Here is a 144179-nt window from a genome sequence, read left to right as displayed (position 1 = left end):
ACGTCAGCCTCAGACATCAGGACAAAAGTTAAAACCCGCAGCAGTGGGATGGGGAACTGGCATCACCATGCCCGGGCTGGTCCTCCTCTGATTAATTAGGCCGACGGCGAAATACCAGGTCTTGCGTCCCCGTAACTGGGTATTGTTCTCCCACGAAAACGTATCAGCTCTGCCAGAAGCTTTGCCCCAGTTCCTTCTCTTCTCATTTGTGTTTTTTATCTTCAGGTTGGAAGGATACTTAGCAGTCCGCCTTCCCTGCTGAGTTCCTTTCTGGGAGCTGGGTCCCGGGAATCCGCAGCGCCTGTCCATCAAAGGGACGCAGATACAAAAGGTCTGCTCGGGGGCTGGCAGCCAAACCCAGGGGGGCCGTTCCGGTGCTGAGTGCACATTCAGGCTGGATTAGCTCCGCTTTGGGGGACACTGGTAGACACCAAAGGAGTGTGTCTAGGACGTCACGAGATCTCGCGGCTGGTGGGCAGAAAGCAGTGGTGCTGGCAGCGACATGCCAGCGACAGCACAAAAGCAAAGAGAGACCCAGTGTATATTTTGGCTGAGGAGGAGAAACCAAGGGTGATCTCTGCGGAGCCGGGGTGACACAGTGGCTGGTTTCATCTTCAGCGGGTATTGATTCAAGCCAACTGAATGACACTCAGGCATGCACGGAGGTGTCACGGTGATGGAGGGAAGTGTGAGACACGCGGGGCGTTTTCCTGCCTTTCTGGTAACAGACACCTAAGAAAACCTGAGAACCATAGTGACTGCGGTAAAGCTGTGTGCATATGGAGTGCTTTTCTTTACAGGATCAGAAATCATGGAAGTGCTGCATCCGTTCCTCCCCTTGGCTTAGAGGGAATGCATCCTTTTAGTTCTCCTCACTTGGGCCTCCATCTTCAGAATCCCAAAGGCCTCCAAAGGCCACCCCGTGCTCTCGTCCTCCCAGGCTGCTTGAAGATCAGCCGCTATCATGAACGACACAGCAACTCTCCAGGACCAGGAAGTTCATGACCGACCGACTACTTCAGAGGAAACAAACGGGCATCAACGTCCTTCACCCTGGGAAGGCAATAGACCTAAGACAGAAATTTGGGGGGAAAACGAGCCAAAATGCATATACAAGACCACACCAGATGCCATCTTTGTATGTGGATTCACAACCCATTTCAATGGTGGCCAGACAACTGGCTTTGACATGGTGTACGATGCCTTGGATTACTGGAGAAGAATGAGCCCAAACCCAGGCTGCAAGACATGGCCTGGATGAGAAGAAAAAGACATCCAGAAAACAGCGAAAGGAACTCAGGAACAGAATGCAGAAAGGAAGGGGGACTGCAAAGGCCAATGTTGGTGCTGCCAAGAAGAGTGAAGATTCTGCCGTGACTGTATCTGTGGGGATGTGAGCAGCCTTTGCACGAGAGGATTAATAAACTAAGATCTTTTACACGCCAAAAAAAAAAAAAAAAGGTCTACCTGTAATCAAGCTGGACGGCTTTTGTGGCCTTGAAAGTGCTGACTGGACTTGAAGCTGCAAACTCTGATCTCCCCACTCAGATGCGAGCAGATGTGTGGTTAGATCACAGAATCACCATGTTTTATCCCCTCATGCATTCCTGCATCCATCCATTCAGTATTTTCTGAGCACATGCTACTAAGAAGGTGAACATTTATGGAGGGTCAAGCAAGTGTAGGCAATGAGCTAGGAGCTGGGAGGACAGGGTGCAGTAAGATACATGGTTACAAGAGAGAAGGCATCCCGCAAGGTGCAGGCTCTGGGGAAGTAAAGCAGGGTGGCCTGAGAAAGACTGGGAGGACAGAGGAGAAAATCTAGAGAATGTGACTTTACACCCAAACAATAACTGAGAGGAGAAGAAGCAAAGAACATTCTGGGTGGAGGCGTCAGCAGGCCAAAGGCCTTGAGACATGTATTAGTCAGGATAAGCTAGGTTATGCTGCTAAAAAAAAAATCCATAAAATATCAGGAGCAAATTGCTACAAACCTCCATTTCTTTTATATATATATATCTTTACTGGAGTATAATTACTTTGCAATGTTGTGTTAGTTTCTGCTGTACAACAAAGTGCATCAGCTCTATGTATACATATACCCCCATATCCACTCCCTCTTGAGCCTCCCTCCCTCCCTCTCTATCCCACTCCTTAGGTCATCCCAAAGCAAAGCTCCATTTCTTACATCACAGTCTGATGGGACTCAAAGGGTCTCCCTGTGCCCTGGAGCTACGTTATCTGGAACATGTGGCCTCCAGAAACACCTTGCAGGGAAGAGAGAGGAGGAGGACCAGTACTGGCTACTTGCCACCTGCACCTGCAAATGACATGTGTGCCTCTGCTCACAGCTCATCAGGCAAAACTAGTCACCTGGTGCTAGCTACCTCCTTACATGGTGGTCTAGGAAATACAGGTGAGCACATGATATCTGGTGAGCTAACTGTCTAAGCTACATGCTATGAATGACTTGTACCTCACCAAATTCATATGGGACTGTATATCGCTGTAGTGTGACTGTATTTGTTTGTTTGTTTTTCACATTCTTCACACCTATACTGCAAGTTTGGAAATGCGTATTTTCAAGCAGCCGTATGAAAGTATTCATGAAGAATGCATAATCTCTGAAAATTGTGAAAACATCCCTGCTACCAAGACATTTCCAAATACACAACTGACTACCATACTGTTGCTTCTGTGTAGCATGAGAAGTTCATGCTCTAAACAGATAAAATTCTTTAGTTGAGAATGGTATGAATGAGAGTCTTCTTTTTTTTAAATTTCTTAGTTGTTTGGGATCCTTAAGCATGCAAGCCTCAAAGAGGAGGGCCCACGAAGGAACAAGGGTTGTCTTACGGAATCCAGTACAAGTATGGAACGCTTCACGAATTTCGCAAATTTGCGAGTCATCCTCGCACAGGGGCCATGCGCATCTTCTCTGTATTGTTGCAGTTTCAGTATATGTGTTGCCGAGGTGAGCACCCTCATGTGGCTGTATCTGGACGTGGGGTTTTGCAGGAGGTAATCAAAGTTAAATGAAGTCACGGTTTGATGGGATCAATGTCTCCCAGAGTTCTCTCCTTCTCTTCCTCCACCGTGGGAGGACACAGCGAAAGGGTGGCCCTCTACAAGGCAGGAAGAGGGTCCTCACCAGGAACCAAGTCATCTGGCACGTTGATCTTGGACTTCCAACCTGCAGAGCTGTGGGAAAATCACCTTCTATTGTTGAAGCCGCTCAACATACGGTGCTTTGTTATGGCACCCGAGCTGACCAGTTATCTCTCACACCAGGCAGGAAGAGCCTGGCTACTTTGGGAGCTGACAGCCAGATTGAAGGCCTGGGGGCCAAGGGAGTAAGAGAGAGTATTCCATCAAATGAAGCTGGAACAAGAGTGGAAGCCCATGTCATGCAGTGTCACAGGGCCATTGTGACAAGTGCTTCAAGCATAACAGCAAGAGCACAGAAGGATGGCTTTTGCAAGTTTCAGAATCTCTCCCATAAGCCCGAGTGGATCTAGGGACCGTCTTCCTGAGGATGAGCAAGGTGGCTTAGGTGGGGCGGTGGTCATGGTCATAGAGGGAGGTGGGTGGGTTGAAGAGCTTTCAGGAGATGGAGGAATGGTACCAAGAGATCGATTCTACGCTGGTGTTGAGCAAGAGAGAGTGAAGGAAATACCCCACCTCCCTAGCCAGAGCACTTGTGGCGGTGCCCTTGTCCAACATGAGGACCAGGAGTGCGGGACAAGTCTGCTACTGGACACCAGTCTAAGGGAGGGAGGATTTCCAGTCAGAGAATCCACAACGCACACCACTGCGGGTCCCTCACTGTCACTCCGTCAACACTTGTTGTTGAACAAATGGATGAAAGCACACAGGGACGTGAATAAAGCACACGCCTTCCCCATGGGTTGTGTTCCTGGTGAGGGTGAGAAGCAAGGAGAGAAGTGCACTTGTAAATTAACTGATGAGGAAATTCCCGTACGGTGCAGTGGTTAGGACTTGGCGCTTTCACTGCAGGGGCCCAGGGTTCGATCCCTGGTTGGGGAACTAAGATCCCGCAAGCCATGCGGCACGGCCAAAAAAAAAAAAAAAAAATTCAAACCCTAAATTAATTGATGATTTCAAGGATTTAGTCTTTAGTAGCATGTTGCTTAGTCTTAGTCTCATTTCTTCTCATTTTCTTCTTCTAGTCTCAAACTAGAAGTGGTTCACTTCTAGTTTCATGCCGTTCCGTCATGGATTTAGTCTTTGCACAGACATGTAAGTTCCCTCTTACGTGCCAGCCAGGCACTGTGTGAGGCTCCAGGGCTTTCAGAAAACAAAAAAAAAAAGTCCAATAATATAACCACCTTCCCCTGAGTAACTTGATCGTCTAGAAGTGGAAAGGGACCAATAAATAACAAATCATAATGTGGTATCATGACAACTGGCGTGGTGTGGCCAGGATGCTGGGGAAGAGCTGAGAAGCGGCAGCTAAATAATTACGGTTTGGTACGGTTTAGTAAAGACAAACCGTATGGAAGGGAGTTTTGCTGAAAGAGGAGGAGGTGGAGAAAGGACGTGGGAAGGGTGGTCCAGACGGAAGCAAGGGCAGACGCAATGACAGAGAAGCGTGAGTCAGCACAGCTCAGCAGAGACGCGTGGGTGAGGCTGCGGGTAGGGCTGGAAGCCGGCAACCTTCAGAGGGCAGACGCAGAGTTAGGACCCAGAAGGCCAGAGGCATCACGTGGGAGAACTTCCCTCAGCAGAGCGATGGACGTTAGAGCGATGAGAGTGACTGGAATCTTAGAGAAACACACTGAAAGCCAGGTGGCAAGTACGCTGGAGAAAGACGATGAGTGAGGAAGTTACAGCGGCAATCCGGGTGGGAGGAGCTGAGATTGCGGATGAAGCCCAGGGCTGTAGACATAAAAGCAGAGAGAAGAGAGCAGACTCAAGGGATAGTCAAGATCAGCACAAGCCAGGATGAACACCGGGCTTGGGAGGTGTGGCGAGGGAGATGAAAATGTCCAAGTCCCAATTTCTGGAACCTGTGACTATGTCACTTGACATGGTAAAGGGGGCTCTGCAGATGGGATCAGGGCAAAGACCTTGAGATGAGGAGATGGTCCTGGATTATCCAGGTGACCCGAAGTCATCCCAGGGGTCTTTCGGCTTGAAAAAATGAGGCAGGAGCGTCAGAATCAGGCAGAGATGAAGATGGTATGATGTTGGCTTTGCAGGAGGAGAAGGGGGCCATGAGGTAAGGGATGAGGGCATCCTCTAGAAGCTGCAAAAGGAAACTGTTAGATCCTTCCGTTGGCCCTTCCTTAGGGAAGCAGTGCCAGGGACAAAGACAAACTGTCTTTGACACACATGGAGTGTGAGGAGGACATGCGTGGTAGGCAGCTGGATATTGGTCCAGAGTCCTGAAGCCAGATCTGGGCTGAGGATACAGAGATGGGAGCCGGGCTGAAGCTCTGGCTGTTTGAGCCTGGCTCTGAATGCCCGCATGACGGTCCGCTGGCTGTAGAAAACCAAAAATAGCTGCATCTGTGCGAGGCTACTGATCAACCGTGTGTGGGCGTCCTCCTCACGCTGGCTGACACGGATGCCATGTTGTTGAGGGTCCAGAGGAAGATAGAAGGAGTGAAACATTTGGGGAAGCATCAGTATTACGTGCCGAGCAGTGTATTGTATATTTTGCATGCAACGCCACTGTCCTCTGGTTGCTTCAAGTATTTTAATTCATCAGTCATTCCTTTTCCACCCAGACAAAATTTTCCTAGCCTCCTATAAACGCGTCGTCAAGTCCTTTGCATCTTGAACACCAGAAGAAGTCCCTGTTCGTTAGGGACGGTGGCCGCAGAGGAAGACAGGCAGAAGCGGAATCAACAGAGCAGTGGGGGCAGAGGCAACAGAGCTGAGCTACGGGAAGGAGGTGGCAACCGAGAGGAGGCTCACCAGGTGCGTTGTCCCCAATTTCAGGTTTGTGCTCCATGGCCGACTTGAGGTTTGCTGGATACTGGACTCCAGCAGGCACCCTAGTGCACCCCTGTGTTTATTCATTTCCAGGTAGAGCCTAGAGCCTAGCGCAGGGACGGAGGGTGGGCACACGCACACACACACTTGTTTACCCCCCATGCCATCTGCATGTGCAACATGACTTTGTATATGCTCAGAGTCCTTTCAACGTGGGCAGCCACTCACGCTTCCGGTAGCCACAGTCACCAGGAAGCCCTACTGTCCAACAGCCGACTCAATCTGATCATTCACGCTCCTTGCCTCAGCCTTTTACACCTATGATTTTACAGGCCCTGAAACAAAAGACAGTCTGTAGGTTCTAACGTGGTCTATATTTCCTTATCCAGAAAAAAAAAAAAGAGGGAGGAGGGTGAAGGGAGGGCTTTGCTTCTCTCTAGGGCAGGGTTCCTAAACTCTGGCACTAGTCCGAATCCAGGCTGCCGGTGTTTTTGTAAATAAAGTTGTATTGGCATAAAACCAAGCCCAGTTGTTTATGTGTTGCCTGTGGCTGCTTCCATCCTGCAATGGTAGATCTGAGAAATTATGAAGAGGCTCTACAGCCCTCAAAGCCTAAAATATTCACTAACTGGCCCTTTACAGAAACTGTCTGCTGATGGCCCCTATAGGGAATCAAGTCTTGTAGAGCAAAGAGGGTAGCCAGTTTCCTCCTCTGTGATATGCTTTAGATATAGCTGTTTAGTATTTTCATGATAGTTATGATATTGATTACATAACCAAATAATAGAGAACAAACTTCAAGGCATTCACAGGTGCTGAGCAGTAGAAAGAAACAAAAAGGCCAAGCCAAGAGCAATGAAAACAGGCAGAAAGAATGAGTTCTACCCTAAAGAAGAATAAAACACTGAGAAAAAATATCCATTTCCATAAGATAAATCTCTTCCCTACCTATAAAACATCTGTCTGGACAGCTAGATAGAAGCTTCTACTTGTGTTCAGACATGCCCAATGTGCTCAGAATCTATGTCAGGATTCTGACTCCAATTTCCTTCTCCAGCATTTTTCTCTGTGATGTGAAACTAATTAAGTCTGGCATCTTTGCAGTTCTTGAAAAAGATGATTGTTTTAACCATATCTAATAACACCTTATGGGCCTTTTGCATTGAAAACAAAAATATATTCTCCCCTTGAAAACATCGATATATATTCTACTACAATGTGGGTATTAATTCTCTGTGTATACAGCAGGCACTTAAAAATGATTTCACTTCCTCTAAAATTTGATTATGTATTTGAACCCAGCCCACTCCAGCCTTGCTATGAAAATGGTGTGCTATGGTACACACATGTCTTTCTGGGGCATACACAGCATGAGAAAATGTCTGTATTGATGCTGGGTCACACCTACAACTTTGGGTGATTTAATATGCCTCTAATTAGTTAAGATCTAGTGACTACATTTTCGCAGCGGTTTCTAACTGATATCCGTGTTTGAGTGTATGTTATGTCAGTCCTGAGAGGTGGATGTCAGCTCAGAGAACTTCGGTAATATCTGTTTTTTTTCTTCCCATTCTTTAGCTCCTGCTTTGTGCACGATAGTACCCTTCAAGCATGCAAAACAGTACAGTAGCTCTTCTTCAGTGCCAGACCTTAACAACAATAATCTTCAGCAAGGAATTCAGGGAGAATCACACTTTCAACATTTTTCGAGGTCATGGAGTTAACAGTCACGTCCATGTTTCTTTATTTGTCTTGAAGGTTCTAACTGTTGTATATTACCAGGCCATCCCCCTTTTCCTATTAAAATGCGTATCGGGATATTGAACATTCAAGTATTATGGAGTAAAATCTATTTTTCTATTTCTGGAAAATGGACCATTGGGATTCACTATTCAATGCTAATGTAAGAAAAAAAAATCTCATTTACTCAATGAAAAGAAGAAAGTGGTCATAGACAAATGCACACGGGGCCTGGGATTGGAGTGAGAAGGTGAAAAGCAAAGCAGAAGTGTCCATGGTACCATAAGGTTAAACAGGAGAGAGGAAGCAGTTAACACAGATGGGAGACTGAGTCTTTTTCACCAAGGCTGCCTTAGGCATATAGATGTGTCCAACTGACTCTTCACATAATAACTTTCTCTGTTCTCCACTGTTCTTTTTTTCAAAACTAATTTTTTTTTTTTTTTTTGCGGTACATGGGCCTCTCACTGCTGTGGCCTCTCCCATTGCGGAGCACAGGCTCCGGACACGCAGGCTCAGCAGCCACGGCTCACGGGCCCAGCCGCTCCGCGGCATGTGGGATCTTCCCGGACCGGGCACGAACCTGTATCCCCTGCATCGGCAGGCGGATTCTCAACCACTGCGCCACCAGGGAAGCCCAAAACTAAATTCTTTATGAAGAAAAATACAAAGTGTAATGGAGGGTGTAGAGAAACAGGCCAAAATAAATGAAGAAATGCAGTATGTTTCTGAATGAGATTATTCAATAGTGTTTACATGTTATTTTTTAAATTAATTTTTATTGGAGTATAGTTGCTTTACAATGTTGTGTTAGTTTCTACTGTACAGCAAAGTGAATCAGCTGTACGTATACATATATATCCTCTTTTTTTGGATTTCCTTCCCATTTAGGTCACCACAGAGCATTGAGTAGAGTTCCCTATGCTCTACAGTAGGTTCTCATGAGTTACCTATTTTATACATAGTATCAGTGGTGTATATATGTCAAGCCCAGTTCATCCCATTTCCCCTTTCCCCCTTGGTACGTGCTATTTTTTTTTTTTTCCAAAATGAATGTATGTTTGACACAAAGCTAATGAACATCACCATCGAATTTTTTGGTTTGTTTTTCGGGTCACAAAATTATTCTTCTGATCATCTGGAAGAATAAATGTACAAAAGCGTCCTGGCAATTTTGGGAAGAAGAGCAGTGGAGGATAGGAGAGGGAGAACGAATTATCCCGCGTGTAAATCTGCAATTATTTAAACAGTGTGATATTAGAACAGCCACAGAGAGACTGATTGATAAAAGTAAGAGGCACAAGAAGAAACACACAAAAAAGGAACGCGTGTTTTAGACAACCTGGTGCAAAGTAATGAATATCTGGGTGGGCTACTTAGGGAACAATAAAATTCATTTCCCCCTAATTAAACACCAGAATTAAATATAATTGTTACGATGCCTACTTCCATTTTAAGACAAAACAGCGCTCTCATCCTCATAATCAAAACATATGTTTGAAACATACTTTTCAAAAAAATCATCATTTTTTATTATAAAAAAAGATTCGTGAAAAGCTCAGGACACAGAGGAACACAAGAAACTAAATTCCAAAAACTAGCAAGCTCCTTCCAGGAAAGACAAGACTCTTGTCGGCTTTGATCTTTGTGGAAGTGGTCAGGGTGGGAGGACCCGGCTGTAGGTGAGGGTAAGGAGCAAAGAGGAGTACAGTTTTAAAGCGTGTTTGATGGGAAACATGAGGGAGTCCTAGTCTCAGTACATACTTCGACCACCTGCTAAGTGTTTCCCAAGAATCTCTGCAGAGGAAAGAGATAGTCTGCCCCATGTGGGTGAGGTGGGAAGAGAGAGGAGATCAATACCATGAGTTCTCGCCCAGGTTCAAGGCAGTCTCTTTCAGAAGGTAGGGATCAGGGAAGTGGATCTGATGCAAAGTGTACTCAGGCATGCCTGGGCTTCACAGGGTATTAGACAGCAGCCCTCCAAAGACAAAGGCAATGTCACAGGGTGGGGGGACTTCTCCAATGTGAGACACAGAGCAAACAGACACCCCGAATAGCATCCTGGTGGTAACTGGAGAGACCGATCTCACGGTTAAAAGAACTGGGGACTCCACGGAAAAGCACAGAGATATTTCTGACGCCTGACCAGGGCCAGATCCCAAGCCTGACTGAAGATGAAGTCCCAATGCTGTCCTCAAAACTTCTGAAGTCAACAGTGACGTGAGTCACAGGGAAGCTCGTGTATTGTCCCACAGACCTCAGAAGGTCTCTTCTCTGCTTCCCCAGTCTCTCTTCTCTTTGCATTTCAGTTTTCAGACTTTCTATTGGAGTCAGAAGTGAAAGGACAAGAATGGGGGCGGAAGGAGGATTCGAAGAGATAATCACTGGGAACTTTCCAGAATCGATGAACGATGTTGACGCATAGATGGGTGGTGTTCAGCAAACCACAAACAGGAGAAACACAAAGGAAGCGACACCTGACAATTTCCTAGACAACCCTGAACATCAAAGATGCAGAGGGAATCTCCAAAGCAGCTGGGGAACAAACAGACGCATCATACACGAGCGCGTGACATTCTGAATTACGGCTGACTTTTCACCAGAAGAAACAGAGGCCAGAAGCAATGGAAAGATATCTTCAAGGTGATGAAAGAATAGTGTCAACTTAGAATTACAGACCCCGTGAAAATATCCTTCAAAATTGAAAGTGGTATAAAGACATTTTCAGGTACAATGAAAATGTAGACCCACTCCACAAGACATACTAAAAAATACAAAAATAAAACATCTGCAGCAAGAAGGAAAAAATACCAAATAAGAGCCCAGTTATGCGAAAAGAATAGAAAGTGAAAGTGTAAATATCTGGATAAATGTAAAATAGCTTTCTTTAAAGTATCCATGTTGTTCAAGTGTCTTTTTATAACCATTCACTGTTTAAAACAAAAATGACAAGAATGTTTTGTTAGATGTATAGGCTATGTAGAAGTGGATTGCAAAATAATGAGAATGTAATGGGCAGGGAGGTATTCCGTGCAATTATTCTCCTGTAAGGTCCTTATGGAGTTTGTGCATACTTCTGAAAGTAGTATAATTTTTTAAGGTGGACTCTGCTACATTAAAGATAAGTATTGGGGTGTCTAGAGAAGTGCTTTTCAAGAGCTAGAGGGTTAACGAGCCACCCAGAAGCTTCCTTTGTGTCTTTCCAAGTAGGGTAATTTTGCTTATTTTACTTCATAATGGCTCCAAAGCACAAGAGTAGTGATGCTGGCAATTTGAATATTCTCTTATAGTGCCTGATTTATAAATTTAACTTTATTGTAGATAGGTACATACAGGAAAAAAACATAATACATATAGGGTTTGATACTACCAGTGGTTTCAGGCCTCCACTGGGGGTCTTGGAATGTGTCCCCTGTGGATAAGGGGTGACAATTGTGTATGTAAATATACAATATATATACTGTATTCCTAATATATATGCAATATATATACTGTATACCCAATGCAATATACTGTATTCCTAATATATATGCAATATATATACTGTATACCCAATGCAATATACTGTATTCCTAATATATATACACTATATATACTGTATACCCAATGCAATATACTGTATTCCTAATATATATACAATATATATACTGTATTCCATATCTATATATCTATATATCTATATCTATCTATCTATCTATCTCTATAGTATTCCCAATTACTTGCTAGATTGAACCAATCCATCTTGACTTTTGCACCTCTGCAAAGCACATTGATAAGAATGGACTTTTCTCATATTTCATCAAAGGCTTCCACCTTCCAGGGACACACTAGAAAATCTATTATACTCTAAGTTACCCAGGACGATAACTGGTAAAAAAGAAATCTTTCTGTACCCCACACCTTCAGTCCATCAGAAACCAAAATAGTGCTATGATTGCTCGTACCTGACCTACTTTAGTGTCGAACCTATAACGACCTAAATTCTTAAAGTCCTAGGCTTGGAAGGAACTTTGGAGGGTTTTCCCAATCCATCCTCATAACTTTACGCAGAATCACACCTCCGCTGTGCTGGATTCATCAAAGCTATGCAAGGATTTTCCACCACTAACTTAGTGGTTGTCTATCAGATTTGAGGAAGGTGTATGGTTTTTTATTTTCTAGTCTGAAAAGTAATATAACAATTTTATCTAATAATGCTATTTGGTTATGTAGTTATAGAGACAAAGAAGGATAAAGCACAGGCCACTTGGAACTGTAATGTTATCTGTCACACACAATAACTCTGTAGGTACTTTATGGTACCCATTTCTAAGCATCATGATTATACTGAAAGCTATTAAAGAAGTATAAACATCCTTAAAAGGCTACCAGCTGATCTGTTTGCATGCCAGCCTGGTGGATACCCAGGTCCCCAAGTTTTACTTCCTTTCCTCGGACACGAGATGTTCACGTAATTCTTCCCAGTACTTATAAACCGGACCCCTTCCTTCATCTCAGCCACATCCTGTTCTCAGCCTTCCCTCTCTCCCCAACTCAGACCCGTGATTATCACCTAACGGGCAGGTTCCAACCATTTGCCTTCAACTCAGAATTCAGAGAACCAGCCCTGACAACCGAACACGTGGCACGTGTGTCTTGTAGGCACCGAAAACTCCGTCATGTTCAGGATGGAGGTGATCGGTCTCCTCACCGGCGTTCCTCCCCTCCTGCATCACTTCTCATGCAGAATCAGCAGGCTCCTTGGATTCAAATATCCAAATACTGTGTGTGTACATAGGTTTGTGTGTGTGTCCTTTTTTCAACTTCGTTCGTGTTCTTAATTTCTACTGCAGATCCCCAATTTCAATCCACTGTCTCCTACCTGTACTGTTGCAGAAAACCCTTAACTTGGTAGGTCTAATCCCCCTTTGCTTGTTCCTAATCCACTGTTTTCAAGGAAGTCGGAGGGACTTTTTTTTTTTTTCCTCTTTTTTTTTTTTTGCGGTACACGGGCCTCTCACTGCTGTGGCCTCTCCCATCACGGAGCACAAGCTCCAGACAGGCAGGCTCAGCAGCCATGGCTCACGGGCCCAGCCGCTCCGCAGCATGTGGGATCTTCCCGGACCAGGGCATGAACCTGTGTCCCCTGCATCGGCAGGCGGACTCTCAACCACTGCACCACCAGGGAAGCCCTGAGGGACATTTTTAAAACAAAACTTGGATTGTGCCACTATGCTGCTCAAAATCCTTTCAGTATGTCTTTTTTTAACATTAGGATGGAGCCTAAAAATGTTCAGAATGGCCTATAGGGCCCACGGGATCATTCTTGCCCCTACTCATGTCCTCCAAGACATCACACCGGAATAATAAAATTTTCTTGAAGAGACAAGACAGCTTATACATGGAGTCAACTTTAAATGTTTTTCAGGATCTAGGCAGAGCTCCTGGTGTCCTCTTTCGTAGCTGAAAATTGAACTTCCAGGTGGTCTTTGCTGAGACAATTGTAGGATGGCCTGCTGCCGATTTCCCAAGAGAAGGCAGTCAGACTATGAGTTCAGATCACAAGCGTATTGCAGAAGACAACTGGAACACCTTGGCATGAATTCTAGCGGCTGAAGATTCGTCATGGAATCAGAAAGACTTCCTCTAACCTGCCCTGCCCTCTCCTCGCACCATTCCACAAACCCTCTGGCCACAACATGGGACATCACCACTTTTCACCATGTAAAATATCCACATATGGGACGGAGAAAAGCAAACAAAAAGAGTCTTATGGAGATCATGCCCCCAAAACAATATTGACCACTGTACGTGTTTTTTTTTTTTTTTTTTTTTTGCGGTACGTGGGCCTCTCACTGTTGTGGCCTCCCCCGTTGTGGAGCACAGGCTCCGGACGCGCAGGCTCAGCGGCCATGGCTCACGGGCCCAGCCGCTCCGTGGCATGTGGGATCTTCCCGGACCGGGGCACGAACCCGTGTCCCCTGCATCGGCAGGCGGACTCTCAACCACTGCGCCACCAGGGAAGCCCCCACTGTATGTGTTTGCTGGGGCTGCCATAACAAAGCACCACAGACGAGGCGCCTTAAACCCAGAAGACATGTATTCCTCCCAATCCTGGAGGCTGGAATCTGAGATCCAGGTGTGGACAGGGCTGGTTCCTCCCGAGGCCTCTCTCCTGGGCGTGTAGACGGCCGTCTCCTCCCTGTGTCCTCACGTGGTCGTCCCTCTGTGTGTGTCTGTGTCCTGATCTCCTCTTCTTATAAGGACACTAGTCCTGTGGGATCAGGACCCACCCTAGTGACCTCATTGTACCTTTAGTTCCCTCTTTAAAGACCCCATCTCCAAATCAGTCACATTCGGAGGTCCTGGGGGCTAGGTCTTCAACATACAAATTGGGAGGGGGGCGGGACACAATTCAGCCCCTAAAAACCACTGTAAATGTTGCTGGAATTCCCTATGCTTTGTCCGACAGCCTGCCACGAAGCATTATGAAAGCGATGAAAGCATTCTGATAAATGAGTGTGGCCGTGTGTTGATCTTTTGGTTCATATGGCAAGCTTGGAGACATAACCGATGGACCCGAATTCCTATGAATGTGACGTGACGACTGATCTTGGCTTGTGAGTGTTCCCAGTGAGGGCATTAAGCTGTGTTGGATGCATGTGACTGTGTGTGTTGTATAGAATGTCAATGACCATCGGTGACACTGGCTCACCATTTTATCACCTGGATTCACTTCTTCAGAACGCTGAATGAGAATGTGTCTCAAAACTCTGGACATGGGAAGATTTGTTTTCCCAAACCCAAGTCTCTGGTCAACACATTAAATAAAACCAGAAAAAAAATCGAACCACTTTTCAGAACCAAACTTTTATTAGAAGGAAGAGTCTGAAAACATAGACTCACCTTTTGATACCTGTGCTTTCTATTGCCCATTTAATAGCTGCCACGGGGGTGCTGGAGAGACAATCAATGCAGACTCACAAGATCGAAATGAAAATCAGGGCCATGTTATTTCCAAGCAGATGACTTTGGGGAAGGCACTCACCAGTTCACTGTGATTAGAAAATGAGCTAAATATAGATTTAAATAATCTCTAACCTTCAGAGAAGTCTAGAGACCATCCCCTTTTGTAAGCTTACAACAGCTTGAGAGAGAAATGCCAGTTTGGGGAAACATAAAGACTCACTGCCACCACTTATTAATTTTTATGAGCAAAATCGTGACAAGTCAAAGATGCAGTTGTTACCTGTCTCGGTAGGTTAGTTACTGCCATTCAGGTTAGCCCTTCTCTGTGAGCCTAGTGAGCATGCAGCTTACGGTTGATGAGAACCTTGATGAAATGGATATTTTCAGAAGGATATCCTTATATTTTAAAGTAAGTTCTGAAATTTTTAAAAAAAATCTTTATTTTCGGAAAGTTTATCTCCTCCACCTGTACCACCTGTTTGTTCTCACTGGATCGCCATCATAACCCTCAATTTGCTGAATCACAGTTGGTTGCCGTGGAGATGACTGCGATGTCACAAACAGGATTATAACTTCAAGTGGGGAATAAACAGCAGGCACACTGAACTCTTCACAAACAAAATCCTGTTATTATGCAAATAGCCTTCAAATAATCAAGTGTAACCCAAAACGCAGAATTTTCTTTTGTGGGATTTTTTTTGTCCCCCTGGGTGTAGCAAAATGCATCATCATCTGCTAAATCCAATTCTAAAATGAAAAATGTCATAGGACTTCAAAACTGTATTTGAGAGTGGAAGACCCTACTGTATGACAACAACAAAACTCATTATCAATAAGTTGCTAAGAACATTTTAGCAAAGATAATGATGTGTCCACGTTTAACCAGAGAAGCTTTTCAGGATCAGAAGAGGAATTACAATCATGCTGAACAACTGTCAAATGAGAGGTATAAAGGTAAAGAACTTGCAGTAGATATTGCTACACCCAACGTGGCTTCTGAGATTTGAATAGTTGCTGATCACTAACGCTGACCTCCAACAAAGACGGATAGATAGGATGGTTTCTGGGACACCATGAAAGGCTCCTCTGACCAGAAGTATCATTCTAGTGAACTCAGAACAACACCTAAATCAGCCATGTGAGTCAACATTTATAATAAACAGAAGAAGAATGGAAGTAATATTCACTGGGCACCTATCAACAGGTATGGCGGCAGTTATTGTATGTAAGGTCATTGAGGGCTCACAGTCATCTGGACACACACACACACAGCAACTCATTGTCTACATTTTTATGTGATTTTAAGGTTTAAAGAGATTAAGGATCACATTGTGTCTGTGGTTAACAAGTTTTGGAGCCAGTATTTAAACCCATACTCAACAACTCCACTGCCTAACTCAAGCTACACCCCAAGGCTCAAAATCTTTGTGAAAAGCCACAATTATCAGTCATTATCACCTGGACTCCACATACTTACAACTGTTTGGTTTTGGCTAAGGAGAACATCAAACTCCTCAAAGTAAGAGAAGGATGGATCAGTAAGTATGGACCAGGGAGACACACCAAATGGAGCATGGGGCTGGGAGACAAGCTGTTTGTAGGATCTGTAGTCCTGGGCAACTTTGCTCCAAGCATCCTGAGGTAAAGTGCTATAGTTAATTATTTCAGGGGTCACAAGTAGTCTTTTCACGCCTCTCTGAATCTTGGAGACTGACTCAGTGGAACAGAGGCAGGTGGATTTTGCACTGAGGGTACCTCCTCTGCCATCTTGATGCAGTGTCCGTGGGACCGTCTTCCCGTACGGAAAGGACTAGTAAAACATAACCTATAGGATAGTCATTACTTCTTAGTTCGTTTAAAATAGAGCACAAAGTGGCTTCCATTACAGTCTCGTGGAGATTTCCATTGTTGTTCATACTGAGAGATAAACGAGTCTGTAAATGAAGGAAAGTCAGGGATTCTACTAGTGTTTCAGGAGTGAAGTCTAAATTTTTTTTGAAAACGCCATTTAGAGTATTTGAGAAGCTGGAACAGTGGCCAAGAATTCATACCTCTACTAAGAAATTCCCATTCTTTGTTTAAAAATACTCATTTATGGTTTATTGACGTGTAGCTGATTTACAATGTTGTATTAGTTTCAGGTGTACAGCACAGCGATTTAGTTATACATATGCATATATCAGTGTTCTCTTCAGGGTCTTTTCTACTATAGGTTATTACAAAATATTGATTACAGTTCCCTGTGCTATATGGTAGGTCCTTAGTGTTTATCTATTTTATATATATAGTAGTGTGTATCTGTTAATCCCCAAATCCTAATTTACCCCTCCCACACACACCTTTCCCCTCTGGTAACCGTGAGTTTGATTTCGAGATCCCTGAGTCTGTTTCTGTTTTGTAAATTAGTTCATTATTTCCATTTTTTATTAGATTCCACATAGAAGTGATATCATATGGTATTTGTCTTTCTCTGTCTAACTTACTTCACTGAGTATGATCATCTCTAGGTCCATCCATGTTGCTGCAAATGGCATTATTTTGTTCTTTTTTATGGTTGAGTAACATTCCATTGTATACATGTACCACATCTTCTTTATCCATTCATCTGTTGATAGACACTTAGGTTGCTTCCATGTCTTGGCTATTGTAAATAGTGCTGCTATGAACACAGGGGTGCATGTGTCCTTTTGAATTAGAGTTTTCTCCAGATCTAAGCCCAGGAGTGGGATTGCTGGATCATATGGTAGCTCTATTTGAAAACTTCCCCTTATTGAGCTACAGATGATTGCCCCCTGCACTAATGAGGATGCCATTTTCAGTGCACGGTCCCAAACTCACCATGGTGGCCTCTGCACTTTAGGAGTTTTCCTGTGTGTTCTGGCACTAGACTGGCCCAGCACCCAGCCCTGGACTATGTCCATCATCAAAGGAAAGAATGAGCAGGACAAGTCTGCACAGCTGATGGGCGCCCCTCCCCATGTGTCTTCAGACACCTGGTCTGTCCAGGGAACAGATCCCCTGGCCCCCACGCTGAGAGGATGGCAGGACCCCTGGCAGGCCAGAAAGCAGGGTACATGGCCAGCGCTGGCTTTTCATGACCACTCTGATGTGTTTGTGTAGAAAAGAATGTTTTCTGTGAAAGGTTTCAGTCTGCATTGCAGGGACCTCTGCCCCTCGGCTGCCATCGTGGAGAAGCAGGACCTGCCCCCCTCCACGCTCCATGGTGCCCAGAGAACAAGGAAGATCAGTGGATGAGCTGGAAGGTGGTGGGTGTACTGGGATGATGTGAAATTGAAGCCGTCCTCGAGGATGTGCACGAGGATGATGTATAATTTGGAAATCAGCAGAATTCACCTCAGGTACTTGAGACAAGGTGTGCACGTTCAGGTCTCTTGTATTCCTGTTTTGTGCTTTTTGTTTTGGTTTTTTTTTTTTTTTTTTTTTTTTTTGCGGTATGCGGGCCTCTCACTGTTGTGGCCTCCCCCGTTGCGGAGCACAGGCTCCGGACGCGCAGGCTCCGGACGCGCAGGCTCAGCGGCCATGGCTCACGGGCCCAGCCGCTCCGCGGCATATGGGATCCTCCCAGACCGGGGCACGAACCCGTATCCCCTGCATCGGCAGGCGGACTCTCAACCACTTGCGCCACCAGGGAGGCCCTGTTTTGGGTTTTTTAAATTCTGTTTTGTTTTGTTTTAGGTGCCTCTTGCCCTGGCCCTAAGTAAACTCACGTGGCCTTTCAGCCCCTTGAACATTTCACAACCTGGCCCATACCTATTTTGTTTTCCGTCACTGGTCCAGTCCCATATCATGACCATTCTTCTTCTTCCTCTCCCTCACAGTGGTGGTGCTAAAGGCTCTCCTGGATAAAAGAGTTGCCGGTTATGAACTACCAAGCCAACATGATAATGACAGATAATTATGGCTTAATCCATACAGATAGCACCGTGGCTCCTTAACAGCCTTATTGGGCTGTAAAACCTCCACACCCTTTATTTCACCAATTTTACGTGTACATTTACAGTGGCTTTTAGTGTGTTTACAGGCTGGTGCCACTATCACCACACTCTAATTTCACTGCAAAAATATTCCTCATCCCCTCCACCTCATCCTGTCCTCAGTCCCAGCCAACCACCAGACTACATTCTGACTGTAGATTTGTCTTTTCTGGGTATTTCATACACATGGAGTTACCAAACTACATTCTGTCTCTAAACATTTGTCTTTTCTAGGTATTGCTAGCCTATCACCAACCTACATTCCATCTCTATAGATGTGTCTTTTCTGGGAACTTCATATAAATGGAATCATACTATATATTTTTAAAATTGTGATAAAATCCACATAATATAAAATTCACCACGCTGACCATTTTCAAGTGAACAGCTAATTGGCTTTAGGGACATTTACACTGTTGTGCAACTATCCCCCCATCTATCTCCAAAACTTTTTCAACTGGCAAAGCTGAAACGCTGTACCCACTGAACAATAACTCCCCTTGTGCCCCTTGTCATATATGTTTTTCAGTGACTGGGATTTTTGTCAGAATTCACCCATGGTGTAGCGTGTATCAGTACCTCATTCCCTTTTATAGCTGAACAATATTCCATTGTATGGATATACCCTATTTGTCTATGCATTCATAAGTTGATGGATATTTGGATTCTTTCCACTTCGATTTGGTCATTGTGAACAATGGCTGCTGTGAAACATTCGCAATTCACGTGCAAGTTTTTACATGGATAAATGTTTTCATGTCTCCTAGTTAGATACCTAAGAGTGGAATCACTGGATCAGAGATTAACTCTAGGTTTAACACTTAGAAAAACTGCCAGCCTGTTTTATCAAATCAGCTGCACCATTTTACATTCCGCACTGAAACACGAGGGTTTTAATTTCTCCACATCGTCATCAACATTTGTTATTGTCTTTGGTTTTCATTGTAGCCATCCTGGTGGATGTGATGTGGTATCTCATTATGCTTTTGATTTGCATCTGTGTGAAGGCTGATAAAGTCAAACATTTTTTTTATAATGTGCATATTAGCCCTTCATATATCTTTTTTGGAGGAATACCTGTTAAGTTCCTTTGCACTTTTAACTTGGTTATTTACTCTTTTGTTATGGAGTTATTTATATGCCCTGAATAAAGCCCCTTATTGCATACACGACTTTGCAATATTTTCCTCTGAGTTCTTAAGTTGTCTTTTCACTTTCTTGATGGTGTCTCTTATTTATTTGTTTATTTATTTATTTTTGGCTGCACTGGGTCTTCGTTGCTGTGCGCAGGCTTTCTCTAGTTGCGGCGGGCGGGGGCTACTCTTCACTGCGGTGCGCGGGCTTCTCATTGCAGTGGCTTCTCTTGTTGTGGAGCACGGGCTCTAGAGCGCAGGCTCAGTAGTTGTGGCACACCGGCTTAGCTGCTCCGTGGCATGTGGGATCTTCCCGGACCAGGGCTCGAACCTCTGTCCCCTGCATTGGCAGGCAGATTCTTAACAACTGTGCCACCAGGGAAGCCCCGTGATGGTGTCTCTTAAAGAGCAAACGTTTTAAATTTTGATGAATTCCAATTCTTCTCTTTATTCTTTTGTTACTTGTGCTTTTATTTATTTATTTATTTATTTATTTATTTATTTTTTTGCAGTATGTGGGCCTCTCACTGTTGTGGCCTCTCCCGTTGCAGAGCACAGGCTCCGGATGCACAGGCTCAACGCCATGGCTCACGGGCCCAGCCGCTCCACGGCATGTGGGATCTTCCCAGACCGGGCACGAACCCGTGTCCCCTGCATCGGCAGGCAGACTCTCAACCACTGCGCCACCAGGGAAGCCCCTATTCTTTTGTCACTTGTGCTTTTAGTGTCTTATCTAAGACATCATTGCCGAACCCAAGGTCATGAAGAAATATTCATGCTGTCTTCTGAGAGTTTTATAATTTAGCTCTCCCATTAGGTTTATAACCCATTTTGAGTTAAGGTTGTGTCTGGAACGTCCAAGATAGGAACCACGTATATTTATACGGGGAATTTACCTGCAGCAGCTAACCCACTGCTAATTAAATAGCATGCACAAAATACACATTTTTGGATACGCGGATATTTCATATGTGCAGATTCCATAACCCTGACTCCCCACGTGAAACTTCATTTTTTACTTGTAACTAAAATGCAAGAGGAAGGTAGAATAAGAGAGAGGTGAGGACTAAAAGTGTATCTCCGTAACTCCCCTTCTCAGCATGCTGTATGAAGTGCAATTAATTTTTCTCTCTTAAACCTCTTCCATCACTTGAGAAGGCACGTATTCAAACAACAAGCTCTCCAGGGTGAAAGAAATACCTACTCAAACACTTGGTTTGAATGGAATCAAAACAAGAGCTAGCCTCTTCAAACAACACTGAACATGTGCAGAATTAATGATAATGTCTTGTAACATGAGTCCTACAAGCGATTCGACCCCAGCCAAGTGTGGAAATGCAGCATGGTTTGGAGAGCCGCAAGAAGCAGCCATAGTAAAGCGGCACAAACCGCTTAGGGAATTGTAAATGATGCAAAACTGATGTCTAGTCCAGAAATTAGGCAATCATGAGTGGGTTGGGCCGACAGGAAAGGCAGGTGTGTGACTCTCACACCATCAGACCCCTCCTTCACACCCCTGATCACTTGACTATCCACATGATTTCAAGGGTAAATGGCCCACACATCATCTGACCTTCTATAGCCAAGTGGAATTCTCATTTAGTTACATTACTTCAAACAGCCTCTACATAGTTTTCTGATTACGATCTTGACTTGAAAATCAGAGATAGAATGGGAATGAACTCCCTAGGAAAGCGGTCCTGAAGTGCATGATTATTCCACTTTTCAAACCTGAATGCATGCTTTATTCCAGCCTTCCTACCTGATAAGAATTCCTTTCATACACCTGATTCAACAACACTGTGGAAAGTCTCCACTGTAAACCCTCAAATGCATAACCGAATAAGGGAAGGTGCTTCTCCCACCAGACAGGTCTGAATCTCACTGTTGCTCAACCAGAATCCACTTAGCTAAGTGCCACAAATCCCCCCAGATGCAGACATGGCACATTGACATGCTAATTGGAACCACTGACACAATTCTTCTAAGAGGAAATCCACCTGGGATTAACATAAACACACTACTATACGTAAAACAGATAACCAACAAGGACCTACTGTCTAGCACAGGGAACTCTACTCAATATTCTTTAATAATCTCTATGGGAAAATAATCTCAAAAAGAATAGATGCACGTGTATGTATAACCAAGTCACTTTGCTGTACACCTGAAACCGACACAACATTGTAAATCAACTGTACTCCAATAAAAAATAAAAATTCAATTAAAAAAAGAGGTAATCCACTTGGACAACAATATTCCAAGTTATTTGGCTGCTAATAAAACTGGATCAGCTGGAGGTGAACAGCTTCATTTGGCTGGCAAAGGTGTAGTCTGAGAGTCAACGCAGTTGACATATTAGGATCAATGTTTCGAATCACCTCCGTTCTCCTGTTTCTCCCTCCTCTCCCATCTTTACAACTTTTTCCTGGACAGGTCTATTTCCCAGGTCTTTCTCTGGATCTTGATTTTTAATCCTGAGTTAGAATTGACGGCACTGCCCTCCACCCTGTCACATTATGGACGGCAACAGTTCTCCGGGTGAGAATGAAGGACGCGTGTAAAAATTCTACTTCATCTGCTCTCGTGAAGCCACATATTAAAGAGAAGCAAAACACCACCCCCGCTGAACACTGGAAGACATTTTCCCCACCTGACATTTTTCTGCACTTTTACGATAACGTGCCTTCAGAGTCAGGAATGCTCACTTCAAAGAGATTTTTCTTTGTGCTATTATGACCAGTGACAGAGGGCTTTCGTCAAGGGTGTCCATAACTCACTGTTACTTGCTTCCAAATGAACATTTCAGCTCCATATCTGATCAACCAGCATCTCTTCTTCTCTGAGAGTTATTCAGAAAGAAAGCCATCAACTTCGACAAGTAAAAGTGGAAACATAGTTATTCTGTCTTTTTTTTTTTCCTCTATTTCTTGCCCAAAGGTGTTTTGCAGACTGTCTACGTTGGGCTTATGTATACCAGCTTTCTGACACTCTCTGGCCCCATTTAGGATCTTGTATGTAGGAACTGATGTTTCAAATTGAAGAGCTCATAATACTGCATTAAACAATATTCCTTCCTCTTTAGAAAATTACTTTAGCTTTATACCCACCTCCTCCTTCAAGAAATAATATAGTAGATGTGGTCCATGTATACAATGGAATATGACTCAGCCATAAAAAAGGAACGAAATAAAGCCATTTGCAGCAACATGGATGGACCTAGAGATGATCATACTAAGTGAAGTCAGTCAGAGAAAGACATGTATCATATGATATCGCTTTCATGTAGAATCTAATTTTTTTAATGATATAAATAAGCTTATTTACAAAACAGAAACAGACTCACAGATTTCCAAAACAAACTTATGGTTACCAGAGGGGAAACGGGGGTGGGGAGGGATAAATTAGGAGACTGGGATCAACACAGACACACTACTATATATAAAAAAGATAACCGGGCCTCCCTGGTGGCGCAGTGGTTGAGAGTCCGCCTGCCGATGCAGGGGATACGGGTTCGTGCCCTGGTCTGGGAGGATCCCATATGCCGCGGCGTGGCTGGGCCCATGAGCCATGGCCGCTGAGCCTGCGCGTCCGGAGCCTGTGCTCCGCAACGGGAGAGGCCACAACAGTGAGAGGCCCGCATACCGCAAAAAGAGGAAAAAAAAAAAAAAAAAAAAAAAAAAAGATAACCAACAAGGACCTACTGTAGAGCACAGGGAACTCTACTCAATACCCTGTAATGACCTATATGGGAAAAAATCTGAAAAAGAATGAATATATGTATATATATAACTGAATCACTTTGCTGTGCACCTGAAACTAAGACAACATTGTACATCAACTACACTCCAATAAAATTTTAAAAAAAAACAAACGAATAATAGAGTAAAATCTTGAGACAAAGGAGGCAAGGGAGAAACCAGGATCTTGGAACCTGCTGCTTTTCAAGAGTCTTTTATAGCCTGGGATTCTCTAGAGCAGTGCTATTGACCTTTGGGGCCAGATCACTCTGATGAGGGGCGTCCTGGGCACTGTAAGATCCTGAACTGCATCCCTGGTCTCCACCCACCAGATGCCAGAAGTACACATCCTCCACTTCTGACGATTAAAAATATCTTCAGCCATTGCCCTACAGAGGGGAAAATCAAGATTGGCTGAGAAACTTGCAGCAGTGCCTAAGATGTATGGACCCAGAGGATATGTGACTGCACAGCTACCTCAAAGTTCTCCCTTCCGATATAAAACTCTTTTCCTACGTAACGCCTTCATAAAAACCCTACTGATACGTACTTCCAAACTGCTTGCCTCAAAAAGGCGTGGTCTTGTCCTGTGGACTTCACGCTTTGGAGACATTCAGGTGGTATAGTGGCCAAAAACGTTAAGAGTCACCTTTTTAACTAGAAGACCCTCATCCTTCCTTTCTAAAGGATAACCAACTGCTTATGTTTTTTAAAGTTCTGCTGGGAATTAATGGGTCTCCGTTCAGGACGCATCCATGGTGAAGGTTCTGGAATCCCTCTGCTGTTTTTTTGGTGGTGGTGTGCCTCTCCAGTATTAAGAGTTGGACTGAATTTACAAGATGGCCGTTTAAGGAGATTGGTGATTGTGTGGTGTTTCCCGACATGACTTCTGGCATCCAAAATGTGTTGCTTCACCAAACCAATTCTCTGATTCGCTCACACTATCCCTGTGCCCAGCAATTCAGTTCAGTTCTGACAGTAACCCTCAGAGCTAGCTCAGAGCCCACAGATGAAGGGCTCAGTCTCACAAGGCTACCCCCAACTCAGACACCAGCTGCAAATGGGGTGCCCCCAAGGCTACCCAGACTTCTGCCCAGCCAACCATACATGTGGGGAATCCCTACGTCATCCATCTCAGGTTCAATGATTTGCTAGAACAGCTCAAAGGACCCAGGAAAACACTTTATTTACTTTTACCAGTTTATTATACAGGATACGACTCAGGAACAGCCAAGTGGAAGAGATGCACAGGGAAAGTTATGGGTCCCTGGGGGCATGGAGCTTCCGTGGTACCCCTCTGCCAGCCCATCAATGTGTTCAGCAGCCTGGAAGCCCCCCCAGATCACACTGTTCCAGAGTCTGTACAGAACCCAACCTCCAGCCTGCCTCTCCTCTCCAGAGGTCACGTGTGGGGCTGCAAGTGCCAACCCTCTAATCATTTGGTCCTTCGGATGACCAGCCCCCATCCTGAAGCCATCCAGGGACTCCACCTTGAGTCCCCTCATTAGCATAAACTCAGGTGTGCTCCAAAGGGGCTTCTTATAAATAACAAAAGACATTTCTACCACTTGGGAAATTCCAAAGGTTTTAGTAGCTCTGTGCCAGCAGGCAAAGAGCAAATTTTTAATTAGTTAACTTATTTCTGTATGTACCACAGTGATAGAAACAATTGCCTGATCCAGGCACAGTATGTGGACCCTGGACCCTTTCAACAGAAAGGAGAGAAGCCTCCGCATCTGCTGATTACTGCTCCTACCACTGAGCTGAAAGCAACCAGATACTGTGTCTCTCTTGTCCTAACACTTCATCATCTAAATTTATGGTCCTGTAGAGAACAGACGGCTGGCTGCCAAGGGGGACAGGGGTCAGAGAGGGAAGGACTGGGAGGTTGGGATTAGCGGATGCAAAACTATTCCATCGAGGACGGATAAACAACAAGGCCCTGCTGTAGAGCACAGGAAACAATAGTCAACACCCTGTGATAAATCATAATGGAGAAGAATACAAAAAACAAAACAAAACCAGTGTCTATATATGTATAACTGAGCCACTTTGCTGTACAGCAGAAATTAACGGAACATTGTAAATCAACTATACTTCAATTAAAAATAAATAAACGTATTGTCCAGCTCCTTTTGCGTTAGAATGAATCTTAGCCTTTGGGAAAGAACTACAGTCCTTTGGACAATCATTTCCAGACTTCAAGGCTTTAATGAAGTAACACCCTGAGTCATTTGGTTGGTTGTACTTTCTCCAAAGGTTCCTTCCTTATCATAACGGCTGGTTTCAAATGAGTATCACAGACTACCATCTCCTCCTCGGCACACTATTATAAACGACATAACATATAACCCGACATACCATTTTTCATGTAAAATAACAGAATTACAAACAAACAAACAAAAAACCCCATCTGGTGGAAACACCATTCACATAAAAGATGTATGGAAATGAAGTCACAGAAGGTACCACAAGTACAGAATTTGTGTGGTTTCCAGGGGCTTCATCTACTCAAATAACTGTAATCAATGCTCAGAGTTCTTTGTATTTACAATGCTCTGGGGAAATCAATGCAGGGGAAGCACTCTTCTCCGGGGATCATGATCTTATCTTTATCCAAATGTATCTAAGTGTCAGCAATTTCATCTTCTGAGGCTCATTTTAACTATTTGTTGCCCATTTTCCTTAAAAAGAAAGAAATTATCCAATCCCACTTCTGGAGGTAGATCCTCCCAACTTCAAAGCAGGATCTTGAAGAGGTACCTGTACCCCCATGTTCCCTGTAGCATTATTCACAGTAGCTGAGAGATGTAAAGAACCCAAATGTCCATTAACGGATGAATAGATAAACTGGTATATATTGTATGTGGTATATATTGTACGTAAAACAGAATAGTACTCATCCTTAAAAAGTAAAGAGACCCTACAGGTGCTACAACATGGATGAACTTTGAGGCTACCAAGCTCAGTGCAATATGTCACTCAGTGAAAGACAAATACTGTATGACTCCATTCATAAGAAGTAGTTGGAATAGCCAAAATCATAAAAACAGAAAGTAGAATTGTGGCTACCAAGGGCTGGGGAGGAGAAGAAAATGGGGGCACGGTCAACAGGCATAGATTTTCAGTTTGATAAGATGAAAAAGTTTCAGAGAAGTAACAGGTACTCTCGTTCATCGCTGGTGGGAAGGCAAAAATGGTACAGCCCCTTTGGAAGACAGTTTGGTGGTTTCTTATAAAACTAAACATACTTTCGCCATACGATCCAGCCATCACGCTCCTTGGTATTTATCCAAAGAGTTGAAAACTTACATCCACAATAAAACCTGCACGTGAATGTTCATAGCAGCTTTATCCATAACTGCGAAAATCTGGAAGCAACCAAGATGTCCTTCAGTACAGGAATGGATACATAAACTGTGGTCCATCCAGACAATGGAATATTATTCAGCAATAGAAAGAAATGAGCTAGAAACTTAAATGCATACGACTAAATGAAAGAAGCCAATCTGAAAAGGCTGCGTACTGTATGATTCCAATTCTATGACATTCTGGAAAAGGCACAGTGATGGTGACAGTAAAAAGATCAGTGGTTGACAGGAGTGCAAGGGAGGGATAAACAGACAGAGCACAGAGGATTTTTATGGCAGTGAAAACATTCTGTATGATGTTATAATGATGGATACATGTCATACACTTCTTCACACCCATAGAATGTACACCACCAGGACTGAACCCTAACATAAACTGGGGGCTTTGGGTGATGATGCTGTGTCAGTGTGGGTTCATCAGTTGTAACAAATGTACCCTCTGCTGGGGATGTTGATAATGGGGCAGGCTGCGTATATGTGCAGACAGGGGGCATATGAGAAATCTCTGTACATACCCCTCAAATTTTATTGTAAAGCTAAAAGTGCTCTAAAAATGGTCTTTAAAATACATATATATTTAGTAGATTCACTGTTAAAAAGTTCCAGAGTTCTGTTGCACAACAATGTGAATATACAATACTGAACTGTATACTTAGAAATGGTTTAGATAATAAATTTTATGTTGTGTGCCCTACTACAATCAAAAATTTAAAAAAATAGGAATACAATGAGTTGTACTTTAAATGAGTAAGCTTTATGGGATGTAAATTGTATCGTAAAAAACATGGTTAAAACTCACTGGGAAAAAATTGTGAATTCTAGAAGGTTTTCTTATCTACCTACTTACATGACTCTCATGTTTTTCCTGTATATGTATATGTATCATGCACATATACATATAGTTTTCAATAACTGTCATTATTCCTTTAAAAAGACATACGGCACTTATGAGTTTTAAATACACATCAGTATTCTAAGCCTCATGTCCATGCCCTGAATTGGAATTGTGGCTTACGTCAAGGAGGAGAAAACTTTTCCTATATCCTCTTAATCTCTGTTCTAGACGCCTGTGAATTAAGCTGACAAACAACAGATGAGCAAGAGAAAAGACAGGTTTTTACATAAAGGAGGCCACCAAAAAATGTGAGTCAAGGAGACAGTTAGAATTGGGGGCTTATACAGCATCTTAACGGGGTGGGGGATGTGTGGAGGGGCAGCTATGGGAAAACCAAGGACTTTTCGAGAAGATAGATGGGCCCTAAGGAGAGGAGATGGGAGGCATGATAGCTTAGCAACAATGTCCTTTTGGATGTGGGCCCACCTCTAGTCTTTGGAGATAAGAGTCCACCTTCCCTAGTGGTTCCTAGAGAGGGCATTTATGACCATGCAGTTCTTTGGAGTTCTTTGTGGAGGTTCTGATTTTAGACAGATCAAAGAGTTCAGGGGAAAGAAAAAAAAACCCAGCTTATTCTCAAATGCCTTCAACTCATCTTTTTCTTGTCTCAGCGGTGTTTCTGGACCCTTTCTCCCTAGTGGGGATCAAAGCCCCTTTGCGCAGCAATCAAGCCTTTGCGTTTACGGGTGGTCACCATCTAACCTCACCACGCCACGGCGCGCCAACACTGGGCCCCTTGTATCGACAGCACACAGTGGGGAGTTGGACATGGAAAGACAGGGTCACGGTATCGCACCCAGAGTCATGGGATCAGGGCTTTCGAACAGCATCCAGAAGGGAGTCTCAGGGGAAGGGTTTGGGGGCAGAGGGAAGCTTGCACACAGGACGCAGGGCTCATGTCTACAAAGTCGCTGCCAGGTGCAGAGTTGCTGCTGCATCTGTAGCGATGCACGGGGTTTTAAGTTTCCGTTCACGGCACTCAGGAGTCCGGGAAGCATCTGAGCGCGGTGGCGGCGCCATGAGTTCGCTTGAACGTGCGTGGTGGCACGCAGGCGACACGCTCTCACCGCCCATCCTACGCTAAGGTCCCCAAGCGCTGAAACCCCATCTCCCGCCGCCTACGTCTGCCCCCAGCTTTCGCACAGAGGAGAGACTCGGCTGTCGCCTTCTGTAGCTCTTCTCAGCCTGTGGTGGTCATTAGAATGTCTGGCTCCCTCGGTGAAAGACAAAAAATAAAAAAGGGCCGGAAATCGACCGAGGTGATTGTAGGTGAGCTATTACAAGACAGGGAACGTCCATTTAAGGAGGGACATCTCAGAGCAAAGGACTGGAGCCTGGGCGTTTGCAGAAGCAAGCAGACAGGGGCATCGTCCTCGGCCTGTGCCAGTGGTAGGGGCGACTGTTCACTGGGGCTATTCAAGGGAGGGGGGCCTTGACCGTAAGCCCGGTACTGGAATAGAAAGCGTGGCGGGGGGTGGACCCTGGCTATTCTGAGAGCTCAGGGCTCAGGGAAAGCTACACCCGGCCACCTTGGTAGCCAGTCTCCAAGGTGCGCACGGAGCGCCACCTTCAAGCTCCCAGAGAGACAGAAGCCCGGGTGCCCCCAGAGGCGGTTACCGTAATTGCTGGAGGAGCCTCCGCTGTGCACACGCTACGTGAACTCCTCGTGTCTGAGGCTCTCGTTGAATTTGAAAACCACACTTTGAAAAACTTCTTAACATTCCTGGCTCAGGACTGATATTCCTGAGATCTAACTAAGCAGATGTGTAAGGCAGGACCCAACGTGTTAACTGCCATCAAGATGTTCGTATAGATGAGCTGTCAGGGATGTCTGTATCGTTTTCCGTCCGCCTGCCATGGGCTTTTGATCTACAAACGTAGGAATTCACCCCATTCCGTTTCCTTAAAAACCAAAAATACAGCTACTATGTGTTCATACCTTAATACCCTATATGACGTAGTATATCCCTGAGTGCACAGAACTGCCCTTTTCCCCAGGCATTGATGAGAGTTGAATGTTTTCTTAACAAGATTACACATCTGATATTCGGGGTGAAAGTCCACAGAATGGCTTCTGCTTCTGTCCACACAAAACTTCGTCCTCCCCCTGTACCCATCCACTCATAGAGCTGGACACTGGGGATATTTTCGTCCCCCCACCCCGCCACAGGACCTGCGGTGTCATCCCTTTTTGTCACAATTCCAGGTGAATTAGGACCCAAGACAGCAGCATATTTCTGGAAGCCAAACCGCTTCACACCAGGAGAGCTATGGCCACATTTAACACGTGACCACGGACACACACACATCCAAATGAAATGTATTCCCAACTGCCTTCTCCTTTTCGGGGTCCCCCAAATGCTCTGTCCACCGTGACATCAGCTGGCACTTGGTCTAGTGTGAAGGAGGGACAGTTGGAGTCTAGCTGTCCTAACCAGTGCAGATAAAATATCTCACCGGGACAGCATTTCTTGCCAGTCACAAGCTTGGATCATCTTGACCCCTTCCCCCAGCTGATAAGCTAAGAGCGGGATGTGTAATTCTTCCCCAGAGGCAGGAGACACTACACTTATCTCAAAACATCAGCCATGGAGGACCTAAGTTTTTGTTTTGTTTTGTTTTTACGGTACGCGGGCCTCTCACTGTTGTGGCCTCTCCCGTTGCGGAGCACAGGCTCCGGACGCGCAGGCCCAGCGGCCATGGCTCACGGGCCCAGTCGCTCCGCGGCACGTGGGATCTTCCCGGACCGGGGCACGAACGCGTGTCCCCTGCATCGGCAGGCGGACTCTCAACCACTGCGCCACCAGGGAAGCCCGAGGACCTAAGTTTTAAGGCGGAAACTTAATTCAGAGGGAAACGTGATCCACGAGAGAAGCAATTCCAAGGGGAAAGGAAAGTTCACAAGAAACAGAAAGGAAAAAAGAAAATAGCAACGCTCCACGCCACCTGTGGAAGATTCCCTTTCGGCCCAAGAAGGGGACCTCATGCTGTATTCTCAACATGTTTCAGAATTCCTGGACGCTGGGCAATGTTGTGTGCATGGCTGCTTCCTTGGTTGCTGAGGAGATGATACCTAGAAGAAAAAAGGTCCCTCTGGAGGACAGTGGGCAGTCAGCAGCTCCAAATCCATGTCAGGGCCAATAGCAACTGCGATCTTAATAAGCATTGAGGCTTCGTCCTTTTCCACAACCAAATAACACAACTGCGCTTGAAGTGGCTAAGCTCACGGAAGGGTGAAATCATCACACTCATAATAAGATATCAAAAAAAACCCAACACATTTTAACAGTTATATTTAACTAGACAACTGAGGAATACAAAAGTCGATGGTATCACTGGTTCCGAGGAAAAATTTTTTTTTTTTTTTTCTTTTTGCGGTATGCGGGCCTCTCACTGTTGTGGCCTCTCCCGTTGCGGAGCACAGGCTCCGGATGCGCAGGCTCAGCGGCCATGGCTCACGGGCCCAGCCGCTCCGCGGCATATGGGATCCTCCCAGACCGGGGCACGAACCCGTATCCCCTGCATCGGCAGGCGGACTCTTAACCACTGCGCCACCAGGGAGGCCCAGGAAAAATTTTTTAAAAGGATAAAATTATAGGCTGGGAATGGTGATGTGAAGGTGTATATGGAAAGTCATGTGGCTTTTCCCCAGGGTGTGGGACACAGCTAATTAAACCTGATTAAGCCCAAAGGGAACAGGAGAGAATTTTTGGGTCTCTAAGAAGTATTTTGCATTGCTGTCTGTCACCCACAATTTAGGGAGTTGTAAAATAGTTCAGGTAACTCAGGAAACTGCTGTGCGTAGGCAATGCATAGTCTTCTTTGAAGCACTTTCCCCCCCACCATTCTGTATCCCTAAATTCACCTTCCAGGGAACCTCATTCTTTCAGACTTGATTTGTGTCAAATCCCACACCATTTTCCTTCTGAATACCATGTGACTCTCAAGTTAAACTCGTGTATTTTTAGTAAATGACACAGAACATAAACACACAAATGTGCACAGTCCCTTCCAAAAAAACAATCAGCCTTTGGAACTCTTAAGTGTGTTGTGAATACCCAAGATATGTTTTGAAGTCTCTGCTCAGGATTATCCTTAGAAACCACCACAAATTACTTTGAACAACCTCATTGGCGGCAAATTTATTTTCCTCATGTTCCGATTCATTTTCTGGAGCAATCAAAAGCCATTTATGAGTAAGTTTAAAAAAAAACAGGTGGGATGGATGGACCTAGAAATTATTATACTAAGTGAAGTAAGTCAGACCAAGAAAGGCAAATACCATATGATATCACGTATACGTGAAATCTAAAAACGGACACAAATGAACTTATTTACTAAATAGAAATAGACTTGCAAACATAGAAAACAAACTAATGGTTACCAAAGGGAAGGGGGGAGAGAGGTAAATTAGGCGTTTGGGATTAAAATATACACACTGCTGTATATAAAATAGATAAACAACAAGGACCTACTGAATAGCACAGGGAACTATACTCAATATCGTGTATATATCACATCATTTATATGTATGTAGGTATGTATGCATAACTGATCACTTTGCCATACACCTGAAACACTGTAAATCAACTATACTATACTTCAGTTCAACTATATCAACTATACTTCTGTTAAAACACACACACACACACACACACACACACACACACACACACACACACACGAGGACTCCAAGCTGAAGAATAACATTCTGAATTTAAAAGCAAGGAAAACGGTCAGCGTAGCCTAGACTGGGTCGTCCCCTTTTGAACCAGTAACATTTTCCCCCAATCTGAAGGCTTAGACAGGGTTGCCAGTAAAATAAAAAAGTAAACACTATGAGGTCCGGCCACCGTAATCTGTAAATAGAGTATGTATAGGGCAACATTTGTGCTTGCACAGGAAGCGATGCTTTGTTTAGACCACATTCTTCCTGCTAAATGATTCTGATTCTCTTCATAGCCTTGCCTTGCCTTTGAGTGACTTCACAACTCAGGAGGTCCCAAATGACCCAGAGTACTGCAAAATAATTCTTGTCAACAGACACGAAAATTCTGCCTTTGGAAATTCAATTGACTTCTCTGCCCCACAAAAACGGAAGTCAGTTTGCTTCCGTTTGTCCGTTCATGTCCATGTTTCTGACCTAGAGATAGGACCCTTTTTGCATTGTTCTAAGACGGAGCTTAACAACCTACCACTGGTTCACTCAGCAATAATGCGTTAAAGGCCATCTCGAACATCTGTTCATTTTATATTTATCTGAGAGTCGTGGTTTTACCTTTTCTTTGGAAATTATCCTTTCAAAGACCTTTTTTTCATAGAATGGACTTGCCTTTTGGAAAAGAAGCATAGCATAAACTTCCCGCCTTTTTTTTTACATGGATTTTATCTTTAATTAAATACCACTTCATAATGCTATTTGCACATAGCACACACTTTTTTTTGAAAAATAAGACATGCCATACATTAGTCACTAAATCAACAAAATGTGAGCTTCCACATAGAATATATTCTAAGGTGACAAAGTTACGCATAGAGGTGTATTTCAAAGTTCCATTGAGAAAACAATCACAAGATAAAACTCTATTTTATGACGCTGCACTCTTGTCTTGGAAGAAGTTTGTCCGTTTCCTGACCTTTTTTGTTTCCTTACAGTGCAAACTCGAAACAGAGCTTGAATGTCACGCTTGTGATAAATCTTTTTTTAAAAATTGATAATGCTTGTCAGCAAAACCGTTTTTGTTTTGCTTTGGGCTGTTAGTCCTGTCTCACTGTTGGGGTTCAGGACGTGCTACCCCCAAACATGACAGGTTGGCATATGGAGTATTTTAAACTGAAGGAGTTTGAGAAAAGGACTGAAGCAGGACGGTCACACTGATGTCCTCCTCCCACCCCACCCCCCAAGCTTGCCCTCCTCCCTAAAACAGGTCATTAAATTCCCATGTGAGAGGCGCCCTCGCTGGCCCAGGAGGAGAGAAGACGTTCTCATCACCAGAGATGGGGATTTGGGGGCTGAGGAATCTGTACAGAATAAACCTTGTTAAACTTAACCCTCACCTTCCTAGTTACCTCATCACCCTTTACTGCCCCAAGCCCCAACCCCTTTGTCTTGTCAATTCTGCACAAATTTATTGTTTGTCTGAAAGGTATAAAAGCTTCCTGCCCAGCTCACTTTCTTGGGTTTTCATTCTCTTGTGAAGGCTCCCAGGTAAACATTTAATAAAATGTGTATGCCTTTCTCCTGTTGATATCTCTTGTGTCTGCTTCATTTTCAGACCCAGCTCGAGACCCAAAAAGGGCGGAGGAGAGTTCTTCCTCCTTTATACTGTCATAGAAATATTCTCAGAAGTCAGACCCCTTGCCATCCTGTGGTCCTTCTCCTGCTTTTTCCTTCAAGCAGTCGGTAAGAAATCTAGCCATGGCTGGCCAGGGGCAACAGGGCAGGGGGTTTCTGGGTGGAGACCCAGACCATTAAAAGGGGACCAGCTGGGAATTGACCTGAAGCTTGGAGAGGACATCTCAGCTGCTAACGCCCGCTTGTGTCCTAGCTCTCGGGAGCCACCGCCTTGGTCTCCTAAAATTTCCTGGAGGGAGAGCTAGGGGCCGTGTTCTCATCTGGAGAAGTGGATTCTCTTCCGAGCTCTCTGGTTGCTGATAGAATTCATTTCTTTGTGGCTGTCGAACTCAGAATCGCTGGCTTCAGAGAGACTCTGCTGTGTCACGTGTCTTGCCTCTAAAGCTTCTTTGAAAAGGCTGAGTGCAGTGGTCAGGTCCACCCAGGGCAATCTGCCTATTGATTTACTCAACGTCTACTTTTGGGTTAGGGACCTTAATCGCCTCTAAAATATGGCATCTACTAAAAACCCTTCACCTCTGCTATACACAACCTAATCACTGGACTGACATCCATCACATGCAAAGACCATGCCTACACTCAAAGGCAGGGACTATATAGGATGTACAGACCAGGGGGTGGAAATCTTGGGGGTGTCTGTATCATTTTGCCCCTTGCAGTTGTCAAAAAAATCAGATATTCTCCTAGAGATTCTGTGCAGTGCTATAGCAGGACTGAGAAAATCAGTATTGTCTATGACTTGAGCAATGTCAATTTGATTTTAAAGGTCATCTTTCTTTTTACCTTCACCCAAAAGACTTAGTTAAGCTGTGGATTCCTCTAATGAGAGATTTTGCTGGTGACTGAGAAATGAACAGCATGGAATAACCATGCTCCTCTATTTTTTTTTTTTTTTTTTTTCCCTGCGGTACGCGGGCCTCTCACTGTCGTGGCCTCTCCCGTTGCGGAGCACCGGCTCCGGATGCGCAGGCTCAGCAGCCATGGCTCACGGGCCCAGCCACTCCACGGCATGTGGGATCTTCCCGGTCCGGGTCACGAACCCGTGTCCCCTGCATCGGCAGGCGGACTCTCAACCACTGCACCACCAGGAAAGCCCCCGTGGTCCTCTATTTTTAACAGAATTTTTCTGCTAGCTGCTGATTTGCTTTATTCTCAGTAGAGTTAACTCAGGCATTCAGTGCAATAGACTGAATGTTTGTGTCCAACCCCCCAAAAAATTCATATGTGGGATTCTGACCCACATGGGATGGTATTAGCACTGGGGTCTTTTGGAGGTGATCAGGTCATGAGTTCCCATGAATGGGATTAGTGCCCTTATAAATGAGACCCCAGACAGTACCCTCACCCCTCCCACCATGTGAGGACACAGCAAGAAGATGGCCATCTATGAACCAGAAAGTGTGACCTCACAAGACAAGAAATTTGCTGATGCCTTGATCTTGAACTTCCCTGCCTCCAGAACTATGAGAAATAAATGTCTGTTGTTTAAGCCTCCCAGTCTGTGGCATTTTATTTTGAGTTTTATATTTTTTTAATACAGCAGGTTCTTATTAGTTATCTATTTTTATACATATTAGTGTATATACGTCAATCCCAATGTCCCAATTCATTTTTGTTAGAGCAGCCTAAACTAAGATATTCAGATTCAGGAGAGAGCTCGTAACTCTTGGAGGATGAGACAGTGTACTTGCCCAAAATAGCAAAATAAAAGGACATCATGCATTGTTTGTATTTATAGCTGAGTCTCTTTACCACCATTTAAGATTTCTGAGTGAAGCTCTTCGGTACTAGGTATGACTCAGGAACGGAAGCCAAGAGTACAGAGGGTGGGGTTTGAGACCGGCGAAGGACCATATACATGTCCACTCAAGTACCTTCATTCAGAGATGAAGCGCTCGAAGCCCTGACATGGCAGGGCTTCCCACGGGTCACAGAGGGAGTGGGTTTGGGATGCACCAAGACCCCGATTCTCAGAATGCCAGCCCCCTGAGTACTCCATTCTGCTTCTGTCCTCTGTGGCTTAGGGACGATGACCGCATACACTGGGAGGTCTGCACAGCCAGGAAGTGCTAAACATCGATGCTGGAAAGTAACAGAATCCAATGTTTCTATGAAACTATAGCATATCTCTACTTGGAATTCTCTGAGTGCACTTCTAGCCTTTGGACCTCAAGAGAGACAGGATAACACCTGAAACACCAACCCCAAGTCAACGATGTCAACAAAAGCAGCAAGGTCATAGGAAGACTCAGCTCAAGCAGTCAACATCAGGAGGGTGAAAGCAGTAGGAAGGCGGGCGGGGGTATCACATACGGATACACTAACAAGGTGAGGGTCCCTGTGGTCTAGAAGGAGGGAAAATGAAGAGCTGGGACCACATGGTTCCCTCTTATACACTCAGTCTCGCCCTAGCACAGGTTCTAGGTACATCAGCTTCTTCGCCTGGATTCGGCTTCAGACCAACCTGCATCCTAAATCTGCCAGATTCGGGTTTCGGTGCCCGTCACGGGAATACTGCCCGGTTTGTGAACCCAGTTCTCTGCGCTGCACCATCTCACACACGTGGGCTAACAACGCAAGCCCTGTCTTGCTCTTCACGCCTCAAAACTTTTCTTGCCAACTTGCCTAGTCCCCCAGTGTCTCCAAAATGGGGGCTTTGCTTTCGTCTTGCTAATTTTTTTTTTTTTTTTTTTTTTTTTTACCAGAAAAGTCCTCCTTCTAAGTCATGGGGATCAAACTTGACTATGTATATGAATCCCATTGGAGTGCTTGTTAATTAAAACACTCACTGCTTTGCAGCAACATGGATGGACTTGGAGGGTATCATGCTAAGTGAAATAAGTCACACAGAGAAAGCCAAATACTGTACATATCACTTACACGTGGAATCTAAAAAATGCAACAAACTAGTGAATATAACTGAAAAGAAACAGACTCACAGATATAGAGAACAAACTAGAGGTTACCACTGGGGAGAGGGAAGGGGGAGGGGCAACACAGGGGTAGGGGGTTCGGAGGCACAAACTGTTAGGTATAAAATAAGCTACAGGGGCTTCCCTGGTGGCGCAGTGGTTGAGAGTCCGCCTGCCGATGCAGGGGACACGGGTTCGTGCCCCGATCCCGGAAGATCCCACATGCCGCGGAGCGGCTGGGCCCGCGAGCCATGGCCGCGGAGCCTGTGTGTCCGGAGCCTGCGCTCCGCAACGGGAGAGGCCACAGCAGTGAGAGGCCCGCGTACAGCAAAAAAAAAAAAAAAAAAAAAAGCTACAAGGATATATAGACTGTCCAACATGGGGAATATGGCCAGTATTTTATAATAACTACAAATGGAATATAACCTTTAAAAATTGTGAGTCAATATATTGTACACCTGTAACGTATACAATATTGTACAGCAACTAAAAACGTTTTTTAATTAAAAAACGAATTAAAACACTCCTTGCTGAATCCACTCCCTCCGCCCCACCTGCCCCGTCCCGAGTACCTGACTGAGGAGGTGCGGCTTGGGGTGAGAGTCTGCATTTCTAAGCGGCTCCCAGGAGCTGGTCTGGAACCACACCTTGGGAGCCACGACGCTACGAGGCAACATGGCGTCCCCGGTCATGAGTTCCGCTGTCCGTTCTCCCTGGTTTCTGTCAACTGCCTGGTTTTGTCGGCATCCCCTTTTGTCAGCATCCACGTAGGGAGCTAACCTTCTCCAGGTGATCGAGCGGGTGCCTTCCCCACCTCCAACCTCCAATGCTGTGAGGCAGGCAGCATTAGCTCCCTCCTGCCAATGAGGAAAACTGAAGAACTTTCTCTCTGCACAGAGTTCACAAAAGGCCAAATGAGGATGCCAGCTGAGTCTCTTCTGCCTTCCGCCTCTTTTTACTTCCCACTGTACTGTCAGGCCAAAGGTCAACTCTCTCCTTTTAGAATCCGGCTTCTGACAAAGGTCCGTTCCCTTTCCTCTCTCCATCTCTTTCCGACGCTCCTGAAAGCAGTGGCTCACAGGCAGTCCGCCAGGAACCAGCACGGGACCCCAGAGATCAGTAGTGCTGGAAGCCCCAAGTTCAAGTTCAGCCCGTCCTCACCCATCAGAGACCACGTTGCCGTGGCTCTTGGACTACCTTCTAGACGTCAGCCAGCGTCTGTCTGCCCTTGTGAGGTGGAGAGGCATCCTTTGGAGCAGGATCCAGTTTCACAGCTTTCCCTGATTGGCGGGTAGAGCTACCCAAAGGTTAATTACGCCTCGTATCTCCAGGTGGCCACAGTTTTGAAATTAGCAGCGCGGGCTGAGATAGCTGCCCGGGTGTCCTTTATGGAAGTTGTCATAATTGATAATTCCTGGGTGACTCTTCAACTCATGACCATTGTACATTAAAACGGACCCTACGCACTTATCAACGTTGAAAAATGTATTTACGCACAGAAATTCCACAACTGAACCAGCTCAACTTAATTAGGTCAACGGCAGTTTAGAACTTTGGGTCCACAGCAGCGTTCTCTGTTTGCAGGAGCGCAGAGAAACGCCCATCTTGAAAGGAGGGTACGGCAGGGAGAGAGGATGCTTCCCTCGTGGAAAAGGCATTCCGTGACTCTGCGAATGAGGGAACGTGAGGGCTGGCGTCGCAACTCCCAGCCGAGCCCCCTCCACCCAAACAGGACAGACATTCAGACTGGATGGCTCGCCGAAAATGACACGAGAAGAAATGACCAAAGAGAGAGAGCTGGAGGAGGCTCCTTTTTATCCTAATTTTATCCCTCCAGAAACTGGACCTAGCCATTAAAGGTCACACAGACGCCCTCTCTCATTCAGCAACATGTAGCACTTTGCCATTTCCTAATGCCCTGTTGTGGGAGTTTTCTTCCCCCTGAATGAACCCAATAAGTTGTCAGAGCAAAATGTCCTATTTCAGTATGGGAGCACATCTGGTTGAATTTCCTACTTTCGATATATTTTCGTTGTACCCTCACTGTGTCACAGGAGCCCATGGAGCTATCCAAGACAAATAAAAATGTTACCCAATGATCTTGCGTTAAAAAAAAAAGTCCCTTTTTTATAAGTTTGTAAGTTCTCTCTCTCTGTATGTATGTGTATATATACACACACATACATACATGTTATTTATATGTTAATTACATATATATATAATTTCCAATAGATAATGTATTTCTTGAGGGTAGCCTGTATCACAATTTTTTATCCTAAACACCTTAAAACAAGATTAAAGTGCCACAGATAGCTAACACACTTTTTTTTTTTTTTTTTTTTTTGCGGTACACGGGCCTCTCACTGCTGTGGCCCCTCCCATTGCAGAGCACAGGCTCCGGACGTGCAGGCTCAGCAGCCATGGCTCATGGGCCCAGCTGCTCCGTGGCCTGTGGGATCTTCCCGGACTGGGTCACGAACCCGTGTCCCCTGCATCGGCAGGCGGACTCTCAACCACTGTGCCACTACGGACACCCATCGTGCACTTTTAATATGAGAAAAAAATTTAGGTTGTTTCCATGTCTTGGCTATTGTAAACAGTGCTGCTGTGAACATTGGGGTGCAGGTATCTTCTCAGGATAGTGATTTTATTTCCTTTGGATAAATACCCAGAAGTGGAATTGCTGGATTATCTGGTAGTTCTATTTTTAATTTTTTGAGGAACCTCCATCCTGTTTCCACAGTGGCTGCACCAATTTACATTCCCACCAACAGTGCACAAGGGTTCCCCTTTCTCCACATCCTCTCCAGCATTTATTATCTCTTGTCTTTTGGATAAAAGCCATTCTAACAGGTATGAGGTCATATCTTACTATGGTTTTGATTTGCATTTCCTGGATGACTAGTGACGGTGAGTGCCTTTTCATGTACCTGTTGGCCATCTGTATGTCTTCTTTGGAAAAAATGTCTATTCAGATTCTCCTCTGACACTCATTTTTAACTGATTCATTAGCTCCAGAAGCTAAGTCACGAGAAGATGGAACTCATTGCTTTATTGGTCTAAATGCCTCATCTTGCTGAACAAACATTAAGAGAAGCATCCACCAGTGACCAAAATTTTATCCCTTAATCAACAGAGTGCATTCCCAAACTGAATATTTTAGCTTTTTATCTGATCTTCACTTAGCTATTTTCCCAAGGTGAGATGCTATTTATAGATCTGCAACTCATCTTAAACTACTTTTTCTGATGTCACTAAAGAAAAAAGTCCGAAATATCAGCAGAAGAATGCAAATATTAGCATGCTGCTGATATTCAACCGTTTCTGACCTACAAAAAAATCTCAATTTCATGTAGCTCAACCTGGAAATAATTCATTAAATGAGAACTTGCCATTTACACTGTCCTTCAGAATGAGAATGTGAATTGAGAGAGATGAATGATGGATATTTTGGTCTCATTGTCTGAAATGGTTTGTATTGAATTCAAGAAGTATTGATTCATTGACTGATTCTTTCAAGGAAGACTTATGAATATTCATTGAGTGTCCATAAATAGGCTGTATTGTGTGGGTACAAAAAAAGGATGAAACACAATCTCTACCCCAAAGAAAAGCTTCAGTGTGGTCTGATTCTGGCATGTTCTAGAAAAGGTGGTGATCTCAGGAAAATGAGCACCTTTCTAGACTGCTTTGCCACAGTCTTGGAGTATTTTAAGAGCCCTAGAAGATATTACCCAGCTTCTTTCTAATTTCCAGTTAAAGATACAATAATTAGTACAGTATGAAGAAGTCGGGCTAGACATAAAAAAGAGCTTCCTCATAATAAAGCAAGCTCTTCTCTGAAAACACGTAAGATGTCCGTTTTCCAGGAGAGGGTTAATCTCTGGGTGGGTCCTTTTTGAGCACAGACAGGAGACAATAACATCTCAAGGTTCCTTGGCTGTGTGCTCTGATTCTCCAATGCATAACATTTTTACCCCCCATCCCCATGGGGAAAAATAAAGATATGGAATAAAGCACTTTTACAACTTTGATTAACTTTACACAGAAGGACGAGATCCTGTACTTGGAAGGTGAGCTTGGGATTTGTAAAATGATGAGTAAATTTAGTAGCACCATAAAGCATAATGACCCTGCTACGGAAAATGGTAAAGGGATGACATAACGTCTCCAACTCTTCATTTTCTGGGGGGAAAAGGCTTAATAATAATTATTATAGTTTATAATGGGATTTAGTGGCTGCCTAACTGTGTTTTGATTTTCCAGGATTAGCGCTCGGTGCCATAATTGTAATTCCTCCTGATTGCAGACTGCACTGCAGTTACCCAGCCACTTGATTCCTTCTGAGTGCCAGCCTCTGCATTCTTTTCGGGCTGATTTGAAGGTAATGAAACAATCTATATTTAGGTGTTTTGCAGAGGTTTTTTTATTTTTGGCTAAATGTTAACTATACATTTTTCCTGTAGTAAATGCTGCTAACAGCAAAGGAGTAAAATGGATTTTCAGGAGAAATTATTTGAAACCTGACTTGACTTTAATCAGTTTCATCTCATCACCAATCCCCAACTCACTTTAGAGGCTGACGAAGGATAAACGGAGAGACAGACTGTATTTGTCAATGTCTATTCAAAGGCCATCGACTATTTGATGGAGAGTACAGTAAACACCTTAGGAGATTCCCCCATTTAGGCTGCAGGGAAATAGAGATTTCTGTACAAACAGAGGCCACCTTGGGAGCACAAGCAACACAGCATCTTAAGATGCCAACTGTGGGACCCTCATATGTCAGGTATAAAGGCTCATAGGGCTGCACACTTGTATAAACTGAATCCCTGCTTCTACTTTAGGTCCCTATACGAGTTCTCTCCTTTTCATTCTCACCTGATTTCTGTTTGGTTTGTTCATCATTCTGTTGGTTTATTTATTTATTTTCTACATATGTTCTATGTGTCTTTCTAAGCCACCTTAAAACCTCTGTGGAAAAAGAGAGATAATGAGTGGATGTATGGATGGGTGGATAAGTGGGTGGATGGATAGGAGAGGATGGGAGAATGGATAAATAAATGGATGGGTGGGTGGATGAATGGATGGATGGGAGGATAACAGGATGGGGTGGATGAATGGATGGTATATTTATGAATGGATGGATGGATGAATGAATGGAAAGGTGTATTTGTGGAAGGATGGATGGATGGAGGATGGATGGATGGATGGAAAGATACAAAGGTGACTGGGTAAATGGATGGATGGATGGATAACTGCAAAGATGGATGGGTCAATAGGTAAGTGGATGGATAGGTGAGTAGGTAAGTGAATGGATGGGTAGATGGAGAGATGGATGGGTCAATACGTAAGTGGATAGATGGGTGAATGGGTAAATGGATGGATGGGTAGATTTGTGGATGGATGAATAGAAGGTTGGGATGGATGGATGAATGGAAGGAAAGGTGGATTTCTGGATGGATGGATGGATGAATGGATGGAAGGATGGACAGACAGGTGGATGGGTGGACAAATGAATGGATAGATGGGAGGAGAAAACTTAGATAGATGGATATATAGATCAATATATGGATAGATGGATGGATGGTGGGTGGATAAATGGGTAGATGAATGAATGGATGAATGGACAAAAAGAACCCTGAAAGAATGCACACTTATGTCAGCAAACCTCTTGGGTAAACGTCATTTTCTACCACATGACGATTTGTCCCATCCTTTTCTTCCTCTCCACCATTAACAGTGCCAGTGCTTTAGTTTAGTTTTTCATTCATCAGCTCTCAAATCAATTCTCATTCTTCAACTCTCTTTCCTCTGAGAAACTCCTGTTTCTCATGCTCTCCTCGCTTTTTCCAGAATTTAGGCACCCCCTTTTTTCTATGCCCAAATCATCTTGAGTATAACTTTCTTATAGCACAGACCATACCCTTTGTCATCTTTCTGTCTCCTTTGACAAACAGTGGGGCCTCTTCGAGGCTCTTGTTTTTGTCTTATCTTGGTATCCCCAGTGCTGCACAAGTTGTTCTGCATGTTGCAATAACAGAAGGTAGCATTTATTAGGTTTCTCCTGTCTACTAAGTGTGTCACATATACTTCACTTGTATTGTGTCATTCCATCCCCACAACAATCATACATGGTAGGTATTGATGTGATTCTTATTTATAATTAAGAAAGTTCGTTAAGGTTCAGAGGGGCTTGGTGACTTGCCTAAGATCACAAAGCTGATAAGTGGTGCAATGGAGGTAGAAATCTAGGCTGTCTGACTCTAGAACACACATTCTTCATGCACAGTATCGTCCCAAGTGGGTGAAAATTGGTTCTTGGGAGGTGAAAAGAATAATACTCATTTTACGTGCAGAGTTCAGAAATACAAACACAGAAGCAGCATATCTGTTAAAACTTCATGGGGGGTGGATTGGGAACAAATGTGTGAAAAAGCACTGTAGTGTGCAATCATGAAAACACACTGAGAACTGTTCACAATAGCCAAGACATGGAAACAACCTAAATGGCCATCAACAGATGAATGGATAAAGAAGATGTGGTACATATATACAATGGAATACTACTCAGCCAAGAAAAGGAACACAATAACGCCATTTGCAGCAACATGGATAAACCTAGAGATTGTCATACTAAAGGAAGTAAGTCAGACAGAGAAAGACAAACACCATATGATATCACTTATATGTGGAATCTAAAATATGACACAAATAAACATATATACAAAACAGAAACAGACTCACAGACATAGAGAACAGACTTGTGGTTTCCAAGGAGGGGGAGTGGGGGAGGAATGGAGTGGGAGTTTGGGGTTAGCAGATGCTAACTACTATATATAGGATGGGTAAACAACAAGGTCCTACTGTAGAGCACAGGGAACTATACTCAATATCCTGTGATAAACCATCATGGAAAAGAATATGAAAAAGAACATATATATATATATATATATATATATATATATATATATATATATATATATGTATGTATGTATGTATAACTGAATCACTTTGCTATCCAGCAGAATTAACATTGTAAATCAAATGTACTACAATTTAAAAAAAAAGAAAAAAGGCTGAGAAACACTGGGTTACACCATTCACATCCATCTGTTGTAGCATGTTGCCTCTCGTGAGCAGATGAATGAATGGGTTTGCCAACGCAAGGAATGTAACTTCAGAGATTCCTTCCTGGACCTCAGGAGTGTGGTGAGCAGACTCCCAAATGAACCCAGCTCCTGATTTATGCCCCTGTTTAATCCCTTCCTCTGAGTGTGGGCTGCCTGGTGACTTGGTTCTCTCCAACAGAATCCAGCAAAGACAATAGATGCACTTTCATGATTCAGTTACCTACGAGACTGACTTCTGTCTTTCTAGCAGACTCCTTCTCTCTTGCTGGCTTGTGATGAAATACGCGACCACAGGAGAGGTCAAGACAAGACATGGACGGACAGCTCCAGGTAACAGCCAGCAAGGACTCTCTCTCTCTCTCTCTGTCTCTCTGTCTCCCCAGTCATCTGCAAAGAACTGAATCCTGCCAAAAGCCACATGAGTTTAGAAGCAAACTCTTCTCCAGTCAAGCCTTCAGGTGAAACCCCACCCCAGTCCTGGCTGACACCCTGGCTGCATCCTTGTGAGACCCAGCTGAGCCGCACATGGAGTCCTGACCCTGATGTACAGAACCTACGTAATGATAAAAGTGTGTTGTTTGAAGCCAATGATTTTCTGGTAACGGGTTACACAGCAAGAGATCCCTAAGACAAGGAGTTTAAACTCCTTGGCTTGAAACCTCAAGAAAGCGAGACCCAAGATATCAACATAAATGAAAAGCAGATTCTGTGAGTTTGTTTTCACATCACTTGACAACATCTCCATGGAATCTGAAGCAGATTTGAAAGTTATGTTCGCAAATGGTTATGTTTGACAAAAGGTGTAGGGAGACCAGAGTTCACTTGCTGGGAAGCTCAGTCCTTCAGAATCATCCTCCACAACAGTGAGTTGTTATGTGTGTGCGCAGATCTATATACAACTGAGTGTTAGATTTCTTTATTTAATGGTGGTTACTTAGTCAGCTAGCTAGGATAGTGTTTTATTTGGGAGACCAGCATCCCATGATAAATGCCAGTGAGCTACCAGCCCAGGGATTGATGGATGGAAGGACACACAGGCACCCATGGGTATGAAATAGTTCGTTGCACACATAGAAAACAGCAAGAGCATTTCCAAAGGAGAAGGGCTGAGGTCTGAGCCAGAGTGAAATGACAGCAAGGCGGGAGGGAAGTTCTGGGTTTCATTGTGTTAGGGGATCCGACCGTGGTGAGGGTTTCTGTGTGCACAAGAGTTAGGATTTTCCTGTCTTGAATTTCCCCACCACCTTCTAGGCAAGTAGCTCCTGATCTTTTTTTATTGGCTTGTCCAGCTGTAGGACAAAAGAGAACGAGGGAAGGGTCGAGTTTGAAAGCTGACAGTAGTCAAACATCAAAAATGGAGTCTCATATCTTTTCCCGGAAAACTCCTACTCACCCTTCAAGACCCAGCTCAAATGTTCCCTTCTCTGATGAATCCAAGTGGAAACTGAACTCATGGGAGTCATTCTCTCCCCCACCCCCAAAATCTTCATAAAAGTATTTACCTTGTTCTATGTTTTAATGGAGTCAGACCCTTGATTACAGTGGCTACCTAGTGACAGGATATATTAAAACAATAAGTGAAACATTATACATGGTATGACTGGTTAGGAATGGGTGAGATTATCAAGTGTTGATCTAAACTGAATAGAGGAAGGTGGGCGTCACTCACGTGCAAGGATTTGTAGGATCACTGTCGAGACAAGAAAACAAGCACAGGAACAGAACTGAGCGCAGAGTCAGGACGCAGAATCCTTGACGTGAATCTAGAAGGCACCGTTGTCACACTGTCCGTTTTCAAGGTCTATCCTTATAGATAAGGTGACCACATGCCCTGATTCACCTAGGGAAGTCTTGACTTACCCGTTTCTCCAGCAGATTTACAGACGAGTGTTGCCTTTCGCTCCCCCAAAATGTCCCAGTTTGGTTGAGAGGTTGAATGCGTTTCCTCTCATCTTCCACGTGCCTAGAAACCGCTGTAATCAACCACAGAATTGTAAGGGGTTTGAAAGAAGCTGGTTTCCACCCGCCTTGATGGACCTCATCATCGAAAGCAGAGCAGTTCCACGTTCATTGCGATTAATATCAAAGCATGATTTAGGTGCCACGAGCATGAAAAACTGTTTTATTTGTGAGATGACCTGGACGCGAAATCTCGGGGGTCTTCTAACAGTAACAGCTGACCGGTGTACAGAGCTCTGTGGTCCACGAGGGACTTTCACCTATTTGTCTCCACTGCTCTGCGGTACATAAAGCACTTTGCTCTACTGGTCTCCATTAATCCAGAAAAACTCTGTGTGTGAGGCAAAACAGGCGTTATTATCCCCAGTTTAGACGTAAGGAAGTTGAGGTCCAGAAAGCTGCGCAGAAGGGCAATTTACCAAATCGGAAGGATGCAGACTTGATCCTGGGGGCGGGTGGGAGTTCCCATCACACAGACTTCCCTGGCTCACGCTTCTCAGATCCACGTGCACTTCTGACGAGTGTCTCTGACCTGTCTTGACAGGAGAAAGATGGAGAGTACACACTGGATGCAGGACGTGTGTGCCACACTCTGGTTGAGAACGAGCATCCATCATTTAGAGGATCCCGATGAGGATTCATTACAAAAGGTTCTAATAACACAGCACGTTTGCAAATGTAACTTCCCTCTTCCCAAAGATCCTCAAGGAAGAAGAAGAAGCCATGCTTTTGTATTTGTTTGACTGTCCTCATTCCGTGGCCCTAAATAGTTGCTCTGCGATGCCCCTATTATTTCCTGAACCTCCACGGGCACAGCAAGGTCTGACGATAGGCGTACGGGGCTTTGAACTTGCTTTTCGAATCTCAAAACTCAACCATTAGAAAGGTGGCCACCACTGAACGATCAAAGAAGACTGCCCCCGCCAGGAGAAGATCAGACATTCCTCTTACCCCAGGTGTGTGGCTTTGCATGGAAAGGGTAAGGTGAAGGGAGATAAAAGGGGTAGACCCTTCAGGGGTGACCTGTAACATGTGGACTTATTTGGCTTACAGGAGATCTCTGAAATGTTCTCTCTCTTGGTTGCACTTCAGAAAGGACGTGGCCTGTTTCCCACTGCATGCTGGACCCCCTGGGTCCAGCAAAGTCATCTAAGATTTTGCCAGTCAAATTGTCTTTCTATCCACTTTATTTCTCTGTCATTACTGTGCCACCCAGATCCTGGAGAGGCCCGTGAGCGCTGAAATAGGGAGACAGGCACAGATTTTTGGTGGTCACGAATGACTTAGAGCCACTGTGTTGTTGACTCAGAGGGTCATTTACTCTGACCTCTTCTGACATGGACTGGGTATAACATACTTTTTGCACAAATGTACTCCCAGTTGTCCCAGGGACGTAAACTCCCAGGAAAACCCAGTAGGCAACAGAAAGGAGAGAAGGAGCTTATTAGTACATTTATTGGAAGCTAATTGCTTGATTTACTCGAGGGCTGGCCAGCTGCGGACGTCAGTGGAGCAGTGTTGATAGCATTTGCTGAATTTTCATCTTGACTTAGGGGGAAACCCTAGGATGCCCTGGGAATGTGGCCTCTGTAAAGACTGTAACATATGGTCCATTTGCATAGACATAAGTTGGAGTTCTGAGCCCTTGGGCAAAACTTTCCTAAATTCCTCTCTTGCTCTTCTTTCCCTTTCCAGCAAACAGAGATACAGGAGAAAGCCACTCCCCTTTTCTCCCAGGCCCCTCATGGTAGGATCTGCACAGTGTGGTCAAGACCCTTCTCTCTGATGATCTGTTCCCACCAGAAACAGGAAGGAAAGACACTTAGTCAAGGGGCTTCACTCATACAGTGGAGGGCATTTTTTTTTTATCTGTAAAGTACATGAACAACTTCCTTTAGTGCCTTTGGCCCTAGAAGATCAGCCATCTGTTCTAGAAGGTCACAGGTGTAAACGTGAGTCAGTGAGCTTCAGGCCGAACCGTGAGCAGATGTGGGCTTTGGCGTGAAAGCGACACGGCCTCAGACGGCCAACTGGAACATCTGGCCCCCAACTGGCCCCTTGCCTCTTCTGTCAAAGCAGAGTAATGAATGAAAATGCCACTGCCCGTTACAGATGGAAGAGTCCCTCTAGCTCTCTATTAGTGAGTGGTCAAGGCATTTTTGTTATCTCCATTGACCCCCAAAGCCCCAAGAAACAGAGACTTCCCAGTAGTCACCAAGACAGCCCAGAGAAGACAGGTGTCTTGAGCTTGTAGGCTGAAAGCAGGTGTTTTTTTTTTTTTTTTTTTTTTTTTTTTTTTTTTTTTTTTTTTTTTTTTTTTTTTGCGGTATGCGGGCCTCTCACTGTTGTGGCCTCCCCCGTTGCGGAGCACAGGCTCCGGACGCGCAGGCTCCAGACGCGCAGGCTCAGCGGCCATGGCTCACGGGCCCAGCCGCTCCGCGGCATATGGGATCCTCCCAGACCGGGGCACGAACCCGTATCCCCTGCATCGGCAGGCGGACTCTCAACCACTTGCGCCACCAGGGAGGCCCTGAAAGCAGGTGTTTTGAACCAAGAGGTCAAGTGCGAGAGAAGGCCATGGAGGGTACGGAAGCCACCCAAGTCAACTGGCAGTGGGAGAGAAGGCAAGCATCCTCCACAGCCCAAGATGCTCCCACCCTCCATGGCATCTTCTGCAGAGCAGGGCGTCTTGCTGCCTGCTGGATTCTAATTTGAGGATGTCACCCCCCAAGATGAGCCACTGATATAATTAAAACACAATAGCTGGGCTTCCCTGGTGGCGCAGTGGTTGAAAGTCTGCCTGCCAATGCAGGGGATGCGGGTTCATGCCCCGGTCCGGGAAGATCCCACATGCCGTGGAGCGGCTGGGCCCATGAGCCATGGCCGCTGAGCCTGCGCGTCCGGAGCCTGTGCTCCGCAACGGGAGAGGCCACAACAGTGAGAGGCCTGTGTACCGCAAAAAAAAAAAAAACAAAACACCCGATCCTTAAGGTAGCATGATATTCCCCACAATAAATGAGTACAACTGTGTTTCAGAGTCCAATATTAGGGAGAATGCTTTAATATGTTAAGATTTACTTTCATATTTAACTAAAGGAGTACAGATCGGTATTGTAGAAGATACAAAGAACAAAAAAAAAAAAAACAAAACACAATAGCTATCCTAGGGTTGATTTCTCTCTTGAAACTAAGAACATCTATGTAGTATCTCCCCATGTGTTAGACACTAGAGAAATCACAGCCAACAGGACAGATGTGGTTTGAACCATCAGGGAATGAAAATGCAAACGGGTTGTATACAAAATAAGGAGCCTCACCAAAGGAAAACTAGGGGATTGTAGGGGGATAGGTAGAAAGGGAATCTTACCGAGACCACAGAAACGGGAATGGCTTTCAGGAGAAACGGGCGTTCGTAGGCCTTGCACCAGCCCCGCACACACGTGACCCTTTTAACCCAAGTTCAGGCAGTTTAGTGCGTTGAACGAACGTTTACACGAAACCTTAGGCCTGAAAGTGATTTTGCCCACCAGGCACAGCTACCAGGAAGACAGCCCTGAAGTTCTGTTTTGTTTTGCACTGGGGTGGAGTGAGCAGCAGAAGGTAGGAGAAGGCCACAGGCAAGTTTAAGGCAGTGGGACAGGGAATCACAGCGCATGACAGAGAGCCCTGGGGGACTCAAGGGAGGGCAGGGAGCAGCACCACTGACCACAGACTAAACCTTCCTCTTCTGCCCAGGGCGGGGGCTCAGCTTCTGAGTGTCTGCAAGCTTGCCTTCTGCAAAAATCCCAGCTGGGAACTTGCACAAGCCCTTCTCCTGGCTTTATCCTCTCCACAGAATCAGAGCTTCTAGGTTCTAACACAGTCAACAGAATCTTATTAAGACATCTGTCTAATGTCAACAGCTTATCTTCACGGGAACACTACTGCAAATCCACCCACCGACAAAACAAGTGTGTACAGAGAGCGAGCAGACGGCCCCCTGGAAAGACGTTCCAAAAAATATGGGTCACGGAGAACGGCAGCGAGGGACTGGAACTGATTTTCGATCTAGACCTGGAAATAGTGACATGAGCACTGCAGCCTGGTGGATGGGTCGTAGTCTATCAGAGACCTACATGTTTATTATGGAAAGAAAGCACCCTGCGGTGGTTCTTAAGCAGTGGCATCTACGCATGTTCTACATTGTCTTTGTCATTTTTTGTGGCCGGAAGCCTCATCTTCTAGAGCAAGGTTCCTCCCCTCTACTGCAACTCCCTGAGTGCCACACCTGTTTTTTTTTTTTTCTTCATTTTTTACTTCTGAAATGCTCTGTTTGGGCAACTTCCTTGCTTTATCCCTGCAATGCCAGTCCCAAGCAACAGCCACCTACGCCTCTCACAAATCCCTTGATAGAATCGCAGATCACGCTCAGCCTGGCAGTGCTGGTTAGCACAGCTCTTGTCTGCTCCCTTTCCTGTTTTCCCAAACTGTCAGGTGGGGTATAGAGAAGTGTTTGCTGCTGGCGATCAGGAGGCTGCCTTGTTACGTTGGGTAAATGACTCAGGCAGTGACATGAGGTGACACACCACCACTGCTGTGGGCAGCCCACCTGTCTGGAGTGAAAGGGGAAAGGTGGGATGATTCTCTCGAAGCAAAACTGCCCTGGCAGACGGTGAAGACCCCTCACCTCCAAGTTACTGGCTGCAGGGGCGTGTTGAGAAGATGGTGTTCTCTCTCTCTCTCTCTCTCTCTCTCTCTCCCCATATGCATTTAGAGTGAAGCATCTCTGAGGGTCCATGGTCAGCCGTCGGATGGTCCAGATGGATGAGGAGGCCAAGCTGTACCTCCCAGTGGTGCACAGCTACGGACACTCACAAGGGGCTATAACTGAGTGTAAGCCCAGCTTGGACTCTCCCTTCCAAATCTTCTCTTCTTCCATGGCCTCTGGATTCCAGGGGAGGGCAGAGGGGAACACAACCGGATGATCCTAGGACCAGATCTACTGCTTTGCCTTCTTCTCCCAAAAAGGAGGTGGGGATTTGCATGTGAAAGATTGAAAGAGGAAATGCTCTTCCAAGAAACATGAATCTAAAGATGGGAGAAACATTACGGGCTGGTGTTTTTCCCTTGGAATTTAAGGACAATCATAGGAAGTCTATGGCTTTAAAACATTCTCCCCTTGTTATATGTTTCCTTGCACCTCCCCATCGTACGTAACAGCCTACACGTTATTGATAAGAACTAATGCCACAGTACCTATAGCAACAATTCAATAAATGCGGTTCACTGTTACCTGATAGGCGGTAGGTACGTTGCTTACACAGCTGGGCTGCCCTACACACAACTGTAATTCTTGGCATGTACCGGCTCAGACTTGGCAGTGGAGGGTAGGGGATTAGGGTTAGAAGTGTCGTTTCATAGTTTACCTGCTTCTGTTGATCACGTGCAAGGACAACGTTCTTCCCAGGGCTCCTAGGGACCGGGAGCTTCAGGTGAGGATCAGCAGGGGGCAAAGTAGTCAGTGACGCACGTAAGAGCGAGAAGCTGCAGGACCAGCCCTCTATTTAGGGGGCAGTGGTGGTAGAGAAGGCAAGACAGCGGGAGGCCTAGGAGAAACCCCCGTCTTTCCCTACCCGTTGGAGAAAGGTAAGCCCCTCGAATGATGAGGACGATGTTTTCATTCACGTGTATCAATTAATTTCCATCACGGTCTTATGGACGCAAGTACGGTAACCCTTATTTTTAAAGACGAGGAAACTGAGCCCCCAAAGCATATGTGACTTTCTCCAGGATAGGCAGTCGCCTGTATTTTTATATGTAACGTAAAGTCAGAAGAGGGGTGTTATTTCCTACAGATGATTGAGTTTTGCCGGTTTAAAATGCTGACCCATTTTCTTTCTTATCGGATGATTCTTAGCACTTGGATTTAACAAAAGCTTAACTGAGAAACCAGTGTCCAGAGCTTGTATGAAATACAATCATTCAGCGGCCATTAAAGTGCCATTTTCTCTAGCATCCGTCACAATGTAGTTTAAGAAAAACCTTCATCTCCCAAACCTTTGCTGGCTATTTCTAATGAAATGCCTCCTTCAGAGGTAATCTCTCACTATCTTTTACAATACTGTTTCTAATACCTTCCCCCCACCAGAGTGGAAACTATAAATGTTCACTATTGATCTTCTTACTGAAAAATGGCATTATAACATGTCGCTTTAGAAGCTTGAATGCATCAGAGAAAAGCATGAACAGAATTTAAATTATAGAAAACTGAAGGTAGCTGATTGGATTTTTAGCCTATTAAAAAAATAATAAACTTATTTATATGGACAGTTTTTCAAAGTCTTTCATCCTGTGTGGTCTCGAATCCACGGTGAAATGGGGGGTTAATTCTAAGGTCTGTCGGGGAAGGAATAAAGAGAATGGGGCACGTGGGGGGGGTCTCATGAAAACTATCTCAATAAGAAATAATCTGATAAGTGAGGAGTGTAAACATCTGGAAGGTGGCCTCACAGAGTCCTGAGTGAGTCCATTTAGTGATAAATGTCAACATCAGGACTCTCCAGAGGGAAATAATTGCATTAGTCACTGCAAATAGACATAAAAGACTAGCCTTTCTTGTTTTTGTTTGTTTGTTTGTTTTTTCTTTAGCGTTCATACCAAGAAGACAGTTAATGAGTTTCACTGACTCTATTCGTTAAGAGTAAAATAAAAAAATGTAGCAAATTACAAAGAAACATCTCCATTATCGAAATCAGCCGAGGGAGAACAGAGTGTGTACACACTGCCTCCGTCTCATGCACACGTTAGTTGGAAATCACTCCGCACACCAAGTGTCACACGTTTTTATGGGGACAGGAATGAGCTGAAAATCAGGCAACATGTAAAATAGCCTCTGGAAAACCATACATTGTACCCTTTTAATGCTGGCTAAAGCTACAAGGGAAGAGAAAACTCCAGTGGGCAAAAAAAAAAAAAAAAAAAAAGAGAGAGAAAGAGATGGAAAAAAAAATGAAGATAATATAAATCTCATAGCTCGGTGCTTTGTGACCGCCTGGAGGGGTGGGATAGGGAGGGCGGGAGGGAGACGCAAAAGGGAGGGGATATGGGAACATATGTATAACTGATTAAATTTGTTAAATTAAAAATATATATATATAAAAACTAAATAACTTTAAAATATATATATATATAAATCTCATAAAGATTTTGGTTTACCTTTGTCTTGTGATGAAAATGAGTTTCATTCAAATCCAATCCTTCAGTCCAGGATGTAGGTGTCTTGGATCAAGTGGCATCAGAAAGTCAATAAACTTTTGGTTGATGTATGACGTACCGAAGAAAAGTGCACAGATCATACCTGTATGGCAAAGTGAAGGATGGCACGGTGAACGCAGACATGTCACCACCATCCAGGTCAAAAAGTCAAGCATTAGCTGCATCTGAGAAGCATCTTCCAGTGACCTCCCAATAATTACCTCTCCCCATGTCAAAAAGTAACTGTTTCCTAAATTCTAATACCATACATTCAATTTGCCTGTTTTTAAACTCTCTATAAATGGAATCCTACAGTATTTATTACTCTGTCTAGGTTCTTTCATGTAACATTACAAGATGTATCTATGTTGTTGCATGGGGTGGTTCATTCAGTTTTTAGTTCTAGGCAATATTCTTTTGTATGAATACACCTCAGTTTATTCATTCATCCTACTGTTGATAAACCTTTAGGTTCTTTTCTTGGCTTTAATGAATAGTGATGCTGTGAAGATCCTTGGACAAAAGTTTTGGTGCAGGTATGTACACATGTACGTCAAGAATGGAACCAGGTATATCTATGGTCAGTTTTCACAGATACTGCCAAACAACTTTCCAAAGGGTTGCACTAATTTATACGTCCTCCCACCAGCCTTGTGAGTGAGTTCCAGTTGCTCTATATCTTTGCCAACACTTCCTGATATCAGTCTGTCTGTGGTAGCCGTTTTGGTGGTTGGGCAGAGGTCTCTCATTCTGGTTTTAATGTAAATTTTCCTGACATTCAATGAGGTGGAATGTCATTTTCACGGGTGCATCAGGCATTTGGTGTGAGGTGCTAGTTCAAACCTTTTGCTCACTTTTGAACTGGGCTGTTAGTTGGTTATTTTTTGTTTTTGTTTCTTTTTACTTATTAATTTGTAGGAACACTTTCTATCTTGAGGATAGGACAATTTTGCTAGTTTAAAAGGCTGTTGGGACTTCGTTGGTGGTCCAGTGGTTAAGACTTTGCCTTCCAACATAGCGGATGCATGTTCAATCCCTGGTTGGGGAGCTAAGACCCCACATACCTGGTGGCCAAAACGCCAAAACGTGAAACAGAAGCAATACTGTAACAAATTCAATAAAGACTTTAAAATTGGTCCACGTCAAAAAAAAAAAAAAAAAAAAAAACTTTAAAAAAGCAAATAACTAACTAACTAAATAAAATGCTGTAAATATCATGTCATAAACCGTGGCTTTTCTTTGGACTCTTTTAATGGTGTCTTTTGTGATCAGAACACCTTGCCAGTTTATCGGTCTCTTCCTTTAGTAGGAGCGTTTTGTGCCCCGTGAAGATAGCCTTGACAAATATGACGTGTCTCATGGCGGTCTGATGATTTGATCTCTTTGTTTGTTTGTTTCTTTTTGTTGTCAGCAGGATGGACTGCCTGAGAGAACTGGGCAGATGTTGCTGGAAGTGTAACTTCAATCAAACAGTATTTTGATTAAACTACAATGGTCCTCAATGCTTTATTTTTTTAATCAAATGAATCTTGCTTTCCCTTTGCCTTTAAACTAACCAAACTGAATTCCTTTCTCTTAAGGCTCTGTCCTGTAATAAAATTAAAATATACTTTACAAATAATGTCATCACTGATAATTTAGTACAATCGAGTTATGAAATTCATGTCATTTTTCATTGTATTAGGAATATAAAGTCAATGAAACAAAAATTTACTATGTACCTATTAAGGTAGAAAAAAAGGTATCAAAAGGAGAAGCTGGAGAAAATGAATGATAATGTTAGCCTACTTCAGTAATGGGCAAATTGCAACATCCTGCAACAGATTGCTAGGTCGAAAGGATGAAATGACTCATTCTATAGCAGCTGAATAATATGAATAAGAACTATTAGAATAGTGAATACAGCAACAATCCAATAACTACTGTTCATTGTTCATACTGGCAGGTGAGTCCATGAATTGCCTTCTGGCTCCTGATGGTTGCTTGGAAACTTGGCCTCTACAGGTGGACAAGCCCCTGATAAAGAGTTTGACACCAGCAAACATTGTTCACACAAATAAAATCAGACAGGCGTTTTGAAGAATGGCGTTATTAACTTTAAAACACTTGGATTTATTTTAAACTGAGAATATTTCTTCCTAGGTTTATATCACTCATCTGGAAAATGAATCATGATTCTACATATATTCTATATATTTCATTTGGGCATCTCTTATACCACTGTTTTTCATAGAGTGATTATTTTCATAGGTTTTTTTTAATTGAAATACAATATGGCTCTTTAATGAAGGAAAGATGAAGAGAAGTATTATATTCTTTATGTAATCAAAATGTTTAAACCAGGCCAAAGAAAACATAAATTATTCAAGGTTATGACTGCCTTTCGACAGCAGCCCTGGGTTCCATCCATGAAAGCATTAAATCTTCCAAAACGTGCGTGTGTGTGTGTGTGTGTTTTAATTGTACAGCAAAAAATCTTAGGTTTTTGAAATAGTTTTCAGGTCAGATAAAAACTGACCAGTCCTTGCTCCGGCAAATAATAAAATCTGTAGCAAGGCTAAAGAAATGATTTGTGGTGAAAGACAAAATAAATGTAGACATTGGATAAGAGATTTTTCTTCCTTCATCTATACTCTCACCTACCATTTATGTGACAGTTTAATAAGGTTGGTGAGTGTTATGTTCACAGATGTGCTAAACCATATAGGAGTGATACCTGCCTCCCATTTAAGGCTTCATTTGTACCTGGAAACTTTACTCGTCAGGACTAAAATGAACTTTATTCTCAACCTCACCAGTGAATGTTTATTTTTTTTTTTAAAAAAAGGAGGGCAGGGGATACTGGCAGAGTAGGAATAGCAGAGGTGAGAGAGATGAATTCTAGCGTCAGAGTGGGTTTTAAATAAACAGAAAAGAGTGATGTGAGAGAGAAATGCAGGAGTGTATCTTATCTAAGGCATCCTACTCCGGAGAAATTCCTTTGGTGTCAATATGTTTAGCTTTCAAAGAATCACATAGACTTAAATGTCAAGGGGATTTTGTGTATCTACCCAATTCAAAATCTCTTTCAAGGTTGCTGGCAGACAGAGGCAATTTTCCAGGCAGTCAGCTGGAATTTCCCACTTTTATGTGAAGGAGAGAATAAAAATACTTGGAATCTGGGATGTCCTGCTCCAGTGGGTGCTCAAGTCGTCTCTCTGGAAACTCTGGTTTTTCAGTTTATTTCTTTTTACTTTGGGAATTTCTAAGCCAATGGATTGGAAATAAATAGAGAAAGAAGCATACGCTTCTTTCAGGAAGTAAAGCCATTGGGAAGAAGTGAATAAACATCCTTGCACTTTGAGAAAGGGTCATGGCGGTGAGGCAAAGCCCAGTCTATGGGAGGGAACCTGCCCCTGTGGGCGGGAGGCAGCTGGATCCCTGCAGAGCTGGCTGCTGCCGCTCATGAAACAGGGCATACACGATCACCATGGAGACACATCACCCTGGGCATCAGGCAGGGACAGCCAATCATATGGCTTCATGTGAGTTGGGTTGCTTCATTAGGAAAAGTTACCCAATATCTTCATCTTCAACCAACCAAGTAATGTCCTTTGGAGGAACAGTGTTTAATCCTAGTTATAAAATAAGAAGACATTAAGCATGACAATGGAAGACCAGGTTAATAAAACAGTGGATCCTCCAACAGAGAAGCAACAATGAAAAACAGACATACAGTTCACTCAGTAAATAGTGATTAAATACCTACTTGAAACAGGTGTCTTGTTGGATAGACATATGGATAAGCGCTTTCACTTACAGCCTGGATCTCTAAAACCTAATTGTACTTGTGTTGAGACCTATTTATAAGAGTTTTAAAGAAAATTAATGTTGGGAGCTGAAAAGTGAATATGGGATTTTTCTCCATGCCCCAATACTTTTCTCTTTTTAAAAAATTTATTCATTTTATTTATTTATTTTTGGCTGCATAGGGTCTTCGTCGCTGCGCGCGGGTTTTCTCTAGTTACGGCAAGCGGGGGCTACTCTTTGCTGTGGTGCACGGGCTTCTCCTTGCAGTGGCTTTTCTTGTTGCAGAGCACGGGCTCTAGACACGTGGGCTTCAGTAGTTGTGGCAGGCAGGCTCAGTAGTTGTGACTCATGGGCTTAGTTGCTCAACGGCATGTGGGATCTTCCCGGACCAGGGCTCGAACCCATGTCCCCTGCATTGGCAGGTGGATTCTGAACCACTCTGCCACCAGGGACGTCCCCCCCACCCGCAATACTTTTCTAAATAAACAACACCATGTGCATATGTTTTTCAGGCCCTGACACAGTTCCTGGTATCTTACTCTCTCCTGGAAATCTCTTCAGAGTGAAAACAATCTTTTAAAACTCAAAGGATGATTCTGTTTCTAAAACACCTACTCTGTGCCAGGAAATTGGTTATGCACTTCATCTCGTTTATTGATTATAGTTTCAGCATGATCCTGCATGGTGTGGATTGTTTACTGTGCTTTACAGAAGAGGAATCCAAAGAGGAAATGATTTAAGGTTTCTAAACTTCCAGGGAAGGACCTGAGAATCTGAAGTCTGTGGATCTTATTCCAAAAGCTCTTTCTTACTTATCTACCTGAAACAGATTCACACACGGGTGCTCAGTGAATGCAGAGTAGCTGCCGCAGGAGTTTCTTCCCTTCCCCTTGCTGACACAAACATAGGATTACGTTTCACGATGGTCACTAAACATCACAGTTCTCAAATGTGAACATGCACCAGAATCAGCTGCGGCCAGGTCCACAAGGTTTTTCTGTAAAGAGCCACAGAATAAGTATTTCAGATCCTGCGGTCCATACAGCCTGTCTTGTAACTGTTCAGCTGTTGTAACGTTAAAGTAGCCATACATCATAAGATGTGACAGGGCGTGACTGTGTCCCCCTAAAAGCATACTCATGGACACAGAATTTCATACGGTTTCCATGCGTTGCAAAATATGATTCTTCCATGTGACATTGACATTTGAGATAAACATAAGGTTATTTTTTTCTTACCATTTTTTAAAAAAAATAAAGAGATGGCTGATATAAATATAAGCCTTATGAGTATCAAGTAGATCATAAAAAATTCTGGGAGGGAGCACAGAACTTAGAATTTTCTGTTATGGAAAACTCTCTTTCATAGTACAATTTACAGTTTTTCCGTTACCAGTTTTGTTGTTGTTTCTTGGTATCATTCAGTACTTCAATGTAATTTTGTTATAATTACCAAAAAAAACATGATTCTTCTTTTGATTTTGTTTGTTTCCCCAACCAATTAAAAACAGAAAGACCAGTCTTAGTTTATGGCTGGAAAAAGGCAGATGGTGCTTCAGATCTGGACTTCTGGGCTTCATTTGCAGACCCTGACCTAGAGGGGTTATTAAAACTAAGATGCTGGGCTCCACCCCAGAGTTTCCCGTTCCTTAGGCCAGGAGCCGTCCTGAGAACTGCATTTCTAACAAGCTCTGTGGTGGGTTCCACCCTCAACGGAATGGTGCAGGAAGATTAAGAAATCAAAAATGAGTCGCTTGTAGGTCAACTCTTGTTCAAAGCAGTGATGTTTCTGGATAATTTTCCCATGTGCCTGTGTCCCACACCTGTTTTCTTTAATCAAATCAGCTGCCTACATTTGAAAAGTGGGATATTTACAGGAAAACACGAGCTTCTGACTACTCTTGAAAAATGCAGAAAACGTTGTAGTGTTTTCTACATCGGGGGCAGTGTTGACCCTCGACTTGTTCATGGCAAACCTTGCAGCCAAGGTGGCCCCATGAGACAATGTCTACACCTCTCCATGGTCTTTACGCAGTCTGTCACTCACGTCCTTACCTTTTCTGGCCCTGGGACCATTTGCCTTCACAATCCCTGAACTCCATGGACGGAGAAAGATTACTGTACCTTACATCAGAGGACTTAAATTTAAATAACACCTACTGGGACAAAGTGAGAGAGTGGCATGGACATAGATACACTACCAAACGTAAAATAGATAGCTAGTGGGAAGCAGCCTCATAGCACAGGGAGATCAGCTCGGTGCTCTGTGACCACTTAGAGGGGTGGGATAGGGAGGGTGGGAGGGAGACGCAAGAGGGAGGAGATATGGGGATATATGTATACGTGCAGCTGATTCGCTTTGTTATAGAGCAGAAACTAACACACCATTGTAAAGCAAGTATACTCCAATAAAGATGTTAAAATAAATAAATAAATAAATAAATAAATAAATAAATAAAGAACACCTAATTTGTGTTGGGCAGCTAGCCATACATTCTTTCTCTATATATAGTATATTACACACACACACACACACACACACACACACAGACCCATGTATGTATACACACACACACATATATATATGTATATGCATATATATGGTTAATGCATATATAATACTACATATAAAATTATATACAGGTAATTTCACTAATATATACATCGACCAGGCAGGTGGGCATGGCTACCTCCATTTTCTAGGTACACAAAGGGAATCACAAAGGTCATACAGGTTGCCTAAGGGTGCCCAGAAGGACAACTGAATACCAAACCTGTCTGCCCCTAAACAGTATGGCATCTTCTATATATACTAGCCCTCTCTCTCCAAGCGCAAAGCAAAAGAAATATTTCCTGCGGCATCTGTTCTCTACAAATATGAGGTGTGCCTGCCACCTGTTAAGCGTGGTGAAGAAAAAACAGAGCAGCGGATTATTTACCAAAAATAAATATCAAATTTTTAAAATTTTGTATCATTACAGGCTCATGGTTTTTTAAAACATAGCAATAACTTGTCTAAAGAATGTTGTGCTTTGCAAATCTACTGTAATATATTTTATTTCCTGACACGTAATTGCATACCAATCAGTTTTGATTCTCTGTTCTTCACCAGGCAATATTTATTTGAAATATCTCTGATTTGGTTCTCCAAAGAACAAGTTGTGTGCTGAATAGGAGGATCAGACGGCTGTTTTTGCGGGTGATCAGCCATGCTATTTTGAATCACTATGGGAGACAGGTTCAAAGGTTAGACGTCAAAATCTTTTCAGAGATTCGTTAGTTTCCGCATAGCTAGCAAAAAAGAAGCGGCAGAAATCAGGCATTTAAAAGAGAGCTATAAACGTAGAGAAAAATGATCATGATTAGCGACTGTTTTCATCCATGATGCTGTAAAACTGTACCTAACATATGCTGCTTTATAATACATGTATAGTGTACAAACCAGTATGTTAGGTGTACTTTGTGTAGGTGTGCACATACTTTGTATACACACACATATATATGTGTGTATGTATACACACATACAAATTCACACATAACAGGTATACGCATACATGTATATATACATATATATGACAAGGAGTATTTTAGCTGCACTTATTTATAACACGTGGATTAAAAGAGTTGTGATATTAGATATTAATGCATATGTAATATACATTACCTATAACATATAATATATATCACAATTGTTTTAATCTATATAAGTTATAAAAGTACATCAAAAATATCCTCTTTGTAATACATATAAAACAGAGTATATGTATTATAAATGTTATGTATTTTTCATATGTATAATGCAGTATAACCTATATTCTTATACTCTTATTCATATATAATAGCTAAACTGTTTATATATATATGTTTATACATATTACAAAGAGGATATTTTAATATTTAATAACATAGATTAAATAATTACGATATGTATCATGTTATATATATTGTATAAATTATATATGCATTGATATATATATTGCAATTGGTTTAATTCTCATGTTATGAAAGTGCATCTGCAATGTACTCTCTGTAATATATATAAATATATATAACAGAGTATATCTGTTATGTATGAACACACACACACACAGAGTTCACCTAACATATACTGTTTTGTAATCTGCATGTATTACAAAGCAGCATATGTTAGGTGCACTTTTATAGCATCATATGGATTAAAAACAAGTGCTAATCATGCTGATTTTTCTATAAATACCACACGCACACACACACATGTGTGTGTGTGGGTACATAAAACATTCCTATTAGAATTCATACAGATTATGAAAACCACAATCCTGGAAGTTGCTCTGTATTCAGAGATACTCAATAAATCATCAAGCATTGTACTTTACCCTTTATGATGCATCAGCGTCTGTGTGCGTGTGCGTGCATGTGTGCATGTGCGTGCGTGTGTGCATGTGTGTGGGCACCCCATCTCAGTAACCCTGAGAGCTGACCTCATGGCAGCAGGCACGGGAGCGCCTGTCTCTTACCCCATATCTCACAGCTCCCAGCAGCTCCCAGGGGCTGAGCTCTGTAAGCACGTAGTAAATGAACAGTCACGTTGCCCCCAGACGGTGCTCCTCCAAGCTATGCACTTCCAGTGTGCAGCAAACACACGAAAACGTGCACCAAAGTGTCTTCGCCCCCCACTTCTGTCACTTTGATTTGAAATAAAAGGAGAAATTCTTTTATGTAAATATTTGGAATCTTTAAAGTGAAGATCATCAGCTGGAAGAAAAGCAAAGATGTGAATTGAAACGTAATTAACTTTCCCAGTAGGATCCCTGTGTCTATTTATCATGAACATTTTAATTTGTACAACACTTTTGCTGCCTTTGCAGAGAGAGCTTACTTAGACCCCAGAGTTGGAGCTCAATTTCTTTCTGGACTTGACAGATCAAAAGGCATGGGATTTTTTCCCAGGAATCCTGGCATCTTATACTGTTCACGCCATTCCAGCCCGTCATGTTTGTCAGTGAAGGAACAGGAAACTGCTTTGAGGAGATGCGGAAGGAGGTACATGTGACTGACAGTGTTAACACTTGAATGAAGGGAATGGCCATATTTTAGATTCCACATGTAAGTCATATCATGTGGTATTTGTCTTTGTCTTTCTGACTTACTTCACTTGGTATGATCATCCACTTCAATTTAAAAAAAAGGACCTACTGTATGTATAGCACAGGGAACTCTACTCGACACTCTGTAATAACCTATATGGGAAAAGAAACTGAAAAGCAATGGATATATGTGTATGTATATATAATGGAATCACTTTACTGTACACCTGAAACTAAGACAACACTGTAAATCAACTATACTCCAATATAAAATAAAAATTAAAAAAAAAAGAAGAGTAAAGGGAATGGCAGGAGACAGTGGAGGCTGGAGATACATCCTGTTTCTCTGCTGGTTCAATTAAGAACATCGAGCACAGTGCTTCCATCATTTAATGCAGTTTCTCTTTTATCTACTATTGGAGGAGTTTGTGTTTGTCTATATGTGGAAAGTATAAATCCTCTTTTTAGTGTTCAAGGTAGTAGAGGTACTTAGGTGCAGCAACAAATGACTGCGAATGGATTCTTTGTAGGTAAAGTATTATTAGAGTGATGGCCCAGAAGTGGTGAAAACAAAGATTTTGAAAATTCAAATAGGCTGACATGGAGAAAACCACACATAATCAAATTCACAATGTCTAAGTAACGTATAATTAGGCTATATTTTCCCAGGACAAAAGCACTGAGTTTGGAAAAGGAAATATTAAACTTTTGCTTTAAACACATAAATACTGAAAATAACTACGTTTTCATCTAAACCATGGTAAGCTTTTAATGACAGACATTTTGTGCATTACAAGCCCAAAGGCCTTCACGGAAAGTGCTATTTTTTTTCTCTTGGTGCTTTTTTTTTCTTTTTTTTTCTGGTGGTACGCGGGCCTCTCACTGTTGTGGCCTCTCCCGTTGCGGAGCACAGGCTCCGGATGCGCAGGCTCAGCGGCCATGGCTCACGGGCCCAGCCACTCCGCGGCATGTGGGATCTTCCCGGACCGGGGCATGAATCCGCATCCCCTGCATCGGCAGGCGGACTCTCAACCACTGCGCCACCAGGGAAGCCCAGCACTGAGTTTTGAAAAGGAAATATTAAACTTTTGCTTTAAACACATAAATACTAAAAATAACTACGTTTTCATCTAAACCATGGTACGCTTTTAATGACAGACATTTTTGTGCATTACAAGCCCAAAGGCCTTCACGGAAAGCGCTATTTTTTTTTTCTCTTGGTGCTTTTAAACATGCTTGAAAATTTGCACTTTGCTTGCAGACCGACCCTCCAGAATGCCACCAGCTCACTCCATCTAAGTGTTGACAGTTTGGATCAGTATTATGAGAAACTGAGCAAAAGGCTCAATTTAGCATGCAAATCATCGCCTTGGTTACTTGACCCTGAGACGCCAAGAACAAACCCAGTTGCTCAGCTGAATTTACTACATTTAAACTTATTGTACAGTCTTAACTTTTAATTTTCTTTCACCAAGATGAGCAACTTATTCACTCTGGCAAGTCCACAGAGCCTATATGCTCTCCCATCCCCTGGGCAGGTTTCCTGGTCTGTATTTTAAGGTATAAACAAAGTTCCCTTCATATGAATATGTAAAAGTTTTTTCACATTCATTATTTGATTTACAAGGTCACTGAGCTAAGCTTGATTTTACTGCTGACGAAAGGTGAGCTGCAGAGACCAGGGCACCTCGACCTTGTCAGGCAGGTACAGCGTGTCAGGGCTGGACCCCAGGCCTATTTCTTTTGACCCCCGATCCTACACCCCATGGCTGGTTCTCCTACACCCCACGCCTCTGACACGGTCAAAGGCCACGAAGTTAGCATTCCATTGCCCATTGAATGAGTTTATCCCACTCTCTCCTTACATCAGATTCTGTTTCCTTTCTGGACCAGACCTCAGCTCCACTCTTCATGGACTGATTTAGTATGTACTCACCCAAAAGAACAACTAGCAGAGACACAGACGTACCATGTTTAGAAAATCTCTAGTTACGTAGCCGCGATGGTTTGCAGAGGTGAACGACACACATAGATAGCTACAGACGCCCTTGCATTTCTTCAGGGTCCTTTTAAAACTACATGCCTGGCTCTGATATCCATAAGGGAATGAACAATCTGGAAAATCCCCACAGAAACACTAGGGCCCCAAGCAAGGTGAGATGGGTGCATACCATTTGAGATCTGTCCCCCAAAACAGGTGGGGTGACTAGGGAAGATGAGGAAGGGTTAAACACTTGGTGGCTCCTCTGAACACCTGGGGTCCACACATTTGTGGGGGGAGATATTCTCAAGTTCATCACCGTGCGTAGGTATTTTAGGAATTCATTAGGTGGACACATTACGTTCCATGCTTCTCAAACTTCCATGTTCCTTGAGTCTCCTGGAGATTTTACCACAAGGAACATTTGGATTCAGTAGGTCTTGGGCAGAGCCTGAGAGCATCTCTGATGATCTCTCTCAACACCAGTATCCTTGACCTTTGGACCATACTTTCTGTGGAAGGCTGTTCTACAGGGTCCTCAACAGCGGTGTCTGGAGGGAAATGCAAATAGACTGACATCCAAAATGGGAAGATGCCGGAGGACTTTCCAATGATCCAGCATCAAGTGTTAATAACATCAGCGAAGGTGGTTGTGAATTATGGCAAAATGCTTTCATAGTCAATGCTCGTTTCCAGCTCAAAATGTCTTTGTGAAATCAATAAGACAAACATTATTTCTTCTTATTTTCAAAAAAAAAAAAAAAAAAAAAAAACCAAACAAACACCTAAAGAATAGTTAAGTAGATGGAGAAACATCATACCATAGATTGGTGTCTCCTGTACTCTTAGCCTTAATTTTGGGATTTTTCCTTAGATGGTTTTCTGTCCCCATAAGCCTAGTCACAATTTCCCTCCACCTACAGAAGTAAGCGTGATGGACCCTGATGAAGCAGACTTACTTGTTAGCTCAAAACCAAAAATAGGGGTTTAGCTAGAAATCCCCCTCAGGAAAAAAAAAATAAGTTTTTACAGCAAAAAGCGATTATTATATTTGTTTCAGGACACCAGCAAGTCATGCACACCACAGAAGCAGCATCAGAATCCCCTGTCACTGAGAGAGCAGTTATGTGCTACAGCTGTAAAGTATGAACTTGTTATTTCGCTTGTGTTACCCAGGACTTCACTGCTGGATGGAGAGAGAAAGAAGTAGAAAGTTCCCCTTATTGCATAAGCATGGGCCCCTTCTGAGGACTACCTGGCACTCCTTTCTTCTGCATCAAAGAGGCATAGCTATTTTCAACTTCAGGAGGGAGAAATGGGTCAAGCAAAGGGAAGCTAAGAAGAAAAAGCTGGAATAATGAGCCCCTGTGCCCTTGTGACTTACATAATCTACCAAAGGGAGCTCAGTGGGAACCAGAGAAATGGAGTGGAGGCAAAGCTGGCGAAAGTAGGTTTCCAGGAATCAGGAGTTTTAAACACATTGGCGCTCAACGGCTCTTCTTTGAGCTATGTGCTATTTCTAAACGGCATGGCTGAGCGATTCTGTGATTTCTTTGGTCCACAGAGTGGTAGAATATATATAACATGCCGTGCAGTCTTTCTCAGTCTCTCTGTGTCCCTCTCTCTTTGGGAGAGGGGAGATTCTGGCCTAGGAACAAATTAAAGATGAGAAGTTGATACTGATGCTTTAATGGCACTGAAGCCTGAGGAAGCAAATCTTTCTTAACTGAAAAAATTCAAAATAGCAGGGAAAACTGGTGTAGTGGAAACACATTGTACTGGAAGTCAGGAAATGAAAGCTATTTTTCAGGTTCTTTTACTTAATCACTATTGGGTAAGGTCTTAGCTTTGCAGACACTCGTGATAGAAATAAGTCATCCACTGAGAGTCAGGGCCCAAGCATTCCCTTAATCATTTTACATATATAAGTATGTAAGTATATTGTGGGGAGCCCAAGCTTTGGAACTGATAGATAGATGGACGGATAGATAGATATGATAGATCGCTAGGTAGGTAGACATGATAGATGGATGGATGGATGGATGGATGGATAGATAGATACCAAGACAGATCAGAATATGCACCCCAAATATGCCACTTTGGCATAAGAATTATTTTAAGATGAAAGCAACTGAGAAGTAGCAGAAGCAGGAAGAACTCTCTGTCCTTCCCCTTTCTGCCTAAAAGAAGGGCACTAATTTCCCTTTGAGAAGGTGGCATAAATTTCCATCTGTAAAGGTGTAGTCCTCTCCCACACCAGAAGAGGTGAATGACTCTTCTCTGCATAACAAGTCTTACTAAAGAACCCTTAACTAACTTAACTAGCAAGAGCTACCAAGAACTAACACTCCGGGTCCTCTTCCCACAGTTCACCACCCCTAGGAGCCCAACCACCTTTTCCTTTGTCTGCTCGCTTCTCCGTAATTTATCACCTTCCATTAAAATGGTACACGAAGCCCACCCCACACCTGTGTAATCACCTCTGGGTTTTTATTTCTTTCTGTGAAGCCCCTGTCAACTACAAATTGGCACTTTCCATCTACCTCTACCAGGATTAAATCTTGAGCCACTGCAGCTGGTGACCTTCAACACCCCCTGAAAGGAGCTCAGGGTGCAGACCAGGAATGAGGAACTCTGTGCTCTGGGAAAAACTGGCAGAACACGTCCTCAGATAGTTAGATATTCTCAGGAGCTGATTTTATGAGCCCAATTCCTGCATCTCCTCGTGTCTAGAACAAAAGCACTAAAATCCTTCATGGTGACGTCTGCTCCGCGGGACTAGCAGAAACATTCTCCAAAAAAATATGTGCTTGGGGACTTCCCTGGTGGCACAGTGGTTAAGAATCCGCCTGCCAGACACGGGTTCGAGCCCTGGTCCGGGAAGATCCCACATGCCGCGGAGCAACTAAGCCCGTGCACCACAACTGCTGAGCCTGCGCTCTACAGCCCTCGAGCCACAACTACTGAGCCCGTGCTCCGCAATGAGAGAAGCTACCGCAGTGAGAAGCCCACGCACCACAATGAAGAGTATCCCCCGCTCGCCGCAACTAGAGAAAGCCCACGCGCAGCAACGAAGACCCAGCACAGCCAAAAATAAATAAATTAATTAATTAAAGAAAAATATGTGCTTGATTGCACGTACTCCCCCTTCACCAAAATCACATATATCCTGACCTTCCCCCCCCCCCCACCTCTTTGGAGCAGTTGCTCAGAGCTAGCTGAGATGCCGTCTCCTGGGCTATAGTTCTCATTTTGCCCCAAATAAAACTTAACTCACAATTCTCACGTTGTGCATTTAAGTCGGCACCCCCATGCACATGGAAACATTAACATCGATCAAGAACTATGTCTTTCTCCTGTTAATCTGTCTTTTTTCAGTTTAATTCACAAGCCTCAATAAACAGATTGTAAGAGGGCAGAGGAAAAAGTTTTTTTCCCTCCCACAGTTGGGGGTCGGGGGAGAGAGACAGAGAGAAACACTGGTGGGTGGATGGATGGATGATACTTAGAGAGGCAGACAGACGTAGACAGAGGGGTGATAAACAGAAAGAGTCCGAGTTCTGTTTTCTGCAAAGGGTTATTTTAAGGACTAGATAAGAATCTATATCCATTCTTATCTACCATATACAATTTATTACTATTTTTAATGGTATTTACATTATTAATCCTGAATAAAAATCTTCACTTATGAAAACTTTTTTTCTTAGGCAAAAAGTTTTGAGTAGTGACTACGACGACAAAGCACTGGGGAGTGAAGGCATTTTTCGATTGTTTTTAATACTCAGCTAGAAATGTAACTATTGAGAAGAAACTCCGCATACCTGTTAACTGTTATAAATGAAGGCTCCCTTTCGGGACTTTAACCCCAAACTCTGCTTTCTGTGTGGTTTAGATGCCAGTGCTGGTCATCTTTAAGAAGAGTCTCTGTTCAATCAACTTGGCATCTCCAAGACTCCACATTTCAAGCACAAGACCAGGCACTAAGCTTGTCTGTAATGAAACTCTACGAGGATGAATCTCTGGAGCAGCCATTGAAAGTATCTGGCGCTAGTTCTCTTTCAGGGCCACCATGAACCAACAATCACTTTTGGAAAAATGTCTCTACATTCTTTGTAGCTCAAACTTCTCCACACCCAATATGTTGCATTACCACTGCCGCAAATTGAGACATTATGAATGTAACAAGAGTCAGTTACTGTATGTTGTGTTCTTCTACAACAAAGAGAGAGCCGAGTCAGCCTGAGGGCATGTACTTGCACCTCTCTTCCAACCCAGACTATCATGCCATCCCAGAGCACCAGTTCTGGTCATTTCATATCCCTTGCTCCAAGGATGATGGGTCCATATTGGGCCAATGAGTCACAGAAAGAGATTTGCTGGATAGGGTTCCTGGGAAACAGAGGCCAGTCACTCTTTCTTCATCAGGATGTAGATGGGGAAACTCTGGTTGCTATTGGCAACTGCCTATGCCCATGATGAAGCTGATGGTCTAAAAGAAGTAATAGAGGGACTTCCCTGGCAGTCCAGTGGCTAAGACTCCATGCTTCCACAGCAGAAGGCACAGGTTCGAGCCCGGGTTGGGGAACTAAGATCCCGCATGCCACTTGGCATGGCCAAACAAAACAAATAAATTAAATAAAAAATAAAATAAAATAAGTAATGGAAGGGCCTGGACCCTGATGATACAGTTGAGCTGTGGAAGCAAACTTTTCTGAGGCCTGCTCTTCCCTGGACCTGTGCTGGACGAGATAGTGGCCCTGGCTGTTTAAACCAGGTTGAGTAGGTGTGTCTGTTCTTTGCAGCTTGTAGCCTCCCTGTGGATATTTATTACTAAAGTATCTTCACTTACTGAGTTAACCTTTACTGAGCATCTACTATACGATTGGAACTTTAGGGTACTGGGATGCACAATGCACAGTTGCTCCTAAGACCTTACTAGGTTATTCATCCCAAGCTCACTTGTTGGAACTGCAAATGGTTCATTAGAAAACTTGCTCCTTTGCAATTTAAATATCTTCCCAAAGAGGCAAAATATTTTTCTCCTTAATTTAGCTGAAAATGTATCAATGCATGTTATTTTATGTCCAATAGAGTTAATTAGTTAATTTTTATAGTCCAGTAAAATTATCCAAGGTAGTTTTCTAAGTATCTTTTTTTTAGTGAGTTTTCATTGGTGCCTTTATTTTTTCTTTCATCTCAAGATGGACTCAGAAACAACAGGAGCTAAAAGTATCAATATGCATAAATATCTATGCTGAATTCTTAATGAAATAAGCTATAATAACCACAGGATAATCCCATCTTTTTAATACATGTAACATGTATAGAAAGATAAATTTACGTATGTATTCATATACAGCTGTATGCTTTTGCATTTGCTCTTATCTTCACAGTAACAGATCGTTTGCAGAATAATCTGTTAATTAAATCTGGCGGCTTTAAACGAACCTGTATTATTTGATTTTTTTTTCACAGAAGCATATTTAACATGTGAAATAGCTTCGCCAAATTCTTAGGTAGTATCCAAAAAATACTTAAAATGTATTCAAAGAACACAATTAATTTTCATTGGACAAACAAAACATAATTAACCAGATAAACATGATGCTAAATTAATGGATCCCAATGACTCTTCATTTTTGTCTGCTTCTTTAGAGAATCATCCCTTCTATGCCTCTCCAACATACTGGAACTAAGCTACGGTTACATAATTCTCTCTTGCACTGTGTATTTATTTTTTTGCCTTGCCAATCTCTTAGTTATCCTTTAAAATCATCCACATATCATGAACCTGCAACAGACAAGTTGAGGACTCACTGTCCTTGCTTAGCTCCGATCATGATGCCTTCAAATCTACAGATTTTCCAAGTTCCATATAGTTGTTATTACAGATTAGAGGGAAGAGGTATGCCATTTTTATCGATAAACGTAATTTTTACCACTAATTGAATTTGAGAACATTTCTGGAGCAAGCATGCCAACATGAAGCAAATTCCATAATTAATTGATTTAGGTCAAGAAGTAGAAACTATTGTTCCCACTGTTTTTTTTTTCACCTTAAGAAATATGTTATAAAACTGTTCCTTTATACATCGCTGAGGAAGTTTCTATGAATGCTTAACAATCGGTCATATTTGCTAACAAATTCGTTATTTTGTTTGGATTCACAGATTTCCCTTTGTTTTTGCTAGCATTCGTCTTTCTCTTGGTGGATACTGAGACTACTTAAATAGTTGTTTTACCTTTTCTATGACTAGAGTTCAGAACACCTGTGTTTATAGCCTTTGTTTAGCCAGAGATTCTCAAACTAGAGCACATCAGAGTCGCTTGGGAGCTTTTAAAACTATAACCTGGATCATTCACACCATTTTTGAATGTTAACAGTGGTGTTACTGTATGGTGTGTTTGTTCTCCGGTTTATTTTCCCCCTCTCAATAACCTAGATGTTCTCCCCAAAAATTCACGACATGGGCCGTGTCTGCTTGTTCACTCAGCAAAGATAAACTTCAGTGTTTTTATTCCTAATCATGAAGAAACAGCTCTCTTACTTAACCAGCCATCCGATAATTTCATTTCCTGCTTCATTTTTTGGAAGGATACTTCACGGAGCAATGTGTACTGAACTACTGGAAAATTGTTGACAAATACCACATGGGGATCTGCAGAAACTCTCCCTGGACCTTTCAAAGGGGAAATGATTTGACCATGTAAGAGAGAGGTTTACTCTAAGCTGCCTTGTGCCCACAGTAGCACATGTGTATGTGAGGATCTTTCAAACCAGAAACATGTGCAACAAGTGAGTTATAATATTCTGAAGGTAAAAATGGATGGGCTTTGGCTATTTTTTGTAATTCCCTTAAATTCCATTAAATAAACTTCTGCCCTGGCAAAAGAAACAAATGAAAGTAGAAATCACTAATTACATACTATTCCCAGGCTGACTCTATCTTCATATACATTGGTAAGATAGGATGTGTGCCTTTATCACCCCATTACTTTGTTGGAGGAAGAAAGTATTGGCATCGAAAGTTTAAAACCATACAATGGTTCAAGATGACTTAAGTAATCAACAAGATGTGGTTTATCCATGCAATGGGATATGATTCTGCCTTAAAAAGGAATGAAATTCTGACCCATGCCACAGATGAATCTTGAGGACATTGTAGGGAAGGGAAAATAATTTTCCCTCTATCCCTCTGAGTTCTTGGCTGAGACCCCTGTAATAAAAGACAGATGAACAAGAGACAAACAAGTTTATTAACGTGTATGACTCGTGTGTACATGGGAGAGACCCAAGGGAAAATGAATAACTCCAAGAGGTGGCTTAGAACTCTGGCTTATAGAGCATCTTCAACAAAGAATAACAACTTATCGAGAAAGAGCAGCACAAAGGAAAGCAATTTTAGGTTTCCAAGGACAAACTATCAGAAGTTACCTAATGGTATACAAAGTCCAGTTAGAAAAGTTTATATGGGTTCCTCTGGTGCCACCTCCTGGCTGATAGGGTCTAAAATTATCTCTGGTGATTAACTTTGGTCTTTCCTGGTAGAGAGGGGAGGAGGAATATCTTTGCAAATTTATGTACTGCTTTTAGGCAAATCAGGGAGTACAGGGAGCTTTTCTTCTACCTGCTTCTTCTCAACTGCCTTCATCTCAAAGTAACTGAGCTGAAATACTTTGTGGGGTGGCATATTCTGCTACGCTTCAACATTGTGCTAAGTGAAATAAGACAGACACCAAAGGATAAACATCGCATGAGTCTATTTATATGTGGTACCTAAAACAGTGAAATCCATATCGACAGAAAGTAGTCTCGTGGTTTCCAGGGACTGGGGGTGGGGAGGGGCTAGGAAGAAGGAGGAATGAGGAGTCATCGTTTAATAAGTTTAGAGCTTCCACAGACATAGAGAACAGACTGTGGTTGCCAAGGGGGAGGGCGATGGGAGAGGGAAGGACTGGGAGTTTGGGGTTAGCGGATGCAAACTAGTATATATAGAATGGATAGACAGCAAGGTCCTACTCAGAGCACAGGGTGCTATATTCAACCTCCTGTGATAAACCATCATGGAACAGAATATGAAAAAGAATGTATATATGTGTATAACTGAATCCCTTTGCTGTACCACAGAAATTAACACAGCGTTGTAAATCAACTATAGTTCAATAAAATAAATTAAAAAAATAAATATGGAGTTTCAGATTGGGAAGAGGAAAGAGGTTCTAGACATGGATAATGGTGATGGTTGCAAAGCAATGTGAATGTACTTAATACCACTGATCTATGAGCATGTACACATTACATATATATGCATATGTATACATATCCATACATATATACGTATAACGGAACCACTTTGCTGTGTACACCTGAAACTAACACAGCAGTGTTAGTCAACTATACCCCAATATAAAATAAAAACTAAATTTAAAAAATGACACTGATCTATACACTTAAAAAAAGATTAAAATGGTAACATTTATGTTATGTATATTTTACCATAACTTTAAGAAGATAACCTCAAATAAGCATCAGGAGTCGTGTACAATGGATTCTTCAAGGAGGGCTGGAATCCAATGAGAAAGGGTGAATGAGGAGGCAGAAATGGTTCTAGCGGGTTCCATGCCATGCATGCTCTAGAACCATGATGGGCGGAGTCTTTGTCAACCACAGAATGGACTGCGACACAGTAACAAGAACCATGGTTATTGAGGTCAGCCTGCAGAGTTGGTACCATATGCCTGCAGGGTTGGTACCGTATTTTATAACCTTGTAGTGACTCTGGAGAAACACCTACCACCATTTTCATAATCTATATCATCTTGTACATTTGAGTCCAACTTCACCATTTCCCTGTTCATTTTTGGCCGTGTCTACCCTAAAGCAAGAAACTCCCACGGGATTTCCAGCAGTCATGGCTGGATGACCCAGAAAATACCGCCACCCCCCGCCCCCCAAACAAAACCAAGTTGAATTCCTCAAATAGTTTAGCAGCTCAAACAATTGCCAACCATGCAAAGATGCCTTAAGCAAAGAATGGCCTGTCTGTTTCCACATTCTTGAATTGAATCATCTTTTATTTTTTATTTTTTTGTCAGCCTCACAGAAAGAATTCTTCTGAAATGCCAGCTGCCTACAGTAGCCTTCCAGGAGCCACGGTGCCCCAAGCAGTGTGAGAACGGCTGTGTGGAGAGAATTTCCTAAAATAAGACTTGACTCTCTGCCAGGGTAGAAATAGACTCTGCAGCCTGATGTAGGACCCTCCCTGGCTCCAGCTTGCTTCCCTCATCTGTAAACCGTGGCCCCAAGGCTGTCACGCGGCTCCTAAGAGTGTTGAGGAGATGAACGGGATCACATCTGGGGGAGTCCTCGGGGCGCTGGGAAAATGCATCGCACACATAAGTGAGGTGCATTCTGACAGCAACCTGTGTCGTACTAGTGTTCATAGTAACTAGACAATTTAACCCATGGCAGTCATGAGAAGTCTTTCTCAGAATGTTTATCCTTTCATCAAATGATCTTTGCAAATAAACACATGATCAGTTCTTTAACTGTCATTATTCTGATCATGGTCAGTTCATAGCCATCCCCTCTATGACCAGGGTCCCCAGAGGAGCCTCGGAGGATAAAGAGCCGCACCAAGGAGCAGGCTGGGGCCAGGGCCCCAGGGACTGCCGAACCTCGCTAAAGGTATCACCTGATGATGCTGACTTCCTGCCCGACCCGTGAACTGCTCAGGAACGAGGGATCAGGGCTAATTACTTCAGTTCAAAAGGCAGCAGAGATCCAGAGACAAAGAGCCTTCCCAATGCAGCCAAGCCTCTCCTCCACGCTCTGCACAGGTATCTATGTGGAAAACTCTTGCAGACATGGCCCTGGACGTGGAGTGCATTCTCCCAAAGCCCTAAAAGATGCGCACAGCTCAGGGGATCTGGAGATCCGAAAAGGAGCGCATCCTCCAAAGCTTTTCGCCAAGCCTGCTAGGATCATCCTCTTAAGAGATTAGGATTAGGGGATGTCACTTCCCTCCTCACATGCCCCGAGGGACTGGGCAGAGGCTATGAAATAAAGCCCAGTTGCTCAGCACAGCACTCAGCATCTTCCAGGCTCTGTCTCTAACACGACACCCCACGATGCCTCCCAGCAAAGTGCTGGACTGTGACCCAGACCCCAAGGGCACCTGCAGTCCAGTCAGGATGCCCCTGAGGTATCACACACCGTCAGGCCCTCCAGCACAAGCCGCTACTCCAGATGTCCAATCTCTCCATGCCCCTGTCTCTGCAAGTCCTACGCATCCATCAAGACCAGCATACGAGCCATCTCCTTTGGAAAGTTTCTTGATGCCCCAGACAAAAGGAATCCTCCGCTGCGCTGTGCTTGCGTTACCCAAACTGTGGCATGATGCTTTCACCCCTGGTCCAGTAGGAGAGTTACTGGCAGCCGTTCAAATCTTAGCGACCTTAGCCAGAGGCATTAGCAACCCCTCCCTGGGCACAGCACAGCGCCTTACTCATGGGCAGCATTCAACTGAAGGTTGCTTGGGCAGAGTGGATTATCACTGACTGGAGTCCTTAAAATGATGGAACCCTGAGTTCAGATCACAGGGCAACACATTCCCGTCAGCTGCTGCCCGCTTAACTATTACGGCGGGCACGTGTATACATATCACTGGAAAATTTCCCTTATTTCCCTCCAACCTCAGGCACAAGCAGAGAAATCGGACATTTTCCAAGGCTGAAGCTGAGACCTGGCCACACACCATATACAAAATCTGGCTAAGCAATCCCAGGCTTAGTGCACACAGGAGGACACAACCATCAATATCATTGGACCCAGTCAGATGAACGCAGCTCCAGCTGGAAGCAAATAAAAGCTGGAAACAAGAGCCGTTGGCTTTGACCCACATGTTAAACCACTGTTCACACGTGTGCTGTAAAGGACGTAAAATGAGAGGTGAGTTAACGACCTCTGGTGCCCCTGGGAAAAAGTGTGAGTCTTTGAAGCAGGCCTCATCTGTTCATCGTGGAATGCCTTCCTGTTACCTCTGAGGTCTTGCAAACTCTAGATCAGCCTGTGTTCACCTTGGTCTAGACCCAGGAGGAGCTGTCAGTGTCAAATGTTCAAGGGCAAGGCTCGGCGATGTCATCACTATAAAGTGCAGATCAACCCATCAACCCATCTCTCCATGGCCCTATGGCCCCATGAACCCATCTCTCCATGGCCCCATCAACCCATCAACCTATCTCTCCATGGCCCCATGGCTCCATCAACCCATCTCTCCATGGCCCCATGAACCCATCTCTCCATGACCCCATGAACCCATCTCTCCATGGCCCCACGAACCCACCAAACCATCTCTCCATGGCCCCATGAACCCATCTCTCCATGGCCGCATGAACCCGTCGCCCCATCTCTCCATGGCACCATGGCCCCATGACGCCGTCACCCCATGGCCCCATGACCCCATTGCCCCATGGCCCCATCATCCCATCGCCCCATTGTCCCATCAGAGACCAGAAGCTCATGACTGCACAAAAGGTCCTGTTTCTTTGTTTGGCTTACAATTATTTTAGTTATCCCATTTCCTCTGAAGCCAATAAAAGGCAAGGTGTGTGTCTAACCTTTTCCCCATCGCTGGGGGTCATCACTGTGTGTAGCTTACACACCCAAGACCGTATTGCTCTAAAGCCCTTGGAAGCAAGCATAGAGCTTGTCATTTATATGCCAAGTCCAGTTAAGAAGGAAAAAGTATGCCGTGTGGGGGGTTGCACAGAAGAGAGGAAGAGATTGTCTTGTTTTTTTAATGCTTCTGTTGGATGCAAATATCACTTGCAGGGCTGAGGAAGAGACTCAAGGTTTCTCTATGCATTAAATGTTGGGTCTGTCTGGAATTGCACAAAAATATTTGTCTGTCCAATCTGCTCTTTCCTCCCCCAATCCCTTGATGCTCTCTCCCAAGGCCAGGAAACACCCCTCCAGTGTGTGCCATGCTCATGGGGTCTGGTTGACTCAGACACATGGCATATTCTGCTTTCCCATCTGACCACCCGCTGTCTCAGCCCCAGACTATTAACCTACAGCGTGTGTAGCCCTGAGTCAGCACTCTGCCCTCTGGCTCGTCTGTAAGCTGCCCTCCAGACTGTGCCCTGCCCACCACTGTAGGGCTGGGCAAAGGCACTCAGGATGCTGTCAAGCTGGTGAGCCAGGACTTTGTGCTGATGACATTAGAAAGTTTTAGTCAGAAAGCCAGTTGAATGGATAAAGAAGATGTGGTACATATATACAATGGAATAGTACTCAGCCATAAAAAAGAATGAAATAATGCCATTTGCAGCAACATGAATGGACCCAGAGATGATCACACTAAGTGAAGTTGAGTCGAAGACAAATATGATATCACTTATATGTGGAATCTAAAAAAATGATACAAATGAACTTATTTACAAAACAGAAATATACTCACAAACCTAGAAAACTTATGGCTACCAAAGGGGAAAGGGGGGGTGGGGAGGGATAAATTAGGAATTTGGGATTAACAGACACACACTACTCTATATAAAATAGATAAACAACAAGGATAATGGAAAAAAATATGAAAAAGAATATATATATGTACACATACATATATGTATATATAAAACTGAATCACTTGGCTGTACACCTGAAACTACTACAACACTGTAAATCAACTACACTTCAATTTAAAAAATGTGTTTCTTTTTCTCCTGTTCATCTGTTGTGTGTCAACAGCCATAAGACCTCAAGAGGGGTGGAGGGGAAAATTCCCCGCTCCCGGACATAAATATGTCACAGTGTGATACTTTAACACCAAATTCCTTTATATTGGCTTACCCCTACATTCTTTCTCTCTTTTCTGAAAAAAAAAATGCAAATAGCCAATCAGGACCTTGAATTATGATTCCCAGGTACGTCCCAGCAAGACCTGAGAGCCTTTCTTCAGGAAGGTCAATGACACATGATTGGAAGAGAAAAGAAAAGCCACAGGCTTGGCAAGCTCCTGTGGGAAGTCTTCCTTTAGAAATCCCGCCAGCTTATTACTGAACGCGACGAGAACCTGGCAGCAAGCATTCTGCCCACGGAAGCCGCCTTCAATGAGGCGAAGGTCGGATCTGTGAACGTCCCGCCCATCAGTTCTGCCCCGAAGAGCGTCTCCTTTAACTTTTCAGTTGACCTCTGCATCCACCTCTCCCTTTGTTGAGAAAAACGAAAAAGAAGAATGTCTCACAAAAGCGGAGGGTGGAAAACCGTGGTGGTCACCTCTGGACATCGCAGGACTTGGTCCTGAATCAATAAGAAAGGGCAGGAGAACAAGAAGGACATGGCGTGGAAGGTGCCCGTGTTCAACAACAGCCAGCTAAATATTCAACCTTTTAAAAACAATGAAAGATTCAACCCTGACTTGGGCAGGCACCTAACACGCCCACACTCGCATGTGTTTATTTATGAGAGAAACCTTCACCGAGCACCGACTGTGTGAACGTGTAGGCGCTGCTGTAGGTGTGGCGGGTACATGAATCAGAGGATGGACCCTCCTCCCCGGGAGCTTGAATTCTGGAAGACAAAGCAGCCCATATCACAGAAACGAACATTGTCCCAAATCCATCCAACCTGCCATGTATTCTCCTAAAGGCCCACTTATCTTTGCTAATGTAAAGAAACATTTTTTTATTTTATCTTGGAGTATTGTTGATTAACAATGTTGTGTTAGTTTCAGGGGTACAGCATAGTGACTCAGTTATACATAAACAGGTATCTATTCTCTTTCAGATTCTTTTCCCATATGCGTTATTACAGAGTCCTGAGTAGAGTTCCTTGTGCTCTACAGCAGGTCCTTGTGGGTTATGTGTTTTAGATATGGTAGTGTGTCCATGTCAATCCCAATCCACCAGTTCATCTCTCCCTGCGGCGTCTTTCCTCAATTTTATTTGCATTTCCACAGGTGCCTTTCTCCTCCTCCCCTTCTCCTACAAAAATGGTGCTAAAGTGCTAAAGTCTAGCCACTTCCCCAAGCCACTTGCTGCATGAGTTCCCATGTGTGTATGTACGCCAATACATTTTGTCTTTTCTCCTCTTAATCTGTCTTTTGTCAGTTACCTGTGTACTGCCTTAGTTAGAGAACCTATACGGGTGGAGGAAAAGTTTTTCCTCCCGGATTTGATTAACCACATAACAATTTAAAGTAGAATTTTTAATACATGAATGACTCGAACCCAAAGCCACATTCAACACAAAATATCAGGTGATACAACTGAAGACACACCATCCACTCAGATTTCCACGGGAAGGGCTAGCCAGGCAATTAGGCAAAAATGTTCAAAGCAGTGGGAAGAGTGTAGAGAAGGTGAAACAAATTATCATGATGCACAGACAACATGATTATCTACAGAGAAAATCCAAGAGAATCTTTAGGGAATCTATTAAGAAGAGCGTTCCACAAAGCTGCTGAAGACAAGAGCAATATAAAAAAAGGCAATTTGCATCCCTTTATGCCAGCAACACATAATTAGAAAACAGCGCTTAAAGAGCATTATATTAAAACTATAAACAGATTCAATTATAAAATACCTAAAATACACCTGTCGTAAAACATGAAAGCCCATTATGGAGAGAAAGAACAACTTTACGAAGAACATAAAACAAGATGTTACTAAGGAAAAGATAGACTTTGTTCACTAAAGGGAATATGCGCAATCTTTAAAGATGTTTATTATCCGCAAAGCCAGCCATCAACTCAATGCAAAGCGCCTATCATAATCCCAGCAGAGTATTTCTTTACACGGGAAAGGATGGTGATTATTTCACACGGAAGGGAAGTGTTCAAGAATTGCCAATCCTACTTGGAAGGATGGTAAAGTTAAGGCAGTTCTCCTACTGAACAGCGTGATAACAGGATACATGACAGCAAAAGGTTTATGGTCATTAAAACAGTGTGACACTGGCTAGTCAGACTGACTAAAGGAACAGAATAGAGGAACAGGCACTAGGTGAGGGTATAAATAGACACCCATAACATGGCAAAAATTCAGAGCAAAAGGATGGGGGTGGGGTATGGACAGGCCATTCAGTAAATGGTGCTGGAAAACTTCCGTGTACAGATAGGGCAGAAAGGGATGATAGATGCCGGCACCGCGCTGCGAAAAACATCTGCTGCTGAATAAAAAAATAAAAAATAATAAATAAAAAATCAGATGTAGAATAAAAAAATCTACTTGAAAAAGAAAATGTCCACACCATTAGAAGAAAGTATATAAAAATATTTTTAAGACCTCGGACTAAGAAAATTTCCCAAAGACACCAAACATACAAACCCTATTTAAGGGAAATAGTGGCATACCAAATCACATTAAAGCCAGCGTTTCTGCCTGACAGAGACACAGTAAACCACTTTAAAAGATAAGCCAGACAGAGCGAAAGACTTACAAGGGATAAAACCCCAAATGGATTACTTCCTGCCTCAGCAAAGATGTCCTACATGTCCATAAGAAAAGAGAACACTTGAGGAGAAAATGACCAAATGGTACAGGAAGGTAATTTATAGTGAAAAGGATTGAATAACTAAAAGCGTTAGGAAAATGTGTTCAAACTCTGAAAATTAAGAAAGTACGCCTTTAAACAACAGGGAACTAGCATGTGATACCAATTAGATTGGTTTAAAAATTACAAGAAAATGGGCTTCCCTGGTGGCGCAGTGGTTAAGAATCCGCCTGCCAATGCAGAGGACACGGGTTTGAGCCCTGGTCCGGGAAGATCCCATGTGCTGCGGAGCAACTAAGCCCATGTGCCACAACTACTGAGCCCACATGCCACAGCTACTGAAGCCCGTGTGCTTAGAGCCCGGCTCCTCAACAAGAGAAGCCACCGCGGTGAGAAGCCCACGCACCGCAATGAACAGTAGCTCCCACTAGCCACAACTAGGGAAAAGCCTACGCACAGTGACACAGACCCAATGCAGCCCAAATAAATAAATAAAATAAATTTATATATTAAAAAAATTACAAGACAAGGCAACACCAAGTGTTTCCAAGGCTGCAGAAAACGGAATCTTTCATCCTCTCAAGTCTGAAATATTTCACTTTTTAAAAATGTAATAAGCTAGGATGATTGGATATAACAAAACATGTTGATGGCAGATTTCATTCAAAACTGGAAAGAAATCTGTTGCTTTCTCCCCCACCTCCACCAAGAATAGCCTTATTTTTTTTTCTTGGATTTTAATCCTTTTCCCTTAAGATTTTTATTTTCATGAAGCCACACTACCTAAAACATAACAGTCTCAAATAAAAGCAGCTTCACATGTAATTTAATGTGCAGTAATGTCAAAAGTCACATCCCAGGGCGAAGACTAGAAAAAGTACCATTTTAGCATTCTCTCCAAAAAGACACTTCCTGAGTTACAATATCTTATAGAACAAAGTGGATACATTCAAACCTTGCAAGGTCAAGGAATAATAAAACCATCTCATTATGCACTTACTAAAATGAAACAAATGTACACTGCACAAAACTGACGAATATCTGCTGTTTGCAAACGTATGCTGCACAATTTTCTTTCCCTTTTCTATTTTTCATAACATTTTCATGATATTTGAATAGAAAAACACAAAGACACACGTAAGAAACCATCCAGCCACCAAAAAATAAGAATAATTAAAATAAAATAACTAAAGTCTTAGACAAGAAAAATCCTGCCAGAAGGCGCTCATTGCAAGGTGAAGTAAACCTGTGATTTCAGGACTTAAATGAACTCAGTCTGATCATTTAGTTGTTATAGTTTAATAATTCATCGATTAAATAGGGTTCAAAATGAGACAAAGAGTCATTCTTTTATGCAGAACTGCTTGACCTGATGTCAGCTGGTTAAATCTTGGGGAAATATTTGTGATGGTAATGATCCGCTTCCCACGCAGCACCCCAAACACTGCTCACCTACATGGATCCGGGGAACTTCAAAAAGTCTATTTTAATCGACCCAGCTCTGTGATCTGACAAAGTGGAGCATTCTGAACACACACCAGGCACTCAAAATGGGAAAATACTTATTTTTAAATACATGGACAACGGAAGGAATGGCAGAGCCTGTCCCGTCCCCTGTGAAGATCACTGCTCGCCCGGGGTCTGCAGACGTTTCTTCTTGGGGTCAGTGTGGCTGGTCCCCAATGACATGGCCATGGACTGTGAGGGACCCCGCAGCACAGGCGTATCCTCTTACCAAGGTCACCTTCGGGACACAGCTAAGAAAATGGGGATCTTTCTCTAGATGGGTGGGATGTGCCCAAAGTTCTGATGACACCCAGGTATTTTCAACCCTCTTCCTAGCTTCTGAACACAATAAGCAGGGAAGTTTCCCCTTTTCTCATTTTCTCCACTGCAGCTGAGGGTTCCTCCCACCCTGGCTGATTTCTCCATCCTACTTCAGAGAGGCAGGAGGTGTGAACATCATTGGACCTTCTTCTTGATCATACTTAAGACGACAAATTTTAACAACACTTAGGAACTCAGATATTTATGGCCCCGTGTCCCAACATCATCTCTGGTACACATGTTAAAAAAATATATTCTAATGCAAATCCTGACATGATTTACATCCCTTTCTTCTCAAGTGGAGACAGTCATAAAACACACACTTCAGGAAATGTCACCCACATACGAAACCAGCTGAAAGAGAATTTTTTTAATGTCTAAAGACACTGAAAATACATCACTCCTAAGTCTTCCTGGAAATTAATAAACTTTTGGAGATGTACTCCAATGAAAGGAGACACCAATCAAAAACAGAAGTTAAGGGCTTCCCTGGGGGCACAGTGGTTGAGAGTCTGCCTGCCAACGCAGGGGACATGGGTTCGTGTCCCAGTCCGGGAGGATCCCACATGCCGCGGAGCGGCTGGGCCCGTGAGCCATGGCCGCTGAGCCTGCGCGTCCGGAGCCTGTGCTCCACAGCGGGAGAGGCCACAACAGTGAGAGGCCTGCGTACCGCAGAAACAACAACAACAACAAAAAACAGAAGTTAAAACTAACCATTAAAGGCACAATAAGAGAGGCGGCTAACTACAGGGGAGCTAACGATAGAATTAAATCTAAGTAATTGTGATAAATACCACTGCAAACCCAGTGTAAATGTTAAAATTCTTGAAAGAACTTATACTCATGGGATAAATGGTGATGAAATAATTTTTTAAGGTAGGAACATAATCATTTGGAAAGCAGAAGAAAATGTGAAAGCATGGATCAAATTTAATGCATTACAAAATGAAACAGTAGTTGAACTGATTGATAAATTCAAAACAGAAATCTGACTCCCCCTAAGAAACTTCAAGAAGGAAAAGATAAAGTTAGAGATGGGGTGGTGTAACGGATAAGGAGGGAGGGAGAGAGAGAGAGAGAGAGAGTTAAAATGTAGAACCTTGGAATTGGGAAATGGGCTACAACCATAGATAAGGAAGAAATTAGTCTTAAAAGTACTTAATAGAACACCATTCTATGAAGGTTGCAAATCCATACGAAATCCATGCTTAAAATATACATTCATATATGAAGAAAATATAGAGAAACCAAAAGGACCAATTATCATAGAAGAAATTTAACATATATAGAGTCAAGGAACGGGGCTTCAAAGAAGGCAAGTTTTCCCTTCCACAAATGACCTGTTCATTTCTTTGCACCTTTTCTATGGGATGTGCTTTCTTTTCACGTTTTATCCAGGTGGCTTAGTGGGTCGGTTGATGGTGCTTCAGAAAGATGGAAATAATCAAGGTGGAGAAGAAATAATTTAAAACCCAGATGCCTTAGATGCCTGCTCTTTTTTTTTTTTTTTTCCTTGCGATATGCGGGCCTCTCACTGTTGTGGCCTCTCCCGTTGCGGAGCACAGGCTCCGGACGCGCAGGCTCAGCGGCCATGGCTCACGGGCCCAGCCGCTCCGCGGCTCGTGGGATCCTCCCGGACCGGGGCACGAACCCACGTCCCCTGCATCGGCAGGCGGACTCCCAACCACTGCGCCACCAGGGAAGCCCCCAGATGCCTGCTCTTTGTTTTAAAACCACTGTGGTTTCAGCATGGGGATTAGCTGAAGAATTACGTGGAGCTACCTATCTCAAAAAGAAGCAGGTACCCCTCAGAGAGGGTGGTCCAAGGATACAGATGACCCAGGATTCAAAATGTGGTTTGCAGCTGAACAAACAGGCATAGAATTTGAGCTATTGATGTGGGCATGAAACCCAAAGTTTAACACCTGTAGGTAAGTCAGAGTAAGCATATATGGTTTCTCAACGGATCAGATAATGATTTTTAAGTTGTAAAAATAAGCAGAGAATGTTCTACAACTCCTCCAGTTTGGCTTCCTATTTTAATGATGTGAAAGTGTTTTGCGGATCTTCCAGAAAGTTTCCATGTGTGCACGACAAGCTACCAAAAATTAGGAGTTGCCTCCACAGATAATTGCTCCTGCGATCTCAAAGTTGTCAGAAAAACTGATTTATTAGTAGTTGAGAATAAAAGTCATTACTTCTGGCAGATGCCATGAAAAATTTAATTGACTCATTTTTGATAACCTGTGGCCACAAGCTAATTCATTTGCTTGCTGGGGAAGGCATTCAGCCAATAATTTATTCTGGGAAGTTTAGAGAGAAAATTTACTGCTTGGAAATCATGCTACTATAATAGCTTTACAGAGATTTTTCCCAGAGCCAGGTTTGTCACTGATAAACCCAGCCATAAAAATGTTCCAAATTGGGCTTCCCTGGTGGCGCAGTGGTTGAGAGTCCGCCTGCCGATGCAGGGGACACAGGTTCATGCCCCGGTCCGGGAAGATCCCACATGCCGTGGAGCAGCTGGGCCTGTGAGCCATGGCCGCTGAGCCTGCGCTCCACAACGGGAGAGGCCACAACAGTGAGAGGCCCACATACCGCAAAAAATAAAAAAAAAAATAAAAATAAAATGTTCCAAATTATCTTGATCGTGCTCTGCGATGAAGAAACTTTGTAGCAAAATCACTTTTTTTCCCCTATATGCTAGAGGGGGCATTTTGGGTTTGCTTCCTGGGTGTTTTTGTTTTTGTTTTTTGTTTTTTTTTATGATGAAACATCTAGCATTCCTGCAATCTCCATCCCTGAAGATATTGATGTATTCTTTTATTTATCCATCCATTTATTCATTAAAAAGACATTCCTAGGGCTTCCCTGGTGGCACAGTGGTTGAGAGTCCGCCTGCCAATGCAGGGGACGTGGGTTCGTGCCCCAGTCCAGGAAGATCCCACATGCTGCGGAGCAGCTGGGCCCTTGAGCTATGGCTGCTGAGCCTGCACGTCTGGAGCCTGTGCTCCGCAATGGGAGAGGCCACAACAGTGAGAGGCCCATGTACCGAAAAAAAAAAAAAAAAGAAAAAAAGGACATTATTAAACCTTTACTATAAATGAGTTAGTGTGTTAGCATCTAGTAAAGCTACCATTAAGCTCTTTAATCCCTGACACCAGTACTGTCTGTTTTACAGATGAGAAAACTGGGGCACAGAGAGGTTAAGTAACTTGCCCAAGGTCACACAGCTGGTGAGAGGGAGAGCTTGAACTTTTTAGAGTGTTTTTGCCTTTACAGAAAACTCGAAAAGCTAGTGCCCATGTACCCCACATCCAGTTTCCTCTAATGTTTACATCTTACACTTCCAAATGGGATACCAATAGCCACTCACCAAACTGGCAAAGATTAAGACAGTAAAAACATCGTTGGAAATATCGTGCCTGGTTGTTCCTGATCAACATTCAAGATGCATATGTCCTTTGAAATAATAATGTTATTTTCATAGCGTAGCCTATGAAATAAGCCACATACATACTCACCCAAATATGCAAATAGGTTTATACAATGATGTTTTTATAGTCATTGTTTCCAGTAGCGAAAAACTGGAAACAACATAAATGCCCATCAGTAGCACTGTATGTTAAAGCCTCAGGTCCTTGATACTCTTTGAGTTTCTGGGTATCTCAGTGTGATGACAATGAAAAATGCCCAAGATAGATTGGTAAGTAAAGAAGTTTCTTAACAACACCGGGAGATCCCATTTGTGTCACAAGAGACTTTGTATATTTTAAAAAGAGCAAAAGCATAGAATACGTATGGAAAGATACACTACTAATTATTAAAAGATGGTACTTCTAGAAAGTAAGATGTAGTAGGTGAGTTACTTTATAGGAAGGAAAGCAGGGAGGGAGGGAGGCAAGACGGGAGGAGGGAGAAAACTTTCTAAATAAGATGGCTGGGGATATAACTGAATAAATGAATGAATAAAGTTGTAATTTGAGTACTCTGATAAATGTGTCCCACATTATTTTCATTAATCATATATATATTTTTACAAAAGCAGTCTAGCCGTTGAGCACCATTTTTCTTTCTTGCACTGTAGCTTGACTTCAAAGATGCATTAGTGGTCCACCGCCAGGAAAGGATGCTAATAGCCGCAGCCAGCACTGACCATAAATACACATTTCAAAGAGAGCGATGACATCGGTCTCCCCGACTGCATCCCAGGAGGCAGTGCAGAGCACAGACGGGAGAGATGGCCGGGCAGGGAGAAGTGACAGGGACTGAACTGTCTGCTGAGCGCCGGACCTCGGTGGATTCAAGCCTGTCATCTGACCTTGGAAAAGGGCTCCCCGATCACGTGTGAGGGCTCATGCACTGCAGGGAAAGGGGACTGGGGATTCTGGGCTCGGGAAGCAGGAACCCGGAGGATCTGGAGGCTATGCAAGCAGAGCAGGAGGAACTGAGACCACCGAGGCGAGCAGATACAGAAGACACCCAGAGGTGCGGCGCCTCGGACGTCGTGGGGACTCGGACCCTGACCCCGGAGACACGGTGGCCATTGCACGGTTCTGAGCAGAAGGTGGTTGAAAGTACCCCTGGCTACTGTGCTGGGAGGTGACACAAGTCAGGAGGTGCCTGCTATCATCCTGGGAGATGGGGTCTCTGCAGTTCAGACCAGAGGCTCCATGGAGAGGTTGCATTCTGGGTCTTTTTTTTTTTTTTTTTTTTTTTTTTGCGGTACGCGGGCCTCTCACTGTTGTGGCCTCTCCCGTTGTGGAGCACAGGCTCCGGACGTGCAGGCTCAGCGGCCATGGCTCACGGGCCCAGCCACTCCACGGCATGTGGTATCTTCCCGGACCGGGGCACGAACCCGTGTCCCCTGCATCGGCAGGTGGACTCTCAACCACTGAGCCACCAGGGAAGCCCTGGGACTATTCTGAAGACTGACATTCAGAGAGACACTATGTCCCACCAAATTCATGCAGGGAGGTGGGGGGAATCACAGTGTAAACTGGGATCTGACTTAGAGCAAAGCCTTCAAGTAAGTCAGACAGAGAAAGACAAATATCATATGACACAATTCTATCCACACGGCATTGTTTCAGACGCTTTCAGTGACCAACTGACCCAGACATTGCAAAGTGAAGGGAACAGGTTTGTTTCAGATTTTTAAAAAAATGATTGGAGTGATTTAAAAATTTCAAAGAAGGTAGAAAAAGTAAAACCTCCATAAAAACAAAATATTTATTTTTGTCCGCCTCTTTTCTTTGTATGTTTACTTATTCTACACAGATATCGCATGTAAATAAATTCAGACATAAAAACTGGAAGGGGGCTTCCCTGGTGGCGCAGTGGTTGAGAGTCCGCCTGCCAATGCAGGGGACACGAGTTCGTGCCCCGGTCCGGGAAGATCCCACATGCCACGGAGCGGCTGGGCCCGTGAGCCATGGCCGCTGAGCCTGTGCGTCCGGAGCCTGTGCTCCGCAACGGGAGAGGCCACAACAGTGAGAGGCCCGTGTACCGCAAAAAAAAAAAAAAAAAAACTGGAAAAAGAAGATGTGGCACATATATACAATGGAATATTATTCAGCCATTAAAATGAATGAAATAATGCCATTTGCAGCAACATGGATGGACCTGGAGATGATCATACAAAGTGAAGCCGGACAAAGACAAGTATCATATGATATCACTTATATATGGAATCTTAAAAAAAAATGACACAAATGGACTTATTTACAAAACGGAAGCAGACTCACAGACTTAGAAAGCAAACTTATGGTTACCAAAGGGGAAAGGTGCAGGGGGAGGGAAAGAGTGGGAGTTGGGATTAGCAGACGCAAACTATTATAAAGAGAATGGATAAACCACAAGGTCTTACTGCATCGCACTGGGGACTTTGCTCAGTATTCTGTAACAATCTAAACCTAAAGAATTTGAAAAAGAATAGATACATATGTATGTATAACTGAGTCACTTTGCTGTACACCTGAAACTAACACAACATTGTTAATCAACTATACTCCAAGATAAAATAAATTTTTTTTAAAAAGCCCACCATGGTTAATATCATCATCTATCTACCTGATGAAAAAATAAAATACGGCCAATACAGGGGAAGGCTTCTGTGTCTGCATGTGAAGTCAATCAATGGCCACTGTTCTCCACGTACTAATGAACCCCTCTCTGGACCTAGCTTTTCAGTCTGCTGGTTGTACTGATTTATACATTTACGATAAAGGATGATTCACATTCCACTCACATGTCTCAGGCATACAGCCTGTATGACCACGTGCCTATAGAATCTTTTCTAGGTTCCCAAACGTTCTGCTGTCTGTATTCTATCCTGCGCATTCCAGAATGCTTCTGTCCTTGGTATTTTGGGGAGGCTCATCCGTGTGAATGGTTCAGCTCTTGTTCCTTCACTTTTCACTGCTGTGTTATCATCTGTGCGTGGCTCGACCACAATTTATTTACATGCTTCAGACTGAATATTTAATTTAATTGGCAATAAACGTTCTCCCATAGGTATCCCCGTGCAAACAGGTGAAAAGCAAGACTGCCGAGGAAATTTTACTGGGTGTCCCCCAACTGCTCAACAGCAGTTGAAACTCCTACTTTCTTGTTTGCCTTCTGGAGTGATTGAGATTGGTTTTCTTCAAGTGTTTCCCTTAACGGTTGGAAATTATTGCTTTTCTTCAAGTGTTTCCCTTAACTGGTTCGATTTCTCTTATTTTTGCCTTTTTTCTCTTCTTTGCCTTTGGTGCCTCTGCAGCTTGAATGCATCCGAGAGATGTAGATTTCTTTGCATCCATCTATGCGGGAGTTGTATCTCTGCTCTTTTCTAAATTCTACAAAATTCTCAGCTGTTCTCTCTTCTATTTTGATTTTTTCTTCTGCATCTCCAATGAGTCCTACAGAAGGCATTATTTTATCTTCTATGGGTCTTCATCTCTGTTTCATATTTGACAAGACTTTTTCTCCTGGTGCTACATTCTGGATAATCTCATCAGAAGCATCATCCAGTGCTCACTGATATCTAATTCATGGAGGTTTCCTTTTATTAATATCTACTCCATGAAGGTACTTTGAAGCCAATAATAATATATTTCACTCGCAGAGATTTATTTATCCCTTCATTCAAAAAAAACTTCCAGGGCCTCCCTGGTGGCGCAAGTGGTTGAGAGTCCGCCTGCCGATGCAGGGGATACGGGTTCGTGCCCCGGTCTGGGAGGATCCCATGTGCCGCGGAGCGGCTGGGCCCGTGAGCCATGGCCGCTGAGCCTGCGCATCCGGAGCCTGCGCGTCCGGAGCCTGTGCTCCGCAACGGGGGAGGCCACAACAGTGAGAGGCCCGCATACCGCAAAAAAAAAAAAAAAAAAAAAAAAAAACTTCCAAAAACTTATTGAATTTCTATGGTATTCTAGATGGGGAACAAAATGGGATTATTACAATACAATGTGATACAATACACAATGGAATAAGAAATTTTAAGAAAAGACTTTTGCCCCAATGGATTTTAGACCACAGTGGAGGAAATATAATAAACAAACAAATATGAAAAATAAATAGATGGTGTAGTAGGCAGAATAATTCCCATCCCTTCAAGAAATCAGGTCCAACTAATAAGAACCTACTGTGCAGCACAGAGAACTCTACTCAATACTCTGTAATTATCTATACGGGAAAAGAATCTAAAAAACAGTGGATAGTCATATATGTATGGCTGAGTTGCTTTGCTGTGCACCTGAAACTATCACAACATTGTTAATTGGCTATACTCCAATATAAAATAAAAAGTGAGAAAAAAAACCCAGTAGATACGTGTATATGTATACCTGATTCACTCTGCTGTACAGCAGAAACTAACACAACATTGTAAATCAACTGTACTCCTATAAGATTAATTTTTAAAAAAGAAATCAGTTCCTAATCCCCAGAAGCTGTAACTCTATATGGAAACAGGGCCTTTGAAAATGTGATGAAGGGTCTTGACATGGCAAGATCATCCTGGATTAACCAGGTGGGCTCTAAATGTGTCACCTGTATCCTTATAAGAAGGTAGAGAGATTTACACACACAGGGAGCAAGACAGTGTGAAGGCAGAGGGGAGAGAGATTTGAAGATGTTGATTTTGAAGACGGGAGGGATGTGGCCACAAGCCCAGGGATGCCTGGAGCCCCCAGAAGCTGCAAGAGGCAGGAGGGACCCTCCCCTGGAGCCTCTGGAGGGAGCGCCGCCCTGCCCACACCTGGATCTCAGACTTCTGGTCTCCAAGATTGAGAGAATGAGTGTCTGTTGCTTTAAGTCCCCAGTTTAGGGTGATTTGTTACGGCAGTCATGGGAAACAGGAAAAACAGGTGGCAAAAAATACTATGAAGAAAACTAGAGGGGAGACAAGGGGTGCTTGGGGTTGCGATTTTATGTAAACTGGTGAGGGAAGCCGTCTCTGAGGAGGTAATGTTTGAGCAAAGACCTCAGAGAGGAGGGGGAGAGCCGCCCCGGGAGGGCAAGCAGCAGGTGTTAGGGCCCCGAGGGAGGACCTGCCCGGAAGGCTGGAGAAGCGTCTCCAAGTCCAGCATGGCTGCGGATGAGTGAGTTAGGTAGAGTAGTCGGACATGGGCCACAGGGGTGACGGTGTGGACCCATCGTGCGGGTCCTCGCACAGGACTGTGAGGGCCTCAGATTTCACACTGAGACAAGCGTCTACTGTGGGGTTGACACATGGATCCTCTCCTGTAAAAGCATGAGTCTGCAGGCCAGGTTTAGAACAGCCTGTGGAGTGTGGGAGTGATGCCAGTGCTGACCATATAATAATAATAAGAAGAAGAAGAAGAAGAAAAAGAAGTAATTGTGTAAATATAAATTCTGTCTAAATAATGTATTAATATAATAATAAATATAATAATGAATAACAATCACTGTTATTATCCCAAAGGAGATAATGGTGGAAGTTTCTAGAAGGGCAGTGGTGGGCGTCATGAGAAAATGTCATATTCTGGGTAGATTCTGAAACTTTAACAGATGGAACATGAGGTGGAGAGTGGATGAAGATTCCGTCAAGACGGCCAGGACAACCTGGGCAAACTCTAGAAAATGGACGCGCAGAGAGTGGCTGATGCATTCTGATCTGCCAGCCCACGTCCTCTGCTTCAGCCCGTGGACAGAAGAGTGTTTAGACACGAGAACCGATATCTGGCCCCAAACTAACAAGGGTTCTGCAGATTATCAGACCATGATGGAAGACTGTCAACCATCCAGTGGGATCGGCTGGTGCCCTGTGTACTGACTTCTGAGAAAGTTTGTGAAGTTTCCTTTGAACTCAGGTCATGATTATCGTTTTCCAGATCGGTAGGCTCGCGACCTCGTCTGTGGATTAGAGTCACCTGGGAAGCTTTTAAAACTCCTATACTCACGCTGAAACCCATCCAGTTACTCCCAAATCTCCAAGGGTGGGGCTCAGGCATATGTATTTTTTAAAGTTCCCTTCAGACCCTTTCCCAAACATTTCAGGTCAATGTCCTTCCTTTTCTGTTAGTCTTTATCCCCTACACCATTGGTCCTCCACTGGGGAGATTCCACTGCCCAGGGGCACCTGGCAATGTCAGGAGACATTAAGGGTTGCAATAACCCAATTAGCAACTATATCGTAGAGTCCAGGGAGGCTGCTCAATACCCCACAATGCAGAGGACAGTCCCCGCAACAGAGAACACTCCAACCCCAAACGTCAACAGTGCCGAGGTGGACAAACCCTGTCCCAAACCCCGGGAATTTTGTTATTGCATTAATGAGTCCATGAGTCATAGCCAGATTCTTAAACATCCTTTTTTTACCACTTTGGATTATAAGTGACAATCTGAAGGTCGTGGGAGAGCACCGTGGAAGCAGGGAAGACAGGGACACAGAGTGGAAACACCTGGGTTGAATCACCATCTCCCGCCTGCCTAAGGGCCTCTAGGAAGGAGTCAGGTGGACAGTTAGTGGGTTTCAAGAGCAAGGAGAACAACTCTTGGCACTGTTCCTTCCTGAATTATGTCTATGAGAGCTGAGTTAATTATCTGTTAAGTCGCACGGAGACGCCAGGTGTTGAGGTCGAGGGCACCGATGTCTTTGCTCCTTCAAGGTGTGGAACACGGCGCACCAGCACCCAAGGGCCTGCTCTTCACTGACATCACGCACTTGGGCAGAGGGTGCATCTCCACGTGCGAAGGTGGCCCGGCCTCCTTCTGCAAGTTGCAGATGACTGGGTGGGACTCCAGGACAACGTCTTCACCGGGGTTTGCGTTTCTGAGGATGGACCTCCTGACTCTGCTTTTCTGTGTGTGGGCAGGCGACTCTTTGGAGTGGTCCCAGTGGAGGGGACTTTCAGCCCTAAAACTGAAACAGGACTGGGCCAAGCAGGATGAGGTGACCACAGCAATGGAAATGGGAATAGTGGGGGTTACCCTGGCACAGGTTTCAGTGTCCAAATGTGCCCTAGAAATTCTGGCACAAATCAAGCCCAATCAGCTGGAGGAGACTGAGCCCCTTGGAGTGGGGGGTGGTGGGGTGGGGGGTTGAAGGGGTGGGTGGGGGGCTTTTTGGTCATTACAAACTGGGGGTGGGAGTACTACTGACATCTAGTTGGGGGAGGCCAGGGATGCTGCCCCATGTCCCACAGTGCATAGGACGGTCCCCCATGACCAAGAATGATCCTGCCCAGAAACTGGATATTAGATCATATAATGGAATTACTGTATAATTATCTTAGGTACAATAATGGCATGGTGACTATGTCGGAGCATGTCCTTATTTATAAGACGTGCATATTAAAGTAATTAATGTCTACAACTTAATTTCAAATGGCACAGCAAAAGCAAAGAGCACAGATGATAAATACACCAACGTAAGACAAATATTAACAATTTTGAATTTTAAGTGGTGTGTATATGGTGTTCCTTTCCGTATTCTTCCAAGTTTTCTGTATTTTGCTCTTTTTCCATAATAAAAAAGTTGTAAAATATACAAAAGAAAGAATAATCCAGCCCAACTGTCAATGGTGCTGAGGTTGAGAAGCCCTAGAAAGAGCACAGTAGGATAAAGACAAAGATGAACGGCCCTACTGATAACCTCTGCGATGCTCCCTATCTGCTGTCCTTAAAATCAGGCACTTCCAGTGGGTTCTACAATAAAATGCTGAGTCAACTTGGGATGGAACTGAACACCTAGCCACCCTCTGAGTGGTATTTTAGCTTCCAGTACTTGGTAGTACGGAGTGCCCAATAAATGTTCATCTCTTTTCTTAACTGGCCTATTAAGACTCTGAATGGTTACCATGAAAACAATGGTTGCGGTTGATTTGTGCCAGAATTTCTAGGGTACATTTGGACATTGAAACCTGTGCCAGGGTAACCCCCGCTATTCCCAGTTCCATTGCTGTGGTCACCTCATCCTGCTTGGCCCAGTCCTGTTTCAGTTTTAGGGCTGAATGTCCCAAGTGGGACTCTCCCAATCCCAGGGTCAGCCTACGTTCCTTGGAACTGGTTTTTCAAGTCATGTTTTTTTCTGGAGGGGGAGGTGGGGAGGCCGCATTTGCAAATCCTCCCAAAGCCGAATTCGGTGATTAGCACGCTCCCACCTCGAAAAGAAATGATTAAATATCTCTTGTCATGTGATAGGCACTTTTTATATACACAGTTGGTCTTTTTACTGGGCAAAGGATCATATCCTGAACAATTACAGATACTTGTTTTAAAAATATTCCAGCCTTCTCATTGTAAGATTAAAGTTTATTTTTATACAACTTGATAAAGCTCAAGGACTACCAGAGACGCCCCTAAGGGTAAGACTGTTAACAATTTAAAGCACCACTTTTGCATCCCTGTCGGTATTGTAATTCACTTTTGCATCCTCAAATGTAAGGTCATGCACCACATTTCCTTAATAGCCCTGTTAATAGCCGGAACCCAGCACAGAAATCCCTGAGAAGTCCTCCAGTGCCCACAGTGGCTCCAAATGAGTTCATCCAGTGAAATGTCATCTCGGCGGTACCAAGAGGGTGGATAATAATCCAGCCAGAGTGCCCATCATCTTACACTTTAAAAACATCTTATCAAAGCGTTCTAATACAATGCACTTATGCACTTGATAGAGGGGTTGCCGTTTTAATTAAAAAACTCAGCGGTGCGCCTTTTCAAACACCCAAGTCATTGCTACCTGCAGCCAGGTACCTGTTTGCCTCTGCAGCTAAGGCAGCGAAAGCCTGATAAATTCCAACGCACCTTTGGAGAATTATCCATGTGACATCAAATATGTTATGTTAGATACCCAAAATATACTCCTACATCCGTATGTATAGAAATGGTGACGGATGTAACTAAATGTGTTATGAATTCAGTAAGAATTCAATATATGTACATGTATACACATGCCTGTGTGTATATACACAAACATGTGTGGGATATATATACACACAGATATGCAGATACATGTAGGTATAAATAGATGAGATAGATATACACATATATGGAGATAGATATACATATATATGGAGATAGATACATACATACATATGTAGACAGATAGGTAGATACATACATATATATATATATATATGTATATATATACATTCCATGATATAGCCTGAAGTTTTTAAGTACAAGTAAATTCCTGATGTCAACTTGCTTTCATGCCCTTTTTTTTTCCTCCTCAAAAAAGAATTCTGCATGCTAGTAGAAATATTTCTCTCTTTTATTTTTAAGGTGGATGTTTGCGAGATTCTGGATAAGTAATAGGGAGATGACATAAGCGGATTTACTGAATTAACTCGCAAGCGTCTCTTTAGATTTGGATATGAGGTAGGTTAATTTAGGGCAGGGTCAGGAAACTGCAGTCCCCAGGCCAAATCTGGCTCACTGCCTGTTTTTTATAAATAAAGTTTTACTGGCACACGGTCACACCCATTCATGTAGGTACTGTCTTGAGGCACAGCTGAGTATCTGGGACACGGACTTTGCGGCTCAAAAAGCCAAAATATTTATTATGTGGCCCTGTACAGAGAAACTTTGCCTATCCCTAAGTCTGACTAAAGAGAACCAAGTTCTATTATTTTTAAGAATATAAGTAATAAGGAAACCGAAACACATAGCTTCCACTCAGAAGCAAAGCCACACACCCTCAAACAGGCTGTTTTTGAAAATTAAGAAAAGACAAGACCCTTCTTTAAATCCTGTGGCTTTTTTGCTTGGAAAATGTCAGCTCTGTGGTTTTGATATTACAGGATAGCAATTGAAGGTGTTTCCACTGGGGTACACTGGATGAAGGATATACAACTTTCCTGTACATCATTTTTCAACTTCCTATGAATCTGTAAATTTTTTTAATAGGAGAAGTTCTAAAAAAGTGAACTCAATTCCATTTTCTCTCTTGTTACTGGGATGACTGTCTCCTTCGTCACTAACATGGTTCCTGTATGAGATGGCCAGCTAATGGCAGGCCCATCAACAAGGCATTATGAACAAAATTCCTCACTTGGATGTTACACAAACCACTATGACCGCAACACCACAGGCAAACCTTTACGCATTATCTCCTGTTTACCAGCGTTGTACCAGGCGCTGTAAAGCTTTCTTCCACAATTCTTCCTCCCAAGAACTCAGTGAAGACTCATGTATTCCATACCATCCTTGCTTCATCTTCACATCCAGATTTTCATTGCTTTTGTTTTCCACATCTTATTTATTTTGTTCCAGTATGTTAAGTTCATCCATGAAGCCAAAGTCAATCCACTTTGCAACAAGAGAGCGTACGTGTTTATGAACAGTTCAACATCTGAATAAGCAACGGTGTGCCGCTACAACAAGCACAAGAGTCCAAATTAGAAGGTCTGATTCTCAGCATCAGCTCCACCATGCATTAGCCATGTGACTTCAACCATCCAAAAGCAACCACAGTTTCCTCAAGTGTGAAAGGAGAGGGGTCCAACTCGGCAGGATGGCCTCTGAGCTCTACAATGCCAATCCATGGCTTCTGCAAACAGGGGGAGTCATTATGACAGGAAGTAGAATAGCACAGAATCAGGAATCCATCTTTCTTGCCCCACTGTTTTATTGTTGGTCAGCTGCAATGGGCACATTTGTGTGGTCATGGGGAGGACCCCTGTATACTTCATGAGAATGGTCACCCAGGGCATCGTGGTGAACCCAACCCTCTGATGTCTTTGAGCTACCTCACAGAGGTGGAAGATTGCTGCATCCCACCCCCAGCACCTGAAAGGCTCGAGAGAAATGGAATCTAGATATTTGGCTGTAATGCCTCCTGGAAGATTTAATACCCTACAAGATCTAGAGGAGAACAATTCCGGCAGTTATACGAACACCCTTGTCCCCCTAAAATTTCCTAGAAAATGTTATCTACTCTGTATCATTCCTAAAAAAGCCAGTTGGCAAGACTGACCAAGAACCTTAATCATGTTGGATGCTCTATAGATAATTCTGCTTCTTGGATTTTATGCTCAAGGAAAGAATCTGCCATGTGCCAAATGCTTTACACACAAAGATGTTCATAACTGAACAATATACAGTAGCATAAACTGGACGCAATCAAATGTTCAAAAATAGAAAAGGGGGACACTTCCCCGGTGGTCCAGTGGTTAGGACTCAGTACTTTCACTGCCAGGGCCTGGGTTTGATCCCTGGTCGGGGAACTAGATCCCGTAAGCCTTGTGGTGACCAAAAAAAAAATTAGAAAGGGGGTTACATATACAGTGACATACATGCTTGATGGAACCTTTTGCAACTATTAAAAATAGTGCAGAATAACGTGGAAAAATACTTCTTTGCTTCTGACAGTCACTGAGTCTACATTTTAGATCAGGCTGAAAAACATACAGGGTGACTGGAATATTGAAGATTGCCTTAGCACTCAGCGAAGAGAATGAGCTGATGAGGCCACAGGTGAAACGCCATTGTGTTTGGGTTCTTCGTGTCTGGGGTCTTGTGTCAGCTGCGTCCATGCAGGAAACCATGAATCCACTGAGCGAGAGCCCCATTCCAGCACCTTCTTTGAGGTGAACTGTTTGGGAGCCTTGGTCCCTGTGGCCCACGTGCTCAGTGCAAGTGAATCAAGGTGTAAAGAGAAAGCTCTGGGTAGACAGCAAAGGCCAGGCCACAGAACTCATTAGTAGGCAATTTTCAGGACAAGTCCTGCACCTCCATGGAAATCACTTTGAGGGCTCTTTCTGAAAGCAGCCAGTGGGTTTTTTCGAGATGTGTCATCGACAACAGCTTCCTGGGTGTCACGTGCTGCTTCTTTCATGGGCCCCCAAGACTGGAACTGAATCATGGCATTTTAGCCTTTATCAACGAGACGAGACAAATCAACAGCTGGTCAGTGCGACAGTTCTGTTTTCATGTGACCACTGTCCATGCTGTGTGTGTGTGTGTGTGTGTGTGTGTGTGTGTGTGTAACTCCTTCAGCAGCATGAAGAGGTACACATCCACACTATACATGACTTAGAAATGTGATTCTTACAGCTTAGCCTTTCTACACCTTAGGGATGTATAGGATTTTTGATGCTAAAATATCATTCAGTGCCAAGAAACCCAAGTCTTTCGGTTCACCAAGGAGAGGACATGAAGAGCTGTGGGAGTTGGGCTGGGTACCTTTGATGCACACAGCCCTCTGGATTGCACTGCGCACCAGCTTGGAACGCACACCTGTAGACACCCTCTAGATGTGAGTGACGCACCCTTTTCTTAGAAGGAAGCAAGGAACATGGTAAGAGAAGACGTAAGTGGAGTCAGTTTGTTACTGATTAACACGGAGTATCTCATGGGGACAGATCTTATCACGCGTCACCTCCTTACACCAAATCTCGGACTTCCTCTCGCCGGTCAATGCCCTCTGGCCAAAGACCACCAGGAACAGAGCAGCAGTTGAACAAGTGCTTCCTAAAATGCACACTTTCTACAATGGACTTAACTTCAAGGCTGGGACTCTTTCCGTGACTTTCAATCAGTGTAGAATAAAACTCAAGTTCCTGATATGGCCTGCAAGGCTCCCCATCACCTGCAGCTCACCGTTCTGGCTCACCCCTGCCCACTCCCACGTATGTCTCTGATGCGCTAGCCCAGGAATCAGCAAACTTCTTCTGTCAATGGACAGAAGGGAAATCTTTTGGGCTTTGGGGGCCATATGGTCACTGTCACTACAGCTCAGCTCTGCTGCTGTAGCGTGAACGTAGCCATCGACCTAACAAATGATACTGAACAACCGGCGTGGCTGTCTTCTAATAAAGTGTTGATGGACAGTGAAATTTGAATTTTGTATAATTTTCATGTGTCACAAAATGATAGTCTTCTTTTGACCTTTTCAACCACATATAAAGGGGAGAACCCTTCTTAGCTCAATGGTCCCTAGTTTGATGAGTCCTTTCTAGCCAAACACGATGACATTAAGTGGCTCCCTCAGGACCCCATGCTTGGCACTCCTGGTCAGCCTGCCAGGGACCAACTTTCCAACCTCATGCATCAGGAGGGCTTCTTACTCATCCTTCAAGAACCTGCTCAGATACTCAGGGCATTGGATCTTAATAGCTCTGAGGTATCTCAAAAGAACAGGATTACACTGCAACCCTTTAAACTATAACATAAATGGAGTGCATTGACCTCAGACAACAAATTCAATACTTGTGCCCACGCTTATTTCTCTGTTTCCTTCCTTAGGATGGTAAGTGGCTTGAGACTGGGAATGTTTCATTTGTCATTCCTTAGTACTGCACCTTCGTCAACACAAACTTTTTCATAATGCATGAATGAATAAATGAATGAAGGATGCCCCATGCTGGGTGTCAGGTTTCCCCCTGGATCCAGGATGGATGGAAGCAGTGTCTGTGCCTGAGTTTGTCCGTTTGACCCATGGACCGGACAAGTGCGTTACACATATTTTTTCAACCTTATTCTCAAGAAGTAAGGTGCCACATTCTGAGTCATCTTGACCCTTTTGGGTACATACATATGCATGAGACCCTTGTCAATATTTAAATACTCATCAGATACAAATAGACCTTAGCCAGTTGTTGCCCAATTAACTACATGCATCATTTTGGAGGATTTTCCAATTAGTGATGAGTCTATTGATCATTGGCTAATGTTAACGAGACAACCATAATCATTTAAAAATATATAGGAAATAATATCCGCTTTAGAAAGGTATATTTAAGCATCAATTTAATCTTTGAGGTACTTAGGAAAGTGCCCTGATGGGAATAATTGAACAGGATCATAATACTCAGTAAAAATCCTAACTATTCTCTGACTCATTATTAAAATTCAAGATTGCAAAGCACCATATACCAAATGATGTATTTTACATAATGACTTTCTTATTCAATTTTTCTAATCTCTATTTTTCATCCCCTGGGTTTTTTTTTTTTCCTCAGTAATTGTCCAGAGCTTTAAATAAAAGAATAGTGGTGATTGAATCTTCAGGCATCTTTATTTTTAGACTCACATCATGAAGTCTGCAGAACGAGAGGCAGAGAACATAAGAGAAAAGCGTGTGTGAAGATGGTATATGAAAATCATCCCAAGTTATTATGTGTCCTTCAGTTCACTAGACTGAAGAAGAAGGAGAAAACCTTGGAAGGGAAAAAAAAAAAGCTCCCTCGTCTGTTCTGTGAGGGGCTGCCTTTAGATATTAGGATTTGTCCCTTTGACATGTGGGGGCCTCATCTAAAACAGGCTGCACACATACATGAATTCAGTCATGTTAATTGCATGACCAGTTCTAGGGTCAAGACCTAGTAGAAACCCTTTGAGTGTGTGATGGATTAGGGGACCCCAATCACCGCCCCCTTACCACATTCATATTTAGTCATCTCTAAACACAGAACCCTCAAGCCCTGGATCTGAATCATTCTCAGGTTTCCTGCAAGCTTCTTTGATGTTCAACCCGAAAGGTTTAATACAGAGCCTTCTTGCACAACCATGGCTATATTACTGTTGACAGGATAATTCCTCAGACCCAACTAGTCACACCCCACGTGCCCACCCTTCACAAACAGTGCAGGCAGCACTGTGCTACACACCACTGGATCGACCCACTGTTCTGTATGTCTCAGAGCCCTGAGGTGCCTCTGCAGGCAGAGCCTGAACAAATGCAAAAGATTCTAGCAGAGCACGCAGTGTGAACACGTGAGGGTTAGCTGAAAAGCGTTAACTCCCTTCCAAAAGAGAAAGACACTTTTATAAAGAAAAACAAGTGCCCACTGTGTGACAATGTATGCACTCACACCAGGTAGAAATCTGCCCTCAGAGAGGTCATTACGGTTGTGTCTAGAAGGTCACTGATGACTGACCTTGACGATGGCTGGAACGGAACAGTAACAACAGACGGAAGTGGGTTAAGGAATAAGCAGGGAGTGAAAACGCCATGGCTGTGAGTGTAGACGATTTGGGGCACGCGCTAAAACTGGAACAACACTGATTGACGATATGTGGTGAGCGTGTCAGAAAGCAGGGAGAACTCGTTCATTTAGAGATGCTCCATTCTTAAAAAGGTTGGTGATAAGAGAGATGAAGAAGATGAAGGATGGGGACCATCCTGCAACGTGATGGAAATTACAGAGCGGACGGGGAGACTCTTATCTCTGATTCAGAGTTCTCTGGAGACCAGAAAGAAGAAAGGACATGGGTACAGATTGTTCTGCAGGGGACATGCGAAACCAAGGAACGTTATTCCTTGATAATGATGATTTTCTCCTTCCATGAGAAGTCTGACCCAGGACTGGGGAGTGCTGGGATGAAGCCGAGCTGATGAAAGAACAAGGGGACAAGAGAGGAGCGGGTGGGGATTAGACCGTGATGGTCTAGACAGGTGAGAAGAGTAACTGAAGTTATGGCGCAGGGGAGATGGAAAAGAGGAGTGGTGGGAAAGAACTTAGCGACTCATTCCGGGCGAACAATGAATAAATGACGATTGAGGCTCCTGAAACAGTAGATGAAGCTTGATGAGTTTCATATGAATGCTGAGTGTTAGGTGCATGTTCGATATTCTGTTTCCATGATGTCTTTGCTTATGACATGGGAGGCGAGACTTTTACGAGATATTTCTGCAGCCACATGACTCCTCTGTCTAACAAACCACTTAAGAATCCGCGTCCTGCATCCTGGAATGTAATGAACGTGTCGATTCACTAGCATCATCTCTTACGCTGGAACCCTCTCACCACACTGTGAAAACTGCCCTTAAAAACTGGCCACAGGGCTTCCCTGGTGGCGCAGTGGTTGAGAGTCCGCCTGCCGATTCAGGGGACGCGGGTTTGTGCCCCGGTCCGGGAAGATCCCATATGCTGGCGGAGCGGCTGGGCCCGTGAGCCATGGCCGCTGAGCCTGCGCGTCCGGGGCCTGTGCTCCGCAACGGGAAAGCCCACAACAGTGAGAGGCCCGCGTACCGCAAAAAACAACAACAACAAAAAAAACTGGCCACAGACCACAGAGATGTCATGCATTACTTTTTTTCTTCCCTTTTCTTCCAGCAATGATTTTTGCCCTGAGGCATGAGATTCGATTACGAAACAGCTATTGACTAAAGCATGGGCAGACGGCAGAAGCCTGAGTCCAGTATAAAATGAGTAGTGACGTTAAAAGGGCATACTTGGCACAGTGAGAATATGTGAAGGTGATGGATGGTGTCCTTCTTGGATGTTTGCAGCCAGCTTGTTCCATCAAGGGGCTTGACAAGGTCAAGGCTACACGCAGGGAATTAGCACAAGTATCCTGTTGGAGTCCAGAGCCATTCATGTGCAAAAAGGCTCGGTCTGCGTTCACCAAATGTAAAATGTATAAAATAGAAGGAGCCCTGGAAAGAAAGTTTTCATCACATTGAATGTGTCTGGTAATTGCATCTCATGGGGGGACTTTGGGTCCCATAGACACTGCGTGTGTGTGCATGTGTGCTATTCCTGATCAAAGACAGCACACACGTGAGGTCCCTATGCGCTGCTTCCCTGACAGGTTCCCACACCCGAGGGTGATATCTTCCACACCACAGTCAGGTGCCTGGTGAGTGTTGCTGACTTAGATCTGAGTTCAGGCAGCTGTAGTTCTCTGTTGGAATCCTTGACTGCTGGTTGCCTTGCTTGAAATGGTGGGGTTGTGTGTATCCCTCAAAGAAACAATTAAATTAAAAATGTCAAGGAAATCATGGGAGGTTTCCATGCCAACGATAAGATGCGCCGTAGGCATCCCAGGCGCAATTGTTTAAATCAGTTGTGGTTTGGTAATTAACCCAGGAACCACTTGCACCGAGAGACCGGAAGGGGACGCAGAGATCATGTCTCAACAGTTGCCACAGTCAGCGATGCCCTGTGGAGCTTCTAGGTTCGTGACACAATTGCAGTGGTGCCACGATAGCGTAAAGACCTCAAGGAAGCGTGCGGTGTCCTTCACGCGCGGAAAGAAAAGGAAGAAATCAGAACCCGTGTCTGGCGTTCTTCATCATTTCTGTCCGTGACTCAGTTTGCCAATCCCTTTGCAAAGTCTCTAGTATCCAATAAAGAAACCACGGTAGCTGTCGATGGAGGAATATTCTGGTCCCCAGTCATGTTTTCATAATTATCTCCTCCAGCTCTCCATTCTATGAATTTATTTAGTAAACAGCCTGTTCATCAATGCTTTAGCAATGAAAACACTGAATACGTCCTTAAAAAAAAAAAGAAAAGAAAATAGCATGAAGCCAAAATTCCTATTAGCTAAGGAGAATCTTTTGGAGGGCCTATCATTTTTCAAGATAGAAGGCAACCTTTCATCTCCCTTTAAGAGATGCCAGACATATAAAGCTCATTATCAGCCATGCTTAGATGGGTATTTCTTCTTGCTTTTCTCTCAGAAATCCCCATGTTTGTGTGAGTGATATTTTAAGTGTGAAAAACCTATAAATTATGCAAGATATTTTGACGGCAGGAAGAACTTAGCTGAGCACCTAAGCAGAAGTGTGACTGATGCTTCTGCAGCCTCATGAGAGGTTTAGAAAATAAGAATTATGGTCAAGCATCAACGGTGTATCGTACACCCTGTCTAGCCGCTACGTTCTTTCTCTTCGGTCCAGAGTCCCAGTGGGGTAATCTATACTTCACCTTCCCATTTCCTAACCTCCCTTTCTTCACAACCTCGCATGCAGGTTTATCTTTATCCCTCTACTCAAACTACTTCACCAAAGGAAATTCATCCATGAGATCCAGAGGGGAGAAGTTAACGTGGGAACAGTTGCAGGTTGTAGGATAAAGATAAGGACAAGGGATAGCAGCAAACCACAGAGCAAGGTCATCCCAACACATCCTGTGTTCTTTCGGAAGTAGGGAGTACATTCCACTGAAAGGAAGGTAGAGGGACCATGAGGGCCTGAGTCCCTCGAGCAAAGAGAGAGGGATTTGGAGCCACTACTTGGCAAGACACCAAAAAGGTCATAGATCTGTGAGGATTGCTGATGGCATGGGGGGGTCCATATGAGTTAGAGGTAAATAGAGTGGTACGATACCAAGTCCCCAGAACACTCTGCAGTTAGAGGTGGAGAAGCAAGATGGTGATTTTAGCCAGGGTTGAAGAAATTACGGGGCAGAGAAAACAGACAAATGTGGATTACAGGAATGGATAGGCTTGGGGTCAGAACCTAATGGAGGGGAATCAACTTTCCATGGGAAGTGGGAGGTCGGGTTGGGCAGCAAGGCTAAGCTGGACCAGTCAGAGAGCAGATATACAAATGAGGCCAAAATTCCTCAACAAGGGAGATAAACTATTTTTCCTGGAAGAAAACTCAAGGAGAAATGATGAGTGTGATAAGTGCCTGTGCAAAAGATGCAATGGGTTATAGCTATTTTATTTTATTTTAATTTTTTAATTTTTTTGGTATGCGGGCCTCTCACTGTTGTGGCCTGTCCCGTTGCGGAGCACAGGCTCTGGACGCGCAGGCCCAGCGGCCATGGCTCACGGGCCCAGCCGCTCCGCGGCATGTGGGATCTTCCCGGACCGGGGCACGAACCCGTGTCCCCTGCATCGGCAGGCAGACTCTCAACCACTGCACCACCAGGGAAGCCCAGCTATTTTATTTTATTTTATTTTATTTTATTTTATTTTATTTTTTTTTGCTGTACGCGGGCCTCTCACTGCTGTGGCCTCTCCCGTTGCGGAGCACAGGCTCCGGACACACAGGCTCCGCGGCCATGGCTCGCGGGCCCAGCCGCTCCGCGGCATGTGGGATCCTCCGGGATCGGGGCACGAACCCGTGTCCCCTGCACCGGCAGGCGGACTCTCAACCACTGCGCCACCAGGGAGGCCCTATTTTATTTTTTTGATGTATGAGTTCCAAAGGCTGAACAAGGTTATACAGAAAGTGGCAGATCCTCAAAACGAGACACATCCATTTGAATGAACAATAGGGATTCATGTCATTCGGCAGGAAAACAATGTCAGCTGATGCACATATGCCTATTAATCCCCAAATTATAAATTTTAAATTTCAATAAGCAGTAAGTTCTGACCTGATGATAGGCAGGACCTGGTTTTTTGTTTGTTTGTTTGTTTGTTTGTTTGTTTTTGGTGGTACGTGGGCCTCTCACTGCTGTGGTCTCTCCCGTTGCGGAACACAGGCTCCGGACGCGCAGGCTCAATGGCCATAGCTCACGGGCCCAGCCGCTCCGCGGCATGCGGGATCCTCCCAGACCGGGGCACGAACCCGTGTCCCCTGTATCGGCAGGCGGACTCTCAACCACTGCGCCACCAGGGAAGCCCTGTTTGTTTGTTTTTTTTACTTTTTTTTTTAAACATCTTTATTGGAGTATAATTGCTCTACAACGGTGTGTTAGTTTCTGCTGTACAACAAAGTGAATCACCTATACATATACATATATCCCCATATCTCGTCCCTCTTGCGTCTCCCTCCCTCCCTCCCTCCCTATCCCACCCCTCTAGGTGGTCACAGAGCACTGAGCTGATCTCCCTGTGCTATGCGGCTGCTTCCCACGAGCTATCTATTTTACGTTTGGTAGTGTATCTATGTCCATGCCGCTCTCTCACTTCGGCAGGACCTATCTGGAACAAGTGAGGTCATATGACTGTCTTTTCTGAGTTCCATGTACCAGCCTTCGACCCAATTTAATCCCTCTCCCGTGACATCCAACACTTCCACCATTGAGTTGTCTCAGTTAGGTGAGAAGCTGTCACTGCCCAAGATGGATACCTTTTTTACGTTCTAGGAGAGACTCTGTGGATAATCAAGAGCTGTTTTCTCCGTTGCTGAGACGGATTTACTGAGAGGCACGTTTTCACAGGAACGGGTTCAGTAAATAATTGTATCAATTTAAAGATGGCCAAGGCCACACACGAAGCTCTCAGAGAAACAACCTGTCTTGAAAAAAATCAGTCAAGCGACCTCCGTTAGTCATGGGACAACAGCAAACACTGCAAACAAGCTCGTCGTTTGCTTGGCTAGCAGTCATGGCTGAGATTTAGGAACGCATCCTCCATACAGTCAAGGTGAAATGAAATGATGTACCGTGGGAGAGTGAGACAAAGACCTGCCATGGATTTTCTACCATGTTTTGAACCAATTCCCACAGAGCCAAGGGAGACTCACGGCCAAAATTCTAGAGGCGTGTTCGTCTACATGGATGGAAGCGGAGCCCTCAGGAAGCCACTGGCTCTGGGTCAGACAAAGGCTGAATGGGACAGTAGCCAGATGATGACAGTGGCTCTGGGCAACATTGCTGGGAAGCTGCACCACGCAGGTACCTATGGGGCGCATGGCAAAGGCATGATGCAATGCTGCATCCGGCAGCATGACACGGACGCCAACTGCAGTGAGGAAAGAGCTACGGATGAGTCAAGCCGCAGGGTTGTTGCAATCCTAGCTCAAGGGGCCGGCCTCAAAGGGAAGCATCCCACGGTGATTCCAAGCAGCGGGCTCTGTCCTGAAAAAGGCGTTCACAGCTGCTACTCAGAGGACAGATGACATGGGATGTGAGCCTCGCTCTTGTCTGCGAGTGTCCTACTCAGACAGAGGCTCAGACATACACGTCCTCCCTGACTCTGGAGGGTAATTTTACAGACACACACGTCCTCCCTGACCCTGGAGGGTAATTTTACAGACACACACATCAACTGACTGGAGCCAAAAATTCGCTCGTCCTCTCGTGAGCTGTGTCACTGGGTTGATTCCAGATTTGGGGGTTTCCCATGTCATGACTCTAACGATATCTTTCAGAAGCTCTACGTACGTACTGGGAGTTAACATCGGTGCAGTGTTTTCTTTCATTTTTTTATTTATTTCCTTACATTTTTTTTTCCCAGCCCAAACTCTTTTGTTTTCACCATCAGGCCATGAATTCATAGGGAATAGATTCTAACAGATCAGACTTATTCTATAGTTGGTTCTCACAAAATGCTGTTCTCTGCAGAGGACACGGTGTTTCAACTTCGGCACTATTGACGTTTGGGACCAGATAATTCTTTTTTTCTAGGGAGGTGTCCTGTGTAAGGGGGTCAGCAACACTCACCCACCGGTAACAGCTGCCAGCACCTCCTCTGCCCTCTCTCCAGGTGTGATGACCAAACATGACTCCAGACTTTGCCAGATGTCCCCTGAGGATAAAACTGTGCCCAGTTGAGACCCACCAGCACGGAGTGTGTTGGCATTTAAGTCCCTAGGTGATTCTGTCTTTTGCTTTTATCTTGTTTTTCTGATCAATTCCTTTCATGTGTTCAAGACATTCCCCTGAGCTCCAAGGGAGCTTAATATGCAAAATGCACACACACGACTGCTGTTGGCGTAACTACCGGCCTTCACTGCTGTGTTGACAACCGTGCTGCCAGCAAGTTCCGTGACATTGCGGATGATTCCCGTTTTGCCATGGCAACATGGGGCACTTCTTGTCGAACAGCCTGCATATGCCCTTGATGTCCACAATAGCACCCTGGTCGTCCATTCAGAAGGAAGTGGCCAGAAACACAACGTGGTGTTGACGGAAGCTCCCGTCTCCTTGATCCTTTTGTGTTACTCCATTTTGATCACCGATATTCATTCACGTGTTTTAGGGGAATTGATGGAGGTTGGTGGATCCAAGTGCCAGGCCATGTGACATTCCTACGAAGTGTTTTCAGAGCACCAGCCAGACAGGCTCCATGTCAAGGAACTTTTCTATCTCGGCAGAGAGAACAGTCAAACTTGCTCATCTGTGCTTCCAGCTACCCACCGGAAGTAAGGGTATTCCACTCCCGTCTGTCAGCCGGTCCCTGGGCTGAGTGTGACGAAGTGATTGTGTTTCTTCTGAGTCCTGGAGGCTCTGCCCAACATCAACCCCCTGTGGTTTTAATCGTCCTGAAGACCCATAAGTGCTAGGAAGGAGGGTAAGAAAGGTGGTGTCTCGTGGCTTCACGCTGACTTGAAGAGGAATCCTCAGCCCCTGAATGAGGTAGATCTGACATGACCAGTTTGCCAAGACTCCAGCGGACACGTCCTTCCTGTTAAACTGTAGACCTTGCTAAATCCGGAGCATAGGAGTCCCAAGAATCTACTTTGGCAGAGACAAAGCCCATCCCATTTGCAGCCTGGGGGAAGTTCTACATTCAGATGACCATGGGTTCCATGTTGACTCCTAGACCACTCTAAATTTATACCGAGGCAAAGTCAGGAAAGACCCTTTCTGCAAAGCCGTGGGTTGGAAACCAGTCCCTGTTTTCAAAGTCAAGTAAGGTTTTCCCTTGAGGCCAGGCACACTTCATGGGCAAAATGATGTTCTTACTCTGCTTTTCTTACAGTTGTTCTCCCTTATTTTTAGCTCAGAGATTCTACTACTTGTGGGGCATTCCTTTTTAAAAAGGACATTTCAGCATCGCAAAAAGAAGCATAAGTACAGTTCACACTGGTCACAGGGTAATGACGGAAGATCATTAACCGATGAGACTTAAATATATCTGAATGCAGCCATGGGGATGAGGAAGGGCTTGATGCACATTGTAAAGTCGTGGAGTATCAAGTTCTTATATGGCGTGGGTGACAAAAGCCACGGTAGAACTGGGTCCTGGTCCCACTGCCAACCAGCTGTGTGACCGAGGGTAAGTTAGTCTTTCTTTCCAGGACTCGGTGCTTTCATTTCAAGGACGATGTGATGGTTCATTTTATGTGTCACCTTGACTGGGCTAAGGGATTCCAGAGGGCTAGTGAAACACTGCTTTCGGGCGTGTCTGTGAGGGTGTCTAGAAGACATTAGACTGATTAAAGCAGGTGGCCCTCCCCAACGTGGGTGGGCCTCAGCCAACCCACTGAGGACCCGAATAGAACAAAAAGGTAGAGGAAGGGCAACTTCCCTCGCTCTCCTTGAGCCTGGACATCCTCTTACTCCTGCCCTCAGGAACTCTCACGTCTGTTTCTCAGGCCTTGGGACTCGGACTGAATGACGACACTGGGTTCAGGCTGCTGCAACGAATTGCCACAAACTGGATCGCTTACGAACAAGAAGAATTTCTCTCTCACAGCTCTGGGAAGTTCAAGATCAAGACCATGCCGGCATGGGTGAGGTGTGGTGAGGGGCCTCTTCCTGGTTTCTGGCCTGTGTCTCCTTGCTGTGCCCTGCATGGTGGAAGGGGGGAGGGAAATCTCTGGGGTCACTTTTATAAAGATGCTAATCCCATTCGTGGGGGCTCCACCCTCAATACCTCAGCACTGCCCAAAGGCCACACCTCCTAATACCGTCACACTGGGGATTAGGATTTCAGCATAGGAATTTGGAGAGGACGCAAACACTCACGCCATGGCACCTGGTTCTCCAGCTCGCAGAGATCATGGGACTTCTTGGTTGCCATAACTGCATGAGCCAATGGCTATAGTAAATCTCTCTCTCTCTGAACCGTGATTCATATAGATGGTGTAAAATCAGTGCAGACACCCCATGCTTCTTTCGACAGTTCAGTGAGATAGTTCTTGTAAAGTTCATAGGAAGTCCTAGCATGTGATAGGGGGTGAACTTGTGCATTATTCCTGCAGGGCCTTATCCCTTCCTGCTTCACGGCCTCTCCCCTACCATGGCCTAAAAGACAAGGGGCTGAGCCCCTCTGTGGGGACCTACGATGCATGGTTTTGTTAACAAGCACCACGCAGACTGTGTAGCCATTATCTGGCTCCACCAAAAGCATGGACTCCCAGCATCCCTCCTCATCTGCAACCTTCCTGACATGGTTTTCTGGCACCATCATGAACATACCCTATTTCCTTTATTTATGGCCGCACCTCAACTCTTAATGCTGACAGTGCAATGAAGCCTGAGCTTCTCTTGATTATAGGTCCCTGGAGGTTGTAGTGGAGGGTGTGATTGCACAGGGCAGCTGCCTTGTCCATCTCCTCCATCCCTGAATTTCTTTCTTTTTTTTTAAATTGAGGTATAGTTCATTTATAATGTTGTGTTTAATTTCTGTTGTACAGCAAAGTGCTTCAGTTATACATATACACATTCTTTTAAAAAATATATTCTTGTCCATTATGGTTTATCACAGGATATTGAGTATATTCCCTGTGCTCTACAGTAGGGCCTTGTTGTTTACCCGTCTTATATATAAAAGCTTACATCTGCTGACCCCAATCTCCCACTCCATCCCTCTCCCAAGCCCCTCCCCCTCGGCAACCACAAGTCTCTTTTCTATGTCCATGAGTCTGTTTCTGTTTCATAGATAGATTCATTTGTATCATATTTTAAATTCCATTTATATGTGATATCACATGGTATTTGTCTTTCTGACTTCCTTTGCTCAGTATGACAATCTCTAGGTCCACCCGTGTTGCTGCAAATGGCATTATTTCATTCTTTTTTATGGCTAAGGAATATTCCACTGTGTATATGTACCACATCTTCTTTATCCATTCATCTGTCGATGGACATTTAGGTTGCATCCATGTCTTGGCTATTGTAAACAGTGCTGCTATGAACACAGGGGTGCATGTATCTTTTTGAATTAGAGTTTTGTCCAGATATATGCCCAGGAGTGCATCCCTGCATTTCCAGTCCTTGGAACGGTGTCTGCTGCAAAGCAGGTCCTCAGGAAACATTTGCCATGTAAACAACTAGCTATGCCATTTGACTGCATAACTTCTGAAAGTCCCAGGGACACCTGCCTGGACTGTGAGTCTATAGTCTGATTGGATGTTAAAAATATTCTAAGAGGACTTCCCTAAGGGAGCAGGATTGAGATGCAGATGGATTTGGAATAGAGGAAAGCCACACAGCAAGAGAAGGGAAGCTACTGAAAGCCATTCTTCCTCTGCCTCGGATAAGGGAATTGCGGCCCAATGAACTTTACAGGGGTCAGTGCACATTAAAGTGAAATCTATCTTTAATCATTTTTGACATGGTTACATTTTCTGTTGAAAACATCACGGTCACAACATTGAGGAATCTCTTGGTCCCTAAAATATTAAAATTAAATCAGTGGTGTTGGAAAGCATAGTTCCCATATAATGAATATGCTTAATATTTTTCCCCTTTGGGCTCAGAATAGAACTTCGAAAAATGTCATACATGAGAAAGATCGCTGGGAGAGAGAGGGGAAAACAGGAATAGACTGAGTAAGGAAATGAATGAAGGATGTCCTCAAAACAGATGACAAACATCCCTGAAAGAAGAAAACAAATGATGGAGAAAGGAAATAAATGTCAAAATATGGAAAATGAATCCTTAAAATGCCAGGAGAAAGGACCAGCTTGAGAATAATTTTTTAGAAGAACATTTTTCAAAGTAACGTTACTTATTGTAAGAATAATACCCACTCATTGTAAAGCATTTAGCAAATACAGAAAAGCGTACAAAGGGAATAAAAATCATTCAAAGGCCACCCTACAGGGAAAAGCATTTTAATATTTTTGGGGTATTTCTTTCAAGTCCTTTTTTTATGCCTTTATTTTTACAAAATGGGGGCATATTCTAAAAATGGTTTTAGATCCTACCTGTTTTCCAATTGATATTATGTTGTGAGTGTTTTCTCATGTAAAACTGCATTTGAAAACATGATTTTATTTAAGGGGAGAACAAACTGAAACCCAAGGGAATATTGACCAGCATGTTTTTTGTGCAGTTCACAAGCTAAGAGTGGTTTTTACCTTGAAATTAAATGGCTGAAAAAATAAAAATAATATTTCACAACACATGAAAAGGATATGAAATTCGGATTTCAGTGTCTATAAATGAAATTGTATTGGAACACGGCCTGCCCATCCCTTTACACATTGACTATGATGGCTTTTGCCCCATAAGGGCAGTTGAGTAATTGTGATGGAGACTGTATGATCCTTAAAGCCTGAAGTATTTACTATTTGGCTTCTTACAGAAAAGGTTCACTGAGCCCTGAGTTACATAATTACACAACCTCTGCATATATCGTAATTCATATGTTTTATCATATTTACATCTTTTATAATTAAATGTTCCTTATTATTGTGCATCGTGGAATTTTTCCTTGCTATTTCAGGGAACACTGTTGTGAATTTTCTTGACATAAATTATGGTGGACGTCTCTGAATATTTTTCTGGGTAATTAATTATGGATCAAAGGCCATGGATATTTTTATACCTCTTGATGTACTGTCCTCCAGAAAGGCAGAGAGAGTACATCCTGTTTCATGCCAAGGATGCTTACAAGAAATGGGAGCTCTGAGCTGGCACCATGGTGTTTCCTTACGTGGAGGTTTATCATCTCCAACCACTGCAGAACTAGGAAATTATTGGCTGGTGTCTTTCTCCCTCTAGAATCCTTTCAACTCTTTCTCATGGTGTTGGTAGTTGGTAGCTAGAAAATGATCCACATCCACCTGTTGCATGCACACGGAGTGCAGCAAAACTTTCATCTTTACACCCAACAGACACTTTGGCCAGTAAAATAAGCAGTCAAACGAAGCAGGCGCCAGAAAGTAGGACAGTAACCACAGAGAGATCCCTGCTACGGCAACTTAACAGACAGATTGATGAGGCGAACTGCTCACGGAGCAGAATGCAAGGCAGATGGTTCCCCATCGTGGGCCGGGCGGCTAGAATTATAAGCAATTATAAAGAATTCAAATTTCAATGCACAGCAGACATTTCCACTCTATCCACAGAGCGTCTGAAACAAAGGCAAGGCTGGATACCATCATGGTTTGGGTTGTTAATTTCACGGGGGGGAAACAGTGTATCAGCCATTGGTCTTATTCCTGTTAGTTGCCCATCTTTCTAACGGGGAGTTCACTGTTTTTGTATGGTTTTGAGAGACCTTTCTATATTTTAAGATAATAAATGCTTCTTCTTCTAAATTCAATTTATGCAGGATTTCTATGCATTTTCCATGGGTTTTTGATGTGTGTGACTTGTAAATGGAAATCATCGGATTAAGCAGGGTTAAACAAGGCTGTTTAAAGCAAGACTTCTCAAAGCTTTTAATATGATATGGTGAATTGTGAATCAGCAAGTGAGGAATTAAAATGTGGCTTTTGCCAAAATTATTGACCATGGGCAACTGTGCTTATTACCTGTCTTTCAGAATATGCTTTAATCTGTTTTGTGCCGAAAATTTGGGAATCTGTGGCAGGAAGCAGGAAATGTATGAGAAATATTCTAAAAGAGACTAAATACTACTGAAAAACAACTAGCATTAATTACATATTCCATAAAATGGCTAAATACAATATAAATAACAATAAAACAAGTTTTCCTATGTATAAAAAAACTAATTTTAAGATATTACCTGAAAAGGCCCCACCCCAACAGCAAAACACACAAACAAAATCTAGAAATAAACTTCATAAGAAATATGTAAAAGCTATCTAGAAAATCATAAAACTTTACTAAGGAATATAAAATTAGACTTGTAGAAACAGACAAAAGAGCATGTTCCAGGATTTAAAATATAAACATTTTAATTATGCCCATTTTTTCCCAAATATATTGCAGATTTATATGACAATAAAAATCCTTAATGGATATTTTTAGGACCTTGTAAGTTTTTTGCCCAAAAGTGATCTGAAATAATTAGTAAGCGATCCAATCTGTGAAAGCTTTAAAGAATTAGTCAGAGAAAACTAAGGTCAGATAGCAAAAGATTTTATGTATGAGGAACATAGAAGATTCACACAGATGTAGCCAAGAGATACCAGAAGCCCTCTTTGTGCATACTCTGTGAGCTGTACCTCCCAATTAGAGACAACATAATGGACACAGTCCCTGAAGAAGAAGAGACAGAGGTTGAGGCTGAAAAAACCTTGAAGAAATAACAGCTGAAATCTTCTCTAGTTTGACAAGAGATGTAAACCTAAAAATTCAAGAAGCTGAATGAATACCAAAGAGGATAAACCCCCCAAAATCCAAGCCAAGATACATCTTAATAAACTCCTGAAAGCCAAACACAAAGAATAATCCTGAAAGCAGCCACAAAAAACAACACCTTACCTACAGGGGGAAAAATTCAAAGACAGCAGATTTCTCACCAGAAGCTATGGAGACCACTTGGAAGTGGCACAATATTTTTTGGATACTGAAAAATCCTTCAGGAATGAAAGGGAAATTAAGACATTCTCAGATGAAGAATATCTAAGAGAATACATCAACAGCAAACCTACACTAAAGTGCTAAAGAAATGTTCGAAATAGAAGGGAAATGATAAAAGAAGAAATACTGGAACATCACGGAGAAAAACAACAATATGCAAAAATTTGGATGCTTATGCTTTTCTTCTCCTTTTGGGTTTTCTAAATTACACTTGAGGGTTGAAGCAAAAATTAGAACATTGTCTCATGTGGTTCTAAGTGTTTGATGAAAAAATGCACAATATAATTATAATGTAAATGGGTGAAGGTAAAGAGAGATAAGACTTCTACAGTTCACTAAAACTGGTAAATGGTGACATCAGTATACTGTGATAGTTATGAATTTATAATATAATATCTGGAAAGACTACTGAAAAATTATATAGAGAGATATTCTAAAAATGCTATAGATAAACCAAAATGGGATTCCAAATAACATTCAAGCAACCCACGGGAAGGCAGAAAAAATAATATAGAAAAATGAAAAGCAGAGGTAACAAAAAAGTAGCATAATTTAGCCCTAACATATAAAAATTATATTAAATGTAAATGGTTTAAATATTCCAATTAAAAGGCAAAGATTGATATCCATTCATGTTAAATACTCTGAAAAAAGTAGAAATAGAGGGAAACATTCTCAACTCTATAAAGAGAAGCTATAAACTACTTTCAGCTAACAGTATACGTAAAGGTGAAAAGCTGAATGTTTTCACCTAAAACAGGGAACAAGGCAAAGATGCCCAGGTTCACAACTTTTATTCAACAAAGTGCTGGAAGTTCGAGTCAGTGCAGTAAGAAAATAAGACATATAGGTCAGAAAGGAAGAAATAAAACTGTTCTAAGACCTGACACCAAAAGCATAATTCATATAATAAATAATTGGTCTTCATCAAAATTTAAAACTTTGGCTCTGTTAGGAGGATGAAAAAACAAACTATAGAGTGGGAGAAAATACTTGAAAACCATATATCTGACAAAAAATTTGTGTCTAGAATATACAAAGAACCTTCAAAACACAACAGTGAAAAAGCACAGTCCAATTAGAATATGGACAAAAGACATAAAGAGACATTTCACTGAAGAAGACATACAGATGGCAAATAAGAACATGAAAAGATGTTCAACATTATTAGCTATTAGAGAAAATGCAAATTAAAACTACAATGAGCTATTACTATACACCTATCAAAATGGGTAAAATAAAAAAAATATTGACCATAGAAAATGCTGGCAATGATGCAGAGAAAATGAATCCCTCATACATTGCCGGTGTGGTTATAAAATTGTAAAGCCACCCTGGAAAACAGTTTGACAGTTTCTTAAATAATTGACCATGGAACTAACATAGAACCTAGCAATTTCACTCCTGGGCATTTATCCCAGAGAAATGAAGACTCATGTTCCCATAAAAATCTATACACAAATGTTTAAAGCAGCTTTATCTGTCATAGTCAAAAAGAGAAACAAGTCAGATTTACTTCAGTGGGTGAATGGATACAAATTTGGAATAGTATTCAGAACTAAAAAGACACCAAATTATTGAGACACAGGACAACCTGATGAATATCCAGAGAATTATATGCTGAATGTAAAAAAGCCAACTCCAAAGGTCATGATTCTATCCACATAATATTCCTTAAATGACAGTACTGAAGAAATGGAGAATAAATTAGTGGTTTCCAGGGGTTAAGGAGAGGGTGGGGTCAGGAAGGGAGTAGGTGTGGGTATCAAAGGATAACATGAGACAGCCCTGTGGTGATGGAAATATCGAACATCTTGATTCTATCAACTGCCCGGTGTACCACAGGTTTGCAAAATTATACTATTGCAGGAAACTGGGTACATAGTACATGTGATGTCTCTTTCATTTCTTACAATGCTAGGTCTATAACTGTGTCAAAATAAAATGTTTATAATTAAAATAAAAAGAATAAAGCTACTGTCAACTTAGCAACAAAAGAGCCTTTAATGAGATGGAGGAACATGCATGTTATGTTCACTTAGATGGTATATATTGCTTTAAAAACTGTAACAGTGCATCAAACCTTTATCCGGAGTGTGAGACTTTTTCTTCACTGACTTTATTTTCCATAAAGAGGTTACATTTAAAACTAGGAAACTGTACTCACATGGCCCAGCATCGCAAGGCTGTGGGGTCCTTATTTAGCGTAGCCAGGCTAATGTCACATAAAGAATCCGGTCGACAGTGACATGTGTGGGTCCATTGTTAACAAACGCGAACCAGTGCCATTACTGTGTGACACACAACTGCCGGGGAAAGCGCTGCTTCAGAGCACACTGCCATTTGTCCATGTCTTCGCTTTATTATGGAATGAGCTCCTTAACGAGGCCCCACATTGTCCTGAAGGAAGACCTCACAAGAGGGGAACCGCTTTCTGTTTTATTTTCCTCATTAGTCGGTGGTGAATGTGGACTGCACGGCTGGATGGGAATAACGATGCATTTTAATGGGCTCACCTTGGTCCTAATGAGGACTTAGGACAATGCCCCTTCACCCTTAGTCGCAGGTGCCTTTTTGTCCACATTGGAACACAACCCACGGTCATTTCACGCTCGGCCACGAAGCACGGATGGACTCGAAACCAGTGCCCACAGCCCAACCCAGAGATACATCAGGAATGAGAAAGAGTCACATGTGCTTGAAGATCTCTTTCATGATGGAGTGGACATCGTGCTGGGGAGGGAAAAAGGCGGTTCAAGTTCTATCAGCTTAAGCCTTTAAGAAACTGCTTTGAGGCCCCATCAAGGTCCACCTTCGTGCTTCTCTGTGGACAGTTCTTCTGTACATGTGCTTCGAAACCCCGGGATGTCAAAGTCCATACACCAGGTGGTTCTCATTTTAGTCTGGCCAGAACCAGGGTTGCCTTGGAGAGCAATGCACACACCGGAGTTTCTGGGTTTGAACAGGCTTCCCATGTGTCCACTTCCCCTTATATGTGACCTGTCCCCGCTCTATCCCACCTGAGAAACTAACCTATCAGGCACGCTTAGGGCACTGCTGAGAGTATGAGATGGGGCTACATGAAATCTGCACTTCTGCAGACCAGAAATAACTAAGTGTTGGCAGTTTCATGTGGTTCATCCCAGGGGGTTCTCGGTCGGGGCAATTTTGTCCTCTCTGGGGACACTGGGCAGTGTTTGGACCTGTTTTGTGTTGTCAGAACTGTGAGGGCGTGGTACTGGAATCTGGGGGCTTGAGACCACGGCTGCAGCTAAACATTCTACAGTACACAGAACAGCTCCCCCACCCACCCACCCAGGCCCACACAAAGACCCACCCGGTCCCAAATTTCAGTAGTGCCAAGGTGAAGAAAGCCTGCTTTAGTTCCTGGAATCACAAAATGGCAACCCATGGGCCAAAGATAACCCCTGCAGGTAGTTTTGTTTGCACTCTCTCTTTCTCCACGCTGCATGGTAACTAGACAGAACTGAAATTCTCGTTACAATGAGCCTGCTCCCATCTGTATGTGATCTGCCTGGCCCCTGGACACATCTTGGTTTATAACCCTCTGATTTCAAAGAAGCATATCCTAAATTAGTGGTTCGAAAATGGGTAATTCTGCATTCCTGTTTCCCCCTCCCACTCCAGGAGATAACTGGCTGTGTCTGGAGACGTTGCTGGTTGTCACGACTCAGGGGACAAGTGCTCCTGGCACCTGGGGGGCGGACCAGGGATGCTGTTCCACACCACACAGTGCAAAGGACGCCCCACATCAGAGGGTCATCCGGCCCCAAATGGCAGTCGTGCCAAGGTAGAGAAACCTAGGTTCTATGCAACATAATATGGGGTTTAAGAACAGGGCCTTGAAGCCACTGTGCCTGGTTCCAAAGGCCTCTCCACTTACTGGTTGTGTCGTCTTGAGTACCTTCCCCGAAATGGTAGTAATGATGATTTCTGCCTTAAGGCTGCAGGGGAAATTAAGTAAATATAGGTAACTTCCTAGTGTTGAGAACACTGATACTGGCTATTATGACCTGTAAGAATTATTTTTGAAATAAAAATGGCAAGATCCAGAATTCACAGAAAATTTATCACATATCCAGATTGCTGGAGTTGATCTGAAATCCTGGTTTTTCTTCAGGGTTTTTTTTTTTTTTTTTTTTTTTTTCCGTCCCAATAGACAGCATTCCCTTTAACCAACACACATGCATATTCGAAAAGTAAATAATTTTTCAACAGGACGTTCCCAGGGCAGATCATTATTATACAAGTTTTATGTACAGAAAACTAGCTCATCACAGGAAAGCAGTGAGTTTTATTTGCAATGTTTATTCTTGCTCCAGATAAATGGCCACCCTGTAGAAATCAGCACAGGCTGCACTGCATTAAGAGCAAAACACAGAAGCCTAAAGTACTACGTTTGTGTGTGCATAGGGGAAGTGTGGGGTTGGCCAGCACAGAGCTTGAGGTACCAGGTAAATCATGTCCACCGTCCTCAGGATGGGTCTTGAAGCCGGTGTGTGAAAGCTCACTGGTCTTCCCAACAAGTCTGTCACTCCTCCAACCTGATTCCGTGTCGTCTGCCCAAGATACGCCATCCTGGAAGTCTTCTGCTTGATTTCCACATGTACGGAGGGGGCAGTTTTGCAGAAATTACTAGGATTAGACACACAGAAGACAGCTGGAGAATAAGCAGGTCAATTTTTCTCATTAAGGTGCGGGAAAAACAGTCGGCCGCGTGCGGAAGGCCTTCCTCACCTTCGGCAGGGAAGGCAGAACAAGCTTATCAGGTAAGGTCACACCACGCGGCAGTTCTGCAATTCCTGTCTGGTCCTTCATTAATCCACGGGGGTGGGCGGGAGGGAGCCCGTGACTGTTCATCACTGAGACACCCACAGGCAACAAGGCAGGGTGTCAGGAGCCTCAATTTCGATTCCGTGATTCAGACAAACAAACAAACAAAAAATCAGGAAGATTTTCTGCCCCCTTGCTTGCTTGCTTCTTGTTTCTGCTGTCAGGAAGGCTTCAACTGATAGCTTGTGTTCTGAGTTTGTCTTTCCCATTGTTTACAGTTTCCCGTATACGAGGGAATTGCAGGGGTGTGTAATCACTGCAGCATCTTCTTGCTGCTCAGAGAGCTGCTTTATAGAAAAATCACAGGCTCGTTGAGTCTGTTGGACAGGATTCCAGGGAAGCCTGGCAGCTGGGTCCTCAGTCCTTCTTAAATAAATAGCCATTTTGATGGCAAGAAAACAGTGACGGGAAGCAACAGCCTCCAGTCACCTGCTGGGATCCGTGTGCCCCCAGGGAGCCCAGGCGATCCAAAAGGAAGACATGTTGGAAGCACAGTCTGTTCTGCGAATGATCTCCAAAGCCTTTCCAAAGTCTGCCTTGGGAATGACAAGCTTAAAGCACAGGTGAATGGGGTGACTGAATCCGATTCCTTCCCCATTGTATGGGTTCTCTTCTAATTTTGTATGTTTCCCCCATTCCAAATTTTTACCTTGACCAAAGGGAGCTCTCTCCCATGAGAAATGAAAAGCTCAAGAAAATTCTGAATTTCTCCTTGCCTTCCCATCACAAGATATTCATTTATTTTGTAAACTTTATTGAAGTATAGTTGATTAACAATGTTGTGTTAATTTCTGCTGTGCAGCAAAGTGATTCAGTTATACATATATATGCATTCTTTTCTTATATTCCTTTCCATGATGGTTTATCACAGGATACTGAATATAGTTCCTTGTGCTCTACAGTAGGACCTTGTTGGGTATCCATTCTATATGTAACAGTTTGCATCTGCTAATCCCAAACTCCCAGTCCACCCCCTCCCCAACTCCCCTCCCACTTGGCAACAAGTCTGTTCTCTATGTCTGTGAGTCTGTTCCTGTTTCGTAGATAAGTTCATTTGCCATCGCAAGATGTTAATAAGGGCTGGGAGAGATCTAGTCCAGAGATCTAGTCCAAATCTGGCCACACCTATTCACTGTGGTCTCCACAAAGGCAGAGCTGAGTTGATGCAGCAGAGACTGTATGGCCCGAAAAGCTAAACACATTTAACATCTGGCCTATCATAGAAAAAGTTTGCTGCCCCCTTGTTTTGGAGTTTAGAAACCAGAGGCCCAGAGTGGTGAGGTGACTTGCCAAGACCACACAGGCAGGTAAGGATGGAGGCAGGTGCACCACGTTTGTTTTCAGGGCTTCATGATGGATCCATGTCTTACCCTCTTGGTACCTATTGGGGTTAACACATATCACACACTGGCACGGTCCACCACATAAATTAACTTAAGTCTATAAGAAATGCCTTGGTCCTATGATAGGCGAAGAAGACGGACAGGTTGCCAGCTTTTAGGTGGGGTTGCCTCCCTCCAGCGATATCTCATGCCCCCAGTGATGCATGCTGTGTCCATCTGCATCAAGAACAGAATGTCAACTCCTAAATCATTCAGAACCTGGTCAAACGATACGCAGTGTCAGGCTGCTTGGTGGATATGAACAGAAGACCTACCTGAAAGCAAATATCTCCCGTTAGGTGTCACATGATGAGAAAAAGATGGTGACACCCCATTGTCTGATGACAAAAATCATCAAGGGATGGAAGATTTCCCCAACAGAGTAGTAAGGCTTTGCCTCTTCCAATCCAGCCCACTAACACGTGCAATAGTTAAATCACTCTACATGGTTTGTTGCTTTGCCGTCAGAAATGATTCCTTTGTGTTCAACACAAACTCCTCCACCCAGGAAGTCACACCTGCCCCCATCCCAGCTCAGCCCCATCTGCCTTATTTCCCACTCCTCTCTTCTGTGTATCCCAGGCTCAGAGCCTTGGGGCACTGAACCGTCACAGAGGACACCTGAGGAGGTCCCCCTTGGAAACGTGCCACTCAGAGTGGCACACTTTTGCTGTGCTCCAGAAACCCATTTGTCTGGGATACTTTGACACCACCTGCACTGGCCACCTTCAGTCCTGCACCCTGGAATGCCCTTTCCTTTTCACACATTGCATTTCTGAAGACTCCCTGAAATACATCTTCTTGATGAAACCTTGTGCAACCCTCTTCTGTTATGGGTTTTATACCTTTTTGATCCATCATCCAAAGTAGACACTTTGTGAATCTCTCTCTCAAGGCATGTCTGACACTCCACTTAAGTTCACAGCCTTTTGCATCTCACCCAGTAGACCATCTTAAGGGCAAGAGTTGTTTCCTTTGTCTTCCTAATCTTCACCTCAGCATCCACAGAGTTGGTGCTCAATGAAAGTTTGTAGAACTGGGCAACAAGAGTTAAGAAAACTTAATGGATTCCTGTTTGTATTAGCCAGGGTGCTCCACAGAAAGAAACAAAACCAATGGGAGATATGTATCTATATGTAGATCTATCTATCTATCTATCTATCTGAAGATCATTTACATAAGGAATTGGCTGACACAGTTATGGAGGTTGAGAAGTCCCACAACCTTCCCTGCCCAGGAAGGGCCTCAGTCTGAGTGTGAAGGCCTGAGAACCAGGGTAGCAATGATGTCCATCTCAGTCCAAGGACAGGACACCAGTGTCCCAGCTCAGCAGTCAGCCAGGGAGACTGAGAGGGAATTCAACAATCCTCCATTTTTTTGTTCTTTTCAGGTCCTCGGCAGATTGGTTGATGGCCATCGACCCTGAGAAGGACCACCTGCTTTGTTCAGTGTACTGATTCAATGCTGGTCTCATCTGGATGTACCTTCACAGACACATCCAGAAATAATGTTTATCCATCATAAGTGGATATAGGTTTTTGTTTTTTCTTTTTAAATGTTGGTATGTTAACTCTTCCTATCATGAGGTGCATGCAGAAATAACTTCATATGCAAAGTGTTCTGTTAAGGGCCAGAACTCCACAACTGCTGTGCCATGTGAAAGCAGCCGTAGACAGTATGTTAATGAACGAGCATGGCCGTGTTCCAAAAGAAGTTTACAAAATCAGATGGCGGCTGCATTTGGCCCATAGGTTAGAGTTTGCAGATCCCTGCAAAAGCTCAACAGAGAAATTGTGCATGTTCCTAGGAACACAGAACCAAAGGCATGTTGAACAGAAGATGCCTTCACATACGTTCTCTATCCAGGAAAGAAATAAGCAGATGTTCATTTTTTCACTAGAAAGCCTTTTTTAAAAAACATTTTCCTCAATGCCTTGCAGCCTAATAGCAATGAGCATCATTTCACCTCATTGTATGTGCGTCTGCTCACTCGATGCTTTAAACTGTTTGCGAATCACTTGTTTTATGGAGCCGTTAAATCTCTGGAAACTAACTGAGCTCAGAAATGTGGGCCTGGGCTGGATATTCTTCTTTTGACTATATTAAAATGGAAAAAAAACTGTTCATTTTCCTACAATGGTTATTGTCATCGATGCATGAAATCTTGAGCAGAAGTGAAAGCTAAGGGGTGGCTTGGGTTTAAAGGGCTACAGATAGAGTCACCATCCCATCTATGAACTAATATTAAAAGATGGATACGCAGAACAGGAAAACCATTTTCCATCACCTCAATATTGGAACCAATCTCATCTCTGCCCTCTGAGGTCTGCATCCACACACCTTCTTGAATGCATTGCACCAGGTTAAAAAGCACATTGCTCTTTCCAGCCATTGCCAGAAAAACAAATTTGAGTATGATTTATCAGATATTCAGAGAACTACAGAGAGGTAAACAGTCTGTCGATAGGACAAAGGGGGCTGTTGACGTTTTTGTCCACAAGTTCATGAGGTTTCTTTCCTGTCTGGGTAGATTTATTATCTTGTAGAAATTGAGTCATCTCAGCATGGATTTGAAAGATACATATTAAACTCTTTCTTAGGCATTAGTTGGGCCAAATGTAACCTGGGGATAGTTGATAGACAAGTCCATGGTGCTGGAGATGAGTGGAAGGCAGAGAATTTCGCAGGAACATGCCCAGTGTGGGTAGACAATCTCACCTTTCCAGTTTAGCTTGACTGTGGGCTGAAATTTCACAGGAATCTTCCTGGCTTAGGATGAAGAACAGCCACGTTGTAGAGGAATCCTGCCCCTCCCCCCCCCAACTTCCACGTCCCCTCTTGTCTTAAAGGGGCACATTTCAGTGAAGTCTGTGGTCATTTCCATCTACTGCTGCTCACTCAGTGTCTTCGGATACTGAAAGATAGGGTCACTCTGGGAGTTTTACAACATTCAAGGTGGTTTCTGAAGTTTTACTGGATGGAGCAGGTCCCAAAGATTCAAACTTGTCCTGAAGCAGCAATTCTGCAGTTATCCTTATAGAAAAGGACGAGCATCCGTCAGCATCCGGAAAGTGGTCCTTTGAAAGGAGTTCCACTTTCCAAACAGTTTGGGACAGGAATGCGTATCAAACCCTGCAACGTTCACAGAGAGTGGTCAGAGGCGGGAGTCTCTCGAAGACTCAGAGAAACCGAAGGATATAAATTTCATCAACTTTCTTATAAGCAGCATTTCTGAAACCCCTAGGACGAGAGAAACCCTGTGTCTCGGGAGAAGGAATCGTAACTCTTCGCATGAAACGCGACATTGGAGAAGCCGTGCAATTGCTCCCGTGCTTCTGGAGCTTCAATGGGTAGTAAACCAGGCGGATCTTGCTAAAAGTCAGACTGTGACTCAGGTGGTCTGGGGAGGCGCCGGCGGGTCTACGTTTCTGACAAGCTCGCAGGTGGGGGGATACTGCTGGGACACAGACATTGGGTAGCAAGGGACAGAATCCACCTGCTGAAGCTGCCCTTTCATCTTCTGAAGCTCCATTCCCCTCCCTCAGGGCTACCTGAGTTACTGCTGTTGGAATCCCCACCCGGCCAGTGTTTTCCCGTCAATACCAGGTGCACCTTGGCATCATCCGGGAAGCTTTCAAAGAAGACTGATCCCAGAACTGTGAAATCAGAAGCTCTACGCTGCTGCCTGGACATTCTTTTAAAAGTGAGATAGGGCTTCCCTGGTGGCGCAGTGGTTGAGAGTCCGCCTGCCGATGCAGGGGACACGGGTTCGTGCCCCGGTCCGGGAGGATCCCACATGCCGCAGAGCGGCTGGGCCAGTGAGCCATGGCCGCTGGGCCTGTGCGTCCGGAGCCTATGCTCCGCAATGGGAGAGGCCACAACAGTGAGAGGCCCACGTACCACAAAAAAAAAAAAAAAAAAGTGAGATAAAATTCACATAACATGAAATTAACATGTTCGAGCGTACTATCCAGTAGCTTCCAGTACATTCACAAGGTAGCGCAACCATCACCACTAAGACGTTTCTCAACATTTTCATCACCCCAAAGAAATCCTGTAATGACTAGGCAGTCCCTCTCCATTCCCCCTGCCCTCAGCCGCCAGCATCTGTTTTCTGTCTCTAAGGACTTGCCTATTCTGCACATTTCATGTAAGGAGAATGATACACAATATGGTCTTTTGTGTCTGGCTTCTTTCACTTAGCCTAATATTCTCACGGTTTGTCCACGCTGTAGCCTGTGTCATCCCTTTACAGTGATTACTGTTCCACTGGACACACAGACCACATTTTCCTTATCTCTTAAACTGTTGATAGACATCGGGCTGTTTTCACCTTTGCTGACTGTGAGTTGCTCTGTTTGTGTATATCTGTCTGAGCACCTGTTTTCAGTTCTTCTGGGTACATGACTAGGGGAGGAACTGTAGGGTCGTGTGCTAATTCCATTTTTAATTGAGGAAACGCCAAACTGTTTTTGACAGTGGCTGGACCACTTCCTGTGCCCACCGGACACTGATATTTTTTACAAGTTCCCCATGGAGCCCGAACGCCAGCCAGTGTTGACAAGCTTTGCCCTATAAGCAAAGATGTCCTTGTCAACCCTCTGAACACATATTTGTTTAATTCAGTGGAGCCCCTGCACCAGTGGCAAGAGCATCAGCTTGGAGCTTGACAGAAGTGCACGTTCTGGGTTCCCACCGCAGACCTACTGAATCAGGAGCTCTGGACGCAGGCAGGGTCAGCTCCCTCTTTTTTTTTTTTTTTTTTAAGAAGATGTTGGGGGTAGGAGTTTATTAATTAATTTATTTTTGCTGTGTTGCGTCTTCATTTCTGTGCGAGGGCTTTCTCTAGTTGTGGCAAGCGGGGGCCACTCTTCATCGCGGTGCGCGGGCCTCTCACTATGGCGGCCTCTCGTTGCGGAGCACAGGCTCCAGATGCGCAGGCTCAGTAGTTGTGGCTCACGGGCCCAGCCGCTCCACGGCATGTGGGATCCTCCCAGACCAGGGCTCGAACCTGTGTCCCCTGCACCAGCAGGCAGATTCTCAACCACTGCGCCACCAGGGAAGCCCAGCCCCCTCTTAATGCAAGTCCCCAAGGCAACTCTATGGTTTCACAACTGATGCCCTACATACAATTTCATAACTTGCAATATTTTCACCTAACTCTACATCGTGTCCATTTTCCCGCATCATGGATCATTATTTGAAAATATAACTTCCAACTTTTATCTATGATATCCTAACACAAAACAAGCCTATGATTCACTTAACCATTCCTTCTGGGGGGCCTTCTGGCCTTTCCCAGTTTTTCCCCAATATAAATAGAGCTCAGTGAATATTCTTGACAATAAGTCTTTGCCGACCTCTCTGTATATTTCCTTTGGTTCCATTTAGAATTATAATGAGCAGATCATAGAGTTTTGCACATTTTCCTCCTTACGCTGTGCTGAGTATTTCTTCGGGTATGAGCTCTTCCTGTGGATGGAAATCCTACACATCACGAATGAGGAAGAAGAAATGAATTACTGGTTATGTTGAGTATATAGGAAATATTGGGTTGATTTTCCTACCAAACTAGGGGGGAAATAAATACAGAGTCACGTTTATTCTCTAAGACTTTTCCAGTCTCCCTCTGTTTCTTCAGTATGTATGATGCTTGAGCCAGGCATTTACATTCTCCTCTTATTTCTCTATCCACAATGGAAGCGGGGAAACACACTCTTGTCTCCTTCCCAGGAGCCGCTCAGAATCAGCAGAGGAGAGATGCTCCGTGTGGGGAAAGCTCTTTGTAACCGCAGAGCACAGCGCAACGTGTGAGGTGTTTTTGTAAGTACATTCACTGCTTTGAAAAGTTCCCTCCCAGAGGTGCCCCAATGGAAATATCCTCATTTGCTTTGAGCTGACACTTTCATAAGCCTGACCTATGTGGTTTTATTTGCTCTGAATTCGTAAGCGGCCGGCTCTTTACATGTGCCTATTTTGGTGGCTGTTTGAACACACTCCTTAAATAGCTGGGTGTCAGTTCACCTCAGTTAGATTTTGTAAATAGCACATTTCTGGCTTTATTTTCCATTTCTCAAAAAAAAAAAAAAAAAGGCCACGGATAAAGGACATGCATCATTTTTCTATGACCATATTTGGTTTGGAGTCCCCCGGAAAGTGTGTATGTTGCCTGTATTCTCATTTTTATACAATTTTACTCTCTCATCGGTTTATATGATCAACAAGCACAAATAAGAAAAAAGATGGGGAAAAAACAGCCAAGTAATAAGCCCTACAAACCTGGGGAGCCTAATATCGGAATATGTGAACTCTATGGAGCTGAGTCAATGTGGAAAGCTCTTCTTTTCTTGATGGTGTGACATAAACTGTAGAAATATCTTAAGTGTAAATACCCTTCCCACTTTGTGAAATCAAAAACCCAAATCAAGCTCCTGGCACAATGAACATTAAAAAATATCCCAGGTATGAGAAGTAACTCACAGTTCTGCTGCAAATTTCTCTGATAACAAAAATATGAATAATTTCTTCCCCTCTCTCTTTTTGCCCCCTGACCTAGAGCGTTAAGAGGAAAAGCTGATGTTCTTGGTTAACCCCTCGTGTTTTTGATGTCCGCTCCTGTCTAGGCCCTTGACACAGTTTCCACTGTATTCATCGTGATGGAGGTTTCCCTTGGGGGAAGAGGTAGCAGAGAAACACACAAAGAAAACAGGAAGCACAAAGATACAGTGATGTGCTGGGTAACATACTTGATACCGCAGTTTCCTTTCTAAACCTTCAGAGCAGGTTCCCTACTTAATGGAAATTCTCAGATCAAAGCGAAAATAGGTAACAGTGTCCATTTTCACCAGCGGCTGTGAAAAGCCTCGGCTTTCCTTCTAAACGAGGAACATTTGTAGACCCGGAGAGGGGCGGTAAGCAATAATGGGCTATAGCTCCGGAAGATACCCATCCCCCATGCAACGAGTAACACTTCTCCCAGTAAAGAGGCGTTTTGAAAAGACTATTCTAAAGCACAGAAGAGAAGCTTTCAGGGTGCTGTAATGAGCCAAAACGAAAAGGCAGGGGGCTGTGAGAAACAGAGCTGCTTATCGGAGCAGGGGGGTCATCTGTCGTTTCGCTCCCTTTTCTCCCTGAAATTTTGGCTCTCCCCAAAGTGTGGAAGCTGGGACTTGCTAAGTGGGCAGCCTTGAAAGGTAAGGCTGAAAGCGCCCTTTATCGGCCCCAGAACGCCTGCCTCGCGACTAGGATGTAGGTGAGCCACCGGGAGAAAGAGGGATGCAGATCTACCTGGGACCCTGGTCCAGGACTCAGGGCTCAGCCCGCTGCCTTTTCAGTAGACGAACCCTGTCCGCGTTCCCCTGCGCATCTCCGGGGGACTCAGGGCTCGCCCGGAGGGACGTGATGGTGTGATTCAGCCCCTCGGAAGCGTCTGCTCGCCAAGTGTCAGGAGCCGGGAGCAGAGAATCCTTTGCATCCGTCCTGCTGAAGGCAGCCCTCCCGGAGCGAGCAGCCCTCGGCTCGGGAGGCTTCCGAGGTGGCGGGGGACCCCCTGCTTGGTTTTAAACTCAGAGGGGTGGGAGGAAAGGACTGAAAAAAAAAAAAAAAAAGAAGAAGCCAATTTCCAACAGACCTGACCAAGGCAGGGTTCAATGGAAACGGTGGTGTTTGCTTAAAAGCGGGGAGAGCGTGCCGGCTACAGCCTTGACCTCACGTTAGTTACTCGGTACTGGCTGCAGCCTGGGAAAGCCGCGTCTGTTACGCAGACGGCGGGGGTCGTCAGCGCTGATGGAGGGTGTAGGAGCGCCAGGCACAAAGTGGATTAGGTCTCGGAACGCCAAGCTGGAAAACCCGCTGGAAGCCGAGCGCGGCACGCCAGCTCCGGCGGGAGGCAGACACACCAGGCGCCCGTAGAGCGTGTGCTTCGTGGCCGCCGCTCCGGACCCGCGATTTTTAGGGGCAGCGCTGAGAAGGGAGAGCGCAGGGCCGGGGGAGCGCGGCCGCGCAACCGCAGGCTCATTGAGGACCAGCCCACTGCCCGTGCTCTGCTGCGGCCTTGCTGCGGGTCTCGGGTCTCGGGAATTGATGGTCTGCCCTCCTTGGGAATGTTGGGAATGCCGGCCGTTCCGAGCACGCTACACAGGGCGACCTGTGCTCTTCGAAGGCAGAAAAGCAGAGGAGGGGTGGGATAGGGAGGGTGGGAGGGAGGGAGACGCAAGAGGGAAGGGATATGGGAACAGATGTATATGTATAACGGATTCACTTTGTTATACAGCAGAAACTAACACACCATTGTAAGGCAATTATACTCCAAGAAAGTTGTAAAAAAAAAAAAAAAGATTATCCAGCAACTTGGAACGGGGAGATCAAGGCTTAGATATAATAAGGAATAAGAGAACATTAAAAAAAAAAAAAAAAGGACTCGGGCGGAGGCAAAGGGCTCTCAGGACGTTCCCGCCCAGCCCTAGGGGTCGGCCTGGAAAAGATTCAAGGGGCCCCAGGTCAGGGAGTGCCCTGCTGAGAACGGGTGCGTGCAGGAGGCGCCGGGAGCTGGGAAGGGCTACTGGGGTCCTACACACAGGGATGGCGGGGAGTGGGGGGCACAGGTCCGCATCACGTCTTGCAGCCCCTGGCATCTGCCAGGCAGGTGGCCTCCAGCACCCTCCACTGCGGCTCACTCGCGTCCCCATTCCCACACTGCCCACCAGCACATTGGCTCGGATCCCAAGCATTTCAGCCGCCCCTGGACCAGTCTGGGCACCACGTGGATGACATTTGCTTCCCCACCCAAGGCAAGGGAGGCGTCATCGCAGTGCTACCCTGACATTAAGGGAAAGAAAACTCGCCACCCTAATATTCTGCGGTGCGTTCTCGTATCTGTGGGACTCACTTGATTAGTGATGACAAATGAATCCAACCAAGTGTCTCATCTTAGAAGGATGGGCTAGATGGCTAAATGTGTGGGCGCACACACACACACACACACACACAGCACCAAGAACAATACCAACGATGAAAATCCAACCAGGAGAGAGGGAACACTTAAAACATTATCCATTGCGAGGAAATATCCATTCATCGAGCTTCAAACACACAAATCCCACTAGCAGGGAAGGAAGCATCATCACAGGACCTACTGGGGAAAGAGCGCTCATTCATCAAACTTTCATGGGCCCGGCGTGGCAACAGGTCCAGATGATACCCATCTGGCTTTGAGATACGCGTCTCTACCCAAGAGGCTGATCGCAGGGCCCTGTTTTATGATCATTGTGACGTGACTTGGTGGTCTCCTGGGGTGACCCCGAATGTGACATTCCCCACACGCTGTTGTTTCCAATTTGGACAGAGGAAGGTATTGACACGTGAGCAAAGAAGGGAAGGTTCCTGCCGTTCCGAGCCTGCTCGAGGTTGAAAGTTAGGTGACTGAGCTGCCTGCCCGATTCCTGATGAGGCCTTTGTATTTGTCACACGAATAGAAACTACGTGTCTTAAACTCCCCAGATGTCTTTCTCCAGGGTGTGAGTTTCATAGTCCTCTCTATCTCCTTTGCCTCCATTATAAAGTCCCAGGGGAGTTAATTCCTCTAGGGAACTGGTTCTCAAGTGGGGGGTATTTAGTAAGTATGGGGGTATTTTTCGTTTTCCACATAGCTGGAGGTTGGGGGACTGCTACTGGCACCTAGTTCAGAGGCCAGGGCTGCTGCTAAACATCTTACAGGGCAAAGGACAGCATGTCCGCAACAAAGAATCACCTGGCCCCAAATGTTGCCATGTCAAGTTCTATTCTAGGGTGGTTACAGATGGATACCAGAACAGATTGAGTCCTACCTGAAATAAAAGTACCTGGACCTGGCAAACCACTAAGCAGCATGTGGGATCTTAGTTCCCCGACTAGGGATCAAACCTGTGCCCCCCTGCAGTGGAAGCACGAAGTCCTAACCACTGGACGGCCAGGGAAGTCCCAGGAAAGTCCTTTCTGCAAGTGGCTTATTTGTTCTTATGTGCCGTACAAGCTTTGTGGAGCCCATAAAACCACACCAGGTCTGCACCACCTAAGAGAAAACTTGGGCTCTACAGAGTGTTACAAATGTGCAGGTAAGTCCTGGGAACACAGGTGTATTAGACGTTGCCAGGTCCATGCCAGGCAGGGAATTTCCGGTGCCCGACCCCTTCCCCCTTTTTCTCTGTGCAACCCTGCCTGGAATACTACAACTCCACCCTTGGGCACCAGGCACACTTTTAAACACATGGTAGATTTCTGAGCGTATGTGGTAATGGTCTCTGGCCTAGGACTGGCCTTTCCCTGGTGTCCCATCTTCTAAAACACAAGAGCTGGTCTAGGAGCCCATGAACAGCAGCCTGGTCAACTTTAAAAGTTTCACTGGACAAAGCGAGAGAGAGGCATGGACATATATACACTACCACACGTACGGTAGATAGCTAGGGGGAAGCAGCCACATAGCACAGGGAGATCAGCTCGGTGCTTTGTGACCACCTAGAGGGGTGGGATAGGGAGGGTGGGAGGGAGGGAGATGCAAGAGGGAAGAGATATGGGAACATATGTATATGTATAACTGATTCACTTTGTTATAAAGCAGAAACTAACACACCATTGTAAAGTAATTATACTCCAATAAAGATGTAAAAAAAAAAAGTGTCACTGGAAAGAACCATAATTAATAAATGTTCTCGGCATTATTGTAACTAAGCAGGACCCTATGGGGCCTTTTCCCGAGACAGACTTCCACCCCCCATGTCGTCCACCTGCCTCTTGTCTACAGAAAAACTTTCGTCAAACGATAAATTTAATCAGAGAATCGAGAAAATGCAGAAGCAAAGGAAAACAGTCCAAGAGGACAAAATAATAATAGTTTAGTCATTAAACAAAGTCAAAGACCCTTAGCTCCTCCTCAAGGGCTGTAGATCATATTCTGAGCCACGTCCTGTGAGCTGTTTTGTAGATACTGAAACCCCCGCCAGGTGGGAGAAGTTAGCTACGTGATGACCAGACTGTAGCCATGACACAGGCTGCCACAATTCTGAGAACTAGCGTCAAGGTGATGGGAAAAAAGTGATCCGGGAGCTGAAGACTAACTGCACGTAAAACAATCAAGATGACACTGGTCAGACCACCGCAGGACCAATTTCAGAGCTGACTGTACTGCTTCTGCATGGAGCCCCCTGCCTCCCCCTGAGCACCCCTGAAACTCCCCTTTAAAAGCTCTTGCCCACGATCAGCAGGGGGGAGTTGGCTTTTGGACATGAGTCTGCCTTCTCCCCACGCTGCCGGTCTCCAGAATGAAGCCAGCTTTCCTTGCCCGCCAACACTAGTCTCTCGAGTATGGGCTTTGGAGCAGCAGCAAGCAGCCAGACCTGAGTTTAGTAACATTTTGTGGAATGCGGTTATCCAACATTTTCAAACTACGAGATTCGGTTGGTTCACCAGGAAATGTGGGTTTACCTTATCAGAATTAGATGATTTCTCATGATGTCTCGCCTGCTGTAAAGCATATGTGCATCTCTTCCAAATAGAGCCGACCCGGGCCCCAGATAGATCACCAACCCATCCCCACACTCAGCAGGTCGGGAGAAGAGGTATTCAGTGAGTTCTGGATCCCCCAAGCCCGGGAATTAGCGCAGGCTTCCCAACCACCAGGCAATCATTTGGCAATGGAGGTGGGTGGTGATATTTTACATCAGTGAACACTTAAGTCATAAATGGGTTTCTTATTTATGGAACATTAGAGATAACTGCAGTTTTCCATTTAGGATTCAGGAGTGGATTGTGTCTATTTTTAGGCAATTTAGGTGCCCTCAGGCAGAGGTTTTGCAAATGCATTTACATAATCACCGTCGAGCAACTAGATCCTGTGTACTTAGGGCCCTTCCAATCATGGCTTTCTATATACATCTTATCTTCAGGCGAGGGGTGCATATGTCATTTGTGTATTATGCTGCTTCTGCCCAAGGTTGCAGGTATTGGGTAATACAAACAGACATCGGTCCCCAAAGGCAGGGCTGACCTGCTGGAATTAGATTCTGTTCCTGGGCCACTTCAGGAAAACCATGTACTAGACCTGAGATGATGGAGATTCTAAGGAAAGGGGACCACTTCCACACCATCAGTACCATTAGCAGTCTGATCCCAAAGGGGAAGGAATCACCTGTTCTCTTCAGTTGTCCTACAAATTCTGCCTGTTCCATCTTTAGCTGGAGTCTGACTTCAGGAAGTTATTTCCTCATCAACAATAATACAGACTTGCCTCCTGGTGGGCTGTCAAAGTCCTACTTGATGCCTTTTCTGTCCCCACGCTGTCCCAGTTACCCTGACTTCTGGGAACAACGTTTACGTCAGGTCAATGCTTCACGTCTGCAAAGCGCAGAATGTAAATGAGCTCAGTGTGCCACCTGGGTGCACATGCCTCTCGTGTCTGACAATACCAGGCGTATCACAGAACATCTTTGTGAGCCCACACCATATAGAGATGCCAAGATGGGTGAGATGCACAGATACAGAGTCAGGGAAAGAATTAAAGGCAAGACTCAGGGGCACAACTGTAACACAGGGCAATGGTTTCACCGAGTTTTCTGCAGACACTCACCAGGGCCCCAAGTCTATTAAATGTCATTGTTGGTGGCAACCATGTAAAATATATTATATTTTACATGACTGCCACCAACTACGACATGTAACCCTCCTCTCAGAGACGCATGCCATGGCGACGACCGTCCTTTCTCCACCAATTTGCACGTTTTATCAGAGAGTAATTCATTACTTCTGGTTTGATCTGAGTCAACTGGTGATAACTCAGAAGGGTTTTTCCTCTTATGGTCACTATTACCTAATTTTAGAGACAGTCTTTTCCCCATAGGTACCTGCTTAAATTAGTAAATCAAACCATGCTGTGTTACCTGTGGTTTTATTTCGCTTTTAAGATTCCTCCATTCTGCAAATGCTTTACATATGGGTAAGAAAATGCATTAGCTAATTTCCTTCCTACCCAGAGATGCGTTTCCAAGGGATTTTCCACTTCGATATTTGAACCTTCCTCTTCAAATCATATTTTCTTTTCTAATGTCTTTCATTTTCATAGAAATCGACATGTCTTGCACCTTCATTGCATTATCGCCCAGGATGGTGTTCCCACCTTACACACAGCTCGTAGGTTGGATACGTCTTCCCACGGAACCGTAATCATTAGGTAACTTGACTGTCAAAAAAAAGTTCACTTTCTTTCTTTAATGTTGCCAACCTGAGTTTTAAGTTAGTTTTCCCTCAGTTTATTAACTTGGAACAAGAAATGATCAATACGTCAAACGCCTGCATCTCAGCATGGTTCCCTCATTCCCTCCTCTTCCCACCCCTACCAGCAAAGAGCAAATCCCAGCAACTTTGTAAGGAAGATGTTTTCTATGTAGCGACAAAAAACGGCAGCAGCGTCTATGATAAACAGATGCGGGTCTACGGCCAGGCGTCCGTATGGCTCTGCTTTCTTACCCACCGTACACGTCTCTCTTTCAAGTTAATGGGACTCTTTCTCTTTCACTCCCATCACATGGAACCGGACGTGCCTGGTTCCCTTTCCTCTGGGGATGTCCAGATTCTTTCTCTAGAAATCTCATCCCTCCTTTAAGGTCTCAACCAGATCCAACCACCTCCACGGATACGCAGTGCCCTGCCCCCCCCCCCTTTCTAAAACCCTGTAACATGTATGGCACAGGCGACTAGTTGAGTCAACTCAAGGCCGTTTCACTTGTCACTGCCTTCTTCAATAACTAGTTATGAATCATCTACTATGTGCCCAACAAAACGCTTGGCCCCTGGGACATGACAGTAGAAGAGACATGCTCAGGGCCTCGGTCTTGGAGTTTTAAGAAACTTGATGCAGAAACAGACATTCAGCGGAGAAACATACAAGGCATTTACTTATTAATAGGGTGATTCCCACGTCAAGAAGAGTACATCTGTACAAGACACACTATAAGAAGCTGCATGGCTTCTCTGAGTGAAATTCCCAGCAGATGCTCGAAAGAAAGAAAAGAGAAAGAAAGAAGGGAAGAACTAAATGAAAGAAACAAAAGGAAAGAAAAGAATAAGACACGGTCTGGGTGAATACTTCCGGTTACTGTGTACAGACTCTGATTCTTTTTGTCTGAAACAGCACCCAGCTTCCTGGGGAGTCCTGCTGTCAGAAGACCTAGCTCTGATTTTAAATATTTCAAACATTCTTTGCCACTTCGAGTGCCTGCACCTATAGCCTTCCGAGCAGGACAGGAGTGTGCACTCTTCTGGACACCAGGTTAAAGCATCCAATCCACTAAACGCTGGGCATCCCTCACCTGCCCCCCTGTGCACCTTTCCTGCTGCTTTTTTCTGGAGCCTGCATTCAATCACATCCAGCTCATTGCTGGGACTTGTTCCTCGGCATCTTAGAAAACATTTTACCACCACCTCCTACATCTTGTTAAGTCAACGGAAACCGGTTATATTCCTTTTAAAACCCATGTTTTCCTCAGCTTCCTCCTCTGCCCTGCGATGGGGGGCACTTGCAACAGACTCTCTGTTTCCATCCCATCCCATCTCTCTCTCTCTCAGGGATTCACACTGGAAGGTGACAATAATGGTCCATCACCATGTCACTGGTCACCTTTTTGTACAGTTTTACCTGGTTTGGGTGACTTCCTCTCAGTAGACAGAGCTCAGAGATGATCTGGTGGCTGCTCGAGGATCCACGCGTGAATCCACCAACGTGTCGCCCGAATCTCGAATAGCCTAAGACGGAATGCAACGTGAATTATGACAAGAGAACGTACAACTCCTTGCTCTGGCCTCAAACGAACACGTGGCCTTTCGACCTTGGGCTGGTGTCTAGATATAAATGGAAGCATCTCCGTGTCTCATACTGGTAGCTGTGAGCATCGGCACAGATCCCCTAGCAAAATGTATCGCAGGGCAAACTATTTAGGTAGAGAGCTGGGGAAGAAACAAAGTATGTCTCGTGCTTGGGGAGAACGTCCCCATTTCATGATCTGTTATTGTCATATTTGGTTTTGCTTTTTGTGCTGTGGAATATTATTATTTTCTAAGATGCTGTGGAACTAGCGCTGAATCCAATCCAAATGATGCAACTGAACGGGAGCAGAACGTGCCACCCCAAGATGTGACTGTAGGGGTTCAGGTGTGGTGCCCCCAAATGTATCTGTGGGGGATCAGGACGTGTCACCCCAAGATGTGAGTGTAGGGGTTCAGGATGTGCTGCCCGCAAATGTACCAGCAGGGGTTCAGGACGTGCCATCCCAAAATACGCCACTTTTTGGTATATTGATGATTTTGAGCTGGAAGCACTTGGAAGATAGCAAATGCAGGGAGAGACTTTCTCTAAACCCCTCTTTATCTCCTAAAGACAGATCCTCCCAAAGGAACCCAGATGTCATCAGTCCCCTCATGGGAGTGTCATCAACCTGGCAGGCTTGGCTCCCATCACAGGACAGGAGTCTAGAGACGTAGTTACATACGCCTGCAGCGTAGAGAGGAGAGATGCAGACACTGAGGTGTGGTCCACCCCACACCCAGACACACTTCAGCACAAACAGGCCCCCTCCCATCCATCCTTCTAAAGCCCCATCATCTCTCCTAAAACCCATTTACTCTCCCCAAAGAGGCTCATGTCCCACCTCGCCTTCCCCAAAAGCTGCCTGGGGGAGCTGCCCATTTGCCCCTGGGTACCCCCCATGTGGACATGAGCTAGGCAGGAAACAGACTTCTGTGTGTTTCTCTCTCATCAAGCTGTCTTTTATTACAGGGGTCTCAGAAAAGAACTCAGAAGAGTGGAGGGAAAATTATTTTTCCTCTGCTACACAATCCTTCATGTAACTGTAGGTAATTATTTTTCCCTGAAGCTCTTTTACACAATTTTCTTACGTTTATAGCATAATAACCTGAGAGCAAGACTTGGAACATTATTTCTTATTTGCGGAGAACGGAACAGTATGGTCATTAATGACTTTCTTCTCACGACTAATTTTCTTTGATGCTTGAACTTATTATATACTTATTGGTCAATTGTTTGCTTTCATTTTTTTTTTTTTTTTTTTGTGGTACGCGGGCCTCTCACCGTTGTGGCCTCTCCTGTTGTGGAGCACAGGCTCTGGACACGCAGGCCCAGCGGCCATGGCTCACAGGCCCAGCCGCTCCGCGGCATGTGGGATACTCCCAGACCGGGTTACGAACCCGTGTCTCCCGCATCGGCAGGCGGACTCTCAACCACTGCGCCACCAGGAAAACCCTTTGCTTTCATTTTAATCATTGGACTCAGCAGATTTTCTGTAGTTATTGCCAAAAGCTTGGGGAAAATTACATTTATAAATCTTGAAGCAGACTAATGTTTTCTACACTTTGGCCACTATGATTTTGTTCCTAAAGCTTGTGCTTATGAGAGGAAAAAAAACAAACAAAACTAGTTTATATGTAGCCGCAAATGTTTACTTACCCTACTTCATAGGAAAAGAATTAAACCTTCATTCCACAAATACTCAGTGAGCACCAACTGTGTGTTCTAAGTGCTGGGGAGAGGGCAGGACAGATAAAGTTGCTTTTATGAAGCCTAGTCACTGTAGTAGGAGCAAACAACAAACAAACAAATAGGTACATGAACAAAATAATTTATATTACATGCTGTTCAGTGTGAGAGGGAGTGTAAAACATAGAAATGGAATGAGTCACACGGGTGAGGAGACTAAGAATGATGCTAAGTTGGCAGATAGAGAAACGCTTCTGGACAAGTGGTCAGGGAAGGTTTCCCTGGAGAGAGGACACCTAAACTCTCTTCAAGAGGAGAGGCACCAGGTGGAAGCAGAGCCTGGGGGAGGCGGTCGTGTTTGTCAACAGAAAAGAAGAAAGGATGGTAAGGTCGGAGGCTACTGAGCAAGGGAGGTAGAAAGGCAGCCGGCTCAAGAGGTGGGCAGGGTCAGGGGGGCCACTCGGAGCCCTAGGGTCTTGGGAAGGAGTCTGCGTTGTGTACGGGGTGGAATGAGAGGCTACTGGAGGGTTCGCCCAAATCACTCCGTCTGCAGTGTGAGCACACTGTGGCAGGGAAAGCACAGCTGGAAGAGAGACACAGATGAGCCCAGCAAGGCTGAGCGATAACGGAGGCAGTTTTATATCCATGTCATCCCACCTGTTCTTCTCGTCTGCATCACTGCTGTGAAGCACTACCCCCTAGAGAAGAGGCCGCTTGCTGCTTAGATGCCCACTTGGACTGCGGCCAGGCTGGACAGTAGAGATTGTTATGAGTGATATCAGACCAATTAATAGAGAATGACGGAGTTGGGAAGGCTTAAACCCCAGAAACATCAGTACTGGTTAGAAGGAAAGTGAAATTGGCCGGACCTTAAAAATACTGTTGGATACCATGTGACCCCAGTGTGTATATAGCTTCTCTCCTTCCCCTGACCTACTTCTATCTCCTGCACTCGCCGTTAGCATCCCTACCCCCCACTGCCTCACCAGGAACGTGGGGGCTTGACCAGCGTCGAATGAAAGAAGTACGAAATATGAGGTCATGGGTCACAGCAGGGAAGAACCTAGCTGCTAGAGGACATGTTTCTTCCTCTATAGAAGCCGGCTCGAAGGGCATATTTAGATTCATATAGGAGTGACATCATTTTATTTCTCCCTGTTCTTCAGCTGGAGTCCTTTGTGAAGAACGGTGAAGGATCTCAGGTGTTCGTGTGGTTCCATTCCAATAAGCCAGCCTACCAGAGCTTCACAGATGATGGCAGAGGACAAGAGACTCCTGGGTCAGAGGCAAAAGACTGTCTCTTCTCACAGTGGCAGCCGGAAGCAGAGTAGCAGCATTTGCGCTGGTCCCCGCAGGAAACAGGAAGAGGGCTGGGTGACGCCTGCACACACAGTGGATCGTGTGACGGGAGAGGGACCCTGTGCTGAGGGAACGTGACAATAGGCCAGAACGCTGATAATAGGCCGTACACCTGTCTGATTGTAACAATAGAGGAAGACACTGTCTTTATTAAATGGGGAGTGCCATAAGCGATAAATAAAGCAAGCCTGCCATTTGCTTTAGAGGAAGACCCTGCCTATCTTCCAAAGCTGTTAGCTATACAAACACCTGAGCAGGACCCTGTGGGGCTCCTGGGCACAAAAGCCTTTTCCTGTCCCCCATTTCTTATTTGCAGGATAAAGGTTTCAGCCTCCTAGATCTCCCTGAGTTCCAAAGGGCAGGTTCAAACAGTTACTCATCAGGGGAGGGAGGGGATGCAGAAACAAGAGAGGAGCCGTCAAGGCACAAGAGCGCAGCCTTGGGGCAGGGTCCTGGCTCCCCCTCAAGGAATATACATAACAATATCTTTGAGTTCTTCTGTAAGAACTAAAGCTCCCATCCAGGTGGAGGATGGCAACTTTAGGCTGAGAACAAGATTCCTGGGACACCGCCCTGTTACCTAAGCACCAACCGATCAGAAGAAGGTCACATGCCCTGCAGCCCTCACCCCATAGTTTGCAGATAAAAACTTTTCCCCCAAAACCATCACGGAGTTGGGGCTTTTGAGTACGAGCTACCCGTTCTCCTTGCTTGGCCCTGCAATAAACCTTTCTCCGCTCCAAACTGCAACATTTCGGTGTGTTTGGCCTCACTGTACGTGTGGCACACAAACTTGTGTTTGGTAACACATCCTTGAGAAGACAGCTCAGAATAAAGGCCGTCACTTCCTCTGCTTGCAGTTGATGCAGAAATGCAGGAGATCCCAGATGAATTGTCTCCCCACACCTTTTTAATGTGACTTCTTGAATAAGAAAATTATGTAAAGGTATAATAGAATACGTCAAAAACTGAGACATAATGACTCTTCAGTCCCCATGAAAAATGGGGTGAGAAACTCCCCATGGGTCGATCTCCTTCCTCAACATTAGAGCTTTACTACTCCCAGCAGCAGGTTTCACGGCTGCTTTAGAGCTTTCCAGTACAGTCCTAAAAGAAAATTGATGTTCAGACAACTTAGGGGCTTTCAACGGTGAGTCATCTTGACCATCTGAATTGTGAAGTTAATTGCTCCTATAACCTCTGAAAAGAAGTGAAGCTCTGTGATTCAACATCATTAGCAATCCCAAGTCAATGCCTTATTCATTGTGTGAGTGCCAGCTTTGTAGACCATAAGAAGCCCTGAATGGAAGGCTATTATTGCCTATCAACTGTGACACTTTTAAAATCATTAGAGATGCCTAAGGGATGGAAATTGATGGTAGTTTGCTTTAATTAGGTTCAGAGAGCGTGTGCGTGCGCATGCACCTATGTGTGTTGAGGAGCAGTAATTTTCAGCGAGTCCCTTTGTTACGACTGATATTTTGGACTAAAGTTATTACTTAAGAGTGATCAAGTTATGGATGGAGAAGAATGGATGGAGAACAGCGAATAAAAAGAAAGACCCAAAGTTTCCTGGACAATATGGTAAAACACCCTAAAGTGCTTCCTCCACCAAATGGTTTTCAATTTTTCTACCCAGTTGGTTTCCACCAATCTATTAGCTCAACTCTCCTACTTTGGGCATACAGAATTGAGTAAAGAATTCACTTTAAAACATGTTGTATTTTGTAGTTTACATCTGGCAGAATCACTGGAGCATCCAAGTCTTTCTAGATTCTGTACTGATATGTGTATGTTTGTAATCAAAGACCAAATAAGACAGAGAGAGAGAGAGAGAAATTAAAGAGGACAGGAAGCCATATCACTCAATTCTGTACTGATATGTGTATGTTTGTAATCAAAGACCAAATAAGAGAGAGAGAGAGAGAGAGAGAGAGAGAAATTAAAGAGGACAGGAAGCCATATCACTCAATCATTCCAAAGTTATTCACCTCATCTGAGCTTTCTGGAACAAAGCAGAGATCTTATAAATGGGTGAGATGTGCCTAGAGCAAAGGACGTATTCCTCCAGATTGCTGTAAATGTTCACCGTGTAGCTCTATCAGGTACATAGCAGATGGTATAATCTCTGGTGCCTTTGAGAGAAACAATTTGAACTCTGTTGGTTTAGGGAAATAACCTAAATGAGGAATTAACTATGGAGGGGGAAAAAAATTAAATTGTTGAAATGTTAAAAGAATTATGCTAAAAATAAAGGAAAAAGAACTTGATAAATTAAGGGACTGCAGTTAGAGTCTCCCTAAAGGTTATCTGAGTGACCACCTTCTTAATGGTGGTCATCATACACACTAAATTTCACACATTGGTGATGAGACCAAATTATAAAAGGAATTCACTAGAACGTATGCAACTGAAAATCTGATTAAAACTCATCTGTCTTTGGCTCCAGAGTGAGAACTCAAAGTGTCAGTTCTTCAAGCGGCTGTTAGCTGCTCTACACAGCCCCCAGTGATCTCTGCCCCTGCTTTTCACACCCTTTTATACATCTTCCCTGAACTGTTTCACAGTGGGCTTGTTTGACCAATAGGACACTACTGTTCATACAGTGATGGTGCCTGATTCCCAAGGTCATAAAGTGCATTGTGGTTTCTGTCTTGCTGTCTGTCTTGGTTCACTCATGCTGAAGAAAGCCAGCAGCTGCCACGTAAGGACACTCAGGCAGCCCCATGGGGAAGGCAGCATGTCAAGGATCTGTAACCTTCTCCTAGCAGACAGTAAGGAACTGTGACCTCCAGCCAACAGCCATGCAAATCAGTGTATTCCCAGCTGACATCATCAGATACCCTGACACAGAAATACTGAGCTCAGTCACTCCAAGGTTACTGAGCCCCAGAGACTGTGAGAAAATGAACATGTGTTACTGTAAGCCACTCCACTTTGTGTTGCTGTGTTACACTGCGGTAGATAAGTAAGTGATATAATCACCAACACCATCCTCTACGTTAGGAACAAGATAAAAATATTGAGACTGAAACCAAGCAGGACCCTTTGGGGCCTTCTTGGGGACAGACAAACCCTTGTGTCTCCCAACCCTTGTTTGTAGAAAAGCTTTAGCCTCTGAGGCCTTCTCTGAGTTCCAAAGAGCAAATTTAATCAGACAAGTGAGAAAATGAAGAAGCAAAGGAAAACAGTCAAGCTAGAGAAAATAATAATAGTTTAGCCACTAAACAAAGTCAAGGACCTTTAGTTCTTCCTCAGGGTTACAGATCATATTCTGAGCCACGTCCTTTGAGCTGTTTTGCAGATACTGAAAGCCCCACCAGGTGGAAGAAGTTAACTGCGTGCTGCCCACCAGGACACAGACCCCAGACCAGCTGGAACCAAAAGGTTGATGATGCCGACTCCCGATGACCTCACCACCAACCAATCAGAAGAGTGTCCACCAGCTGATCACACAGCCCACAACCCCCCTCCCTCACCCTGCCTTTAAAAACCTTTCCCTGAAAGCCATCAGGAGAGTTTGGGCCTTTTAAACACCAGCTACCTGACTCCTTGGTTGGTGCCTGCAATAAACACTGCACTTGCCTTCACCATGACCTGGTGTCAGGAGATTGGCTTTACTGCACGTGGGCGAGCGGACGCAAGTTTGGTTCAGTAACAAGACTATGGCTTAGATGAGAAGTATTCAGTACTTCACCCATTAGTTGACGTTGGTGTCCAATGAAACTGGTGTCAATGACATTGATGGTGAGACTACTGTACTCGTCATGTGTGCACAATTCATCAGTTGGTGTAACCCCACTCTTGCAGATATTATAGCCAATGTATTACAATGCAGAATCTTTCAAAATGGGAATAACAGTGGATATTTTATTTTTTCATTATTCTCACATGTCCACATTCACACTTGAGAAAAAGATAAAGTAATTAAATTTTGTCTGAATTAGACAAGCTGATTCTAAGATTCACAGGAGGGGGGAAAAACATGCAAAAAAGCCACTACGATTCAGGAAAAGAAAGTTAATTAAGGGGGAAAATGATATGGAAGATATGAAAATCATATTTTATGATTTTCCTCACAGATATGAAATCATATTTTAAAGCAATAGTTATTAAACAGTTTGTTTCTGGCTCATGGGATATGACAAGAATATTTATTGCATGATTATTCATAGCAATACAAGTTTGGAAGTAATTTAAAATGTCCACCAATAGAATAATGGTGAAGAAAATTACAGTATACCCATTCAATAAAATGCCATGCAAGCATTTAAAAAATAAAGCATGTCAGTACGATTATGGAGCGATCTCCAAGTGATCAGTTTATGTGGCTAAAATAAGATGTAAAACAGATGACCCAGAGACGTGCTATGTGGTTAACTGTAAAACTTTACACTTGTTCCTATAAAAACAGATTTTCAGTTCACAATGATGATTCTTTACTATGACATTTCATTCTTATTTACCTAAAGGACTTAGAGGAAGTGTAGACTCATGAGGTGATAGTTTTAGTGGTTCGAATAGACCTAAGTCTTTTAGAAAAAATTCATCACACACTTGGTTAAACTTGCAAAATAAATAAGGTATTTTAAGATCAATGACCTCTTGATATTCAAGACACCGCTGAAGACTTTTTAAGGTCTTTACTTCTTTATGTTCAAACACATTACTAAAGCAAAAGATGAATAGTATATTTTGCTATCAAAGAAGCCTTGGAACAAACAGGGTAAGACGCTACGTATTTCATTTCTCAAAATGTCTTGGGAAGAGAGAAATAGAAACTGAACATATGTTGATTTTTTTTAAAACGTTATTTTTATTCCATCAAAGATTTTGAAGAATTGGGCTTTAAAACTATGATCCACAAATTATTTATAGTCCATTCATTAATAGGATTTTAGGAATAACTACTTCTTAATTCGTTTCTCAAGAAAGATGAAATGGATACCTATTTGAAGAGTGCTATACAGAAGACTAGGGTTTTTTGTTTTTTGGGGGGTTTTTTTGGTAAAGTCTCTGAAATCCTAACAGAGGGGAGCTACTTAATTAAAAAGTTGCTTCACTGAAAAACTGGAATTCAGTACGAAGGAGTATATTCTATACTTATTGCAGATGCAAAAACACGTCTGGCACCTGTAACAGCCAGATAGTTGATTACACTCTCTTCTTTCTGATTCTAGTCTAAGTCAAAACTTCGAAACAACCCTCCCCACTCTTCCACTCAAAGGGTTAAAGGACAAACTTCCATTTATTAGATTTCCCGATGCTGGCAAATCATGGGAAATCTGTATTCCCTACTGTCTTTATCTAATGGGAGAAAAGTCTTAATCCTCGTTAGAGGAAAAATAAAAGAAAATAGCCACCATAACTAACAGTCCCTAACATTAGCTCCTTCAGGGAACATTTAGTTCATATATGTAAAAATGGGCTCTGAGCCATAATTAGAAACAGAAAGTATTTGTTTGTCGGCCTCTCCCCTGCAAACTTTAAAAAGGTTCCTTCTTTTCTCCTCTGAAAGGTTTCCGCTCTCAATGGGAGTGCTGTTTCCTACCACTTCAACTTGATTTTCCACTATTAGGTGAAGGATGCTCAGACAGCACCACATGCATTTCGGTGGCACTAAATTCGACCTAATTCAGCAAGCAGGCCTCTGTTAATGAGGCCTCACACGGCAGTGACGGCAAGCCCGCCTCTAAGTGTGGCTGATCGATGCTCATCCCTCAAGCGGCTCTGGTGGTCAATTACGCCGGCTTCTGAGCAAGGCCCAGGGTCCCTTTCTCATTAACGACCCGGACCTGCCTAAAGTCACAAGGCGCGCTTGCCTTGGCATCTCTCCCTCTGTGCCTTGTCCGTCTTTGCCAGGAACCCCCGTGGCGGGTGGCAGGGGAGGCGTGCTCCCTGCAGCCACTTCCACGTGGCCCCTGCCTTCCGGCTGGGAGCTGACGGATGGGGAGGTCGAGCTGCAGAGGGAGCCAGCATAGACCTGCTGTTTGACCCCAGGACACGAGCCTTGTTGGATGGGGCCCCAGGGAATGAGTACAAGGAGCTGAATTTAAGTTAATCCCGCTCTGCACTTGCTGAGAAAGGAAAGACTATGAGACGCCCACGCGATGTCCTTTCCTTCCTGGCCGCCGTTCTCCGCAGAGCCCTACACATACACACCGCCTTTGGGCCCAGATACCACCTAGGCCAAGGGGTTGAAAAGTCAGCCCTCTGTTACGTGGTCGAAACTGGCGTCTCCCAGAAGACTGTCACGATGTCCCTTCTCTATGGGAACCAATGCCAAGAAACGTCGTCATAAACCAAAGGAAATACGTTGTTGCCCCCACAGACACAGAAGTAATGACTGCTGGTCGGGACAAGGCGGGTCTTGGGAAGGATGGGGTTGGGGGGGGGGTGGAGAAGGAAAAAAAGGACATGCTGACGGGTGGGAAGTGTCGATGTTTCTTTAAATTGTTTATTTATTTTGCCAAGAAAGAAAAGAGATGTGGTAGCCCATCCAGTGCCTTGTGCATTATGACAGGCGACTTTCTCCATAAGAACTAATTCATTCTCTTCTGGGCACTGGCATCCTGAAATCCCCCCAGAGGGTCTCTTTTCGACAAGAGAAGAAACCCTGGTCTCAATCACCTCCTGTTGTAGCTTGGCGTGCACCTCTTCGTAAGTAATTTCAAATACGCAGAAGCCCTTCTTTTTCTGCGGCCACAATTAATTACACCCCGTTAGTAGGTGGTGCTGTGTGTTTCCCGGTGGTGATCTGATTTCAAAGTGAGGGGAAAGCAGCGATTTGGTGGCCACCGAGGAGAGGGCATGGCATAAGAAGGAAAAAGACATGGGAGCACGTGGAGAGTGTAAACGGGGGGTGAAGGCAACACTGGGTAGCACTGATGCACTACTTCCTTGTCCTCAGACCCTGACGAGGAACAAATCGGGAATGAGCAGCTCAAGCAGGACTGTCCGGAGGTATGTTTGTGTACGTTTACTTCCCGGGTAGTACAGCGCTCGACAATCACAG

At 44.1% G+C, this 144179-nt stretch overlaps 1 non-coding gene and 1 pseudogene across 1 annotated transcript; one reads left to right on the top strand and one right to left on the bottom strand.

Moving 5' to 3' along the window:
• The first annotated feature begins 964 nt into the window (after positions 1-964).
• On the top strand, positions 965-1397 carry LOC132481782 (small ribosomal subunit protein eS24-like; annotated as a pseudogene).
• A 1478-nt stretch (positions 1398-2875) lies between these two features.
• LOC132482770 (U6 spliceosomal RNA) lies at positions 2876-2982 on the bottom strand. The gene has a single exon (XR_009530947.1). It is a non-coding gene; the product is annotated as a U6 spliceosomal RNA (small nuclear RNA).
• Between the last annotated feature and the right edge of the window lie 141197 nt (positions 2983-144179).

The sequence above is a fragment of the Mesoplodon densirostris genome, chromosome X (assembly GCF_025265405.1).
Source record: "Mesoplodon densirostris isolate mMesDen1 chromosome X, mMesDen1 primary haplotype, whole genome shotgun sequence".
Classification (NCBI taxonomy): domain Eukaryota; kingdom Metazoa; phylum Chordata; class Mammalia; order Artiodactyla; family Ziphiidae; genus Mesoplodon; species Mesoplodon densirostris.
The sequence above is the reverse complement of the archived record's forward strand: the minus strand, read 5'-3'. Positions and strand labels throughout refer to the sequence as shown.